The following is a 103,697-nucleotide window of genomic DNA, read 5'->3' on the forward strand; positions in this document are numbered from 1 at the left end:
GAGGCATAGTGTTCTGGTTCCTGGTGAGAGCATAGCACACTCTGGCAGCGCTGCAGCACAACATGGGCGCTGCCATCTTGGATTTGTGTGTTTCCACGCTCCATTCTGAGTATACACCTCTGCCAGTATCACTCCTCCGCTAGTGGGTCATCCATGACTAACACTCCTCTCAGACCAGCATCCTTTCAGTACCAAACGTCTGCCCTCATAACCTCTCCTGGATCCACCCTGGGTTCATTCCTGCAAGTACCCGATCCGCTTGTGATACCCTCCTTCTATTTCCCTACTCCCTAGCAGGCACCCTTCTATGTCCCTAATCCCCAGCCAGTCCCCTTCTATGTCCCCACTCCTCAGCAGGCCCAGCCTTTTATGTCTCCACTCCCCACAGGTCGCCTTCTATGTCCCCACTCCCCAGCCTTTTATGTCCCCACCCCCCAACAGCCTCCCTTCTAGGTCCCCACTCCCAAGCCAGCCCCAGCAGCCCCCCTCTATGCCCCCCCAGCCTTTTATGTCCCCACTCCCCAGCCAGCCCCCCTTCTATGTCCCCACTCCCCAGCCAGCCCCAGCAGCCCACTTCTATGTCTCCACTCCCCAGCCAGTCCCTTCTATGTCCCCACTCTCCAACCAGCCCCCCTTCTATGTCCCCACTCCCCAGCCAGCCCCAATTCTATGTCCACACTCCCCAGCAGCCCCCCTTCTATATCCCCACTCCCCAGCCAGCCCTCTTCTATGCCCCCACTCCCCAGCGTTTTATGTCCCCAATTCCCAGCAGCCCTCCTTCTATGTCCCCAATTCCCAGCCAGCCCCCTTCTATGTCCCCACTCCCCAGCCAGCCCTCTTCTATGCCCCCACTCCCCAGCATTTTATGTCCCCAATTTCCAGCAGCCCTCCTTCTATGTCCCCAATTCCCAGCCAGCCCCATGCCTTTTATGTCCTCACTCAGCAGCCCCCCTTCTAATCCCCAGCCAGCCTCCTTCTATGTCCCCACTTCCCAGCCTTTTATGTCCCAACTCCCCACAGGCCCCTTCTATGTCCCCACTCCCCAGCCTTTTATGTCCCCACTCCCCAGCCAGTCCCCTTCTATGTCCCCAATCCCCAGCAGCCCTCCTTCTGTCCCCAATTCCCAGCCAGGCCCATTTCTTTTATGTCCCCACTCCTCAGCAGCCCCCCTTCTATGTCCCTAATCCCCAGCCAGGCCCCTTCTATGTCCCCACTCCCCAGCCAGTCCCCTTCTATGTCCCCAATCCCCAGCAGCCCTCCTTCTGTCCCCAATTCCCAGCCAGGCCCATTTCTTTTATGTCCCCACTCCTCAGCAGCCCCCCTTCTATGTCCCTAATCCCCAGCCAGGCCCCTTCTATGTCCCCACTCCCCAGCAGGCCCAGTCTGTTATGTCCCCACTCCCCACAGCCCCCCTTCTATGTCCCCACACCCCAGAAGCCCCATTCTATGTCCCCACTGTCCATCCTTTTATGTCTCCACTCCCCAGCAGCCCCCCTTCTATGTCCCCACTCCCCAGCAGCCCCCCCTTCTATGTCCCCATTCCCCAGCCAGCCCACCTTCTATGTCCCTAATCCCTAGACCACTTCTATGTCCCCACTCCCCAGTAGGCCCAGCTTTTTATGACCCCACTCCTCAGCAGCACTCCTTTTATGTCCCCACTCCTCAGCCAGCCCCCTTCTATGTCCCCATACCCCAGCGTTTTATGTCCCCAATCCCCAGCAGCCCTCCTTCTATGTCCCCAATTCCCAGCCAATCCCCTTCTATGTCCTCACTCCCCAGCAGGCCCAGTCTTTTATGTCCCGACTCCCCAAAGGCCCCCTTCCAGGGCGTAACTAGAGTGGGCACCGCAAGGCAGGGGACTCTGTTTGGGCCTGTCAATTTTTCTATTTATTATCATTTATTTTATCCCCAGCATCTCCTGGCCTCCCCATTTCTTCCCTAGCCCTTCTCCATAAGGCCATGGACCTTTTTCAGGTGACCTATCTTATGTCCCTATTTAAAAAAAATGGGGGGGAAGTAGCCAATGCTCTCTGGCACAGGGCACCAAAAAGTCTAGTTACGGCTCTGCCCCTTCTATGTCCCCACTCCCCAGCCTTTTATTTTCCCCCCTCCTCAGCAGCCCTCCTTCTATTCCCCTAGTCTCCAGCAGGCCCCCTTCAATGTCCTCACTCCTCAGCAGCCCCCCTTCTATGTCCCTAATCCCCAGCCAACCCCCTTCTATGTCCCTATTCCCCAGCATCCCTACTTCTATTTCCCTACTCCCTAGCAGGTCCCCTTCTATATCCCCACTCCCTGGCAGGCCCCCTTCCATGTCCCCACTCCCCAGCAGGCCCAACCTTTTATGTCCCCACTCCCCTCAGGCCCCCTTCTATGTCCCCACTCCCCAGCAGCCCTCTTCTATGTCCACACTCCCCAGCTAGCCCCAGCAGCTACCCCTTCTATGTCCCTATGCCCCAGCCAGCTCCAGCACCCCCCCTTCTATGTCCCCACTCCACAGCCAGTCCCCCTTCTATGTCCCCACTCCACAGCCAGCCCCCCTTCTATGTCCCTATTCCCCAGCCATCGCCCTTCTAGGTCCCCACTCCCAAGCCAGCCCCAGCAGCCCCCCTCTATGCCCCCCCAGCCTTTTATGTCCCCACTCCCCAGCCAGCCCCCCTTCTATGTCCCCACTCCCTAGCCAGCCCCAGCAGCCCACTTCTATGTCTCCACTCCCCAGCCAGTCCCTTCTATGTCCCCACTCTCCAACCAGCCCCCCTTCTATGTCCCCACTCCCCAGCCAGCCCCCATTCTATGTCCACACTCCCCAGCAGCCCCCCTTCTATATCCCCACTCCCCAGCCAGCCCTCTTCTATGCCCCCACTCCCCAGCGTTTTATGTCCCCAATTCCCAGCAGCCCTCCTTCTATGTCCCCAATTCCCAGCCAGCCCCCTTCTATGTCCCCACTCCCCAGCCAGCCCTCTTCTATGCCCCCACTCCCCAGCATTTTATGTCCCCAATTTCCAGCAGCCCTCCTTCTATGTCCCCAATTCCCAGCCAGCCCCATGCCTTTTATGTCCTCACTCAGCAGCCCCCCTTCTAATCCCCAGCCAGCCTCCATCTATGTCCCCACTTCCCAGCCTTCTATGTCCCCACTCCCCAGCCAGTCCCCTTCTATGTCCCCAATCCCCAGCAGCCCTCCTTCTGTCCCCAATTCCCAGCCAGGCCCATTTCTTTTATGTCCCCACTCCTCAGCAGCCCCCCTTCTATGTCCCTAATCCCCAGCCAGGCCCCTTCTATGTCCCCACTCCCCAGCAGGCCCAGTCTGTTATGTCCCCACTCCCCACAGCCCCCCTTCTATGTCCCCACACCCCAGAAGCCCCATTCTATGTCCCCACTGTCCATCCTTTTATGTCCCCACTCTCCAGCAGCCCCCCTTCTATGTCCCCACTCCCCAGCAGCCCCCCTTCTATGTCCCCATTCCCCAGCCAGCCCACCTTCTATGTCCCTAATCCCTAGACCACTTCTATGTCCCCACTCCCCAGCAGTCCCTTCTATGTCCCCACTCCCCAGCCTTTTATGTTCCCACTCCTCAACAGCCCTCCTTTTATGTCCCCACTCCCCAGCCAGTCCCCTTCTATGTCCCCAATCCCCAGCAGCCCTCCTTCTGTCCCCAATTCCCAGCCAGGCCCATTTCTTTTATGTCCCCACTCCTCAGCAGCCCCCCTTCTATGTCCCTAATCCCCAGCCAGGCCCCTTCTATGTCCCCACTCCCCAGCAGGCCCAGTCTGTTATGTCCCCACTCCCCACAGCCCCCCTTCTATGTCCCCACACCCCAGAAGCCCCATTCTATGTCCCCACTGTCCATCCTTTTATGTCCCCACTCTCCAGCAGCCCCCCTTCTATGTCCCCACTCCCCAGCAGCCCCCCTTCTATGTCCCCATTCCCCAGCCAGCCCACCTTCTATGTCCCTAATCCCTAGACCACTTCTATGTCCCCACTCCCCAGCAGTCCCTTCTATGTCCCCACTCCCCAGCCTTTTATGTTCCCACTCCTCAACAGCCCTCCTTTTATGTCCCCACTCCCCAGCCAGTCCCCTTCTATGTCCCCAATCCCCAGCAGCCCTCCTTCTGTCCCCAATTCCCAGCCAGGCCCATTTCTTTTATGTCCCCACTCCTCAGCAGCCCCCCTTCTATGTCCCTAATCCCCAGCCAGGCCCCTTCTATGTCCCCACTCCCCAGCCAGTCCCCTTCTATGTCCCCAATCCCCAGCAGCCCTCCTTCTGTCCCCAATTCCCAGCCAGGCCCATTTCTTTTATGTCCCCACTCCTCAGCAGCCCCCCTTCTATGTCCCTAATCCCCAGCCAGGCCCCTTCTATGTCCCCACTCCCCAGCAGGCCCAGTCTGTTATGTCCCCACTCCCCACAGCCCCCCTTCTATGTCCCCACACCCCAGAAGCCCCATTCTATGTCCCCACTGTCCATCCTTTTATGTCTCCACTCCCCAGCAGCCCCCCTTCTATGTCCCCACTCCCCAGCAGCCCCCCCTTCTATGTCCCCATTCCCCAGCCAGCCCACATTCTATGTCCCTAATCCCTAGACCACTTCTATGTCCCCACTCCCCAGTAGGCCCAGCTTTTTATGACCCCACTCCTCAGCAGCACTCCTTTTATGTCCCCACTCCTCAGCCAGCCCCCTTCTATGTCCCCATACCCCAGCGTTTTATGTCCCCAATCCCCAGCAGCCCTCCTTCTATGTCCCCAATTCCCAGCCAATCCCCTTCTATGTCCTCACTCCCCAGCAGGCCCAGTCTTTTATGTCCCGACTCCCCAAAGGCCCCCTTCCAGGGCGTAACTAGAGTGGGCACCGCAAGGCAGGGGACTCTGTTTGGGCCTGTCAATTTTTCTATTTATTATCATTTATTTTATCCCCAGCATCTCCTGGCCTCCCCATTTCTTCCCTAGCCCTTCTCCATAAGGCCATGGACCTTTTTCAGGTGACCTATCTTATGTCCCTATTTAAAAAAAATGGGGGGGAAGTAGCCAATGCTCTCTGGCACAGGGCACCAAAAAGTCTAGTTACGGCTCTGCCCCTTCTATGTCCCCACTCCCCAGCCTTTTATTTTCCCCCCTCCTCAGCAGCCCTCCTTCTATTCCCCTAGTCTCCAGCAGGCCCCCTTCAATGTCCTCACTCCTCAGCAGCCCCCCTTCTATGTCCCTAATCCCCAGCCAACCCCCTTCTATGTCCCTATTCCCCAGCATCCCTACTTCTATTTCCCTACTCCCTAGCAGGTCCCCTTCTATATCCCTCTCCCTGGCAGGCCCCCTTCCATGTCCCCACTCCCCAGCAGGCCCAACCTTTTATGTCCCCACTCCCCTCAGGCCCCCTTCTATGTCCCCACTCCCCAGCAGCCCTCTTCTATGTCCACACTCCCCAGCCAGCCCCAGCAGCCACCCCTTCTATGTCCCTATGCCCCAGCCAGCTCCAGCAGCCCCCCTTCTATGTCCCCACTCCACAGCCAGTCCCCCTTCTATGTCCCCACTCCACAGCCAGCCCCCCTTCTATGTCCCTATTCCCCAGCCATCGCCCTTCTAGGTCCCCACTCCCAAGCCAGCCCCAGCAGCCCCCCTCTATGCCCCCCAGCCTTTTATGTCCCCACTCCCCAGCCAGCCCCCCTTCTATGTCCCCACTCCCCAGCCAGCCCCAGCAGCCCACTTCTATGTCTCCACTCCCCAGCCAGTCCCTTCTATGTCCCCACTCTCCAACCAGCCCCCCTTCTATGTCCCCACTCCCCAGCCAGCCCCCATTCTATGTCCACACTCCCCAGCAGCCCCCCTTCTATATCCACACTCCCCAACCAGCCCTCTTCTATGCCCCCACTCCCCAGCGTTTTATGTCCCCAATTCCCAGCAGCCCTCCTTCTATGTCCCCAATTCCCAGCCAGCCCCCTTCTATGTCCCCACTCCCCAGCCAGCCCTCTTCTATGCCCCCACTCCCCAGCATTTTATGTCCCCAATTTCCAGCAGCCCTCCTTCTATGTCCCCAATTCCCAGCCAGCCCCATGCCTTTTATGTCCTCACTCAGCAGCCCCCCTTCTAATCCCCAGCCAGCCTCTTTCTATGTCCCCACTTCCCAGCCTTTTATGTCCCAACTCCCCACAGGCCCCTTCTATGTCCCCACTCCCCAGCCTTTTATGTCCCCACTCCCCAGCCAGTCCCCTTCTATGTCCCCAATCCCCAGCAGCCCTCCTTCTGTCCCCAATTCCCAGCCAGGCCCATTTCTTTTATGTCCCCACTCCTCAGCAGCCCCCCTTCTATGTCCCTAATCCCCAGCCAGGCCCCTTCTATGTCCCCACTCCCCAGCAGGCCCAGTCTGTTATGTCCCCACTCCCCACAGCCCCCCTTCTATGTCCCCACACCCCAGAAGCCCCATTCTATGTCCCCACTGTCCATCCTTTTATGTCTCCACTCCCCAGCAGCCCCCCTTCTATGTCCCCACTCCCCCGCATCCCCCCCTTCTATGTCCCCATTCCCTAGCCAGCCCACCTTCTATGTCCCTAATCCCTAGACCACTTCTATGTCCCCACTCCCCAGTAGGCCCAGCTTTTTATGACCCCACTCCTCAGCAGCACTCCTTTTATGTCCCCACTCCTCAGCCAGCCCCCTTCTATGTCCCCATACCCCAGCGTTTTATGTCCCCAATCCCCAGCAGCCCTCCTTCTATGTCCCCAATTCCCAGCCAATCCCCTTCTATGTCCCCACTCCTCAGCAGGCCCAGTCTTTTATGTCCCGACTCCCCAAAGGCCCCCTTCCAGGGCGTAACTAGAGTGGGCACCGCAAGGCAGGGGACTCTGTTTGGGCCTGTCAATTTTTCTATTTATTATCATTTATTTTATCCCCAGCATCTCCTGGCCTCCCCATTTCTTCCCTAGCCCTTCTCCATAAGGCCATGGACCTTTTTCAGGTGACCTATCTTATGTCCCTATTTAAAAAAAATGGGGGGGAAGTAGCCAATGCTCTCTGGCACAGGGCACCAAAAAGTCTAGTTACGGCTCTGCCCCTTCTATGTCCCCACTCCCCAGCCTTTTATTTTCCCCCCTCCTCAGCAGCCCTCCTTCTATTCCCCTAGTCTCCAGCAGGCCCCCTTCAATGTCCTCACTCCTCAGCAGCCCCCCTTCTATGTTCCTAATCCCCAGCCAACCCCCTTCTATGTCCCTATTCCCCAGCATCCCTACTTCTATTTCCCTACTCCCTAGCAGGTCCCCTTCTATATCCCCACTCCCTGGCAGGCCCCCTTCCATGTCCCCACTCCCCAGCAGGCCCAACCTTTTATGTCCCCACTCCCCTCAGGCCCCCTTCTATGTCCCCACTCCCCAGCAGCCCTCTTCTATGTCCACACTCCCCAGCCAGCCCCAGCAGCCACCCCTTCTATGTCCCTACGCCCCAGCCAGCTCCAGCAGCCCCCCTTCTATGTCCCCACTCCACAGCCAGTCCCCCTTCTATGTCCCCACTCCACAGCCAGCCCCCCTTCTATGTCCCTATTCCCCAGCCATCGCCCTTCTATGTCCCCACTCCCCAGCCTTTTATGACCCCACTCCCCAGCCTTTTATGTCCCCACTTCTCAGCAGCCCTCCTTTTATGTCCCCACTCTGCAGCGTTTTATGTCCCCAATCCCCAGCAGCCCTCTATGTCCCCAATTCCCAGCCAGCCTCCTTCCTCTTATGTTCTCACTCAACAGTCCTCCTTCTATGTCCCTAATCCACAGCCAGCCCCCTTCTATGTTCCCACTCCCCTGCACCCCCCCCTTATAAGTCCCACTCCCCAGCCTTTTATGTCCCCACTCCCCAGCAGCCCACCTTCTATGTCCCCCCAGGAGGACAGATTGGAGTGGAGACAAGTGGCAGGTCAGACAAGTTGAGGTTGCAGTAGTGCAGACTGGAGATGACCAGTGAGTGGAATAGTGTATTAGTTGTCTCCAGGGTGATAAAGGGTCTGGTCCTGGAGAAATTTCTGAGATGGAAACGGCAGAACTGCGAGAGGTACTAAATGTGTGGTTTGAAGAAGAGGTACCGATTGTGGGGTTTGAAGGATTCAAGAATAACTCCAAGACATTGGGCTAGAGGAGATGGGGTGCTGTCAGTAGATAAAGAAATTGTGGGATGTGAGGTTATTCGGGAGAAGATAATCAGCTCAGTCTTATTAAATTTAAGAAAGCAATGGGACATCCAGGAAGAAATAGCAGAGACAGTTGGAGATACGAGTGAGAGAGATCAGGGGAGGAAAGGTAAATATGAGTATAATCAGAAAAGAGATATTGGAGGCCAAAAGAGCCTACTACACCCTGTATGACACTACCCTCTTGTGGCTGTCCTCCTTCTTTATCTCCTCTCATGACTGCACCCCTCCCCTCCAGTTCCTCTTCCAGTAGGTGTCCCCCAAGGTTCTGTTCTTGAACCTCTCCTATTCTCCCTCTATACCTCCTCTTTAGGTGAACTGATCTGCTACTTTGGGGTGTAGTAGGTATTACCGCCGGACGCAGGGCCGGCGGTTCAAATCCCGACAGTGGCAGCCCGGCAAGGGTGAAAATCCTGATCGTCCCTAAGGTAAGTATCGCTAACCTAATTCCCCCCCTTAAGGGTGCCTAACCCTAATCCCCTCTCTAAGTGCCTAAACCTAACCCCCCCTTCCCCGCAGCCTAAACCTCAATCTCCCGGGGGGGTGCCTAACCCTAACCCCCCTTCCCCTAACCTAACCCTCCCCCCCCCCCTCCCTCGTGGCTGCCCGCACCCGACTTACCTGCATTCGGTATGCTGGGCGTCGGTCTTCCGGCGTCTGGTTAATGACAGGCGTTGAGTTTTCGACGCCTGTCATTAGTACCACGCCGGGACTAGAAAGTCAGGAAGCCGGCGGTCGGCATTTAGACCGTCGGCTTCCAAACTACATCCCATGTCATACAGACCGAGGGAGTTATTATGTTGTATCCCTGTAATTGTTTTTGAATGTTACCTCTCAATAAATTTTGTTTAAAAAAAAAGGATGAACAGATCTGAGTCCTGGACAACCTTTCTTCATAGATACGCTGATCTATGCATATGTCCAGTACACACACACCCATGTTTTTTGAATGATAAATTATTTACCTGATATGTTACACTATTAGGCGCTTGTTCCTTCCCCCACTACCTCATCCTGCAACTCTGCAGCTGTGTTGGGACTTGGCCATTACATCTAGGCTCATGAGTGTCCCTGTTTAAAGTATGATAAGCCTAATTATATCCTACCCAACATAGTGCTGCTGAAACTTATTATCCCTCAAGAGCTGGAAAGCTACAGGTTGCTTAACCAATATAAACTGTGCTCTCTGCATTACATTCGATCACCACCCCTGGATCTATGCTGCCAGGGCCCCCTGGGATCTGTTTTTAGTAAGCAGTGTCTCCAGGATGAATGACTAGCGGCACCATACTTCGGTCGGAACGTTGCGGAGGCGCTCAGGCGGCCGGGGAAGGTTTAAGGCTGTGCGCGGGCTGTTGCCCTCATCCAAGATGGAGCCGCGGAGTAAAGTGGGGCATGAGATGAGCCTGGCTGCCCTGCGCCACAATGACCCGTACATCAGCGGCATTGTAGACGTGACCGGGCAGGTGGCTCTGTATAGCTTCAGCGCAAAGGCCAACGAGTGGGTGAGTGACCCGGGAGCCTTAACGATCAGGCACTGGTATAGTCCACCCCCCTCCAACACTGTGCCTCCATAATGTCCTCCCCAGTTACTACCCCCCTCCAACACTGTGCCTCCATAATGTCCTCCCCAGTGACCATCTTCCAAATGATCCTTCATGGGCACAGTACTTCTGGTGTTGGCTGCTTTGTGCAATTCTCAGTACTGACCCGGCATCTAGATTGTGTCACATGTATTCTATAAAGCCCAGTACCTCTGTCATGGGCAGTCTTCGGTGTATGCTAGGTCCACTGAGTATCTATTGCCACTGTTGGGCAATGTTACAAAGGTGACATATAGACACTAAAGGGGGGAGGGGGTTCTAGACACGTCCTAAGTGTATTTTGTTTCCACTAAAGTAATGTGTTTTTTTTTTTACAAATATTTTCTTGACTTAATTAAACAACTTTAAAAAGATGGCTTTCTGATAACATATTTGAATTAATAATTGTCAGTTAAGTAATTAATAAAGGGTTTTGCTAATGTCCTGAGTGAGATAGGAATGGAATCTGGCAGTGTTTTAAAGCAGGTGACTAGACAGAGTGAAGGTCTGGGTGTGCGGAGTAAAGTTGGGCGCAGGTACTTGAGAGATAGTGATGTGGGCATATGTACTTTGTAAGGCGCTGCGTAACACTTGTGGCGCCATATAAATCAACGATGATAATAATAATGTATAAGGAATAGTGACATCGGGAGGAGAGAAGAAGCTGAGCTCTATTTGCACAACATCAGATGGGTTGATGAAATGAATGATGGATTTGGGGGCAAACACTATACAATGATCTTGTTGGGTTAAAGTACCAAGATCGCATGATATATCGTATAGTTTGTACCCAGCTGTAGTTGGACACATGGGATAAAAGAGTAGGAGAGAGGGGACACGGGAGAATAGATAGATTCAGGTGTTGCCTGCATAGAGGTGGCTGTGGAGGCTGCAGGATGGTATAAGTTCACCAACAGAAGTGGTATCAAGACTGAGAAAAGCAGAGCAACAGCAGATGGACCCTGACCGATACAGGGAATGTGATGTGCCAGTAGTAGGAACACTGATAAGGCTTTCAGAAAGGTACTGTAGTCGGAATTGGTATGAAATACCGCCGGCCGGCAGCAGTCCGACAGGAGCAGAGTGCGACGCAGCGGAAGCCCGACAGCGCTGGAAATCCCGATCGTGGATAGGTAAGTATCCACTAACCTAACCCTAACCCTCCTTAGGGGTGCCTAACCCTAACTTCCCCCTCTAAGTGCCTAACCCTAACCTCCCCCTTCCCCGCTGCCTAACCCTAAGTCCCCCCCGGGGGTGCCTAACCCTAACCCTCCCTCCCCCTAGCCTAACCCTAACCTTCCCGGGGGGGTGCCTAACCCTAAGTCCCCCCCCGGGAGCCCTAAACCTAACCCTCCCCCCCCCCCCCCCGTGGCTGTCCGCTCGCGGCGCCCGGCATCACTACGATCGTGATGCCGGTCTCCCGGCGTCGGGGAAATGCGGGCGTCTACATCTAGACGCCCGGCATTTCACCCTTGCCGGGATAAGACAGTCGGGAAGCCAGCTGCCGGTATTTAGGCAGTCGGCTTCCCGATTGCCTCCCCTGTAGTCAGCTGAATAGAACGGAGCATGGAGATCAAGGAGAATGAATATAGAAAAGTGACCCATCAGCTTAGCTGTGATGTGATTGTCAGTCACTTTAGTGAGAGAGTCTCAGTAGAGTGAAGGGTACAGAAACTGTTTATGTAACAATGACAGAAGAACATTAGAACTAGGGAGTGTCCACTGTGATGGGTGGTAGATATCCAATAGGAAAGAAATGTCAGTGTCAATCAGGGCCGTAACTAGGGTTGTACAATTGGTGCCGAAATAGAGCATGGGGCTCTGTGGGCGGCACTGATGCTCACCCAGGGCCCTTGCTTCTGGCTAGCAGAGTGCCTGGAACAAAACCCTGCAGCCCGTAACGCTGCGACTGTGCCGTCCATAGCATCATTTTGGCACTACAGGCAGGCAGCTTGCTGTGTGTACAGCTGCCCAGAGCATCATACACTCTGGGCACTGCTGCACTTCCGGGTGCTGGCATCCCCTTTACGTATTATGTCATGTGCAAAGGGGGCAGTTGGGCACTGTTGAGCCCTGTTAGTGTCCAGGTGTCAATAGAGCTATTGATGAGGATGGTAAGATCCCCAAGAATGAGTGGGTAGGTCGGCTTTGAAGATGTGAGTGACCCAGGCTGCAAAGTTGTCAGTGACATGGGATTGGAGGGTTGTGGTGATGATGTAGAGAAGACGCATAGTATCTGCTTCATAGGAGGATAGAGCTAAGAGGGAATGACCTGGAGGGTACAGCCTGAGACCTATTGGAAGCCTACTACACCACTTGGTTCACTACCAAGTTGAAGAGTGTAGATGAGGCAATAGATCTACAAGGGAAGCCGTGTAAACAGGGGGAGCCAAGTTTCAATAACAACAGAGATTGATGGAATTAGAAGTTAGAGAGGAATAGGTGACAGATGGATGTGAGACTCTGTCAGGAAAATGTAGATTTCCAAAGTGTGCAAGAAAAGGACAGCAGAGACACGTGAGTGAGTTTGGCAGGTACATGGTGGGTAGAAGGAGGAGCATAAATACATAATGGGGATTGTGTAGGCCCACTGTTGTGACGGGTTGATGTCGCCAACAGCCGGGAGAGGAGGTCTGTGAGAAAGAGGTCCGAGGGATGCGATATATTGGTTTGAGTGTTGTGCCATCTTAAGCTGTGGAGTGAGGAGGGTGCCGACAAGAAAGGCGGTAATGTGGGTAAGTAATAAAAGTGAGGGTTGAGTAGATATTTTGGAGAGAATGCAGGTGGAGGGTGGATTATAAATTTATCACGGATAATTAATAGAAAGTACAAGACTGTGTGTGCACATTAAGGAGTAATAACAGGTTCAACATGATGTCACAGAGAGCATCACAATAAAGTGAAGAACAGTCTTCGGAAGCATGTGTTGTAAACCATTCTATAGGTAATGTCCAGGTAGTGCTGTATGTAACAGCTAGCGTCTGCTCTTGTTAATACACTATTTATTACTTAAGTGGTGTAATGAAGAAATAAGCCTAAATTCCTAAAGTAAATTGTTCCATTCAATACAGTGAAGTTACACTACATTGAATGACAAAAAAAAAAAATCCTAAAATGAGCCCGGAGTGTAGACAGTATTACTCAGTATTAATACCCATCATCCGTAACATTAAAGCCACCTGCCTAATATTGGTCCCCGTTGTGCCGAAAACAGTTCTGTCCTGTGACTATAAAAGACTTCTGAAGGTGCCATGTGGTATCCAGTGATGTGTGGTGAGGCGAGGCAGAGCCTTTCCTGTCATACTTGGGTATATGCCAGAGGTTTGACTATAAAAATAAGAAAAATGTAAAGAATGTATTATAAATATCTTCTTTGTATTATTCTAATATTTTTTATAGTCAAAACTCTTTAATAAAAAGTGTATGGCAGGTGAGGCACTGCCTCCCCTCTCTACCTTTTACACACATCCCTGATCTAAACTCACCAAATTTCCATCACTATATACTGCTGCACCTTTGTATAATGCTCACATGAACCCTCGGGTTTATATATGTGTCTGTAAAGCTGGCTCTGATACTAGCCAGTGCCTCCCCAGCCATTTACCTCACCGCACGTCACTGGTGGTATCTAGCACCAAGACTTTAGCAGCTGATCCTTTTAGTCCTGTAAAGGCCCCCATACACAGTGCGATTTGTAATCGTATCTGAAGTCGCATACGGTTTCCCTTGAAAATTCTTCCCTTCAGATAAAGGACGATTTGTATTTAAAATGCAAAGATTCCACATAAGACCATACGATTTGATCAATCGTATATGATTGATCGTATGCAGCACATTATGACACGATTAATTTGCTGGAATGTCATTACGGGAGGGCTTATCTTGTGGCTATAAAGGCAGCAGCCATTTTAACATTTTTGCACACTCTGCTCAATGACTAGTGAGGCTACGTTTACCCTGCTGAACGTACTTTGCTAGTGTGTTTTGCTTTGTTTTAAAGGCTTGCCTTTACAAAGTGTGATTTCAGCTTTCTTGATGGATTCCTATTGCTTTAAGCTTCTTCTAGCCTATGGCTATCTGAGACTCAAAAGTGAAGGAATTCAGGAGAGATGGATGAGGATGAGATCCTGCTGGACCAAGGAGTGGCTGACGAGGAGAGAGATTCGCTCTTATATGCCCCTGCTGATGGAGCTTAGGGAGAATAACCCGGACAACTATCGCAACTTCCTGCGTATGGATGACTCCATTTTCCAGGAGCTTCTGCGTCTGGTGACCCCCATTATCCAAAGGCAGGACACCAATATGAGGATGGCCATCCCGGCCGAGGAGAGGTTGGTGGCTACCCTGCGGTATCTGGCCACCGGATGGTCTTTTGAAGACCTGAAGTTTGGGACCCTTCTTTCTGCCCAGGCGTTGGGGCGCATCATCCCGGACACCTGTGTGGCCATTATCAATTTCCTGAAGTTCAACTACTTCAAAGTAAGTACAAACACTACACTTTTTTTTTTTTTTAAACGCACTGTGTGTAATAAAATCAACCAACATGGCTGTATATTTATATAAAATGTTTGCGTAGTAAAAGACAAAACCAACATGGCTGCTTTTTCTTGTTTTAGAAAAACAAATAGTATATAAAATATGTAAAAACTACAATATCAGCCAGTTCTTTGTCGCCCAATACCAGCTGCATGGTATCTGGTGTGTCAGATGACGGATTGAACAGGCCCAAAAGCACATGGCGCAAGGACAGAATGAGACCCTGGCAACCAACTATCCGTCCTTGTGCCATGCGCTTAGTGGACCTGCCCGATCCACATCACCCACACCCCATACCATGCAGCAGGTACTGAGAGAGAAAAAACTGGCTGATACAGTAGAAAAACATTTGAATAAAACTGTTTTCTATTTGCAGGAAGACACAAATATAATTTTTAGCAACAAGTTATATTTAAATTAAAGAATAAACCATTGGCTGGCTTGCTCATCCTCCGCCAACATGCCACTATATACACCGGCTGAGGATGTTGAATGGTTACTGATTTGTGGCAATGGCTGACTGGGATGGGGCGTTGGCTGGGGTGGGGATGACCCCATTTGTAGTGTTGGTTGGTAATTTGGTGGCGGTGGGTAACTCTGGGATGCAGATGGCCTATAGCAGGGCTGCATCATTGTCTGGTGATCGGGCTCATCAGTCAGCCTTGTATTGCTGGTTAGATTTTGTTCCGAGGTGGTCGAACATATCGGGGGGCTTGTTTAAAGCCATCTTGACCTGGTCTAACAGCGGATTCTGCGTAATCTGGTTCTTGCGTTTGTATTTCCTGCGTTTAGGGGTAGGTTGCGAGAACTCTATTACTTCGGCTTCACTGCCGCTTTGGGAGGGAATTTTCAGGCTGACCATCAAGTCGAGGTTAGGTGTTGGAGGAAAGACAGAAATGATTACTGTTAAATTTAGGTTTTACAAATGTTTAATTAAATTTTTTACTTTTTTCTAGTTTCCGACAATGATGGAGAACTGGCAGACCATCGAAGAGGAATTTGACCATAGATGGAACTTCCCGAACTGTGGAGGAGCCATAGACGGGAAACACATCAGGATTAATCCACCTGCCCACAGCAGATCCTTTTACTACAATTATAAAGGATTTAACAGTATAGTGCTCATGGCGGTTGTCAACGCAAATTATGAGTTTATTTTTGTGGATGTGGGCAAAAATGGCCATGCTTCGGATGGGGGTTCATTTAAGCAAACCCTCTTCTATGAGAGACTGGCATCCCAACCCCTGAACCTGCCGCCAACTAAAGAAACCAAGCACGTCCTAAACTTTGTGTTTGTGGCTGATGAGGCGTTTGCTCTTCACGAGCATTTGCTGAAGCCACATGCACAACGCGCCCTGACACATGACAAAACCATTTTCAAATACCGTCTTTCCAGAGCGAGGTGAGTAGTTGAAAACTCATTTGGAATATTAAGCAACCATTTCTGGATATTTCACACAAACATTAACCTGCGTGTGGAGAAAATAGATAAAGATGTGTTGACCTTTAAAACTTACAACTTCGCTGGAGGAGGCTTCTACATTGTCTGGGTTTTCCCCTGCAGCTTCCTCAGGCACAGTATCCCCCAATAAGGCCTGTGACTGGCGGACAGGCTCCTGATCATGGAGGAATTTTAAAAGATCAAAGTACCAGAGTGTACTCGTGTACATATCTGCTGCCCCTGCTCCGGATGCCCGAGACTCGTTCTGCCTCCGATTCTCTCAGACATAAACAGTGCGCAAAAATTTTGCACTTGACCCAACCTTGATCCGCCTCATTATAATAGGGCTTGCTTAGATTCACAAGTGCCTGGACTGAAGCAGCTCTCATGGTTGTGTTCCGATAATTGGCACTTTTAACTCTCCAAAGACATTCCTGATGACGGAACTCTTCTATAAATTCCTGTTTAAAAATATATCTTATCTTTTTATTTTTTCAAAGTTTATCCTTTTATTGTTTTGATGCGTTTAGTTTACAAAAAAGTTTTTACATTTGGAATGTTTGAAGGTTTTAAATAGTTTTGTTAAGGTTTTGTCTTTTTTTAATGTTTATAAATTTGTTTATATGGTTTAAAATGTTTTAATAAAATTGGATTTGTATAAAATAAATTTCTAACTGGTTAGGGTTTGTAATAAATTCTAAAGGGGGAAAAGAAGCATGGTGTTGTGTATTATAAACAGCACATTGGTGGTGCAATGGTATGCATTGGTGGGGCAGGGGTTAATACGCATTGGTGGGGCAGGGGGTTTATTATACACATTGGTGGAACAGTGTTGTATATACTTGAAAACAATGAATCAAGCCAACTACTGACATACGATCTATCCTACTTGTTCTTTTCTTCTTCTCCATGACATCTGACACAAAATGGCGGCGGGGAGTGGCCAGGGACATCGTAGCTCGTACATCGGATCGCAGATGAGCAAAAGTACATACGATGTTTGTCACATCATACACAATCGGTTGAGATCTCTCTGCAAAACCATCTGATCTGCGATCCAACTAGAGGACGGCGGGGGCACGCATCTGGGTCGCAGAACACACAAAATACACCTATTTTCACACGATTGGTCTGTCCATCCTGTCGGAGCTGGCCATATCATGTAAAAAATCATCCCGTGTATGGGCACCTTAAGTTTTGAGGTGGGGCCTCCATGGCTCGGACTTGTTTTAATAGCACATCCCACATACGGGCGCATGACATCTGTTCACGTGGCAGCAGAATGGCAGCAGCCAGGCTGTTGGCGCTGCTAATAGGGCAGGACCCTAAAACAGCCTAGCGTGAACACTTGGTAGGTACTAACCACTGCATACTGGGCACACCCCACAAGCCTGCCGTTTCGGTGATGCTCTGACTCGGTCGTCTAGCCATCACAATTTGTCCCGTGTAAAAGTCGCTCAGATCCATGCGCATGCTTATTTTTCCTTCTTCCAACACATCAACTTCTAGAACTGAGTGCTCACTTGCTGCCTAATATATCCCGCCCCTTCACCGATGCCAAGGTAACCAGATGATCAATGTTATTCACTTCACCAGTCAGTGGCTTTAATGTTATGGCTGCTGGATGTATGTATGCATGGACACTACTCCAGTGCCCATCAGATATATGTATAGTAAATAGTACAAGTAATGCTTATCACACAGTAACTCATTGTGTAAGTGTAGCTGGTAAAACTACTGGGGCAGATCTTGTCCTGCTCTAACTCAATGATTTATTTAGTGTTGAATGTTTCGGAGCAGGCCTAACATGTTACATATTCCAATATGAACAGCGCCATATCCCACTTGCCAGTGATGACCTGATGCAAATATTGTACTTTCATAAGAAAATTAAATCAATCTTGTTCTTGTTTTTTTTGTTTCTCAATACAGGAGAAAACTGAAATAGAAGGGACCTTATTTGTGTATACAAGGTATGTATAGAAGCACCAGCAAAGCTGACCCTTTTTCTTTGTAATTATTATTTTTTTTTTAGTTAACCATTCCCCAATCTAAAGTAGTGAGGTCAAAATATTTACAAAGCTCACCTATTCATCAGATATGTGACTGTGTGTATTTGTCATGTTAAAATGTACCTATCAGCATTCACTATATAATGCATGCTTAACCAATACCAGCATTTGCAGAGGCTGTGGATTGAACACTTTAGCAGTGCAGAATAAAGGTGCGTACACACTAGACGACGTTCTCATGATGTAATATCATGAGCGGTTTCCCTTGAGCTCTCCCCGACACTCCAGGACACGATGTGCAGCAAAAGCTGCATGATGTGACACAAGTTCTATTGTGCTAAGCTCGCGATTTGCTGATCTTTAGATCGTGCCCGATAGCAGAGACACAGATGCTTGCACGAATCGGGGAGATCCATGATGCATGCATCTGTGTAAAAATAAATAAATAATTAAGCACGGATGGATCAGCGAGATCCGTCTATGCATCTGTGTCTAAATAAGTACAAAGTGAAAAAATACTTTCATAAAAAATAGATACTCATATTATTCAGAAGTGATCCCAAGATACAGACCACAAGTTGATACTTTGTTATTTCAAAGGAATAATACTAAAGTCACTGTCCAATTTTACACTGTATCAATTCATAAGCTGTTGGGCTTGTATAATAAAATCAGGATTTGTAGCTAGTGATTTACCTGCAGGCTCTAGTCTTGTATTCTAACAGAAGATGGTTAAAGCTGATATTATGCGTGCCCTGTTTCCGGATAGTAATGTATTTAACCCAACCAGCGGGGAAGGAGTGTAGCCGGTATGAGCTGCTCAAGGAAACTGTAAAGCCGCTTTATTAGCAGTAAGTGTTCCCGCTCCGAGTGTGTTGCAGCTCCGGCTGTTATAGTACAAGGACAAAGTTTTCGTCAGTGAAGCCACATCATTCGTGGTATTAGTAATCCCACTCGGAGGTACTGTGAAGCCGCGTATTCAGCGGTAATTGAGGATTTCCCCACTCCAAGTAGATATCAGCTCCGGGTGTTTGAATTTAGGGATGAGACGCTCAGATGTTAAAACCGCGTCAGTTACTAGTGGTCAGGGGTAATACTTGGGCTGGGGGACCCGGTAAAAGGGTTCCCCTGGCTGTGGCATTACACCCCCGCTAGAAACAGTCCGGTGCTGGTTATGGAAATCACAGGGGACCCCTACATCATTTGTCCCCTGTATTTAGCACAACCAGTACTGGGCCTGCCCGAGGCTGGTTGTGCTTTGGGGGGGCAAGTTTTCTTTTTTTTTTTTCACTTTGCATAAAAAAATTTTTTAACACCGCATCGTATACGGATCCGAACGACATATCGTTCAGGCATAAACACTGAACAATATGCCGCTGGATCGTGTACGAGATTGCCAGATCTTGCCTGCTGTAGGCAAGATTTGAAGATGCGATGCACGACCCACGGGTACGCGCATCGGCATCGTGATCATGAGTGGACACTCACAATTTGGACATATTTTACACGATTTGTCGTTCCGATACTTCGAAATCTGGCAACATATCGTCTAGTGTGTACGCACCTTAAGACTCATGGCATGCAGCTCTTTGATGCTCTAGTCATTATTTTGCCTATAACGTAAATGCATGCAGAAGATTATCCTAATCACCGGATCAACTATCTACATTATTTGTGTTTTTAGGCTCTGCGGTCCTTGGTATTAACCCAAGCACGTAATTTAGACATCATGGTCTCCTGCTGACTGTTGTTTGATGAATGATTGCTGTCTGCATGTCCTGTGTTTAAATGTCATCCCTTTGTATCTGAAGAATTTCAAACTGCATCCAATTTCCGCATTTTAGGTCAGCATCTCCCCATCATGGCTTTACGATAATGAATCGGCTTAATATGCACAATTTAGTGGAACCCATCAACAAGGATCTAGAATTTCAGCTCCATGAGCCTTTCCTGCTGTACCGGAATGCAAGCTGTAAGTTTACTATTATAAGTTAAATCTGTCTGCATCACCTAGCCCCCCAAACAGGCCTCTGTACATTCACTTTCAAGCTGTGACAAAGGGGAGAGTGATGATATTCCCTCAACCGCTCAACCACCTATTCACCCAGTCATCTATTATATTTTATTTATTTTTATTTATTAACAGTTTCTTATATAGCGCAGCATATTCCGTTGCGCTTTACAATTGGAAACATTGATAGAACAAAACCGGGTAATAACAGACAGACATAGAGGTAAGAGGGCCCTGCTTGCAAGCTTACAATCTATAGGGAAACTGAATTATATAAAACTGAAGGGTGATAAAAATGATCATCATGCTGGCATGCGCGTACATGTCAGACCTAACGGGCACAGCGCTCGCCAGCGCAAGGTTGTGCAACAGCTGATCCCTGCTGTCACGCGTGTATATGTTGACCCTAACATGCATATGCTTTAACTCCGTTTGGTAGACTGTATGACTTGGGAGGGGTCTTACTGTCCCCTCTCCTCCATTGACTACAGAGTCTGGAGACAAGGAAAGGTAGAAGCTGATTCAGGTAGCAGCACAGATCAGGTAGGAAGGGGGAGAAATATATATAGGGAGGAAGGAGACAGACAACCTCCGGTATAATTGCTAATATCACATATAGCCATACTTTTCTTTCTATGTCTGTATTATAATTTATCCTGTAGCCCCATGGTGCAGGGAAATAAGTAACGCATGTACAGATGTATCCTCATAGATCTACCCTCAATACGCCACGCAGCGCAACTAGCGTGGCGTAAGTGAGCCACCAAGTCCCGCATTACTCGGCTAGCATCGGACGTCTTTTTAATTTTTTTTTTGCCAGAGATGCGTACAAGTCACAATGCGATGGGACTAGGACGCACCAGGAGACACTGCTGATTAATTTGGTATGTGACACCTGTATATCTGTGTGCGACTGAGTCTGTATATGAGCCACAACGGAACTTGGAATGAAAAAAGCTGCGGCTGCTACATTGCAGCACCCTGTATACAGATTCAGGGACTCAGTCACACACAGATATACAAGTGTCACATATCAGATTAATCAGCACAGTCTGCTGGTGTATCTTAGTCGCATGGCATTGCGAGTTAAACGCGTTATCGGCAAAAAAAGACGCCCTGCGCTGGCAGAGTCTCTCTCTATGGGACCTGGCACGCCGAGAGGGGCTTTTTAGCGCATCTGCAGCAAAGGTGTGTAAGGACACATTTGTAGATGACTTGTTAAACGGGTTCTTAATTTAAAAGCGCCAGATGAATTCTTGACCGGTTTTCCCCTTCTACAATCTTATTTCCGTTCACCTTTGTGTATGTTGATCGTCATTGTATATAACTCTATGGAATTACATGCTTTGGTGCCTCTGCTTCCACTGGCTCTACTAGATGGCGTCTACTTCTGACATTATTGTTGTATGGGCGGGTTGGGTATGGAATGCCGGCAGTCGGGATCCTGACAGGGTTAACATACTGACACTGGTTGGTCGACATGCTAACTTTTCCCCTCTCCCTAACCTAACCCTCCCTTTTTGGTGCCTAACCCTAACCTCCCCCCTAGTGCCTAAACCTAACCTCCACGCACCCTAACCCTCCCCCCTTAGTGCCTAAACCTAACCCTCTCCCTAGTGCCTAATCCCCAATACTTTCCTTCGGGGATTCTGGAGACTGGATCCAGAAGCTGTCAGGATTCCGGCGCTTGTATATCAACCTTCGGGATGCAGACTCCATCCCATGTGGCCAGTGTACATGGGTGTGTATAGTATGTATTACCAATCAGAGGCTTTATTGTTGCTTAGTATAAATGTAGAGGTTTGTGTGTCAGAACTGTATTATATAACCATAAAAATAAATCCTTACTAGCTTTTTTTTTTTTTTTTTGGTAAATGCTGCTTTTTTGTTTATCCTAATACTTGAAGGAAAGTATTGGGTTACTAGTGTGCACTCTGCTTACACATACAGTATAATGGGTACATGAATAGAGTGGGTTACTAGTGTGCACTCTGCTTGCACATACAGTATAATGGGTACATTACTAGTGTGGGTTACTAGTGTGCACTCTGCTTACACATACAGTATAATGGGTACATTACTAGAGTGGGTTACTAGTGTGCACTCTGCTTACACATACAGTATAATGGGTACATTACTAGTGTGGGTTACTAGTGTGCACTCTGCTTACACATACAGTATAATGGGTACATTACTAGAGTGGGTTACTAGTGTGCACTCTGCTTACACATACAGTATAATGGGTACATTACTAGTGTGGGTTACTAGTGTGCACTCTGCTTACACATACAGTATAATGGGTACATTACTAGTGTGGTTTACTAGTGTGCACTCTGCTTACACATACAGTATAATGGGTACATTACTAGTGTGGGTTACTAGTGTGCACTCTGCTAACACATATATAATGGGTACATTACTAGTGTGGGTTACTAGTGTGCACTCTGCTAACACATATATAATGGGTACATTACTAGAGTGGCGTCAGATCTCACCCTAAGGTTTTGCGAATGTACAGTATTTTTGCACTGCGGTCACAACTGTACTATACTTAATATAGCACTTTCAGTTGCACAAATATTTGCGTAAAAGTAGCATAATATTAGGGGAAAGTAACATCATATTAGTGGAAAAGTAGTAAAGAGCATGAAGTCTAATGAACATTGCTGTGTATACACAAGATTGACAGCATGTGGCTAAGCGTAGCAAAATCCTGTCATACATACTATATAATTCTGTGGCATACATACTATAGAATTCTGTGGCATACATACTATAGAATTCTGTGGCATACATGCTATAGAATTCTGTGGCATACATGCTATAGAATTCTGTGGCATACATACTATAGAATTCTGTGGCCTTTGACATGATTTTCCACTTCTTAGCTGCATTATCAGCACATTTCGAACAGCCTATAACATGGCTCCCCACTGTGTCCAATATTCTGGCGTGAGACAAAGGGGTCTTTAGCGCAATTTTACCAATGCTTAGTAAGAACACATCTGTATAATCTTTTGTCTGGGACTTAAGGCATAATGGGGGCGATTCAATTGGTGGCACTTGCGGATGTCAGTGTCAGGAGCCCAACGAAGCAATTACCGGCGCAAACACCTCCCAGCGCCGACATTTCTGCTTACCCCTTCCTTAGGAGACGAGCAGTAATGTTTGAAAAATCCTGTTTTTGGGCCCCCAAACTGCTGTTTGGGTGCCTTAACCAGGACTTTAGACTGTTTTAGCCATTTTATGCGGCTAAACTTGGTCTAATTGGTTGTGACAAGCGCAGTAATTAATTGACGCCCAAAAACAATTGAATTGTAACATTGTTCACCCATTAATAAGCGCGACTTAAAAAAAGAATTGAATCACCCCCCCAATAAGTTTTTCTATTATTTGGAGCGCCATACCTAAAATATTCAATTAAAAATGGCACACAGGCAATTTGTGGCATTTGGTAGCAGATTGTTGGATGAAGCCCTTGGTAATCGGTGGGACATTGCCACTATGCTTGTATTGTCTCCAACCCTGTGTGTCTGAGACGTATGATACATACATACATACATACATACATACATACATACATACATACATACATACTGACATACATACTGACATATATACATACATACATACATACTGACATACATACTGACATACATACATACTGACATACATACTGACATACATACTGACATACATACTGACATACATACTGACATACATACTGACATACATACTGACATACATACAGACATACATACAGACATACATACAGACATACATACATACAGACATACATACAGACATACATACAGACATACATACAGACATACTGACATACATACTGACATACATACTGACATACATACTGACATACATACTGACATACATACTGACATACATACTGACATACATACATACAGACAGACAGACAGACAGACAGACAGACAGACAGACAGACAGACAGACAGACAGACAGACAGACAGACAGACAGACAGACAGACAGACAGACAGACAGACAGACAGACAGACAGACAGACATACATACTGACATACATACACACAGAACCATTACATTGCAGGAATCTCATTATGCCCCAAGCTAGGTGCCAGCACAGCTATTGCTATTAGATGCGATATTTAACATTTCTGTGAGATAATTTACATTTTAAAAACCCTTTAGCAAAACAAAATGTCATTGTAATGGAAGCAATCTCTTGATTTGCTTTTTCATTTGTGATTTTAGATCGGAGCAGTCTCTCAGAACATAATAATGTTGCTTTTGATTAAGCGCCATAACTTGGTTACTTGTCACTGTGGCAAATGCTAGTAATGCTTTATTTATACCTTGTGTTTGGTTGTATTGTGAGGTACACTGAGGGGAAAGGACCCTCCGCAGACAACAGTGGATGGATGTGCATACTCCAGACTCATAATATCTGGCCAATACATAAAACATGTGACCATGTGCATCTTCATCAGAACTGTCCAAGCAGAATTACCCAGGGGGAAGTTTTCTAGCAGTGAGGTGAATTAATCGATCGTCATACGAAGCAATATAGCCATGTGGGTTTGTGGGTGGAGAAAGATCGTACAGGCAATAGACTTCTGTGAGGTGGGAGGAAGTGATATGGTCAGAGGAAGTACCCTTCACTATATTATTGACAAACCCACCAGTGTGGTGCGACCTATATTACTCTACCCAGGTTTTAGTGGTTCTTTAAATGTTGTGGGGAGCGTTTTCCCAGCATAGTTTGGGTGCAGCTATTCCCTTCGTGTACAAGGTCAGTGCTACTCTCTGAAGCAAGTGAACATCTACACCCCACGTTGCAGCATTTTTCCTGATGTAGTGGTGTCCCCCAGATGAGCATGACCCTGATGTTATCCATATGTCATGGCCTTTAGAGCTTTCTACCACCATCAGTCAGACGTCTGTTTAATTGAGTCTTATGTATAAATGGTGCAGACTCAGGGCCTGATTCACTACCGATCGCAACTGCGATTGCATTATCGATTACACGCGCAGTCTCGCTGTGATATGCTAATCCATTGTGATCGCTATGCCGCTGTAAGGACGCCCACTTTACTTTACACACATCCAGAATGTTTAGCAAGACTGTGAAACCATCGGTACAATCGAGTACCATCGCATCCTCACACACACTTGCACAAGGTCAGACCTTACTCAGAAAGAGCTAACTTCATTGCACGCTATGGGGCCTCATGCTGCGTATGGCATCACAGGGGATAATTTATGCACGCCCCTGCAACGGCGGTCAAACGCACTGGCCCGCCTGCGTTTTGCCGACCACTCCCAAACGACACTTCCTGTCAATCACTCTGCAATGGGTCTGCGTAGTCACTGCGATCGCAGTCCCGATCACACTGGCCGGTTCGCGCACTCACTGCGATGCGTGCGCAGTATGCAACAGTCGGCCAATAGTGTGTGTAATCGCTGTTGCGATCAGTAATGAATCAGGCCCATAGTACGATGGGCTGTTCAGGCCGTAGCACACTCAATTGGTAGCTCAGCGTACCATTTAGGGTGGATCACGGCTAATAACTGAAATACTAATTAAGTTACACAATTTTTCCCAAAACTCCAATTGTGTTTTTATATAATTTTGCAGACAACCATAAATAAAGGGAAATCATTTATTAATTGAAACAAAAATTAACTATGTAGCACATATCTGATTATGGGATGTAATTTTTGTCCCGTTTAAATGTAGAAATTGCTCTACTTATTAACCATTGTGGTTTGTTACTACATTAAATTTAATTAATGTTCTCTGTTTTTTTTTCTATGCCAGTTACCGCTTTCTATAAAGCTGTTTAGTGTGTAACTTAAATCTGTCATCAACATATTGTTTACTCTGTAGAACTATAGAAGAACCGTTTTAATTGCACTGTTCCCCAAGGGTCTATAACAAAATATATTTTAATAATCTATCCATAGTTCAGTCTGTATCAGGAATCTTGATGAACCAGCAAGGTTATTTCCCCAGGAGCTGCTATTCAGGTCATACATAGACTACACCAGGGTCATCTTGGTTAGCAGTTCACATGAAACTAACTCAATAACCAACTCCCCGTTGTGTTACCCCTTTTGGCTAAAACAGCCAGACACACACACAATCGTTGGGTATTTAGATAGAAATACTCTATACACAAGGCGTCTGCACTGTTATCTGCGTTATGGATGCCAAAGGCCATATCGGTAGCTCGGCAGAGCAGCACAGTCTCTCAGTGTCCCTGTATGTGTAAAAGGGTGTTTTAAACACTGTTTCTATGGCAGCTGAGCTTCAGGCAAACTAGGAGCCGAATATATAAGAAGAGGAGGGTGTATTGGTTTGTGTAACTGGAGTTCCAGTTGCTGATTTCATGGTTCCTGTAAGATAGCTGCACTTAGCAAAAACTCTGGCTGCACTTTATTTTTCTTCGGTACTCGGCCCCCAGCATTGTGCTTCGCAGCCATGTCCATCCTGTACTCTGAGGTCACAGCTAATGTCATCTTATCCTAACTAATATATTGGCTGGGTATGTCACGCATATACATGTGCTATAATGATGCTTTACATATTCTATTTTCTGTTTTTTTGTTCCTGTTGTTTATTTACCCAACCCCCCGCCCTCCCCCGATTTTTTTTTTTTTTTTTTTTTCTTCTTGTGTCCCAGGGCCTGATGATACTACTACATTGATAAACAGCACAGAAATAAGTCATTTTATTTAGCAAAAGTTGCAGATGCACATGTATACTACAAGGCAGTAACATCAGAGTTTAGAATGGGCATATTTCCGCTGTTTGTACCATGTTCGTTTGAGCCTGCGATATAGTATGGAAGGTGTCCTGATAGGGACAGGAATATTGTGCACCTGATAGGGACAGGAATATTGCGCACCTGATAGGGACAGGAATATTGTGCACCTGATAGGGACAGGAATATTGTGCACCTGATAGGGACAGGCATATTGTGCACCTGATAGGGACAGGCATATTGTGCACCTGATAGGGACAGGCATATTGTGCACCTGATAGGGACAGGAACCTTGTGCACCTGATAGGGACAGGAACCTTGTGCACCTGATAGGGACAGGAACCTTGTGCACCTGATAGGGACAGGAACCTTGTGCACCTGATAGGGACAGGAACCTTGTGCACCTGATAGGGACAGGAACCTTGTGCACCTGATAGGGACAGGGATATTGTGCACCTGATAGGGACAGGGATATTGTGCACCTGATAGGGACAGGGATATTGTGCACCTGATAGGGACAGGGATATTGTGCACCTGATAGGGACAGGAATATTGTGCACCTGATAGGGACAGGAATATTGTGCACCTGATAGGGACAGGAATATTGTGCACCTGATAGGGACAGGGATATTGTGCACCTGATAGGGACAGGGATATTGGGCACCAGATAGGGACAGGGATTTTGGGCACCTGATAGGGACAGGAAAAGGAATGAGCACCTGATAGGGACAGGGATATTGTGCACCTGATAGGGACAGGGATATTGTGCACCTGATAGGGACAGGGATATTGTGCACCTGATAGGGACAGGGATATTGGGCACCTGATAGGGACAGGGATATTGGGCACCAGATAGGGACAGGGATTTTGGGCACCTGATAGGGACAGGGATATTGTGCACCTGATAGGGACAGGGATATTGTGCACCAGATAGGGACAGGGATATTGTGCACCTGATAGGGACAGGATAAGGAATGAGCACCTGATAGGGACAGGAATATTGTGCACCTGATAGGGATAGGATAAGGAATGAGCACCTGATAGGGACAGGATAAGGAATGAGCACCTGATAGGGACAGTAATATTGTGCACCTGATAGGGACAGGAAAAGGAATGAGCACCTGATAGGGACAGGGATATTGTGCACCTGATAGGGACAGGGATATTGGGCACCTGATAGGGACAGGGATATTGGGCACCTGATAGGGACAGGGATATTGGGCACCTGATAGGGACAGGGATATTGGGCACCTGATAGGGACAGGGATATTGGGCACCAGATAGGGACAGGGATATTGGGCACCAGATAGGGACAGGGATTTTGGGCACCTGATAGGGACAGGGATTTTGGGCACCTGATAGGGACAGGGATATTGGGCACCTGATGGGGACAGGGATATTGGGCACCTGATGGGGACAGGGATATTGGGCACCTGATGGGGACAGGGATATTGGGCACCTGATGGGGACAGGGATATTGGGCACCTGATGGGGACAGGGATATTGGGCACCTGATGGGGACAGGGATATTGGGCACCTGATGGGGACAGGGATATTGGGCACCTGATGGGGACAGGGATATTGGGCACCTGATGGGGACAGGGATATTGGGCACCTGATGGGGACAGGGATATTGGGCACCTGATGGGGACAGGGATATTGGGCACCTGATGGGGACAGGGATATTGGGCACCTGATGGGGACAGGGATATTGGGCACCTGATGGGGACAGGGATATTGGGCACCTGATGGGGACAGGGATATTGGGCACCTGATGGGGACAGGGATATTGGGCACCTGATGGGGACAGGGATATTGGGCACCTGATGGGGACAGGGATATTGGGCACCTGATGGGGACAGGGATATTGGGCACCTGATGGGGACAGGGATATTGGGCACCTGATGGGGACAGGGATATTGGGCACCTGATGGGGACAGGGATATTGGGCACCTGATGGGGACAGGGATATTGGGCACCTGATGGGGACAGGGATATTGGGCACCTGATGGGGACAGGGATATTGGGCACCTGATGGGGACAGGGATATTGGGCACCTGATGGGGACAGGGATATTGGGCACCTGATGGGGACAGGGATATTGGGCACCTGATGGGGACAGGGATATTGGGCACCTGATGGGGACAGGGATATTGGGCACCTGATGGGGACAGGGATATTGGGCACCTGATGGGGACAGGGATATTGGGCACCTGATGGGGACAGGATAGGTAATGAGCACCTGATGGGGACAGGATAGGTAATGAGCACCTGATAGGGACAGGAAAGGTAATGAGCACCTGACAGGGACAGGAAAAGGAATGAGAACCTGATAGGGACAGGGATATTGGTCACCTGATAGGGACAGGATAAGGAATGAGCACCTGATAGGGACAGTAATATTGTGCAAATGATAGGGACAGGAAAAGGAATGAGCACCTGATAGGGACAGGGATATTGTGCACCTGATAGGGACAGGAAAAGGAATGAGCACCTGATAGGGACAGGAATATTGTGCACCTGATAGGAACAGGATATGGAATGAGCTCCTGATAGGGACAGGGATATTGTGCACCTGATAGGGACAGGGATATTGTGCACCTGATAGGGACAGGAATATTGTGCACCTGATAGGGACAGGATAAGGAATGAGCACCTGATAGGGACAGTAATATTGTGCACCTGATAGGGACAGGATAAGGAATGAGCACCTGATAGGGACAGTAATATTGTGCACCTGATAGGGACAGGATAAGGAATGAGCACCTGGTAGGGACAGGGATATCGGGCACCTGATAGGGACAGGGATATCGGGCACCTGATAGGGACAGGGATATCGGGCACCTGATAGGGACAGGAATATCGGGCACCTGATAGGGACAGGAATATCGGGCACCTGATAGGGACAGGAATATTGGGCACCTGATAGGGACAGGAATATCGGGCACCTGATAGGGACAGGATAAGGAATGAGCAGAGACACCGGTTTATTTAGCTTTTAATTCCTTGAGGAAAAATAAAGTAAGGTTGGGTCTTGGTGCCATTTACAGAAGTAAATATAGGGACCATTGCAGCGCCCCTCATGTGCATCATTGTCTGGAAATGCCCGGAATCGGTATGAAATTCAACTCCCGACAGCGCTGGAAATGCCGATCGTCCTTAGGTAAGTAATAACTAACCTAGCCCCCCTAACCCTACTTAGAGGTGCCTAACCCTAACCTCCCCCCCCAAGTGCCTAACCCTAATCCCCCCTGTAAGTGCCCTAACCCTCCCGGGGGTGTGCCTAACCCTAAGTCCCTCTCTGGTGCCCTAACCCCCCCCCCCTGCAGCTGTCCGCTTGCGGCGCACGGCATCCCTTCGATCGGGATGCCGGGCGCCTGTCTCCCGACGTTGGGAAAATTACAGGCGTCTAGATATAGACGCCTGTCATTTAACCCACGCCGGGATAAAGCAGCCGGGAAGCCGGCTGTCTGGATCACGTCAGCCGGTTTCCCGATTGCATCCCAAATGCCTATGTTGGAAAGAATAGCACTGTCCTGCCTATTGGCACCGGCACTTAATGCACAGAAGTGCATTAAAATGTATTAATTCTATTAGATCATCTTCTTTAATTCCACTTGCATGATAATGCCAGATTTTGGTCTATGAATTAAGCTGGCATAAAGAGAAGGGAGACCTGCACATTGGTAGAAAATACACTGCTTCACCTATGTGGACATTTAAGGTTCTCTAAGTGCCCTTATGCTGGTGGAATAAAGGCAGTTCTACAAAAAGACTTACCAACTGTTTGCTAGGTACTAGTTAAAATCCTATAACTAGAACATTTTTATTCATTTAGGTCAGGGGTGGGGAACCTCTTTCTGCCGAGGGCCATTTTGATATATATATAACATTATTCGCGGGCCTAGTGCAGGTCACACCCCCTTCATGTGACATCACACAGGGGTGGGGTCACAATAGCCAGTGATTACAGCAATGCCCAGAGCATCCTGAGGATGCTCCAGGGAGCTGTAAGGGCAGCAGTGTGACCATCTGAAGCTTCATCTGCTGTATAGATTTTGGCTGCAGGGTGCCATTCTAGGCACCCTCTAGCCAGCTGAGGCTAGCAGAAAAAAGCTCCAAGGGCCATACCAAATGATTCCGCGGGCCTTATACGGCCCCTGGGCCTGAGGTTCCCCATCCCCGATTTAGGCAAATGCAAAGATACAATGTAAAACCTATAAGGTTAGCCACTTTAAGGGACCTACATTTTAATCAATTCTGTCCTTATATTATGTGGTAACTGTTTTTTCCGCATGTTTCAGGGCAGAATTAAGTATTCCTAAAATGTACTAATATAGAAAGTAGGAGACATTATCTCCTTCTTTCTGGCTCCCAGCTCCTGCAGCAGCCGTCCCATAGTGATCTATAGGGATGGTATTTAACAAGATCCACAAAGTGAAGCTTTGTGGATCTTTCATGGTCAGTGGGACAGCCCTGTCGTAGAGGGATCTTGCGATGCTCTCTGGTGGGCTTGCAGGAAATCTCTATGCCTATCGTAACCTTTTCCACATGGCACATGCACAGCTGGAGAGTCACGCATGCGCCGTGGCCCGTCTGGTCTCCGAAGGCAGAAGTAAAGTGATTGCCAGGAAGGGCTCGTATAGGAACCTGTGTCCCGGTGATTTATATTTAATAATACAATTGAGCGAAAAAAAGAATCCTTATTGCGTAGCTATTTGCCTTGCCATGTGGAAAGCTAAAATGGTTTTTCAGATCTGTCCTGTTCTTACCTGTGAATCTTCTGTGTCTCTCTCCAATAATCACATGTACAGGCTGTATACAGCCAGGGGGATGCTTCTGACAGCTGCACAGAAGAAACACAGGGCATGGAGATCTGATGATCAGCTCTAGGGAAATTTGAATAAATTGTAGATTTTGTGTTGTCATTTTAAATCCTGAATCACATCCTTGTTGTGTTTTTCTTTTCACGGTAATATTGAATTATTTTTTTTCAAATCTTTTCAGTTACTTAAAACAAATGTTTGCAATAAATCTAGAATTATTTCTATTAGTGTGTGTGTGTGTGTGTGTTTATGCTCCCATCGGCCAGGTGACTGTATCTGGACAGATTGAGTACCCGTTTGTATGGGCAGGTTAACACACACATGAAATAATCATCCTTTTTTTTTTTTTTTTTTTTATAGTTTTGAAAATCGTCAGTAGACCTTGGATATATTTTTGTTGTTATACAGTACAAGAATTGTGTTCCTTGGTCTCTGACCCTCAATAAAATGTATTAGTTCCAATAGGTTTGTTGCCATAGCTTCATACATTGTAACTCTAATTCACTTACATCAACTTTTTTTTTTTTTTTTCTTTTCCTACCAATCTCGATCATCTTATTGGTTTATTCTGACATCTACATCCGATCGATCTCCTTATTGGTCCATTCCGCCATCTTCACCTGATCGTCTTATCGGTCCATTCCGTCATCTCCATTTGTCCTTTCAAACATCTGCATCTGATCGATCTCTTTATCGGTCCATTCCGACATTTCTATTCATCGTCTTGTCAGTCTATTCCGACAACTACATCTGATCGTGCGTAATCTATTGTCGCATATACATATACACACATACAAAAAGTCAGGTTTTAAGATGAATATTTATGGCCATTTTAACCCTGCCTGTGCCTCACCGGCAGGGTCTTGGCATTTTCCTGTCTTCAGTATGGCAGAACTCACAAATAAACCGTTATGCTAATGCTGTCATAGCAAGTTCTGTGACATCAAATCAGAACAGAACAAATCAGAACAGACGTTCTCTCTTTAGTCGAGCTTGGTTCTAGTGCAGCACAATTAATTTTTCTTTTTCACGACACAGCTGTAAAAATAAATAAATCTATAATGCTGAACTGATAAAGTCTGAACCCTCATTGTCTTTCTTTAAGCATGCGAAAATGTAAGAGTTTTTAAGTTAGCGCTCAGTTCACCTGTGGCTGTTCCATGATAAGTAGCATTGTATAGATTGTACAGCAATAACACACTGACACACGGAGGTGTATGACATATGAGGCACCATAGCACAGTCTGTGACATTGCATTCCTCTGCTGGAATTTCCACGGAACTCCTTGCCAGCCGCACAGAAGGAGTCCTCTGATGTTGGCAGACAAACGCCAATTGGGGCTGCAATTCTGGGCTCCGCTAGTCTGCTCCTGGCAGCTGTTATCTCACTGCCCATTAATCTATCACTCGGAGTCCTTTATCTTTGTTTCTTCAGCTAACTGGTTTCTTCAAACCTTTTCTGGCAATGTCCAGCATATTGTGGGCCGGGGGACTTCTTCCAGAAGATTTGCCTGTGTGCCCAATTACTGTACAAATGGGAGAGATGTATCTAGAGGCCAAAAACTTTTGTAATCAAATCTATGGCAATACGGCCACTTCTCTATATCGTATTGTCACAGTCACACAATAGGGGGAACAGCTGATCAGTAAGAGCCGGAACACTCTGATTTTATGCACGGAACACAGGAGTTCTTCATTTCTAAACTTTTGCTGGTTACTTTTTACTTTTATACTAGTGATAACAGAACATTGGAATTGCATTTAAAAGACAGGTAGCTTAGGGACCGATTCAGGCGAATTCATACAGAACGCAGGAGCTAATAGCTCAGCCGGCATAAAGGCGTCCACTGCTGCTTTCTCACATCCATCCAATGTCACACTCCTGTGTAAACATCGGTACCATCAACACACATTGGCCACTCACATCGCATGTACAGCAGGTCTGACCAGCTGCAGGCACTGCAAGTCTAGTTGCAGAGGGCTCTCAAGCTGCGTATGCAGTCGCAGTAGCTAATTTCTGCACACCCAGGAAACTGCGTTCAATCGGACAGGCACGCCTGCGTTTCTCCGACCACTCCCCCGTCACCACCCCCAAAGACTGACATCCTGTGGTTAGGGCGCGTTAGCCAGAACTTTAGATGGGTTTAGCTGTTTTACACGTTTAAACCCGGTCTAATAAAGCATGAAGACGGCGATAATTAATGAGCGTCCAGAACTGGGCGATCATATCAAAGCCCACGCAACATATGAATCGCCCCCGGAGAGTCCAATATATAACACCACATTACAAAGTACACTGGAATATATTCTGTATCGTCATAAAGTGTTTATAGAAAGGTGGTTGTATTGGATAGCACCCACAAGTAAGGTAATACCATGTACAGGTGCTCCTGTGGTGAAAAGCTTGTTAGATCCCGTGGCCAAAGTAATACTGTGTATATCAGAGGAGCTGTCAGCTACAAAGATTCATAAGACCAACTGCTTTTGAGCGCCCGTAGCAGGTAGCTGGCGAGTCGCAGCCGGGGTTGCAAAGTGACTTTGTGATCCTCCAAAACCTGCTGGCTGCACAGTGATGGAGTAGTACTCACTGCCAGATCTCCACAGCCGCTGTCTGTCCAGTCGGAAATGGAGGGAGGAGTGGTTAGTTCTCAGGTAACCGCCAGACAGATAATTATCCCAGGTCCCAGTGAGCTAGTTGTCATGCCCACTGCCGGACCGTCGAAGTCTCCTCAGACTGATGTGAGACCCCTCGGCATGCGAGACCCGTCGCCAGCAGCTCTTAAGAGCACAACACAAATAGCGGCAATAGTAAACTTCCAGCTGGACACTGTGCACAGCAAGTCCAAGGTGTATATGGAGAGCAAATGCAGGTGGAAGTAATGGCAGCACTCAGTAACCAAGGTCACAACAAATAACAGTTGTAAAAGCTATAGCAACTAATATTTAATATACATACATTTTTTTTTTATAATTATAAGCAACAAGTTGAAATACTTTAAGATGAATTATATCATAAAAACAATAACATCATTGTTATGGTGAAAAATACTTGTCGCATTGCCACTGGGTAAATAATCATGTGATAACTGCGAGAATAGTAATCTCATTCCCGTTCCTGTATTTACCCCCGCTAGTAGCAGTTCCAATTAAGGATGGCAGTGTTCCTTATGTATAGGGCAAAAATCCAGTTTAGATATATAATTACTAGTTTATACACCGATAGTGGAGAGGTATTCTTCTGGAAGAGATGGCATGTACCGTAAATTATCCTCAAATGATATGGTGATCTTTGTTGATGGTATGAACTGGTATGCCCAGGTGTAAAGGAGCTACACGATGATGATGAACGGAGGTTGGTCCGTGTATCCCGCAGTAAATTCAAAGTACAACCAGTGGATAGTTAAAAAGCAGGTGATCCGAATGCATTTCACTGCGCCATGAGGTTACTGTGGGGTAGCTGGATCCGACTTCTATGCCCCCTGCTCTAATTGCAAATGATTAACAGATAGTTAATTGTGTAAAGATGTTAGAGAGGAAATATAAAATTATACGGTTATGTAACCGAATAAAAGATAAATGGCAGCAGACTCATTAATCAAACATCAGACTAAACAAAAGTAACCATTTTACTCAAAATGAATGAATAGAACATGCATATAAAGGATTGCTGTGATTCACCAATCCAGTGTCTCTCTTATTTGCTGTACCTATGTCCGGGGAAGTCTCTGTTTCCCCTTCCCTTACACTGCCTGCTGATACATTGAGATGGGAGACCTTGACACATTAACATTTTACAAACTCACATACTTTGTACAACAATAAAATAGACAATGGCTATAGGTCATTATAAGAATATACTCTAGAACAGTGGTTCCCAAACTGTGCGCCGTGGACCCTGTAGTGCCTCGGGACACTTTCAGGGGTGCCTCAGGTTGGTGGTCCAGCACCAAATCAAATTATTTATGGTCAATGTAATGTAAATATGTGGACAAACAGAAGCACAAACCTGTCCACCACCACATAACTGACCATAAGGATGACAGGTCAGCACAATTTACTACACTTTACTACAATTTTTCTGAATCTCTCAATAACAAACTTAAACTTAGGGGTGCCGTGAAAAACAATGCTGATACTTTAGGGCGTTGTGATTCAAAAAAGTTTGGGAACCACTGCTCTAGAATATTTATTATATCTTTGATTATCACATTTTAGACCAAATTCAGAAATAGGTTGTGAAACCCTTTGCAATTACTCTGTTCTTCACAAGCTTCATATTATATCAGTATAGAGTTTCAGCCTTTGCAATAACCCTGTTAAAACATGCCGGAAATACTGGCGTTACCTGGTATATCATTCAGAGGGTTGGGTATGGGATGCCAGCGTCAGAATACCAACAGCGGAATTCCAGCAGTCAGAATTCCGATAGAATTAGGTAAGTATCATAAGCCCTAACTTACCTTGGGATGTAGTCACCATCCCGGCAGTTGCGATGCCAGCGCTCAGAATACCGGTGTCTGTATCTCTGCTCCAGAATCCTAACCACCGGCATCCCAACGGTAAGTATTAGGGACAGGGTTAGGTTTAGGGTCAGGCACTATGGGGAGGGTTAGGGTTAGGCTGCATGGGGGGATGGTTATGGTGAGGCTGCAAGGGGGGTGGGTTAGGGTTAGGCTGCTGGAAAGGTTGGTTAGGGTCAGGGAGAGTGTTAGGATGAGGACACTTGCCCACTTGAGTCAAGATTCTGACTTTTGGGATGCCGCTGTCAGTATTCTGACTGCTAGGATCCCGTACCCAACCCCCCCACCTTTCCCGCAGCCACACCCCAATCCTCCCCTCCTGCAGCCTAACCCCAAACCCCCCCCCCCCCCAGCATAACCTTAACCATCCCCCTAGTGCCGAACACTCACCCTAATACTGTCAGGATTTCAGCGGTTGAAATTCTAGAGCTGGGGTTCCGACTGCTGTCGGGATTCTGGCGCCAGTTTTCTGACCGCCAGCATCCAGACCACTGGGGTGCGACTACATCCCCTCTCAGGAACTATACAATGCATCTCCTCTCAAGCTTTCTGTTCTTCCCAAACCCAGGCCTATACTCTTAGATTCTATTATTAGCAGATTTCCCTGCCTCTCTGTAACTGCCCGACTCACACCGACTACAGAAGACCAGCGTTACCCAGTTAATTCTAAAACATGCAAAATATAGTAAGCTGTTTTACAAAGGCAACATCTCAAAGATATTTGGTCTTTTTGTCCATTTACCACTCTGTTAAATGAAGCGATGACAATTGTCATCCACTATATTTTGGTCCGAGCTTCCAGATGCTGCCATAGGATGGGCGTCCGCTCGGTGAGGAGGTGAGTCAGGTTATGTACTAGACATTGTGTTTCAGACAGTACAGATAACGGTGACAGCTGGGGAACATTGTGACCCTGAGGTGATTTGTATGACGAGAGGCTTGTTTAGAAATAATTGGAGGGATAACAGTTGAAGGACTGCTCAGCCTCATCTTTTACAGCTACATTCTGGAACCTCTTCACTTGTAACATTGGCAACGTTTGTGGTGTGATTCTGTACAAGTATCAAGTAAGATGCAAGAAGGAAACAGCACAGATGGGTATTGGCCTATGACGCTATAGAGTGTAAGCTCCACTGGGGTTGATGTTAATGGCCAAATATCCTATGTAAAGCGCTGTGGAATATGTATGTGCTATATAACTGTTAATAATAAGAATAATTACACTAATAAATGCATGCCGGAATTTTCCTCATTTGTTATATCCCTGTACGTTATGATAAATATTTGCCAAGTACACTCTAAAGTGCTTTTACGTACTCCCTGAATTAATTAGGTTAAAAAAAAAGTCTGCTCATCTCATCAATGTGTGTAATCAGATGGCAGGGTTCATATAGAGCCAAACCTGGGGACTGACCACACTTATGTGCAATGCCATCCCTGGTGCCAAATATACCAACCCACGGAGATGACCTCTCCCACCTTCTCTCTATTTGAGCAGGGATTTCTTCCACTGCCAGCGTCATGTCCGCTCACAGCAGCTGCCGGTGTTGGTTGATATCGCTGATCCCATCCTGTACTGATCTATGACAGGGAAACAAACTACTATTAGTAATGGTGACGTCTGAAATTGATTTTGGGGGGAGGGGTGTAATTTGGGATGTGGGGAATCGTATCTCTTTGGGCCATACCCATCTGACCAAGGGTTATGCCCCCACCTCTCAAACTGGGTGAGAATGCAGAGAGATGGAATGGCTGCGCGCCTCCCACAGTGTCGTTCTGCCATATCTGTGCGCTGATAAAAATCTCAGCACCATTACTATTGCTGCAGTTCAAAGAAACTCCATTTTGTTGGATGTTTTAATGTCACATTTTAGGAGGTCCGTCCATCCCAGATGGCTTGCTCTCACTAATAGCATGAGGGAAGAACAACTGTACAACAGTCTCTCTAAAACTATTCTATTTGTAATTGAGTTCTTAAATAGCTGCGTTGCCTACAGAAAATAGATACTGAGCCAGTATGCAGCCTATCCAGTTGCTTGATACCACTGGGGTCACTTATTAAAATTCATGAGGTACTTGTTGGTTTCTAATGAATTTATAGTCTACATTGTCATAAAGTTTAGTTCAGCCCACAAAATGGCTGCCATGCGTGTGGGGTAAAACCATAGACGCATCTAAGCTCATGTTGGCTTATTTACAAAAGTGATGCAAACAATGTTTTTTTGTTTTTTTTCTTGATGCAAGTCTAGTCCCACTTTAATTTTTACATATTTTTCTGGCAGGTAGTACAGCGCCCATGGAATTAGCACTCTTGGATCCAATAACTGAATCCATTATTAATATAATAATAAGGCATACTAGTAAAGACGTATGGCCCTCATCTAACATTCACAAATCCAAATGTTGCTGGTTGACACAATAACATTGATGCTGTAGTTTGCTCTGGCTACTAATGTATTATATAGAGGACTGAGCTGGCTGTATCATGCTGTGGTTATTGTGGTGTGTTTTGGTTAGAAGTGCCTAATGTATGTTTTAGAGCCACATTATGAGCTTAGGGTGTGCCATAGTACTAGCCGCCTACCTTTATAGACATGGGGGTCCTGTGGTTGGGTACAGCTCTGTGATCCTTCTATATTAGCCATTATTAACCATACTATCTGGGATGTTGAACATTAGCTGCAGAGTGTTCTCAAACTCTCTAAAGTGGAACCACAAATAACATGTTTTTATCTTTTATCAGGGGTTTGGAATGTGTGATTGTGCAGCCTGTGGGTGGTCTTGTGTGACTGGAGAAGACACACATTACAGATGATAGTGCTACTTATCTAATGTTTTATGTCTGTCTGTCTCTTTCAGTGTCCATTTACAGTATCTGGTTCTATGATGAGAATGACTGCCAGCGGATTGCAAAGCTAATGACCCAGTAAGTATGGTTGCTGAATCTGCCATGTTTCAGCTGTTGGACACCGTGATCTTGTGTAATTTGATAGATTCTAAACAGTGTTTCTGTGCAATCCCCTTATTAAATGTTTACTAATGCAGGGAAAAAACAAGAAGTCTTCTAGACATCTTAAGGGCTTATTCTGACCACCTACGTCCGATTCGGAATCGGACCCTTAAAGTAAAACTCCTTGTGTAAGGGAAAAACTGTGTATGGGCAGGAAAACGTCCATCAGGAAAGACTTGTAGTGCCAAGCCTGCACCGCTTACAGGAGAGAAGAGAGAGTGGATATAATTGAAAAATTGAACTGTTATGTTTAGGAATGCTATGTTTTATATATAAGTTAATAAACAGGTGAACATATGTGAGAGAGTGACAGAATAGTACTTTCTTACATTCTGTTGTTAGTGTATTACCTATGAGAGGATCATCTGAGAAGAGGAAATATACAGTAGATAGATGTGCTCTTTACCATGGAGCAGGGGTTTCCCAAACTCTGTCCTCAAGGCACCCTAACAGTCCAGATTTTAAGGATACCCATGTTTTGCATAGATGGCATGATCAAACTGACTGATGTAATTAAGTTGCCTGTGCTTAAGTATGAATGTCCTGAAAACATGCACTGTTAGGGTCCCTTGAGGACAGAGTTTGGGAACCAGTGCTTTAGAGCTCTCTTATATTAGATGATCGTGCCACTGAACTAGTGACGCTGGAAGTCAGTGTGTACATGAGTCCCGTACTGCACACCTCACCAGATGCTCATAGTCCCAGTAAGGACGTTCAATTAGTTCTGTATAATTGTGTTCCACATTCTGCAAGACTTTGATCATCTGGAAGGGTAATCTCTGCTCTGCGGTATAGCATTGTCTTGAACGGGCCCTGCTCACTCGTACATGATAGATGATGCTCAACAGATTTCCGTCTCTCTTGCAGTTCTCTTCAATTAACTTTCCTTACCCCCATTTACTGACGTGGAAATGATGAATAATCTACTTGATGTATCATTTCTATCCAATGATCTATAATTTAGGATGAGCACATGGCAAAGCAGATACAAATCTGTTTCTCCAATAAACTGATCCATCTCCAGAAGCCTGTTCATCGTAAAACCTCAGTCTGTCAAGTACATTTCACAAAGACAATAAACTACTTTTGCAATAAACTAGTTTGGTTAGCTTTAGGGTGTAATTATTGGGTGTTTTGTTAAATATCTGTAGAGCTTTTCTATTTTACTGGGTCACCTTGAGTTCTCTGAGTGAGTCTATGTGCATAGTAACGGGCTATTTCTGCAGGTGTATGGACTATGGTGGCAGGATAGATTAGTATGGCGAGTTCAGTTCCTCTCAGCTGATTCTAAACTTTATTTAGTACTAAAATATTCCATAACATTTTACAGATTAGACAAAACACTCTTAATTAAACAAGAGTGGGTATTAACAGCAGACAGAGAGGTAAGAGGGTCCTGTTCGCAAGCTTAAAATCTATAGGATAATTTGAGTTTGATACATAAGGTTAGGTGCCACATATTGCACTTAGGGGGAAATGTATCAAACCATCTGAGGGGAGAAGGTACCCATAGCAACCAGTTGGCTTCTAGATAGCAATTTATCAAGTGCATTCTATAAAAATGATAGATGCGGATTGTTTGCTATAGGCAACTTCTCTACTTGTCCACTTCTCCACTCTTTTTAGAAGGTTTAATACAATTTGTGCTTAGTGGAGCTATACGATCCAGTCACACAGCAATATTGGTCTGGGAGGGGGCGAGGTCAAAGGAATGTTGGAGTATACAAAGAGAACACATGTAAGTTTTGTGTGAACTGTAGAGGGGTGGTAATAGGATAAAATATCCAAGGATACTTCAGAGGGTGGTTGGGAAAGTCAATGATCTTTCCTGGAGAGGTGGGGTTTTCAAGGAATACTTGAATTCTTGGAGACATGGAGACAGTCAGAAGACCAGTAAATATGTTTTTGAAATAGTTTGTGCAAAAATTATAAATACATGAAGTAAATTTGTTTGCAGAATATGCACGTATTTCACACAAAATACTGCAAATGCTCCTTGTATATGAGATTTGTATTCAGATTGGATGTAGGGAATATAGGACAGTTATGAGCCATGTATAACACCTAGGCAGCGAGCTTGAGGAGTAGGGTTTATTGACTAGAGATATATTGATATCAGATAGGCAGCTTCTTTTGGCTGATGGGATTATTATCAATTCAGATTTTGAAAGATTGAGTTTGATTTGGTTTTAGGACATCCAAAATTAAATATCAGAAAGACATTCAGTAACCTGGGGCCAACATGGATGGTGAGAGATGCGAAGAGAATAAAATTTGCTATCGCCCCCCTAGAGATGATGCTAAAATAAGAAAAAGTTTACCAGTATTCCAAAAGAAATCGTATAGGTAGAGAAGAGCAGAGGGCCGAGGACTGAGCCTTGCGGTATTCCAACTGATAAAGGAAGCGGAGAGAAGGTGGAGTCAAAGACGCACACTGATAGAGTGATATGATAAGTATGATGAGAGTCAGGATAGGGTGGAAATGGTATTTAATGCCGACGGCAGCCCGACAGGTCGGAATCCCGACACTAGCAGGTGAGACCTCTAACTCTCAACCCCCCCCCCTCCCCAAACCCTCCCTTGGAGGTGCTTAACCCTTACCTCCACCCCTAGTGCCTAACCCTAGCCTCCCCCCTCACCCTGTTAGTGCCTAACCCTAACTCCTCCAAGTGGTGCCTAACCATCCTGGGGGGATGCATAATCCTAAAACCGCCCAGGGGTCCCTTAATCTAAATACCCTCTCCCCCCCCCCCCCCCCCCGCGGCTACTCGCTGAGACGCCCAGCTTACCTCCATTCGGTGTGTCGGGATCTAGTAGTGGGGCTAATGATAGGCGTTGGAATTTCGACGCCTATCTTTAGTCCCATTTCGGGATGTGGCTGTCGGTATATTGGCGGGCGGGATAGCGCCCGCCGGTATCCTGACTACATCCCGGATAGGACAGTGGACCTAGGGAATATAACATTTGTATGACAAGACAGTGGCCAAGAGTATGAAATGGAACAGAGTGGTCCAGGAGAATTAGAAGTAAAGCTTGGGTACACATGGTACAATAATGATTATTGCACAGTGTGTACACTACAGAAAAAGACAAATCCCTATACTGTGACTTGGAATCTGGTACTATCATCCAGTGTTTGTGTGCCATCTTCTTGCTGCAATAGTTGGTGCATAGGCAAACTCGAGGGTTTCAGGTTGCCTGGAAACCCCCCTGCCCATACCATGACAACATTTGAATATTACTAGTGCTGCATGTTCTTCTAAGTATCACAAATTAAATAACTAGCACCACCTGTGGTTCTTTTAACATGTCAGCCAGTAAAAAATAGACCTGTGAACCAACTAGGAGATTTGGAAAACCTGCACTGTTAGGGGTGCACTGCTATAGACCATCAACGGGGTTAATTATTAATACACTATCCAGTACATAAGGAGACCAATATGTACATGTATGTCCAGCGCAGTGCTAGGTTATTCTGCTCCTGGACTTGCTGGAAATGCTCTAGAATGGTGCCCATATAAAAAAACATTCAGTGCAGGCAGGATGGCCCTACTGCCCCATTTAATGGCATACTGTGATCGCTGGTCCTGTATGTGCTGGAATTATGACACACAATACACTTAGTATGACGCATATTAAAGCTGGATAAGTGCTAATTATGTCCTCTTCATGGACTGGCCACACTCGCTCTAAAATCAAGCATTTGGAAACCCCCCTCCCCCCTCTAGAAATCCTGCGTTTGCCACTGTGGTGTGTAACTGGAACTCATCTGACCATTTTGGGCTGTGCTTTGTATACCTGGATTTTTTCCAGTCTGCCCGTCCACGTTTATGGGTAAATTAGGCCGTGTTCCTGTCACTAGGTACCTGGGCTAAGGGGGAGAAAAGTGATCAAACGCTAAAATGGCGTACTAGGGCATCCAGCACTGCCAGATTTTAGTGTGACATCTATGAGACGGAGCCGGCTCTGTCGTGCGCATGTGCTCTGGGCCACCATCGACCCGGTTTGCGAGCGCTCAGCGCTTGCGACCGGGTCTGTATCAGGCCCACTGTTCCATCCTTCACTAATATGTACAGCCTTGCATGCGATATTGTGTGATTGGTCGTGCTGCACAGCCAATCACTCGACATTGCATGCAACACGTGGGAGCATATACACTGCACGATTTGCTGAAATCGGGAAAATATGCATGCAAGTGTGTACCATACTTGCCTACACTCCCGGAAGTCGCAGGAAGCTCCTGATTTGTGAATTTACGGATCTGTGAGGAGGGAGCGGGGCTAAATGTCGCTATTTGTGTCATTTAGCGCTGCCCCCTTCTCATGGACCCATGAATCGTGGACTTTTCTGGGAAAGGGGTGGGGCCTAATTGCGTCAACGGTCCGGCCCCACCCCCCGAACTGGCCTGCAGAAGGGCTGCTCCCGGCAGTGGCGGATCCAGGGGGGGGGATTGGAGCGCCCCCCCCTAGCACAGTCTTCCTCCTACGCCGGACCAAACCAGCTGACTGCAGCAACCGCTGTTGCTCAGGAGCTGTGTAAGTGCATCCTCACGTGGGATGTGTGTCAGTGACTAGCTGGGGAGGTAGAAATTACAGCCGGCTTCCCGCACCGTGGTGCTGCTGGCCGGACTGATCGTAAGCTGTCATCCCTGCACAGTGACGGATCAGGGAGATGGCCGCTACTGCCCCCAAACAGAGGGAGGGAGGGGGAGCAGGGAGATGGCCGCTACTGCCCCCAAACAGAGGGAGGGAGGGGGAGCAGGGAGATGGCCGCTACTGCCCCCAAACAGAGGGAGGGAGGGGGAGCAGGGAGATGGCCGCTACTGCCCCCAAACAGAGGGAGGGAGGGGGAGCAGGGAGATGGCCGCTACTGCCCCCAAACAGAGGGAGGGAGGGGGAGCAGGGAGATGGCCGCTACAGCCCCCAAACAGAGGGAGGGAGGGGGAGCAGGGAGATGGCCGCTACAGCCCCCAAACAGAGGGAGGGAGGGGGAGCAGGGAGATGGCCGCTACTGCCCCCAAACAGAGGGAGGGGGAGCAGGGAGATGGCCGCTACAGCCCCCAAACAGAGGGAGGGAGGGGGAGCAGGGAGATGGCCGCTACAGCCCCCAAACAGAGGGAGGGAGGGGGAGCAGGGAGATGGCCGCTACAGCCCCCAAACAGAGGGAGGGAGGGGGAGCAGGGAGATGGCCGCTACTGCCCCCAAACAGAGGCAGGGAGGGGCAGCAGGGAGATGGCCGCTACAGCCCCCAAACAGAGGCAGGGAGGGGGAGCAGGGAGATGGCTGCTTTTGTCCCCGAACAGAGGCAGGGAGGGGGAGCAGGGAGATGGCCGCTTCTGCCCCCGGACACGGAGGGGGAAGGAGGGAGCAGAGAGATGTCTGCTGGTGCTAAAACTTTGTTTATTCACACATAGTGAATACATAAACATATATAAATAATAATAATCAATAATTTAATAGCCCCCCCATAAAAGAACAGTCTAGATCCCTGGCTCCCGGAAAGCATTTATGGTAAGTATGTGTGTACCCAACCTTTGAGCATACAGCGAATTCTGTATGATGCATGGGAAAGTATCTGGTATCCAGGCTCTCCTGATGATATCTGCCTTATGACGGGCTAAACCTGGCTATTGGTATTTTACCTCCAGCACACTGCAGCAATATTAGTAAAAATACTTGAATCCTACATGATAATAGAAATTCATAGGTATTGGTTGCATACGTTTGCAAATATATGATTATGCATCGGGCCAGCGTCAAGGCTCCTCTATACCGGCGTCCCTAACATTAAGGGACACCGGTATAGAGGAGCCTTGACGATAGCCCTGTGCTTAATCATATATTTGCAAATGTATGCAACCAATACCTCTGAATTTCTATTATCATGTAGGATTCAAGTATTTTTACTAATATTGCTGCAGTGTGCTGGAGGGAATCTTCTTTTTTCTGTGGTTCAGTATAAACCCCGCCTTTTACAAGCACCTGAGCAATATCATTAAGCTGATGTGAGCGACCACCATACTTTCTATTGGTATTTTACATCTGGTCACTATTTGGCCCCGATTCATTTCAAGCTTCTAACAAGTTGTACAGAGTAAACATTGCTGAGCTGACAGGCCAGAGTTTTATGATTTCTTTGACTTTTCGCTTTTCCCTATCTGTTGCAATAGTGTTATTTTAGATCCAGATATAAATATTTATAAATGACTCAGATTGCCGCATGTTGTGGTGGGTTCTATCGTAAATCAGTTTCCAGAGGTCGCTGCCAAACACCGTAAAACTTGACCAGACGGGAAAACGCATTTCCTAACATTCACTAATGTTTATGTAAAAGTTTTTGTACTATGACAGAAGCAACAATATTAGACCTTATATGAAACTGCAAATATATTGGCACTATATACTACAAGCTACTGTCACTCTGTTATCATCTGCATTCGCTATTGTTAGGCTTCCTGCAGTGTCTTCCACCAATGTCACCATTGTGATGTATGTGTGGTGAAAAATCCTCTCCCATATACTCTAGTTCCAGATTGACTCTTTTGCATACATTTTTGAATGCTAATAGTAATTTTTTAAAAGGACTTTAGCCCTGTGTTTGACTAGTGTAGTAGTAGTAGTAGCAGTAGTAGTAGTAATGCTCAACACATTCAGTAGAGATGCCATTGTTTCACTTCTCTTTCCTGTATAATCCCTTTACCAGAGCTCTCTTGTCAATCTTATTGAATTATAATTTTTCTCTCAAAATAAAATTGGGTGCGTGGCCTGCACTGTTTTTCTGCCATCAGTAGTATCAGTATTTATACCTACCCCATGGGTACAAAAGATTTATCAGAACCAGTGTCCTGGCGTCATAGGCACAACTCAAAATGTATTATTTATTTATTTCCAGTTATTTATATAGCCCATACATTTTCCACAACACTTTACAGCGGAGCTTGCAATCTATATTCCCTATCGCATGCACACACACTAGGGTTAATTTTGTTGGGAGCCAAATAACCCGGAGGAAACCCGCGCAAGCACAGAGAGAATATACAAACTCCACAGTTAGGGACATAGTGGGAATTGAACCCACAACCTCTGTGCTGTGAGGCAGTAACGCTAACCATTACACTGTGTGTGCTGGCACAGAACTCTAGCTACACGCTCATGACAGTCCCACAAAATATCTGCTGGAGCAAGGTAGCCGCCCAATTGACACCTAGAAACACCCATTCCACAGACGGAGAGAGAGAGAGCCAGCGTGCACAAAGGGCCTGATTCACTACGGATTGCAGCTGCGATTACGCACGCAGTCTGACTGTGATGATATGCTAATCCATTGCGATCGCTATGCCATCGCAGCACTACATAGGGACGCCCACCTTACCTTACACACACCAGTAATGTTTAGCAAGACGCCGAAACCATCAGTTATATGAAGTACCATCGCAAGCCTCACGCACCCTTGTACAAGCTCTGACCTTACTCAGGAATTGCTAACCTCATCGCACACTAGGAGTACTCTAGCTGCGTATGGCATCACAGTGCCTAACTTATGCACGCCTCTGCAACGGCGTTCAAACACACTGGCACGTTTTTGGGACCACCCCCTTCACCACCCACAAATTGTACCCGATCTCAGTGGCCGGTTCGCTCGCGCACGCACACAGCAATGCATGCGCAGAACGCAACAATCGGACGATTGCATGCGTAATCACAGTTGCCATCCTTGCTGAGTCAGGCCCAAAGTCCCCACATGGGTGCGCTTATTAATGGTGTGCAGTGCATAGTATGCTAAACACCACTAGATACACCCACTTTTGGACTTGCAGGCAACTCTTAATCAGGCCCTAATTGTGCTTGCACCAGCTATCAAGGCCAATAAGTGGGTGAATCGTTCCTTAGGCATCTATGCTTTACAAAGACTATCTGAGAAATAAAGAAGTGATTGTGTATGTTTCCACTCCCGGCACAAGGTGAATTTGCCCATATCTATGTGGTGCTGAGAATCTGTGTAAGTAAGAAGATAAATGATACATTAAGGGTATATACTGTATGTCCACGTGTCAGTGAGCGGCTTCCAATCTTGTCAGCAGGCACAGAAATAGACAAATCTCAGGTGCACAACTCCAAATTATTAATAATGTATATATAATTGCAGTAACATTTTGCAATCAATAGAGATTTTTAATATAATCATGGCCAAGGTTATGGGCCTACCAACCATATCCAGGTAACCTCTTTTGGGTAGGTCCCTAACATACTAGGGTTCAAATCCAGAGCGCAGGACCCCCCAAAACTGGCCCAGCCAAGCTGCCCCAGGGCACCACCATAGTAAGAAAAGTTCAGTGTAAAGAGATAGTTAGGAGCAGCAACAGCTGCATATAAAGAATGAAAATAAAAAAAGTGAAGTACATATATATTAAACACACAGTGAAGGGTTAAAATGTGTTATAAAGGAAAATGTGTCATAATGCGGTGCCCTGAGACAGATCAACCAACACAATCCAGGGGGACCCACGCCCCAAAAATGAACCAAAGTTGCACTACAGTATATAACTTGTAGGACTTATCTAGAATTGTGCCTAATACCAGTGTGCATATACATTACCAGACTCCATGCTTTGAAACCAATAAGGAAGGGTGCTAATCCAGAATGAGGGCGTCTCCTTTCCCTCAGAAGTGCAATAAAGCACATTAAATGGAGTATATGGGAAAGATTTCTGGACTGCACAACTTGACTATATATATAATGGGAGGTGCTACCTTTGGTTTCAAGCAAAGCATCTGCAGCTGCTCCTAACTACCTCTTTACACTGCACTTTTCTTACTATGGTGGTGCCCTGGGGCAGCTTGGCTGGGCCAGTTTTGGGGGGTCCTGTGCTCTGGATTTGAACCCTAGTATGTTAGGGACCTACCCGAGAGGTTACCTGGATATGGTGGGTAGGCCCATAACCTTGGCCATGATTATGCTAAAAACCTCTATTGATTGCAAAATTTTATTGCACATATATATATATATATGTATATATATATATATATATATAGTCAGGTTGTGCAGTCCAGAAATCTTTCCCATATACTCCATTTAATGTGCTTTATTGCACTTCTGAGGGAAAGGAGACGCCCTCATTCTGGACTAGCACCCTTCCTTATTGGTTTCAAAGCATGGAGTTTGGTAATGTATATGCACACTGGTATTAGGCACAATTCTAAGGTAAGTCCTACAAGTTATATACTGTAGTGCAACTTTGGTTCATTTTTGGGGCGTGGGTCCTCCTGGATTGTGTTGGTTGATCTGTCTCAGGGCACCGCATTATAACACATTTTCCTTTATAACACATTTTAACCCTTCACTGTGTGTTTAATATATATGTACTTCACTTTTTTATTTTCATTCTTTATATGCAGCTGCTCCTAACTATCTCTTTACACTGCACTTTTCTTACTATGGTGGTGCCCTGGGGCAGCTTGGCTGGGCCAGTTTTGGGGGGTCCTGCGCTCTGGATTTGAACCCTAGTATGTTAGGGACCTAACCTAAAGAGGTTACCTGGATATGGTGGGTAGGCCCATAACCTTGGCCATGATTATGCTAAAAACCTCTATTGATTGCAAAATTTTATTGCATTTATATATATATTATTAATAATTTGGAGTTGTGCACCTGAGATTTGTCTGTTTCTGTGCCTGCATTTAGTCTCATCAGGTAGCACCTCCCATTATATTAGGGGTGAGCGGGTTCGGTTTTACTCGGATCTTTAAATGGCATTTTATTGGCTAACGCCTATCATGTGTTTTGGATAGCCAATATAATAAATCCGAACTTGCGGTAAAGTGGCGATAAGAACCGAGTAAAACCGAACCCGCTCACCCCTACATTATATATATATATATATGTCAGGTTGTGCAGTCCAGAAATGGATGAACCTGCCATAGAAAGGCCGTTTCTGTATCTCTGGTATGAGGGAAATAAAGAAAATAAAGTTAGTCTTCTTGAAAATGTGTAACAATGACAAAGCACACGTTAACCATATGCAAGTTTCGCTATGGTAATCCTATTGCTGCCTTTAACATATAGCAAAGATCACTGCACAACTACCTCACCCTTGTTTTGGCCACCTTATCGCAGGGTCTAAAGAAGGCTCAAGATATAACGGAAAACAATGGCACTATATCTGATCTAGAAATAAACTAGTCACAGTAGTGTTAAAAATGTATGGCACAAACTCTGAAGCACTTCCAGGAGCTGTCCAGATAAAAGCAAGATTGTCCTTGCTCCTCAGCTCCACACCTCTCCATGCCTGGCCTGGCCTACCCCGCACTGACTGAGCTATGCTCACAGGAAGCTCCCTGCTAATCTTACTGCTCAGAGTATAAATAGTCACAGGTGTGACCCATGTTACTATACACTTGGGCAATCTTTTACTGTGCGGGGCTGCCTTTAATAGCACGTTCCAATCAATGCAAGATGTAAGTTTGGGGAGAATCAAATGTCACGGTAGATCTAAAGCAATAACTAAAATGATCTTTTAACTTATGTGGTTATCGCTCCTAATATAAGAAAAGCTCTTTTAGTTAAATGGAGTCAAGGCATAAGTAGGAAGCAGGAAACTATGGCACCGTCTCTGCACTACAAAAGTATAACAAACTGCCCTAAGTCAAATTAAGAAAAGGATTAAGTAATTGCTGGTAGTGTCCTTGTCCTGTGTCTCTGTCAGAAATACGATGGTCATACAGCAGTTCATCATAGGTCTAATGGTGTCCATCCACTAGCAGATATGAAAATGACTGCACGATTATGACATTGTAATCGTGCAGTCATTTGTCAGTCTGTGATGAGCCTGCACTGAACTAGCAGTCATTCAGTGCAGGCTCATCAATCATCTGCAAGCATGCTCAACCTGATGTTATCGTCAGGTTGACCAGCATGTTTGCACGATGATAGATGTCTAAACGACCAGCGGGCATGCGCATCGCTGGTCGTTAGACATTTTTGCAAACGATTGAACAAGCATTATCGTTCAATAGCTCAACTTAATCGTCTAGTGGATGGACACCTTTACATAGGTGTCATTAGGTTTAGTACAGGAGGAGGAACAAGTAAATTCTCAAAGGTTCTTCTGAAGAAGTTTAGATTTTGTCATGGAGGAGGAACTTCATGACATAGATAAGACAACGCTCTTTCCCATTTGGAGTAGGGCTCTTAGATCTCAGTGCTTTGCATTGAGCTTATATCAGGATCAGGTATGTTTTGGTTCCAGCAAGATCCCCACTTTCAATAGAACCTTTTGAACGTGTATGATCATTTTAGTGAAGATGATGTTAATCTCTGCAAAGACTTGCCACCGAAAGGCGAAGCCTCATCTGTATCTGCTATTGCTGAAAAAATTTGAGAGACAAAAAAAAAAACCATTCAGCTAAAAGTAGCTGACGTTCTATCCTGAAAGAGCCACAACCGCATAGCTGCTGAAAAAATTACATCTGTAGAATTGTGCCCTGTGCGCTCCATCCAGTTGAAGCTCTGAGTCCGGAGTGTCCAGCAATAAGTGCTTGATAAGAGGTGGGCAAGAGATATCATGGTTTCCCCAACAGTTCAGTCTGATCTTCCTATGTGATCTGTTCTACAAGTCTCTTTAAGGGAATCTACTTTGGAGTGAAGGGTGGTGAGCTCCTTATGGACGGGGACCTGAGAACAGCAAAAGTAATTCGCTTTGGACTTTAGTGAGTCTCTGCTTTCTATGGCAATTTCTTTTAAGTTAATCTATTGTTTTTTTTTATTATTATTTGAGTAAAGTAGATTTAACTTAGTTTACTAAGCTTGTGACAACTGTTTGCATCCACTCCCAGTTCTACATCCAGGGGTGGAGCATGGTTTGACAGTTTCTTAGTTTCCTGGAGGCTGATGTGGTATATTCAACCAGTAGTAGCTGTGCCTATTGCTAATGGGAGTTGCATAGAAGACCATGAGATTCATGGAAGGAACTAGGCCACAGGTGGGAGTATGTGGCAAATGGTATGGTTAAATTATACGGGATGTGTGTGTGTATAATATACATATTTATATTGTATGTGTGTACGTAATAAATCTTGTATTACTTTTTTTGTTTTAAATAAAAGCCTGGTCGGCTTTGCTTCCACTGCTATTTAGTAAAGGGTAACCTTTCCCTCCCTCACATAAAGAAATAAGTAACTTAGGATTCATCTGCACTTTAATATTTAAGGAACCATCTGAGAAAACTGCTTATTTTTAAAGTAAGGTGACCTTGAAAACCAGGACCGCTGATACATGAGATCAGGGTTGTGACCATCTGGTGTGTATATAGTAAGTGGCTTATTTAGTCATATGCTGTGAAGGAATCGTCAATGAATGACTGGTGTTTGTTTTAGTCGATGCTTTGTAAATGCTTGAGGTTATCAAAATAACATTTATTTTCCTCCCCATGCTTTCACCAAAGTGACACAGTCTGCACTAGATCATTCAGTATAGAATGTCACACAACCCATCTTTAGAGGAACATACAACCTTGGTGGACAGTTCTGGGACCTGCAGAAATGGTGACTCAAATGACTGACATGTGTGAGGATCGTTTGGAAGTGGCGTTGCTGTCAGCTGTTCTGTACAAGACTTTAAACATGACAAACTAGCTTGGCTGCTGCTCTGCGCATGCAAAGCTTATTTTGTTGATTAATAGAGGTTTTTTTTTTATTAAAGAGGATTACAGGAGGGATGTGAATTGAGTTTTGCAATAAATTTTCATGGCCACATTTTGGCCTGAAGGGGTTTCGCTGGTGAACCAGAAACCCAGTTGGTAGGGTCAGTTGGGGATAGTCTCCGTTTAGTTGTTCAAGATTTAAAGTTTTGTGTTCTGAAAAATATAAGCAAAATGTCTAATGTAAGGAGTTACGGAGAGAAACTAGGTGTCATTGATTAATACTGAATGTAGTTCACTGATCTCTGTGAGGTTGCTGTTTTGTAATCAGATTGGCAATGAGAACCACGATACGATATGTGATGTGTTAATTGTTTGCAAACGTGCTTGCTGTGCTAGGGTGTATTCTAGCACCCTGTACCTGTTAAAACCTGTGCCGTTCTTCTTTCTGCCTGGTGTGTCGCTCTCTGCTTTGGTGCTTCTAGCACACTCTGGTCTGTATTTCAGCAGTTTGTTGCATCAGCAGTGTGTGCTAGAAGCACCAGAACAGAGAGCAACACCCCAGACAGGATAGAGGAACTGCATGGGTTGTGACAGGTGCAGAATGAAGACTAAGGGCCGTATTCAATTAGCGGCAATAATATTGTCAGATTTCGGGTGATATTATCGCCGATTCCGGCATGCGTACCTCCGTTTTTCACCAAAAAACCGGGCGAAAACAGGCGAAAATGTCAGGACATTTAGAAAAAGAGGTCTGTACCCCAACAAAAAGGCTAACATCCCTAGGAAATTAATTTAGAAGTGTAATAGTGGCCGTAATAAAAGTATTTAGGGTACTTTTAAATTGCGTCGGTTGGCTGTAATTTGCGTATATTGGAAAAATGTAGAAAAATTATAGAAAGCAATTTTTTTTTCGGGAAATTACTGCTGCAAGTAAAAACGGGTGCAAGTATATGTTTCGTAAAAGCGCACTTTTAAAAATTGTAAAAAAAAAAAAAAACCACCTGCAGCCACGTGCAATGTTTAAAACACCTGTTGCATCCATACAGCCCCTTGACATATCAGACCCAATACCTTAAATCCATTTTCAACTATTCTTTTTTTTTTTTTTCCCCACAAAACTTGACAGGTCACTTTTGCCCAAATTACGCAAATTACAAAAAACTTTCGTGGTAATTTATCATTAAACAGGGTGTCCAAAAGGTTCTGAAAGAACTCCCTACATTTTTAGCCAAAAATAGGGATTTTGCATTTAATTTTTTCACCTAGTCTGAGATGGTCAAAACTTTTTTGCCTATTTCACACTATCCAATTATCGCGGGTGCGGTAATATCGCGAAAAAAAATCGGCTTTAATCTGCCGATATTATCACCGCTAATTGAATATGGCCCTAAATGTAATCCAATAAATGGGCGAGGATGGAAAACCGTACAACCCATCCCAGCCCATTATATGATACAATACACTTGTAATAACACCTGGCTTCAATACATGCCCCCCAAACATTCTATATACGGAATTTGTGCCATGTTAAAGACCTTTAGCTAATACAGTATACAGAGAAAACAGTTTATTCCGGAACAAGTGTAGCGTGCGGTCCTGTTGTGCCTTCTGGTTGAGCATACTGTACAAACATTTATCTTGATGGCTTACAAATACTATTGATGTATTTATTATACATTTTTATTTTACGAACATACCGTACTGACTTGCGGCTTCTTATTTTCAGAGTGGTGCATCTGGAATCAGAAAGAGTGAAAACGTATAAGCAGAGCCCCATCAGTATGAATGGCTGCCTGGCTCGCCCCATAGACATCCTGGAGATGCTGAGTAAGGCCAAGAATGAGTTTGAGAAGGTCAGTGCCCCTCACATCGGCTGGGTCTGTGTTCTCAGTGCCCCTCACATCGGCTGGGTCTGTGTTCTCAGTGCCCCTCACATCAGCTGGGTCTGTGTTCTCAGTGCCCCTCGCATCGGCTGGGTCTGTGTTCTCAGTGCCCCTCGCATCGGCTGGGTCTGTGTTCTCAGTGCCCCTCGCATCGGCTGGGTCTGTGTTCTCAGTGCCCCTCGCATCGGCTGGGTCTGTGTTCTCAGTGCCCCTCGCATCGGCTGGGTCTGTGTTCTCAGTGCCCCTCACATCAGCTGGGTCTGTGTTCTCCGTGCCCCTCGCATCGGCTGGGTCTGTGTTCTCCGTGCCCCTCGCATCGGCTGGGTCTGTGCTCTCATACAATCACCATCTTTGTAAACAATCCCTTTACACCATTTAGTCCCAGTCATTACCGTTTTAATGGTCCTTCAGCCCGGGCATGGTTGTAGTAGGGCAATACCAATGTTATCGTTCTATATATATATATATATATATATATATATATATATATATATATATATATATATATATATATATATAGCATTTTTAACATAAGATGTAAGTAAAAATTGGGTACAGCTAAAAGTCCTCTGAGTACACTACGGAGTACTGATTTCTTAACCTCCCATTGAAATATTCCTATTGGGATTTGCCACATATTACAAACAAATAGTAGGAGTAGGGAACTAGGGATGTGATATTGCTGTCCACAGCTGCCGGCCCTACTGCATTTATTATAACAGCATTAAATGCCAATTCCACATCCCCAGGTGGCTAAATCAGTAGAACCTGAAAGGAGTTGCCCAACAATGGAGGTGTATAGGTCTGGGGCATGGGGAGTGTGAGCTAGGCTGATTCTTATCCCTATCCGGGGGCCCTACCACGCTCCTCACCGATGCATGCACTAGTGGCAGGTGCTTGCAGCAATGGGTCACTGCTACTGTGCAGCGCAGCAATGAGCAGAAGTACTGCCCAGCAATACAGTCCTGATCGTGGCAGGGGGGCACTCCAGTAGGGAATGTACTGCTGAAATAGTCAGACAGATAGTTGGATTAATGGTCACACTAACTACTTCTCTTGAAATCTCACCTTTCATCTGTAGTATTGGATCGCCTGAATGTTAGAGTCAGGACAGATATTTTGGTTGGTGTTGGAAATTGAGGAAATATCAAGGCATAATGGGTAGCGCTAAGAAGGTAGTATTACTGTGAGTAATGGTCCAAACAACTTACCAGTGGCAGCTCCAGAGGTGCGGCTGCAGCACAGCCCGATATTCAAATAGAGAAACCACACCAACTGTAATTTCACACGCTGCCAAACATCGCTGGCCGGGACTCCCTGGCAGTTGGTGCGACTCCCCTATTTGCATTTTGGACTGTGCTGCAGCCACCACTGTAACTTACTATGCCAGTTGTTTGATTGACACTTCTTGCACACAATTAAATTTTCTGGAGAAGGAAGGGAAGTAAAGCTTTCTAAAATTATTTAAAACTCCGTTCGCCCCCTCCCCTATCCACATACCCTTTTTCCCGGTGCTCCTACTCCCGTTGCAGTGTCTGACCCTTGTTTGAAACGGGAGTATTAACAGATAATCAAGGGGCAGGTAATGGACCTCTCTGCCTATAGTACAGGTCACCTTATATAAAAGATCTACTAATAACATTCACAGATTTCTAGAACTATAATATTCACATTTTTACAAACTGGTGATATTTTATATTGTATTTCCATTTTTGTCTTCAGCTGAGGGACTGATTCAGAGATGGACCCAGTGCTGATATTTACACAGTTGAGCGAAGTTTTGCTGCTGCGCATGTGTGAAAAATTCACACCCTTACCACACACGCCCGTACCAGTGAGTGGTGCCGTTCACATCCGCTAACATTTGAGAAGGGGTTTGAGATCCCTGGGCATTTCATGGATGAGGCTGGGAGGTGACCTAAAGTAATAGCAAAAAGGGACTGTTGCACGGGAGTGTCACGGGCGTCTCTGGTAACTCTGCGATCCCCATTGTAAATCCACAGCTTCGTCTAGTTGGATTAGAGGAGAATAGATGGAGTAGACCCTAGGCCACTGCAAATGTCGATGGTGCGACCGATATTGAGTCGATGTTGGTAAGTTTACAATCTCCAGAGCAAATGCGCAGACCGCGCAGCCTAAAAGTGGGCGTCCCAGTGCTCGTACGCTCCATCGAAACCATGCAGCACAAAAGGAAGGCCGATATTAGCATTTGCATATTCCCCTATTGCGAAACCGCTGCAGCTGTGTTACCAACCGGCCCTGAATCAGACCCTGAGTGCAATATATTCTTCTGCTTCCATTGCTGTCTATTCTGGTAATCGCTTCAAACTTTAGGGGATTGTATTACAGAATATTATAGATAATGACTTATTTGTTTTGCGGACTATGCAGAGATGGACAGAAGTGTAAATACACCTATTTTCAGGCCAAGTGCTGAGTAGCGCAAGTGATAATGATGACACTATCTAACAGCGCACGGATAGTGGTCTGGTGCACTGCACCGATGTTTACTAAGCTGCATGTGGGTGAATATACACATTTATTTCTGTGTATGCAATCCAGGAGCAATTCCGTCCGGCAGCATTCAATTCTACATCAGCTCTTAGAGGGTCTGCTACGTAATCCCAAAATCAGTCTCTAGCAAGGTCATAGAATTTAGAGGATGGAGGTCTAGTATAATAGAAAGGTGCTCACTGCTGGTGTATGCTCCCTTTACAGTATATTGTGGCAGACCTGAAAATGTTTTGCTTTAGAGATTTGACTTGATTTTACAGTGTGACCTGAGTCCAGCCAAGTTTACACCCTGCTCTGTTACAGTAACATCCCTTCATGCTCACTTGTGATAATTAAACCAGAGGCCCGCAATTGGACCTTCCTTATTTAGCTGATGGATCATAAAATAATCCTAATGAGCTGCCCACGCAAGATTGGCCCTGATGTCAGTCTGCCATGTCCACAAAGGCTCCTAGAGATTTATTAAGGGGCCAAGTGACTTAATCTGCACTTGTAAGTACAATTTAATCCTCAGAGTGCTTGCTGCATACTGCCTACATGAGAGCGGGGTGTGATTCCGACACCTGGATAAAAGTATGGAGAAGTGATGAGTGTAACCATCTTTAACTGGCTTCTCAGTCTGCTGGCTGTACGGCACCCGCAGTCCGTTAGTAGTGTAAAGTCTCTGCTTACTTAGTGGTTTTCATTAGTCCAGGGTAATAAGCAAATTTCTTATGCTGCCATTTACTTCTGTCCTTTTATTTTCAGCTGAAAGTCAAACATTTCATGCACGCCCTCATTACAAAGACCATGCGCGTACAGCTGCATTTAGTGTCCGTCACCAAAGATCTAATTTTTAGTTGTTTTTTTAGTGGATATTTAAAATACATGTAGATTCAAAGTGGAATGCTGCCGCCATTTGTGAGTACAGTTTGAGGGCAGCGATCACTGGTAATGAGTTCAGTGGGGACGATTCAATTGTTTTTTTCGGTGGCTATTTGGGCATCCGATGGAGCAAAAATTGTTGCTTCGTTCGGGCACAATTGGCGCAGACATTTCTGCTCGCACCCTCAGGAGGGTACGAGCAAAATTGTGAGATTAAACCCATGGTTAGGGCTCCCAAACAGCAGTATGGGCACCCTAACCAGGACTTTAGACGGCTAAACCCAATCTAATAGGGTGTGATGACTGCTATAATTAATGGGCGCTCAGAACAGTTGAATTACAATACTGGGTACCCATTAATTATCACCTCCCACAAAACAATTGAATCGCCCTCAATGAATTGGGCCTTTTCTATACTGGTATATTCAGTAACTTAGCTGGTGTGCTGGTGCTAGGCTACAGGCATGAACCAGAGTGCTGTAGGTTTTGTTATAGAGATAGCTGGAATTATGTAAATAAATATATAAATAAAGCTGAAGAGTGTTAAAAATGATGTCATCAGGATTGTATGTAATGTCAGTTGGGTGATCTCTGACCCCAACTACCAGTGTCAGTGATGTGACTTCCTGAGCGTTCCTGGATAACACACATCTACAGTCTCCAAACATTTGTAATTTCCAGTACTTATACTGGGTACACTTTAAACGATATATGTGTACCCGGCAATCCGGTGCTGCCCGTCCGCATGGGGGCGTCGGTCGCATCGTCAGATTGAGCTGCATGTAGGGCCGATCTGACGACCGACCTGGAGCACGCATGGGCCCAACATAGAGCATACACATTAGACGATATTGGCAATGTGTCGGACCGTCTGAAATATTGTATGTGTACCCAGCTTTACTCATCACATACTACCTCCATCATGAAAGCGCACGGACACTCCTGGAAACCATTCAATTAACATCATCACAACATTATCCAGAATCTGAACTGTATAGCAGTATAGGAGATAGGAAAAAGGTACACAGGGATGCACAGGCCACCCACAGAGAGAAAAACATACTCGAGGATGTCCCAAAAACTACAAATGTATAGATGAAAATAAAAAAGGTAATGCTAAGGATAATTTATATATAATAAAATCAAGTGCTGATAAGAGAAAGAGAGACAGATGAGGGGGAAGAGAGATGAAGTAAGAGGGGAAGAAAAAATATCTGTACATAAAACTATAATGTGTAATACCTGTCATGCGTGGTTTATTTAGGGTCAAGGACATGACACCAGTGCTCAGAGGAATGTGAATGATCCGGTGAAGACAGATAGTTTTGAGAAGATGGAGCGTAACAGTACTTCTGCTCCTCAAGACAAGGTATCTGCCTTCTGTGTTATCCCAACTTTACTCCCTATTACATGCAAATCTGATTAGTATCAGTTTCTATGTAGTATTCCATTACAAATATTGGCTCACTGGTCTGTCCAGTCCGTCTACATAATATAGTAGCACATGTTGTGTGTACAGGTACTGTATGTGTCCTATATGATTAATTTCTGATTGGGCAATATGCACAGGTAATCTAATTTCTCTGCATATTTTCAGTGGAATATACCACACAAATTCCTTCTAAAGATAAAATAACATATCAGCCATTGACTACTGTGACTATGGGCTTCCAATATTGCTTATGCTGTCTCATTAATCTCTGCAAGACTTCATCCACAAGCTAAAACAAAGTTGCTGTACCACTTATGGTCAGCAGATCTACTTTGTACTGTGTATATATTATGTCCGCACATAGTAAAATAAACAATGTGACATATGACAGACAAAGATTACACCCTTCTCTTTTGTTTCATTGGACTAAAGGACCCTCAAAGTGCACCAACACACAATAGAGGCAGCCATTGTGTGGCCTGTGCCATTTATTGATGGGAGTGTGTTTTATCCATTCACAACCAGTGATGTCTCTATGACACACAGAAACTTTACCCTATTGAGCGTCACAGCTATCAGATTTATGGCACTGGCTTACAGACGGGGCTGGATCTGCGCTCTGTCATTACACCTGAATGCTCGCTGAAGATGAGGACACGGTCATCTCTCTTACGTCTTGCATCCCTGTGTTGCTCCTGAGTCGGCAGGAACCCAAATAACATGATAATGCAAGATTGGTAGAGGCTCTGAGCCACATGCAAGGCTGGATTAAGGACCACATAGACCTGGAGCTGAGAACAATCAATGGGCTATTGTGAGAAGTGGAGGAGGTGTGACCAACAGGGGCAGACCTGCCCAATTACTGGCCGTATTCAATTAGCGGCGATATTATCGCACCCGCGATAATATAGCAGATTTTTCTGTGATATTATCGCATCAGCATTTTTCATTTAAAAATGGAGAAAACTTTTCTCCATTTAAAAAAAAAAAAGGGGGAAAATGTGCAAAATCCCTATATTTGTGTTTAAATGTGGGGATTTCTTACAGAACCCTTTGGACAGCCCCCTAATGATACTTTAGTGAATTTTTTTTCCGGAAATTGCGTACTTTGGCGAAAAGCGACTGCTGAAATTTCAGTCAAATTATTTTTTTTTTTTCACGAAAAATACGTTTAATGTATTGGGGCTGGTATTTCAGCGGGCCATAAAGATGCGCCAAGTGTTTTAAACATCACACGTGGCTGCCGCAGGAGTTTTTTTAGGTGTTTTTAAAAAACCACCTGCGCCAGCCACGTGCGATATTTAAAACACTTGGCGCATCCTTATGGCACTCCGAAATACCAGATCCAATACGTTAAACGCATTTTTCACGGAAAAAAAAAAAATTTTCACCGAACTTTCAGCGGTTGTTTTTCGCCAAAGTACGCAACTTACAATTTTTGGGCTGTCCAAAGGGTTCCCCTAATTTCTACACAAAAATAAGTATTTTGCTAATTTTTGTGCCTGCCCTAGGCTTGAGAAAAGTCTTCTCCAGTTTTTAGGCGAAAAACGTCCGTTTTTCGCCATCGTTGGCGAAATCGGCCAGTCGAACGTCCGATTCGCAAAGGACTGCGAAAACGGCTGATTTTGCCTCTAATTGAATACAACCCTACGTCAGATGAGCACCACTTCTCTTAAGTGCTCCTGCCCACCCTCGTCACCTCACTCCAGAGCTGTCCGGTGGCAGGGTGCTTACGGGTGGGTGGCTCTGTGTATTTTACCTTTTCTTGCTAGCGCCCTACACGCCTGCGTAATCTGAGTGGTGTTTGGGCTGGCCCTGGTAACTAGTGTTGTGTGGGTGTGGTCAAACCCACCATGTAGCCCCTACACTCTCAGGGCCTGATTCAGAGACGGACGCTATTTGTGGACGGTCGTTCTAAAAAAGGGGCCGGATATTTAAATTGAGCGCTCGCTCTTTGCGGTGTGTTCTCGCCTCTGTGTGAGCGAGCAAACGAAAAATGCACTCACTATTTTGTAAAGACGCCGCTTTGCCGTTCGCATCACACGTCATCTCCGGTATTTATTAGATTAATCGGGAACATCGAAAGGCATCTGAACTGCTCGCAGTGGTTGTGGTAGGATTTTCTTACTGCTATCACTGCGAGCAGTTCAGGCTAAAAGACAACCAAGTGACGTGGTCGATGACGCTCCTTTACTAATTATGCACACCCATTAAACGCCCTTTTGACCGTTAGGCACGCCTGCGTTCGGATCTCCACTCCCCCCGTTTTCAAGCACCTTCCCCTGTTACCACCCACAAACGGTACATCCTGTCAATCAAATTAGCAGCCCCTCGCTGTTTTACGAGCGCACGATTTCCGACCGCAATGACTGGTTTGCGCATGCGCATTATGACCCATACGCATGCGCAGTTGTGCGAACATCGCTCAGAGCGAACGAGCGGCCGCTTACGAGCAGCTCTTAATCAGGCCCTCAGTCCCAATGTATCCCTAAATATGTAACTGTACATAAACTGCATTATTTAGTGAGGAAAATAAAATACACTTTTAATACTTCGACAACCGTGTCGCCAGCTAGGCAGCTGTCCGTCATCCTACGGTCATGATGATGGGCCTATTTTTATGTGGAGACCTGGGGCTGTAGTCCCATCTACCCATTGTTGATCTGGCCCTGGTCACATGTCAGTTCATTTTTACTTATCCTTAAATGGGCTTAGGTGTCAGTGATCACACGTGCTGCTACAATGAGAGATAATACAACAATTAGATCCAAGGCGCTTCTGAAAACGATCGCTCTAGCTGCTGCTCCCAAAATCAATTAGCTGCAGCTCTAATTAAACCTCCTGTGACGGTTTACAAACTAGAAGCAATAAAAACAAATATGTAAGAGCTGCGCCAATGGAAATAAGAAATCCGTACATTCCAAAAATGGGGACATAAAGACAATAATAACTCAGTCATAAATGTAATAAAAAGCAGGCAATAAAATATGCTGATGTATCAGCCTCAGATAAACAGATATATAGAAATACACTGGTGTATTAATGCACATAGGATCCCATCAACATTTAAAATACAATGGAACCTCCGTGTCCAAATCATGTCTCCAATGTCAGCTGTTAGAAACAACCTTGGGAGCCTGTATTAACATTCCCTAGTACAAATAGTCCTCCTTATATAGTATATTCTCTATGTGAGAATTGAAAGGGGAGGTACAAAAAAACATCAGGGACTTCCTGAAACACCTGTGCCGGAGACCAATAATGTAGCCGATAACTGATTGCAACCAATAGTTCTATTACAGTACTGATAGTTTCGTGTCCCGGAATACTTGTGCCGCTTACCTAGCATCGCACACCCAACCATGGGACATACCGTTATGGTTTGGAAGCGTCTTAGGAACAAAACATATATTTCATCCTCCCCTTTAACTCCATTACTTGATAATTCTGAGTTTTCTCCTGGGGTTTCGAGACAGGCATATAAACTGTGGTTCAAGGCAGATATCTCATGGATTGGTCAGCTATATGACTCATCTGGCGTGCTCCCGTTTCCTGATATCCAGTGGGTCCTCCCGAATAATGAGATCTGGAGATGTCTCCAAGTTTAACACTTCCTTATGTCCAGAGACCTTTGCAGTGCAGGGACTCGGGACCTGACATATTTTAAGGAATTGGTGTTGTCCCAGAATCCTTCCTCCCATTTATTATCACCTATTTATAAACCGTTAATTGAGAACCATTTCTGTACATTACCAAACTGCACAAAACATTGGGAAAGAGACCTTGGCATGGATATCAGTATCCCTAAATGGAGGTCTATATTTGAAACGTCTTGGAGTAGCTCCACTAATATACTTACTCTTGAGACTCATTTTAAGGTTGTGTCCCGTTGGTACCGGTGCCCGTCCACCCCATCCAAGAGGTATCCAGGGGTACCCGTAAGGTGTTGGAGATGTGAAGCGAATTTGGGGTCCCCACTTCATATATGGTTGTTCTGCCCGGTTTTGCGAACTTTCTGGCATAATGTAATATCTGTTGCACGAGAAGTCCTAGGCTCAGGGGTGCCAGATGAATTCTGGTTGTTAAACCTACATGTATCGCCCTTATCGATTTACAAAAAATCACTATTGAAATATTTCAAAAGTGCAGCTAAGGCTGTTATACCTGTGCGCTGGAAATCTCCTTCACCACCGACCCTTACTGACTGGTTTCAAAAAATAGAAATGTATAGATCAATGGATGACATCATAATGTCCTCTCCTGATATATATCAGAATTATTCGCTGATTTGGTTCCCATGGCTGGAATTCGGTGAATCTGACAGATACAAATCCCTTATTGGCATAGCTCAGTCCTTCCTTTTGAATAAGTTGCTTGGGTAAAGCCCGATACTTTCCTGGAGCCCCGGGGGTCCTCTCTCCTCGTCGTCGTCCCCCCTCCCCTCCCCAACTCCTCCCATATACCCTTCATCTTTCCTCGTTACACTCTTCTTTCTTGGTCTTTTTTTATTTTTCTCTATCTTTCTTGTTCGCTAATTTAGAATATATTTTTTATGTTAAGCGGGAAACTGTGTAATCTTGACTTCGTTGATACAGTGTGTGTTTTTATGATGTACCCTCTTCAGCATTCAGATATACACGTGTATTATCATGTCGTTTTTGCTTTTTGTTCTTTGTCTTATTACGCAGATATTTTCTCTGTTCATATGCAAAAAATGTATAAAATACTACTTTCATTAAAAAAAAAAACATGTCCGCCCACCTGCCGCATTCGGCACACACCCTTATCCTTGACGGGGTTACTCTACAGTGGTAGCATCTCAGGATGTCCATGTTACATCTTAGTTGCGAGCGTTTCCATAACCAACTTCCCTGCAGGAATATTTTCTAGCAGTTTACTTTTCCCAGGATCTCGCCCTGCGCTTTTTCATGTTTCCTCTTTTAATAATTTATTGGAGTAGCTTCTTTTCTAAGAGGCAGGAGCACGCTGTAGTCATCACACGGAGACTACAAGGCTGGTAGATGAAACCGCTTGTACAGTGAAAGTATCTTGACATGAAGGTGTTGGTGGGGCCTCCTCTGGTCCTTCGCGGTGGGGGGCAAAAAGTCAAATCGCACTACAAATCGGAACTCTTCTGGAGAGTTTAGCCTTGCCTGATCTCTGCATCTTCAAGCTTTGTAATTGATCACATTCATGTGTGATACTGTAAGTAATTAATTGCTAACACCGTGAATTCTACTTTCGCTGTAGCTATTTGAAGACCTGACCTGGGTTTCATACAAATTCCCTAACTACGGTATGCAATCGGGAAGCCGACTGCCTAAATACCGGCAGCCGGCTTCCCGACTGTCATATCCCGGCAAGGTTGAAATGCCGGGCATCTAGATGTAGACGCCCGGCATTTCCCCGACGCCGGGAGACCGGCGCCCGGCATCCCGATCGTAGTGATGCCGGGCACCGCGAGCGGACAGCCGCTGGGGGGGGGAGGGTTAGGTTTAGGGCTCCCGGGGGGGAGTTAGGGTTAGGCACCTCCCCGGGAGGGTTAGGGTTAGGCTAGGGGGAGGATTGGTTTGGGTTAGGCAGCCCGGGGGGGGAACTTAGGGTTAGGGCCCCCCCCCACCGGAGGACTTAGGTTTAGGCAGCGGGGAAGGGGGTGGTTAGGGTTAGGCACTTAGAGGGGGGATTAGGGGTTGTCACTTGGGGGGGAGGTTAGGGTTAGGCACCCCTAAGGAGGGTTAGGGGGGTTAGGTTAGACAATACTTACCTATCCATGATCGGGATTTCCAGCGCTGTCGGCCTTCCGCTGCCGGGATCTCTGCTGATGTCGGGCTGCCGCTGCCGGGAATCGAACCGGCATACCAATTCCACTAACTACATGGTGCTTAGTTTATTGATCAAAATTTAAAGCCCTGCAGAACTAAACTAACATGTTGTGCACAGTCCTGGTTAATCACTTGCAATATCTGTACATCTTCAGACGCTGTCCTGCCAGGACAGATGGTGGCAAAAGACGGGAGTAGCTGTGCCGTGATCTCACATTGTCCCTCTTTTCAGTGAGTCATGCCTCTGAAGCTGCTTTTGTCTTATGCCCAAGTGTTTCCGAATAATATTAGCCAATTATCTGTTCAGTGTACTTTACTTCAGCAGGTGTTTTGTGGACGCTGTCACAAAAACGATATATTCTTATGATAAATGCTTTCTGTACTGGATGGTGTGGACGTGATCCTAAGATAATATAACGTGTAAGAGGCTTGGCGCTGGGGTCATGTGACATCAGATGTCACATTTGTGGTAAACTGGCATCAAATCATTTCTTGTAGAACTGCCCCCACCCCCTGTATTGTTTTCGCTGTGCAGGAGCACATTTGTTCCATTGGATGCCTGCAATTAGCAGACAGTGGTCAGCACTTCATGTCGTGTAGCTGTACTCGTTATCTAATTGCGTGTGGTCATACCATATGCCCAGTGTCTTTTGATTACTGTGCTTTTTGTACAGTTCACTGAAAACCAGAGCTGGGGCCATCTGTATGGATTAGCTAAAACTCTTGTCTGCCTAATGTTTAGGAAAAAATAAAATAGAAACAAGGTTTGTTTATGCAGCGGAGGTTATTTTTTTGAAGGGACTATATATAAAAGCAATATTAAGCCATTGAATAGGGCCACTGCGTGCGGCTGTACAACGTTATGATTGGTAGGATTGCATGTACTGACGTATTATAATTGTGCCTGGGGGGATGCAGCAGCAACCCGATGCCTGGTGTTTGTTAGTAAATATTGCCTGAGCAAAATATCCCATAAATGCTCAGTTGGGCTCAGATCTGGTGACTTGGTCTAAGACCATGACATGGGTAACATCAGAGTAATGCGGTCAGGAAAGCGTGCTGCAATCTGATTGGAAGATGTGCTAATAGTATTAATTAGTGATTAGCATTGATCTTCACTTTTCAGGGAATAATTGCGTCCATACTGTCAGGATGCGGCCTGGGATCGGCCTTTACTCACCGCTGTACTGATGTCTTTAGGCTCTGAGGCATTCAGACACCAGTTGTGGTGATGAGTTATGGCTGAGTATTTTCCCTGGGGCCTGCTAGGGCTTCCATGCTTGCATCTTGGTTCCCGTGGTAGCAGGCATGGGTGCAGCCATGTTAGTTCATCTCACCTGATCAGTCTCCTCCAATGGCAGTCCTGCGGTCTGTCAGCTGATCTCATGATCCAATGACCAACTGCCTAGGGGTATTTAGGTCTGACTCCTGCAATAGGAAGTTGCCTGATCAACTTTGCTGTATAGACAGAACGCTACTGTTTCCTTGTGACATCCTTCTCGTATTCCAATGACTGTAGTACTTCCCTCAGTGTTCCTGGCTTCTTGTTGTTTTCTGCGACCTCCGTGTACTCACTACCTGTGTTTCAGTGCAAGTCCGTTTGCACTCCACGTGTCTCTCAAGTCGCATCTTTGTGTACATAGGGCCCAATTCAGACCCGTTCACTAAGCTGTGTACGATTATCGCATGTTTGCGTATGTGGCAATATGTGCATGCGCGAGTCACTCATTGCGGTCGGGAATTGAGCGCTCGTAGGACACAAACTGAACGCTACTTTGAGTGACAGCGCTGTTTGTGGGTGGTAAAAGGGGAAGGTGCTTGTGAACGGGGGGGTGGATGTGCGAACGCAGGTGTGTCTGGGCGTCTAAACAGCATTTTAGGGGTGTGCATAATTAGCAAAGTAGTGTCATTGTACACGTCACTTGGTTGTATTTCAGCCTGCAGTGATCGCAGTGCTTGCGGCGGGGTAAGGTCTTCCTCAAACGCTGCGTGCTGCTCCGATGGCTCTCGATGCTTTCAATTGTTCAGACACTTCCTGCAGATGACGTGTCCTAAGAAAGAACAGTGGGCGTCTTTATACTCCGGCGTGCATTTGCTCTGCCGTCACTCTCTAAGACATAGAGGGCGTCCTTACACCACACAGTGCGATCGCGGCATTTGCATACCCAAACCCTTTTTTGCTGCGTGAGAGCGCAGCTTAGCGTCCGGGTCTGAATGAGCTCCTTAGTTCCCGTGTTTCAGTACAAGTCTGTTGCACTCCCCATGTGTCTCAAGGAGCATCTTTGTGTACTCATTACCCAGACGTTAGTACAAGTTTATTCCTACACCTCCGGTGCGTCTCAAGTACATCTCTGTGTACTAATTACTGGATCTCAGTACAAACTCCCCTTTGCATTCTCAGTACGTCCTCAGTGCATCTCTGTGTACTAATTACCCAGATTTCTGTACAAGTTCATCATTATATCTCCTGTACTTCCTCAGTGCATCGTTGTGTTCTCATTACACCAACGTCAGTACAAGTTTATGTCAAGAGCTCCAGTGTGTCCTAAGTGCTTCCCTGTGCAACCCTTTATCTGGATTATCCTTTCCCAGTATTTCTAGTACTTCTTCTGTCACTCCCAGGTACCTGTCCAGAGGACCGCGACCTGCTCACCTGGAGCAGCGAAACCCAAATCCCGATTGGAGGGGTCACTGGAGAAAACCACCAAGTGAGATAGACTCCGCGCCTCTGGGCAGGTCTAGCCATTGGTCATTGTCTTCCCTGTCATTTACCTCACAGGTGGTCCTAACCCCCCGTTTCTCGACCTCAACAGAGGTATTCCTAGTGCCCAAGCGTGACACATGCTATGCCAGGGAAAGGCACACCGCCATTGTGGTACAACCAGAGTCTTCAAGGATATAGAATTATTTTGTTTGGTGCTACACATACACTTGTCAGTTTGCCTAGAGCAAACTGACCATATACGTCTGATCATATCCCTGCCTGCTAATGCTCAGGACGTCATTGCTAGCGCTCTTTTCATGACTAATGCTAGGTACATTCTATGCGATAATTGGGCTAATTAGACAACTCTCGGCTGCACAGAGTGTACACAGCACACGGAGCCGACTGTCAATCACAAACCAGTCAGATTGGCTGCCGGCATCAGGAGTTCTGTACAACGTTCATCAGTCCCGACAAGCTAATGTCATGCAGCAAGTGCCGTGTGTACAGGCATCGTCTGACTGACTGCACATAAAAACATCACCTCAAGAAATGTATTATTCATATAGGATCCATAAGTGTGTAGTATGTATACAGGAAATTGGATAATCTCTTGATCGTTTTGTCAGAAAATAAAAATTGTGGATCGTTCCCCCTTCTCTTTCAGGTGTGTACCTAGCTTAACTTGCATATGTGTGTTGCCACGTGTAATAAGAACTGTAACCCAGCTAATTATCTCCTGCACTATGAAGTTCTCTTTGGGCCATTTGTGATTAGACTGGCTCTTCATGCCACAGACAGGAACGTGCAGGCAATAGACTTGCCGTTGCTTACCTGTTCTGATTTGCTTTGCAAGTTAGCGAGCAGACCTCATACTCCTGGAGTAGGCGCTTACACCCATTGTGGCTCCTTGCTGGTGTTTTTCCTTCCGTGTACCATGCACTGTTACTTGTGAACCGTTAGCGAGATGATCCGTCTTGGTCAGTGAGGCTCCTGTAAATTGAGCCCCATTATTGCCCTTCAGCTCTAATGGCCAGAAGTGTAGGCAACCAGGCATCTTCAGCATTTGTACACATAACCCTTAACATTCTGCAATGATTGGTTTAATTAAAGCACCTGTGTTGTTTGTCTCTTAAGCTTAGGTACACGCGATGCACTTTTTCGGTTGACCCGACAATCTGCACGAAATATCTGCAAGTAAAAACACCTGATATTAGTGCGAAAGTCTGTCCAGTTCCTTTTGGAAAAGGTGCAGTGTGATGCATGGGGTAGATATGTGTTCTTAAAAAATGTAAAGTTAATTCTATATCCTTATTATTATTGGCTGTATATATCCCACCGCCGTACTCCCATGATGTTCTCAAAAAGGTCACCGAATTCTTGGCCTTATTCCCTGGAACACCTGCTCTATGCGTGGGGGACTTTAATAACATAATAGACCCTCTATTAGCTAGACATAGAAGAATGCCTGCTCCAGCTACTCAAGAGAGGGGAACAGGTTTTTTCAAATATGGTTGGAGGAATGGGCCTAGTTAATGCCTGGAGGGTGAGGTATCCCTCTGCGAGACAGTATTCCTGCTTCTCTTACACGCATTCAACATTTTCCAGGATTGATCTGGCCCTTATTTAGGCAGGCCATCACTATCTGGAGACTGGTTTCACGCCTATTACAAGCGGAGGGCATAGATCCAGATACTCCGCTTGCTCATGCTAATTGTCTCAGGGAGCTCTCTGCTCTTCAGGTCGGTGAGGCCTGGGGCCAGTGGGGTATAGTGTCTTTTGGGCAGATATTTCAGGCAGTAACGTTAAAGCCCTTTCACCAGTTGCGTCTAGAGTTTGACGTCCCCAACAATTTCTTCTTTAGATACCTCCAGCTTAGACATGCCATCAATTCCCAGTTCTCTGAAGTTCCTCTATTTCTACAGGAGTCTCCCATTAAAACTTTATTGCAATCTGCTGGTTCTGGCCGCTTAATATCTGGGATTTACTCTAAATTGTTCAACAAGCATCATAAGTCTGAGTTATTATCTTTAAAACTGCAATGGGAAAATGATGTTGGAGTAATGGAGGAGGATGATTGGGGAGCAGCTCTTGCTAGCCCTCGTTTTGCTACCACGTCCGTTAGATACCAGCAGATACAATACTTTATAATACACATAGTATACATGACACCCGCCCGATTAATGAGAATAGGGGGCAGGTCGGACTCGAAATTTCCTAAATGTAACTCATCTGAGGGGAACTTTTGGCATTTAATATGGTCATGTCCTCTGGTGAATTCCTTTTGGCAGGGGGTACTCCGTGTTATTATTTCTACGGGTATACCTCAAGATATCCTTACCCCTACGACATGCATTTTGGCTGTGATTGATGCATAACAATCGATAAACATGCCATACGATACACTACTAATCTCTGTACGCTTGCCAAAGTATGTATAGCAAGGGAATGGATGGCGACTTCTGGGCCAAACCTGGGAACATGGCTATCCTTGGTTGGGGCGGTTGGTGCACATGAAAAGTATGTTTATACTGCCAGAAATGCAGTGCGGAAATATTATGCTACTTGGGAAAGATAGCTCGATTCCCCACATAGCTGTTCAAGGATGACTGTGCCTAACCTGTCCAGTGCTTAACTCCAGGGAGTTATGTTACTATAATACGCGTATACTGTTGTGTGAAAAGGTATTTATGTATATGTCAAAGTATATATTTGCTGTCTGTAAGTCATGTGAAGGAAGGAATATAATTAATTTGTAATTTAAATGCTGAGAAGTGAGACCACACACGTTTTTTTTTTTTTGTATTTAATAGTTTTTATTGTATTATTTACAATGTTTTTTACAATGTAAATTTATTATGTACTTAAAAATCAATAAAAAATAATTGGATTAAAAAAAAAAAACACCTGATATTGTGGGTAGACACTATACACTTTATTTTAAAAACCTGCCAATTTTCAGCTTCATGGATCGATACTTTGCATATGTCCACCCACAAGGATGATGGGGTAAACATGAAAAATGGTGGGAAATATATTGTGATTGTCCACGCACTGGGCCTCATTTAGAGATGTACACAAACCCGATGGTTTGCGTACATCTAACGATGTTGGGTCATCTGCGCAGTACCCATTCTACGCATATACAAAGCCTCGTCTTCTGTGAGTGCCAAGGTCAGAGTCCGCGTCTTCCTACACAGACTTCCTTGCCCCGGCACCTCGGGGTTACTCAGATGGCCAATTGTGTCGCAGAAGGTCCGATGCTGCGTGTATGTTCAATGCTGCAAGGCGTTCAGAGAGGAAAAGACGCCTCATGCTACATTAGCCTATATTAGCATTGCTGCTGCATCTTTGCGATGCTAACGGCGTCCATCTCTAAATCAGGCCTACGGTATGTTATCTGGACCTTTCTACATCAGGGTCCATAGGGTATCCACAGGATACCTTGGGGTATAGGTGATGGCGTCAGGCATCGGGCACCATCGAGTTAAGTTTTCAGCCTCCCAGGATGCACTAGAGTCCCCCTCCTATACCCCGCCCCCGAGCCAAGGCATCTCAGTTTCGTTGGTGCCCGGCTTGGGAGTCGGAGCACATGTTTAGAGTGGGGCTAAGAATAGCCCCTGAAGTTTCTTCAAGGCAGCTGTGGCTGCACATCTGGGAGTACAGCATGGACAGTCACTGCTGACGTCCATGCCGTCTCCCCTACACCCCGCCGGTACCAGAACGCCGGTACTGATCCGGGGATGCTGGTAAGTATCTGGGGTCACGGCTAGCGGTGATCCCAGATGCTTCGGACCATGGCCGGATTCAAGGGGAGCAGGTAAGCAGCAGGGGTCCCGCGGTGGGTCCCTGCTGAGCACATGGTCCACAGTCCCCAGGCAGGGGGCTCCCTGAGGACTGGCTGCAGCGTGGAGCCAGGTACTAACCTGCGCTTCCACTACCCCCCTGGGATAGCGGGCCGCAGCTGAGTGGCAAGCGCTGCGGCGTCCCAGGGGTTAATTGCATGCCAGGGGAGCGCGCCTTCCCTGTATACAGCCGGCGCCTCCCCCGCTGCACACAGCCCTCTCTGCGCTGCTGATTGGTCCTGTGGCAGTGCTCCTCCCCCAGGCCGGCCTCCTCTCTGCTCCTCAGTGGCCATCTTTGTATGGTGAACACTGCTGGAGCTGCTGATCTGATCGGTGGCATCGCTGTCTGGGTCCTCCGGCATACCTCTCCTCCGTTGACTACAGGTCTGTGTATGCAGCGCTGTGTCCTACCAGACTCTGTGTAGTTGAAAAACGGCGCTGATAGTGCAGGGATTGATTTCTTCTGCATTGTATGTGACTTCTGCTGGCGTCTGCTGCCTGTACTTTCACTTTCTACTGTCAGCCATTTTACTGTCCTCGCTCTTACTTACTCTGCTAAAGTCCTTGCGGTGCGGTGAGTGCAGGGTGGTTCTCCCACTATACTAACGAGTATCAGTGAGAGGGGTCACATACTTACCATGATGTCTGAGAGTGAATTTCCTCTCCAGCTTTTGTGTACTAAGTGCAATGTACCAATAGCGGAGGGGGAGGGTAACGCGGAGTGGCTATGTCGGCAGTGTTATTTATTGGCGCGGCCAGTTACTGTCACGGCTCCGGTACAGGAACCTCCCTGGGCTTGTTGCGCTAAGGCACTTACAACCCTAGTGGGCCAGTTAGCTCCGCCACCTGCGTTTTCCCAGATGGGATTGTCCCAGCAGTCAATGGTGTCGTCACCCATGCAGGGGTTCCCGAGACAACTGATGGTACCCCACAGTCTCCCTATTTCCCCTCCCCAGGTTTCACAGGAGCCTGCGTGGGTTAATTCACTGACAAATTCGGTACAGCATTTGTCGGACGTGTTACAAGGGGAGTCTGTGTTGCGGCCACATAAGCAGCCGGTGGCGTCTCTGTCTGCTCCTTATGAGGATGACGACGTGACGTCCGATGATGGGGAGATTCTGGATGTATCTGACCAAGAACCTCTCCGTACTAAAGAGTCGGACGCTAAGTCAAAGGTTTATATTCCTGGCCTTATTCGGGCAGTCCGCACGGCTTTAGTTATTGAGGATGACAATCCTCCGGTGTCCAAGTCCAAATATGCCTTTTTCAGGGATATTAAGGGTGACGCCACAGTGTTTCCTCTTTTGGGTCAGTTAGTAGACCATTTAGAGGAGGCGTGGAAACACCCCGGTAAACGGTATCAGCCTCAGAGGCACTTAGCCGTGGCTTATCCGTTTGCGGACAATTATTTTTCTAAGTGGGAATCCCCTCCACAGGTGGATTCTCATGTGACACGCCTAGTCCGCAGTGCCACCTTGCCCATGCCTTCCATGTCCTCCTTGAAGAATGCTACGGACCGCAAGGTGGAAATCTGCCTAAAGTCCATTTATTCCCTCGCGGGGGGGGGGCATCCAGACCGGCTATGGCCGTATGTTGGTTAGCCTGAGCAACGGAGTGCTGGGCTGATAGTTTGGAGGCGTCTTTGGACTCAGACTGTTCAGCTGAATAGGCCAAGTGGGTGGGCAATCTCCGGAATTCGGCCACTTACATCAATGAAGCGGCCTTGGATATCAGTATCCTCACCTCTAGGATTTCTTCGGCAGCTGTTGCTGCTCGTCGCACCTTATGGTTGCGATCTTGGAAAGCGGACGCTGATTCCAAAAAGGGATTAGAAGCTTTGCCTTTTAATGGAGAAGTCCTATTTGGTCCGGATCTGGACAAAATTGTAGCTACGCTGGCAGCAGCCAAATCTGCATGTCTCCCGTCTGCTGCGGTCCCTTCAAGTTCTGGCACGTCATCCTTTCGGCCTTACAGGGCCCAGGGTAGGCCTAAAGCATAGTCTTTTCCCCGTCAGGCTGGGCCCAAGAAATCGGCCAAGCCCAGGAAACAGGCCTGGAGTACCAGACGTCCGGCCACTAAGTCAGATGACAAACCTGCGGCCTGACGGTCCGGGCCTCCCTTTGGGGGATCCCAAAGTGGGAGGCTGCCTGCTTCAGTTCGCCCAGTGTTGGTCGATAACCACGACAGACAATTGGGTTCACGAGGTGGTTTCTCACGGGTATGCCCTTTCCTTTCGGCACAGGCCCCCATCCTGTGTCTTCACCACAGGCCTTCCATTAGACCAGAACAAAGCCTTGGAACTGCGGAAGGTTTTGCACACTATGCTCCAGACTGGAGTTATAGTGCCTGTTCCCAGAGGGGCCAGGGTTTCTATTCCAATCTATTTTTGGTGCAGAAACCCAATGGGTCGTACCGTCCTATACTCAACCTCAAGGCCCTCAACAATTCCTTGAGGGTGCCTCTGTTTCGGATGGAGGCCCTACGGTCCATCATTCAGGCGCTGGAACCTGGGGATTACATGGTGTCATTGGACATCCAGGACGCTTACCTGCATGTCCCTATTCTTTTACGCTATCAGCAGTTCCTCAGGTTTGCAATCTGCAACGATCATTTCCAGTTCCGGGCGCTACCTTTTGGCCTGGCGACAGCACCACGAGTGTTCACCAAGGTCATGGCGGCTCACCTGCGGATGCAGGGAGTCCGCATGTTACCGTATCTGGACGACCTTCTGTTGGTGGCAGGGTCTCCAGAGCTCCTTCTACGCCATTTGGACCTGACGATTGCAGTGCTGCAACGTCACGGCTGGTTGATAAACTGGCAAAAGTCCACCCTGATCCCGTCTCAGAGGATTGTGCACCTCGGGGCCTTGTTGGACTCCAGGCAGCAGCGGATCTGTGAGACGGTGGATAAGATCTCTGCTTTGGAGTTGAGGGTGCGCAGTTGTCTACAGTGTCGCAGAGTGTCTCTGCACTCGGCGATGAGGTTGCTGGGCTCCATGGTGTCAGTATTCGACATGGTGGAATATGCCCAGTTTCACTCCAGACCTCTGCAGCAATTGATCCTGTCCAAATGGAATGGACGGCCTCAGAGTCTAAACTCCCAGACGATGGTGCTCACTCCGAAGGTTCGCCTGTCTCTAGCCTGGTGGTTGCAGACGACCCACCTCAACAGGGGTCGCCCATTTTGGGTGGCGAACTGGGTCCTGTTAACAACGGATGCCAGTCTTCGGGGCTGGGGAGCTGTCACGGGTCCACACTTGTTCCAGGGCAGGTGGACTCCGGCAGAAAAGGAGCTTCCAATAAACATCTTGGAACTCCGCGCGGTTTTCAATGCTCTCCAGCAGGCACATTGGGTTCTCCAAGGTCACCCCGTGCAGGTCCAGTCGGACAACGCCACCACCGTGGCCTACATAAATCGACACAGAGGAACCCGAAGTCGGGCGGCACTCGCAGAGGTGTCCCGCATCCTGGTCTGGGCGGGGTGCAATCTCCCGGCTATATCAGCAGTATTCATCCCGGGAGTCCTCAACTGGGAAGCGGATTTTCTCAGTTGGCAGGACGTACATCCGGGAGAATGGTCTTTGCACCAGGATGTCTTTCAACTTCTGGTGGACAGGTGCGGTCTTCCAGAGAAAGACCTCATGGCGTCACGGCACAACAACAAGTTGCCGGTGTACGGGTCTCGAACAAGAGATGAAAAGGCCTCTCTGGTGGATGCTCTGTCCGTCCAGTGGACGTTCCAGTTTGCCTATCTCTTTCCTCCGTTTTCCCTTCTTCCGCGGGTAATCCGGAAATTCAAACAGAAAGGGGGTACACTACTGTTGATAGCTCCCTAGTGGCCCAGACAGCACTGGTTCTTGGACCTCCAGAGTCTGTCCGTGGACATTCCTCTGCGGTTGCCGCTGCGACCGGACCTGGTATCCCAGGGTCCTTGTCTTCACCCGGACCTGGCTCAGCTGTCTTTGACGGCGTGGCTGTTGAGACGGCCATGTTAAGGTCCAGGGGGTTTTCCAGCTCTGTGGTGCAAACCATGCTAAGAGCTCGGAAGCCATCCTCTGCAAGGATATACCATCGTGTGTGGCATACGTTCTTCCAGTGGTGTAGACCGAGAGGTTATGCCCCTCGGGAGTTCCGTCTGTCTAGAGTGTTGGCTTTCCTACAGGCGGGGCTAGACCATGGGCTTTGCCTTGCTTCCCTGAAAGTGCAGGTGTCTGCCCTGTCAGTCTGATTCCATTGTAGGATTGCTGCGCTCCCTGATGTGCGCACCTTTATGCAAGGTGTTCTTCACATTCAGCCACCTTTTGTTCCACCGGTGGCTCCTTGGGATTTGACTGTGGTCCTGAGAGCTCTCCAAGCACCGCCATTTGAACCGCTGGGCTCAGTGGACCTTAAATGGCTTACAGCTGAAACAATATTCCTTCTGGCCATTGCTTCGGCCAGATGTGTTTCTGACTTAGGGGCTCTCTCCTGTAGACCCCCTTTTCTAATTTTTCATAGGAACAGGGCGGTGCTGCGCACTCGTCCTGGTTTCCTTCCCAAAGTTGTTTCAAGTTTCCACATCAACGAGGAAATCGTTGTGCCGGCTTTTAACTCACCTGATCTTTCAGTGGGTGAGGCCACTTTGGACGTTGTGCGGGCCTTAAGGATTTATGTTGACCGCACTTCTTCGTTTAGGAAGTCAGACGCCTTGTTTGTCCTCTATGGCTTCCGTAAAAAGGGTTGGCCTGCTTCAAAGCAAACTTTGGCAGGTTGGATTTGTATGGCTATTTCAGAAGCTTATCTTCATGAAGGCCTTCCGGTTCCTTCCTCTGTGAGGGCACATTCCACTAGGTCTGTGGGTCCTTCGTGGGCAGCTCGACGTGGTGCATCCGCAGTCCAGATCTGCAAGGCTACCACGTGGTCCTCTGTCCATAGCTTTGTGAGGTATTACGCTTTTGACACCTTTGCCTCTGAGGATGCTTCCTTAGGGCGGCGGATTCTCCTTTCAGCACAGGATACTGCTTTGGGACATCCCCAAGGTATCCTGTGAATACCCTATGGACCCTGATGTAGAAAATATGAGATATGGTAAGAACTTACCTTTGTTATCTCTATTTCTACGAAGTCCATAGGGTTCCACAGGACTCCCGCCCTGTCGCACCTGTGCTGCAGATGGGCTTTACTCTGGTCACCGTTTTTTTCCCGTCTCCCTCTGGTGAGAATGTGATTCTTGTGTGTGTCCAGATCTTTCTTCTCTCACTTCCTTCTCCTCCGGCCTATTTCTTGGTACGTAACTGAGATGCCTTTGTTCCGGGCGGGGTATAGGAGGGGGACCCTAGTGCATCCTGGGAGGCTGAAAACTTAACTCTATGGTGCCCGATGCCTGACGTCATCACCTATACCACAAGGTATCCTGTGGAACCCTGTGGACTTCGTAGAAATAGAGATAACAAAGGTAAGTTCTTACCATATCTCATATTTTTGGCCTCTATATTCTGGCCAGTCTGACCAATTCGATAATTGAAGCTGAGCATTTTTGGACAGTTTTATAGACGTTTGGCCAAAACGCTCATGTCTGTACACTACACCAATAAACAGCCGGATGACCAGATATTTGTATAATGTGTACCTAACTTAACACAATACGTTGTCCACCACTAGTGTGTTTGTCTGTGTAGATAACCACTCCCTCATTGGCCACTTTATTAGGTACACCTGCTTGTTAATGCTTATCAGCCAATCGTGGCAGCAACTCTGCACAAAAATTTTACAGACCTTATCAAGAGGTTCAGTTGTTATACTGGCTAAACCTCAGAATGGTAAAGAAATGTGTCTTTGAATGTGGTCCTTTGAGTATCTGAAATGGCTGCTCCCCTGGTATTTTTTTTTTTTTTTTTAGCATAATAGTCTCTACTGTAGTGTTCATTCTAGGTCCGGCGCCGGGCTGGGGGCGTGGTGGCGTATCCAGCATTTACGGACATTTATTTGTTCACCGATGGTGAGCGCTGTACCACGATTCCACCCCTCCCCCTGTTGGGAACTGCGGCCCGCAGGTTGTTTTAGCAGGGTGCTGCCATAAGGGCAGGGCGCATTCTGCCCTCTGAAATAGGCATGGCGCTCCGCTAAAACAGCCTTGCTGGAACGATGTACTGTTTACAGAGAATGGTGCCCAAGACAAAAAGCCATTTTTTTTGGAGATAACACGGAGATGGTTGTAATGCAAATGATCATGTGTTACTACTTTGGTACATTTTTGCATGATTAATTAAAAAAAATTACAAATCAGCCTTTGACACCTTTTTAAGAATCTAAAATACTTTGCTTAAGATCACAGACAGCCTTCTATACTGTTATCCAATGTTATTCGTCACTGGGGAGGTCATGTTATTAGTCACTGGGGAGGTCATGTTATTAGTCACTGGGGAGGTCAGGGTGATTTCCACACTTGTTGCTCTTCCCTCAGATCATGCTCTGTAGCATTACTATGCGGATGCTGCAACAGGTCGTGGGAGCGCGTCTGCTGCAAATCACCTGTGAAGTGCGCGTACCAGTGATAAAATATCAGCTTAACATGGTTAATCGGCTCCTTAAAATGAACTGAACTTAATTTATATTCCACAGCCTTCCTGAGTATTGCTGCTGACCCTATGCAACACTGTATTCCCACAAACTACCCATCTTCTACTGACTAATTTCCAGCAGGGTAACGCACCACCTAAAGCATAGTAAATCTTAATTACCCGATAATTGGTTCCCGACAGGGGTCGGGTAAGTACCCTTCTCCCCCTAACCCTCCCTTCTTGTACCCTAACCCTCCCCACCCTGCACCCAACCCTCCCCGTTAGTGCCTACTCCCCCAGTGGTGCCTGACCCTAACCCTCCCCCCTAGTGGTGCCTATCCCTAACCTCCCCCACAAAACCTAACGCTAACCCCGCTATGCTACCTAACCCTGCAGCTAACACTGACGGCGCCCCAGCTTATCTTCATTCGGGCTACCGTCGTCCTGGATTCTGGTGTCAAGATAGGCATCGAAATACAGTCGCCTACCTTAATCCTAAATCCCTTGTCAAGATTGAGACTACATTCCGTACCCACCCTTAGGATGTGCTGTAAAGGCAGATCTGCAGTGTGAATGTGCCGCTGACTGTGTGATGCAATTGTGTCACCATGGACCAGACTCTCTAAGGAATATTTCTAGCACCACATTGAGGGCCTGATTAAGAGCTGAACGCTCTGACCGGAGCGCTCGCTCTGAATCAGGGCCCTCCTCCATGAAAATGGAGCGGCCTCCTGGCCGCTCGCATAGCTGTGGATGAACAACCACAGCATATGCGAGCGGCCAAAAAGATGGTCGCGATGGTCTTGACCATCGCGACCATCGGACTTGCGACGGCGACCCTGCGGTAGGGTCTCCCTGCCACAAGCCCTGGAGTGATTTTGGCTCTATCAGAGCCAAAATCACTCCCACTGACATTACTAGTGATGTCAGTGGGACCGGCTTCAGACGGTAGGCGTTCCCATGGGGACGCCTCCGTCTGGCAGACACGCCCACCAAAGGGGGCGTGCTGTCAATCAACATCGACAGCACGCCCCCTTTGGTGCGAGACCCGGAGCGATGGAAAGCCCGTCGCTCCCCGGGTCTCGGGCATGCGCACGACGGAGCTCCCTCCGTCGTGCGCATGCGCAGTGGGGAACATCGACCCGCTTGCGAGCATACTGCTGCTCGCGAGCGGGTCTGAATGACCCCCTGAGTCCATGCCACAAAGAATTCAGTGTCTTCTTGGGACAAAAGGGGGTCCTACCCAATGCTTGTAAGGTGTACCTAATAAAGTGACCACTAAGATCATATCTGTGTAAATATAACAACTTTTTGTGGTGTACGACAGTGAAGTTGAAGTAGGCAGGTCTCTTTAGTTGGTGCCTGTTTTGTCTTGCTCCTCAAGTTAATGCACAGATTTTGTTCTCCTATCCTGTGGCTCAGGGAATAGTATCTGCAAGAAAATCTAGTGCTGTTGTGCCATCTAGTGGAGAAAGAAAAAGCAGCATCGGTAATAAGGTATTTTTAGATCCTTAATGATAACCTTGTTTGTCAGTGTTCGCGGAGGTCACACACAGTTCCCTTCCGCTAACTTGGCTTCTATCTCTAGGAAACTTGCCAAGTGGAAATAATACTACTTAGCATTGCTGTCATCACCTAGCAAGACTTGTGATTTGTGCAATGTGTTCTACAAGTGACCCCCTGGTAATGCAGTGACCAAGATGGGAATATATATAAATCGGACATGCATGTAGTTGCATGCACAACAATTTGCCCCACCTAATGGTTATATATACGGTTAGGTCTAGACTATACAGGGCTGATGGCCCTGTGACGTCACACCCACGTGACACGGAATGAAAGGGGGAGGGGCGGGGATGCTAACGGGGGACCAAAAGTGTCCCCTCGCGGGCTCGCTACGCTCGCCACGCTTCGGGCTCGCCACAGATATTTATTCCCCCTCTATGCCCTAGTGGATGGTTACGCAGGAGCGGTCCAGCCTCCTGCAGTGGTCATGTGGTGTCTACGTCACAGAGGTCCTTTCTCCAACTTGGAAATAGCAGCAACCTTATATATACCGGCCTGTTGGATGTCTGCACTAGCCTCTGGGAGATAAACTGCTCCTTTCTGACCTTTGTGCTGGCTCAGATGTAGTGAGTGTAGCAGTGACAACGTGGAATAATTACATCAAATAATGGTACTTTTTGTTTTATTAGACCTTTGCAACCAGGTGTCCAAAAACATTTTTTTTTCCTTTAAACAAATACTAAAAGTCTGGAAACACATTGAATAAGCTAGATCTTAATTGTTTGTGTTTTTATTTTCAGTCTTATCCTACTATACAAAAACATCTTACAGTTGAAGAACTGTTTGGAACCTCACTTCAAAAAGAACAACCAGTGCCTGTGTGCCCTAATGCCGCCATGAACAGGTCCTGCCTACCAGATGTAGGAGAACACAATGCCTTCCGGCAGCCAGCGGTGGTGAAGGCCGAGCCTAGAAGCTTTAACTGCAGTGCTAGTGATTTCAGTCACCCTACATGTCATGCTCCAGGAATAGCTTCTCACGTGTCAGTGTCACTAGTGGACTCTCAGAAAGTTGCTCAGTTTCCTGTACGCATGAGCCCCAGTCTCTGTTCGTCGTCTGAAGTCCTGAGCATATCCATCCCGCATAGTTCCAGCCTGATGCACATCAGACAGATGTCCCCACATATGAGTCAGGCTATTTCTGACAGCACTCCACAAAATCCGCCCTTGCTTCCATCGTTGGCCACCATCCGTAGCGGTAGCTTTTCTAGCACTTCTCATCCAAATGTGGATCTTCTACAGAAGCTGAAACTGAACCCTCAGAGTAAAGCACTACAGACTCAGGCCATCAGCAAAACCACAATAGCACCAAAGTTCTCCACGACAGCCAGCCAGCTAGCAACACCCGAAAGTTTCAAGGAGAATTCCCTGAAAGCGTTACCATCCGGAACACTAGTGATGGCCCCTCTGCAGGTATGCTATCACATTCTAATGCGTTATAAACTCTCTTACCAACAATGGATTACATGACCTATACTAAGATTTTACAACCTTTCACCTTTGCTCAGCAGCAAGTTACCATGTTAATAGGATGTGCTTCTCTAACAGAGCAGACACGTGGTATCTGACAGATATTCTGACTTGCACAGTTTGGATTGGTTGATTAATACACTGGGGCAGGGCCAGTGATGTCACAAGAGTGAAACGTGATAAGGTGCCAGCCAATCGGCTCCTAGCTGCCATCTCACAGGCTGTGTTTGAAAAATGACAGTTGGGAGCTGATTGGCTGGCACCTTATCACTTTTCACTCTGTCTCCTAACACTGCTTAGTAAATAGACCCCTTAGTCTCCTTTTGACCTGAATCCTATCCCATAAATTGTAGCTGTAATAAAGGTAGTGGAGGGATAGAGCACTGGCTAATACTATATTTTATTAGCAGAGCTGCATTGGGGGATATCATGTTATCACTCAACAACCTATTTTACCTCTTTAGTACACATCAGAAGATTTAAATTTTTGGTTTTGTTAATCTAAGGAGTTGTCCATTAAAGTAAAAAAAAAAAAAACTATCCACTTTTGACTCCACCCACCTTCAAAAACAAAAATCCCATGTTTACTTCCCTAATTATCAGTTTGCAGGGTTACTGAGCTAACATGTCTCGCCCTGTGTTTTCCTGCCCTCTAGCCTGTTTTATGCACTGTAAAATTCCATACTTTTATCCCATTGTTCTAAATACTTAACAGTACTGCTACAGGAATACCTGTGCTTTCACACACAGCAGAGGTTCCCAAACTCCGCCATTACAGTCCAGGTTTTAAGGATATCCATGCTTGTGTCCAGATGGTTAAATAAAAGTGACACTGGTACCAATTAAGTCACCTGTGCTGAAGCATGGATAGCCTTAAAATGTGGACTGTAGAGGCAGAGTTTGGGAACCTCTGACATACAGGTTACACAGGCAGCGTCCGTTCCCGGTGACCGGTAAAGAAATTGTAATGAAAATGTGGAAGGTTCAACTCCTGTAAAAGGGACATGTATAAATATTGTTTGTGCATGGACTATATCGATATACAGTATAATTATATATTCAATATATGTACATGACATAACTCACCCAATTGTGGATCCTATACTGTTGAATTTAGCATCAGGCACAAAATTTAAATAAAAATAGAAAGTTCCTACAAGGGCAGTAATATAATATATGTGTGTGTGTGTGTGTCCTTTTCAAGTAATTGTCCTGTCCCCAATTTTGCTATATTCATTTTGCTATAATATAGCACGTATCATTAGGCAGTGGCTTTATATGGATGTCTATAAACTGATTTCTAAAACACACAGGGGTCTATTTACTAACCAGTGTTAGGAGACAGATTGAAAAGTGATAAGGTGCCAGCCAATAAGCTCCTAACTGTCATCTCACAGGCTGTGGTTGAAAAATGATAGATAGGAGCTGATTGGCTGGCACCTAATCACCTTTCACTCCTAACACTGCTTAGTAAATAGACCCCACAGTGTGACTATATAAAGTTATCTTGGTGGTGTGGTTCTTACCTTATAAAAGTGTTATAATTCTGCACGCAGTTGTGTCCATGTGCCAGCTTGCATATCACCACCATATAATAATCTCTATGTAAACACCTTTTGTTTTCCTTCTCTTTATGTTTCTATAGGCTGCCCATGAAAAGAAAGAACCTGAAACATTTGCCCAACCCTTGAGTGTATCCAAGGTGGTAGCTGTAAGTAAATGTCTGTATATTGATAACAGGTTGTGGTTATGGGCAGCGCTGGCAGTAGACCTGTGCCACTGGCACCCTGCATGTTAGCTCGGTTATGAAATGGAGATAACACTTAGCCCGCTGGGACTAATCCTGTCTAGGAAATGATGTCTGCAGAACACAAATAGCAGCCGCCTGCAGGGACATTGCCGCGCTCTGTTCACGAATCGCTCGCTTCACCAAAATATCCTCATTATTGTCTATTGACAATGAGAGCTGTTTATTTCCATCCAGTTTGCACCATTGTCAGTCAATTTAGCTGTAGGTTGCTTCCAATTTATCAATTGTCAAAAGTAGCTGCCATTTTTTTGGTCGGCAATATATGTATATATTATTTAAAGGGGGCTTAACCACCTTATACCTCTTTTTTCAATCGTATTGATATGATCATGCTCTCCTCCAACATTTACAGCCAATAATGTCAGGCAACACTATCGGTTTGGCTTCCCGCCGTGCTTCCATCATATACTTTATATACGTTATGAGACAGACAGTTTGTGTTGCCATTTGTACACTGCACTACCCAGCTGAGTAGTCTGTGCCTTATCCAAGGGCAAAAATAAACTACCTGACTACATGATCTAAAAAGTAATTGGTGAAAACTCAGAAAGAGTCCAGAAAGGCGCAGTTGTCATAGGGAGAGTACAAAGAACTTAAAAATAAAGTGAATGTGCATCTTGCCCCCCCATGAATCAATAGAATATCCCCTATACACGCACAAAACAGCTTGATATTAACACAATCTAAAACAGTTTTTTCCCTATTTATAACAATTTGTCAGTCTCGGGATAGACGTATGACTATTTTTGTACTGTGGGGTTGAAGTGAGCTTAAAGTGGTAATGGCTTTATTCCTGAAATAAAAGGTTTAAGAAATTGTGTTTGTGCCACATCTGAATGTATTTCAACTGATGAAGATATTTCGTATTGGGGAAAACCTTTCAGCATTTGCCTAGAAAGGGTGCTGGTACTACATGGGTTACCCAGACAGGAAAACCATGTCCTATATAGGTGCAAGCAAAAAACAAGCAACATTTTCTATCTGTAGCAGCCTGTTATCTGTCTCTATGGTGTAGTCAGCCTGTTATCTGTCTCTATGGTGTAGTCAGCCTGTTATCTGTCTCTATGGTGTAGTCAGCCTGTTATCTGTCTCTATGGTGTGGTCAGCCTATCTGTCTCTATGGTGTAGTCAGCCTGTTATCTGTCTCTATGTTGTAGTCAGCCTGTGGGAAATGGTGATGGTAGGTTCACTAAATATAAATGTAAAATGAAATAGATGCTAGTCTTATAAGAAATTATATTGGTAGTTCTTGATCCAGATAAATAATGCCAAGTACATGGTTACAAAGGGTAGTTTATTATTATCCAGATTATTATTATCCCTCATGAGCTTATGTCTTGCTAGCCATTTAATTTTTCTTGCTATTTTCTGTATTGTCAAAGTTTCTAAATGGTTTAAACTTGATATAAGTATATACAGTCTTACACACCCTGCCCGAGGTTATCGTGCATCATTGCCAGGCTCGGCTTTCTGTATAATGAAGACCATTGGTCTATCTAGGAGACTTGCTGTAGGTGACTCTGTTCACCTGACTGTACTATGATTGCAGCCAGTGTACTGGGAAACTTGAGTCATGTGAATTGTAGCCACAGCTTTGTTGTTCTGTGTACTATACATTAAGATATTCCGTTACCATTGCACTTGTAGCGTATAGTAAATGATTAAACATGGGCCTAGCTAGTACTGAGGACCAGTGTAGCAAGCAGAGGTCGGCCCTGTCACTGGCACGCTGAGAGACAGACCTACCTCCTGAGTCTGACGTTCCCTTCCTCAGAGCCGCACTGGTCAGTGAAGGCACCCGTGTGGGGAAACGTTACCTCCTCTCACCTCGCACTCCTGTTTTATTCTCTTCTTTCCCAGTATTTCTACATTCTCCCTGCCGCTTCACCTTTACCAGAAATTGCTGTCAATTTTACTTTTCCGTCCCATTGAGTCGTTACCTCCATTGTCCGCATTAATAAGAATAATGGTTTATTGTGGGTGTGGTATAGAAAATCAACAGCGTCTAAAGCGACACTCATTAGATTGACAACAGATGGAAGACAGCCAATAGGTCGACAGGGACAAAATGTCGACGCCCATATGGACACAAATGGTCATCCACACATATGGTCGACACAAAGCCGGTCAACATGTGTGTTTGTTATATACTTTATAGCCTAATCTTCACCCCAACCTTCCAACAAGTCCCTAAACCTAACCGTAGCTTAATTCGAACTCTCCCCCCAGTGCCTAACCCTCCTTCAAGTGCCTAAACCTTACCCTAGACTGACACTACCCTCCCCCTAGTGCCTCTAACTGCCCCCTTCCACAGCCTAACCTTAACCCTCTGGCAAGTGCCTAACCTTTAAAAATTTTGAAAAAACATGTCGCCCATTTCTCCCTGTTGATCTTTTGTACCTGCCGACCTATTACCTCTTGACCATCTGGTGTCGACCTATTGAGTGTCTATCTAGACACTGTTGATCTTTAATCCAGATATTGTTTATTGTATATTTCACTTAAGAGGTCAATGTCAGTCTAGGGCCTCCTGCTCGCTGGCATCAGAATGCATATGTTTAGTGGTGTGCGTAAAGTAGTTCAAGGCTTGTAAACAGGGGTGACATGGTAGGGACACATTGTTTCCATTGTCACGTTCAGTAAAATTGCATTTCTTCTTCAGGGTCCATAGGGCTCCACAGGAAGACATTAGGGTGTAGCTTTTCAATCCTAGGATGCTCTGCTCCTTCCCCCTATACCCCGCCCACAGCCTGAGGGCACTTCAGTTTCGTTGGTGTCCGGCAAGGAGCTGGACCACCATTATAACAGGGGGCTGCATTATGCAGCCCAAGCTTTTATTTTTTTGTTGAATTAAATTTTTATTTCTACCAGAAGGGTGAGCAGCCCCAGAGTGTCCTCCTGACATCTGTGCTGCCACCCCATCACCCCTCTGCGGCATCGTGACACCAAGCCTCGCTAGGTACTCCCGGCGGGGACCTGAAGGGTACTAGCTAGCGGGCTCCCCGGAACCCAGGGGACAGGTAAGGCAGAACCCTGTTCGCGGGGACCCTCATATTAGTGCAGTCTTGCCTCCGGTCTCAGGAGACAGACCGGAGGGGCTGATGTGGACTCTGGCTCGCCCACTACCCCAGTAGCCACCGGGGCATTAACATACTGGCGCAGAGGCATTTTATTAAGGCCTGGGGGACCCGGTGGTTAACGTCAGACGGGATAAGGCACTCTCCCTGCAGCCCCTCCCCCAGCTCAGGGCGCCATAAAACTGTGGTCCTGGTGTTCCCTGGGCTGTTGCATACTACATGGTGACACATATGAGTATTATATTGGGTCATATATAGCGCGACTGCACACTACATTGTGCCATATTTCACATACTGCAGGGTATTCACTACACTGTATCATTACTATGGCTGGCAGAGGAAAGAATAGTAAACAGCCTCAGGATCCGGCCCCTATTCTGTTGTCCTGTAACTCCTGCTCAGCGGGCAGCCCCAGAGGACTTCATTCAGGATGGGCTTTGCACTAATTGTTACAAAGCCCCAGGTCCCTCTGCCCCAGTGTCTCTCCATCAGGACCCACCCTGGGCGGCTTTTTCACAGATGCTGGCAAAAATTGCGGAACACAGAGAGGTCCCCGTAGTGGCTCCCCTTGTGGGATGACCACAGCAGGTACTCCCTGCAAATCCTTTGCCTCCCCCATGGATAGACATGCAGTCTACTTCAGTACAGAGTTTGGCTACTACCTCTACAGCCTTGCAGCAAATGCTACAAAGGGAAAAGCCTTTACCTGCTAAACCCTCTAAACGTGCTCTGTTATCCTCCCAGTCCACTCAGTTATCTGATTCTGACATATATCATCTGGGGAGGCAGAAGACGCAGACCTCTCTCACTCTGACTCCGTCTCCAGAGAAGAGGAGCCACCCTCTAAACTATTTATACCTGCTCTTGTCAGAGCTGTAAAATCTATTTTACAAATAGTAGAGGATGAACCAGCTCCTAAGAAAAAGAATGCACTTTTTAAACGACAAAAGGTAGTTTTATCAGAGTTTCCTCAATCAGACCAGCTATCTGATCACATGAGTGAAGCATGGAATATGCCTGGTAAAAGGTTTAAAATTCCAAAATGGTTCAGTTCCTTTTACCCTCTTCCAGCTATTGATTGCACTAAATTGGAAGTTTCCCCGGCGTTGGATTCTCATGTAACTCTTTTGCTTAAAAATGACACATTACCCATTCATACTGTTTGTCACGCTTGGCGCTGGGGAAGTGGAAACTCTGGGTCCGGGTTGCGGGAGGAAACGAAGGCGAGGGGCCTGGATATATGTTCTCCTCATCCACAGCTCTCGAGTGTTGACGAGACCTGGGCAATGGTGCGGAGTCTAACCCACAGGATGGTGTTCGCCAGTGACCCCTCCAATCGGGATTTGGGCTTAGCTGCACCCTGTGAGCAGGTCGCGGTCCTTTGACCAGGTACCCGAGCTCAGTGGGAATTGGAGACACAAATAACCGTGGCCCTAATAAGAGATGCCTAAGATTTAAGGCACTGTGGAGTGATCCACAAACAACGTAAAGAAGTCTGGCAAATACTGTAGCACAAAGTTCACTAGTGACACGTTTAGCACACAGGCAGATGGTAATACACTGTTGCATGAAGTTCACTAGAGACACATTTAGCACACAAGCAGATGGTAATTCACTGTTGCACAAGGTTCACTAGAGACACGTTTAGCACACAGGCAGATGGTAACTCACTGTTGCACATGGATCACAGTAACGTCTTGGCACACAGGCAGAGATGGAACACACTGTAGAGAAAATAGAACGCCAGGAACCTGGACCGGAACTCAACTAGGGACTAGGAGACAACCGTTGTTCAGGCAGTTTGCAGAAAGGTGGATGCAGGCTATATACCCCACAGAACCCTTTGATAGGTGCACAGCGATCAGCTGACGCTCACCTATCCCAGGCCGGAAGTACAGTCACATGGGCCGACTGACATGGCGGCGCCCATGCCGGGAACCCCGATTCCAGACACCGGACCGCCCGCAGTCCCCTACACATGGGGAGAATGCTCAGCGTCCTCAGCCGCCGCGCCAGCTGCCCGACCGCCCGGGAGATCAAAGGAAGCCGGCAAGGAGGTAAGGCCGCGCTGATCCCCGGCAGAGCCCTAACACTGTTACCTCCTTGAAGGAGACTACAGATAGATGTATAGAAGCTTGTCATAAATCTATTTACTCTCTTACAGGAGCTATTACTCGTCCTGCTGGGGCTATGGTCTGAGTGTCGAAAACCATCGAGACTTGGGCAGAGGCCCTAGAAGAAACACTTCCCCCTGATGCTTCAAGAGAGCAACTCTCCTATGTATCTCACATTAGGGATGCAGCCTCCTACTTAGGTGAGGTAACTACGGGGATTAGGGATGCAGCCTCCTACTTAGGTGAGGATACGGCTCTCCTGGTCTCCAGGATATCTGCCACTTCGGTAGTGGCCTGCCATATCGTTTGGCTCCTGGAAAGCAGATTCAGTCTCAAAATGGCATCTGGAGTCTCTCCCTTATTTGGGAGACATCCTATTTGGTGCAGAGCTAGATAAAATTGTGGCTACTTTGGCAGCTTCCAAGACTGCGTTCTTGCCCTCTACCTATAATACAATACCTAGGATGTCATCCTTTCGTCCTTTCCACGGCAACAGACGCCAGCCAAGGCCTCCAAACCTAGGACCAAACAGGCCTGGGCTCCTAGACATCCACCTGCCAAGTCTGCGGACAAGCCTGCAGCCTAATGGGTTTGGCCTCTCCCTGGGGGCTCCCAGGGTGGGAGGCCGACCTTTTCAATTCGCCCAGGTTTGGCATCAAACCACGTCAGATACCTGGGTAAGAGAAGTGGTCTCCCACGGATACACCCTCTCCTTGCTGAGACGACCCCCCAACAGTACTATTGACAAGGACCTCCATCGAACTCAACCAAGGCCCTGCTACTCCATAAAACCATTCAGTCCTTACTGAACTCAGGAGTAATAATTCGGGTCCCCTCCTCACAACAGGGCAAGGGCTATTATTCTACTCTTTTCTTAGTTCAGAAGCCCAATGGGTCTCATCGGCCTTTCCTCAATCTCAAATCTCTGAACAAGTTTATCAGGGTACCCAAATTTCATATAGGAAACTCTCCATTCTATTTTCCTAACTATGGAGCCTGGAGATTTTAGGGTATCCTTGGACATTCAGGACGCTTATCTACATGTACCTCCTCCTTCTCATCAACAATATCTCCGGTTTGCTATACTACAGCAACATTACCAATTTCAGCCCCAAGATCATGGCAGTTATGACAGCCTCTCCTCGTCGTCAAGGGATCAGACTGCTCATATACTTGGACGATCTTTTGCTGTTGACAAGCTTCCCAGAGGCTCTTCAACGCCATCTGCAGGTAACCATTACCTTTCTACAAATGCACGGTTGGCTGTCCAACTGGAAAAAGTGTTCCCTGACCCCCTCTCAAAGGATGGTACATGTGAGAACCCTCCTGTACTCTCGAGTTCAGAGAATCTTCCTGACGACAGACAAGTTCTCAGCACTACAGTACAGACTACGCAGACTTCTTCACAATCGCAGAGTGTCGATTCACTCTGCAATGCAGGCCTTGGGATCAATAGTGTCCAGCTTCGACATTGTGGAGTTCACCCAGTTTCACTCCAGGCCCCTACAACACCTGATCCTCTGCAGGTGGAACGGGCTACCCCATCTGCTCAAATCCCAGAGGATGAGCCTCCCCCCAGAGGTTCGCCTGTCCCTAGCCTGGTGGCTACAGACTCCCCATTTGAACCAGGGTCATCCCTTTTGGATCCTGGACTGGACTCTTCCCACCATTGACACATGCATCCGAGGGTGGGGCGCAGTAACCGGCCAACACTCCTTCCAGGGCCGATGGTCCCCAGTCAAGGCATTGTTGCCAATCTACATTCTGGAACTTTAAGCCATCTACAGAGCTCTCACTCTGGCTCAGAATATTCTGAAAAACAGACCAGTACAAGTACAGTCTGACAACGCCATGGCTGTGGCCTACCTCAGTTATCAAGGGGGCACTTGAAGTCAATCAGAATTGACAGAAGTTTCCCGCATTTTCACATGGGCAGAACTCCATCTCCCAGCCATCTCCGCAGTGTTCATCCCGGGGATTCTCAATTGGGAAGCAGATTTTTTCACCCGTCACGAAATGCATGCAGGAGAATGGTCTCTTCATCCAGAAGTCTTTCTTTCAGCTTCTGGTGGACAAATGGGGTCTTCCAAAAGTGGATCTCATGGCCTCAAGACACAACAACAAACTTCCAGTTTATGTAGCAAGAACAAAGGACCCCAATGCAGCCTTCATTAGACGCCTTGTCGGTGACATGGACCTTCCATTTGGCATATCTCTTCCCTCCAATATCCCTGCTTCCTTGAGTGCTTTGTAAATTCAGACAGGAGGGGGGACACAGTCCTGTTAATAGCTCCGACTTGGCCCAGACGTCATTGGTACTCGGAACTTCTAAGACTCTCTATAGATGTTCCTCTTCAACTTCCTCTACGAGTAGACTAGTTGTCTCAATGTCCTTGTCTACATCCGGACCTAGCCTGTCTTTAACTGCTTGGCTCTTGATACATCCCTCCTAACAGCTAAGGGTTTCTCCAGCTCTGTGGTCCAGACCATGCTCAGACCACGTAAACCGGCCTCAGCCAGGATTTACCACAGAATTTGGCATTCATATTTCCAATGGTGTCCTCCACGAAACTATTACCCTCAAGTCTTTAAAGTTTCTCGAATTCTTGCCTTTCTTCAGGCTGGACTGCATCTAGGCCTCCACCTAACATCTCTCAAAGTGCAAGTTTCTGCTTTGTCTATCTGGTTTCAGCGCAAGATTGCTTCTATACCGGATGTCCACACCTTCATGCAAGGTGTTCTACAGATACAACCTCCCTTTGTCCCTCTTGTGGATCCATGGGATTTGTCAGTGGTGCTCAAAGCACTTCAGGAACCTCCATTTGAATCTCTGGAATCGGTGATTATCAAATGGCTCACTGCAAAGACTCTGCTTCTTCTGGCTATAGCATCTGCCTGTAGGGTATCAGATTTAGGGCTGTATCAGGATAGGGCTGTTCATCGAACAGGCCCAGGCTTCCTTCCCAAGGTGGTTTCTCGCTTCCACCTGAATGCGGAAATTGTGGTTCTGGCCTTTAATTCACCAGACCTCTCGGCCGGTGAGGCTACGTGGACCGTACTACTTCCGTCAGGAAATCGGACTCCCTCTTTGTCCTATATGGATTCCACAACAAGGCATGCCAACTAACAAACAAACTCTGGCCAGATGGATTCTCATGACGATTTCACAGGCTTACATGCAGACGGACCTTCCTGTGCCGTTTACAGTCTCAGCTCATTCTACTCGCTATGTGGGTCCCTCGTGGGCAGCCTGGCGTGGCGCCTCAGCTGAACAGCTATGCAAGGAGGCCACCTGGTCTTCTGTCCACACCTTTCTTAGGTTTTATGACTTTGATACATTTGCCTCGCTTCCTTCGGGCGTAGGGTTCTTTTATCAGCGCAGGAGTTTTCCACCCTTGAAACACTGCTTTGGGACATCCCCAATGTCTCCCCGTGGAGCCCTGTGGACCCTGAGAAAGAAAATGAGTTATGGTAAAACTCACCTTTGTTAACTCTCTTTGAAGTTAATAGGATCCTCAAGGCACCCATCCTGACGCACATGGTTTCTATGGGTTTCTTCTCTTGGTCACTTATTTCCTTCTCTGTGTGAGAGTGTGATTCTTCAATGTTCCAGTCTTCCTTCTCTCCTGTCCTGCTTCTGCCTTCTGGTTGTTAACAAAACTGAAGTGCCCTCAGGCTGTGGGCCGGGCATAGGGGGAAGGACCGGAGCATCCTGGGATTGAAAAGCTTTGCTGTTGGTGTCCGGTCCTCCAAGTCCCACCTACACCCCACTGTCTCCCTGTGGACCCTATGGACTTTGAAGAAAGAGTTAACAAAGGTAAGTTTTACCATAACTCAAATTTTTTTGGCACAGTTTTCATGACGCTATCTGCTACATTTTTATTTTTATCAGCGCAAGTCAATGGGGTGTCCTCCAATGACCTTCCTAAAAAACAACCTGCGTTAACTAGGGCATTGTTCAAGTGATGTCATTGCTGTTTGACTTTCCATTTTGCAAAAACCAGTGGGTATGTGCCCTAATGAGCCAGTATGAAAGGGATAAACCAGGCTGTTGAAACACATTCAATAGTGGGAATGAAACTGTTGTTCATAATGTATAACATCTCAGATATGTCGTTGAATTGGCCTTTGACTTTCAGTGAATGAGTTAATGGAATTTTGTGTTATTTAAGGCTTCACATTTTGGGGTACCGACAACCACAGACGCTGCTTCTGTGCTCTGGTCTCCCAATGTGTTCCAGCAAGCAGCCCCAAAGCACACTAACCAGGATGATGGTGCAGGGACCCCCCTTGGGAAGCACCGTGTGGCAGATCAGACCAGATCCAGCACTGCTGGATTAGCACTCAGTCGTGCTCAGCTCCAGGAAACGCTAGAACATCTCATAAAGGTAACACAAGATCTTCTGTGAATAATAATTTTAAACCACAGCTAAGGTTTGGGGTTTTTTTTGTGATAAATGTAACCCCTGATGGCACTGGAGGAATATATGCATTTCAGTGCTTATCTAAATTAAAGCAGTAGAAGGAGGAGGTAATCTACAGACAAAAAACAATGTATACAACAGTTCTGCGCTTACACAGGAACCAGTGAATAGAGGCAATAATGAAATATCTATATACTAGTGATGTAGTTTGACTAGAATTTGTTTTTTTGGCTATGTTTGAAGTTCGGCTTGACCATGGAGGTCTAAACGGTGCCCACCAAGTAGGCCGTGGAGTCTCTGATTTGAAATTTTTGTTTAAGCAAATTCACTCAGGATGTCTTGCAGTGCCTAAAACTGCAGTGATCTGAAGGCACAGGCTGATATGTACCAGGCGGGGCAGGCAGGCTCCAATAGAAGATCAGTGAGTTGGTGGATCAACTGTCACCCTGCACCTGCACTCACATTTCCCCCAAGCACATTTTCATATGCCATGGTCTCCAATGTTGGTCTGCAATGTGGGAAATGAAGGCTGCAGATGTACTTCAAGGTCCTTTCTTCAACCCGGGCAACGCGGGGTATGTCAGCCACTATACTATAATAATGAAAGATGTGGATCACATGATTTGATTATTATATATTTCACTACTGCCTCCAGTCACTGGTTAGAAGCACAGTACTTTTGTCTAGTAGGTTAAAATGCCCCTTTTTTTGTAATTGAACTTCATATGCAGCAGTCAAAACTATTACCAGTGTCGTCTTTGTTTATTGGCCACTCTTACCTAAACACTTTTTTTTTTTTTGTTCTAGAATGATTCCAGCTTCCTAAGTACAGTCCATGATGCATATTTGCAGGTGGTCGCCAAAAGCATGGGCAACGTCAGACTATAAAGAAGGAACATGCTTGTGCCTCTCCTCTGCTCCTCACTGTCCAACAACTAAAACAATGCAAATCCCCCTCCCCCCCCTGTGGCGGACACAGCATGGATTGTATTTATATGTTGTGAGGACTCTGGGGCTGGCTGTATAATGAGTACTATATAGGGGTGCTCTCCGGCAATCACCAGCTGTGCGCTTTATGGGTGATAGTCACGTGTCCTGGATCTGTGTTTACACTGCGTATTAGGCACAGCAAGATCATGTTATTTGCTGGAAGGCTCTTCATCCTTTGCTGGAAAACGTGGGAAATGCCACTTATATAGTAGGAACAAAGAGCAGCCACATTCGGTTTCATAAACCCCTTTTATACAGTATTTTCCTCACCCGTAACTTAACCCGTTCTTAAACTCCGCTCCATGTAGTGCCTTCTATAACAGACTGACGTAGTTCTGTCTTCCTCTCCCCTTCTGAGTAGTTTTAATTTTAAAATTTTAATAACTGGCATAGAATGACTATAATTCCCTACCGGTGTCATAACGAGCAACCCTGTCACCCAAAGGCATTAGTACTTTAATTTGCTACCATTTACAGTAAAGCTCAGACAGTATGACAAGAAACACAGATATAGTCATGGTTCTCCAGGCCCCAAATTTGGAACCCATGTCTGTATTCTAGAACCTGCTATGCTGCCGTGCTAGATACTGCCAAACAGTCCCCTGGTAACTACGCGTTAAGCTTCCATGAACACTTTGTCGCAGAACCCTGCTGATTATTTTACATATTTCATCTTTTACACCTCTGCTGTCGCATTCAATCACTTCCATTGTAGTTCCTGCGCTTAGGGGAGCTCTTGTAACTCTGACAGGTTCTTTTTTTTTTTTTTTTACTATTGGCTAATCACAGCCTGTAGCAGAAAATATTGGAACCACTTTGCCCAAGGCTCACCTGGGGAAAGGACAGATGGAAAGTGCCATCAGTATTATGTTGGCACAGCAGGCAGTGTCCTATCCCTCCCCTACCAGCACGCCTGTTCCGTGCCTGTGATTCTGGTTGGAATGTGCAGGGGTGCGCAGCACTGACCTCGGCTACCATGCCAATCAGCCGAGCCCTGATTCTCTCCTGGTGGAATGTGGGGTGCTGGTGGATGTTCTGTTTTATGTATGTGCAGCAGGCTATGGGGTGACAAGGGATGAGAGAAAAAGGTAACGGTTCTGTCCATTGTACATGATTAGGTCAGTGATACAAATCCAGAAACTTAAGTTTTTTCACATCTAACCAACGTCTTAACATTTAGTTCAGTCAGTTCCAATTCAGACATGTGCTGTGACTATGGGCTGTTAGTAAGCACCAAAGTATTCTAAGCAGGATATTTGGGAAATAAAACTAAAATAGCCCAATTTTTTAAATATGGTGCTTTAAGCAATAATATTGGTAGTACATAATGTGTTCTTGTATCTTTAGCACTTTACCCATTATAAGTGCCACTTGAGATTTTATTTATTTAAACTTCTAGAACTTCCTCATTGCACCTCCAGTGATTGCTCCTACTGTACAGTCAGATTTTAGGTTCAGACTCCATTCACTAATTTTAAGATTTGGACACTGAGAAATTGTAATTTAGACCAGATTTGAGATACGCTGAAGAAGTTTGATTCAGGCTCAATACTTTTTATATTCTGCTACAGTCCCCCTTTAAAAATCCAAATATTTTGTCTCTAATCCTCTCCCCGCTGCCCCATTTTCTTGAATTAAAATGGATTTCGCTGAGTAACATTAGGATAAATTGAAAGATAAATTGGTTTTTGAAGCATATTTTAAGTTCTTTGACACTTTTTTTTACTTTTAGCTACATTCCTAAATTGCCGCTCCCATTTAATTGACTTAATTGGAATTATTTTAAATAGAACACAGACAGTACAGAAACTGTCTCTTTCCACACTACATGGCATGACAGGGGTGCAAAACGAATGGCGTTTCTGAAAAGTGAAAATGTCCGTCCTAGCCTAACCTAAGTAAAACAAGGCTTCCAGTGCCGGATTAGCACATTATGCAGTGGCAGCTTCTGCTGAACTATAAGCACCAGCAGTGCATGTTTTCAAAACTCTTAGTATATTTTTTCATATGTAGTAACTCATTGGAGGGACTTGCTTTAAACAGTAATGATAGGATGCTTTCCTGTGTATTTGTCTATGCGCAACTGCACTCTTTATCCGCTTAGCAGTCTAATTATACCATGATATGTTGGTGCTATTAGTGGACCCTTCATAGCACAGTCCACTTAAAATAAGCTTTACTTCAAGGCAGAAACAGTTTCTCTAAGCACCTGAGTAGCTCTACTAAGAATATGTATGATAGATTCAATTGTAATACAAAAAACATTTCCAGCAATGTTCTAGTCCATTTGTGTCATTTATTGCAGGGCATAAGACAAAAGCGAAATGAGTTACATATTGGGCTACAGTCCATCCACATTTCGCAGGTGATATTTACTAGAGCATTGTAAATATCAAAATATGAGGCTGTAGGCAAAGTAGCTTTTATTCATTAATGTTGTACAGTACAGTGGCTTTGTTACAAAGAATATTTAATATATTGTGTATCGGATCTTTGGCTTGCCTAGACTATGTCTGGTTTATCTCTGTATAGAACTTATCTGCATTAATAATGTACTGTAGATCTTCGGTGATTATCTGTTTAGTTGATACTCGCACAGTTACAATAGTAAAAGACGCAGGTGGCACAGTTGCTTATTAGAGCCCAAAATGTACAAGCCCAGTCACTTGAGTTATAGAAATAATCTTACTCTACTACTCAATGAGACTGTATGGGTTTTATTAGGCAGAGCATAAGGCATGCCACATAAGTATATGACGGATTCATTTCTGTATGGACTTTAGTAATATATTAGAAGTTATATAGAGTAACTGCTTCTTTAGCTCAAAACGAATGTCTTCTAGCGCTGGCGGATCTGTCTGGAAGATGTCTGTTCAAGTTACAGCTGTGCCCTCTTGTATCTTTGCCGCAGCATGTATGGCGCGAGTTGCGTGCTGCGTATGCACCCGCGATCAATAGGATTGCATAGTGCAACCGCTGCCTGGCGTACCGTGGCGCTGGGTGCCATGCGTGCGCACGATTGCTGCACAATAGAAGCGTTTATGCAGAGAAGTAACCTGCATTCATCTTTTACTGAACATTTATAGGAACAAAATAAAAAAAAACTACTTGGAAATGAAATACAATTTTTTGGAACGGATGCTACTTTTAATTACCTTTGTAATTATTTTCCCTGTGCAATATTTTCTGCAGAAAATTTGAGAATGATCTGGGAAGGGGAGCGGATACTGTTTGGAATAACAAAGGAAAGTTTTTTTGTTTTTTTTTGTTGCCTCTTTTAGCCCATATTTACAGACTTCAGTTAGGATAACCAAAAATTAGCATTGTAGCTATATTGGTATTTCCATATAGAATGCACTGGGCAGGGTAGTTGTACCCCAGCTATCCAGCCACCAGCTAGAGATGTAATCAGCGTTTATATGATCATTTTTGGACTTATTTTAAAATTGCTCTCATTACTGCTGACCGGAGTAATCAAATATTTCATATTCATTCTACAGCTGAAACGTTACCCATAAATAAATCAAGATAAGTTAATACCAGATAAGTTGTCTCCTTTTCAAACATTTTAAGAGATTGTCACATGAAGTGTAAACCATTTTTGTTGCCTCTTTGTATTTTAGGAGTCTATTTACTAAGCCTTGGAGACAGATAAATGACAGTTAGGAGCCGATTGGTTGGTACTTTGTCAAACACAGCCTGTAAAGTGACAGGAGCGGATTGGTTGGTACCTTATCTCTCTCAACTGTCACTTTACAGGCTGTGTTTGAAAAATGAGTTAGGAGCTGATTGGTTGGTACTATATATCTCTCCAAGGCTTAGCCATCTTCATAATGGGAAGATTGAAAAAAAAAATTCAGCAATTTTAAAAGGCACTTAAATCAATATGGAGCGGTTAAGTCTGTTATTAAGGCTACATGAGTACCAATATCCTGTAACCTTTGGCATTATGTGGCGGAGAGTAGTCGTAAGTCCAACATCAAGTATAACGGGGGAAAAAAATATTTTAAAACAAACATTCACAATGCAGATTGCAATCCTTGAATTTGGAAATGTAAAAAGTGTTAGCTTCTATGTATGCTCTATTGTGAATGACAGCTTATCTTTTCTATCCTTTTAGTTCTTAATAGTTTGCTAAATAAAAAATAAACCAATTTTTAAATGCATATATTATCAAAGGAGTTTTAGGAATTCTACAGTATAATCTTCACAATTGCATGATATACAGTGTATCAAGTATTTACCTAGCTCATTGGGTAGTTTTGAATGTTTTTTTTTTTCAGCATTATTTAAGCATCCGATACAAACTACAGGTGCCCAAATACAGTGTCATTGTAACTTCTTACATATTGATGTACATTTGCAGTTATTTCCTACATGTTTACGTGCAGTTTTACATGTAAAAACTTTCTATGTTTGCAAAGATATATTTTTTAACTCTAAATAAATTTGAGCATCTTTGTCTGTTTATTTTTTTTTCTCAGATAGTAAAAATTTTAAACCATTAGTCGAACACTGTTTTCAACATTCCTGCTAGAGGAATCTACTGTATGCGGGCTTGCCTTTTATCCTAGCGAGTACTATAACTCACAGCTACAGTACATGTGTGTTGTCCCTACATAAAACTAACTGCACACCTTTAAGGGTTTGGCTACCAACGCTGTACAAGTAATGTTATGGTTGTGCCACAGTAAAACACATAACCTATAACTTTAGACGATAGTGTTCTTAATCACATGTCCATGATTTCTAACTTGAGTGAGTCGGGTGAGCCCTGCTAAATACATGATCATACAGGCTCATCCCTATGGTATAGTTGTATAGCATGTGCTCTGATACTTCCAGGGTCTGCAGAAACCCTACCCTGCAGGCGGGAGACCCAGTGTGCCTTCTGAGATCCAGGAATATAATGAAATTACTGGTGTTTAGTGATGTGATATATACAAAGAAATTACCAGCAGGTGCCTCCTACTGCAGACACTGTGAGGAGCACTGCTAACCAATGTAAACAGGAACGGCAGTGGTACTCTAGGGAAAGACAAGGATATTTAATGTGATATGATGCTTCAGACTATAGAAGCCTTGTATCTGTATTGCCAAACTTTTAGTGGTTCAGGAATGGTGCATGTACCACTGGTGAGCACTGGGGGTGGATGTAGTTCTCTCGCACACACTAGTCCTGATTCTGAGTCATACTCTGCTTGTTATATGGCTACAAATAGTGTGTTTAACAAACTACGCAGAAGCGAATTTGGCCATTTTTCTGTACATCCGGACGATTCTGGGTCACACGTATCTTATCTGGATAGATTTCCATGGAATGGGTGTTTCTAAGCGGAAACTGGACGAGTGATCTGTCTATTGCCTCCGTGCTATTTTGAGTCGCACGTACAGCGGAGAGAAGCCTGATTCTGATGGATCTCTTGCACCCAGCATAGGTGCAAGTGCTGATATTAATGATGACTATTGCGGTTCTGAACGGATAAACAGTGGGTGGTGCGGGCGTCCCCCTAGGAGCATAAGGAGGTATGGCTAACTTCCAGGCTTCCCGCAGATTCCAAGACTAACTTCCGGGATAGGCAGATATTAGGAATTTCTATCATTGAACAACAAGTGTAGAGATAGCAGGAAACGATGAGTGGTTACATATGTCTTCTTGTGGATTCAGTGTTAGGGTTCTATTGTAGTGAGCCCAAGATACCCCTCAAGCATAAATCCCTATATTACAGGAGGCCTTTGTCCACACATACACTAAAGGTGCGTACACACTAGACGATGTGCTTACTATGCGATATCTTGAACGATTTCCCTTGAACAATCCCTGACAACTCCCCGGCACTCCAGGACATGATATGGTGCTAAAAAGGTGTCCAATCTGACATGGGGTGTATCTAGGGGTCCGAGCGCCCCTGGCAAACCAAGGGACTGTCACCCCCCTCCAATGACTTTCTACTGGTACAAAAAAAACTAAGACACACTGGGGATAGTTTAATTCACACACCTGTAGAAATAGGGAGAATCTTTTATAGAACTTACTCTATTGCAACCCACTATTTATTAATTTTTTTATGCAAAAAACACAGGAAAAGATTGAAAACATTGCATCAAAAACAAACAAAATGCATTATGGGTAAAGTAATTTACATATATTCAAATGCAGCCGTCTATACTGCAATATGCTGTTTAACAACTCCACATAAGAATAAAAACTCTCCATAAGGATCTTGTCCTTTTCCCCAACATGGAACTATCCACAACCTACAAGGATCATGGCAAGTTCCTTAAACCGAGGAAAGATAAATATACTGTACTTACACTGGAGGTAGTTCAATTTACATGCCTGCAGAAATAGGGAGACAAAATATATATATATATATATATATATATATATATATTTATTTATTTATTTTCAGTCATAACACTTACTACATGCACTGTTTATTAATTTCTATGCGTCAACAACACAGGAAAAGAGGGCATCAATAACAAACTAGATGCATTGTGGGCAAGATAATTTGCATATATGCAAATTACCTTGCGAATAGAGCCTTGTGATTGATATGGCACTCTTCTGCATGATTGACATATGGGAATCAGTGAGTGGTGATTGGTATATGGTGGGTATTGTGGGGGAAGAAATATATTAGGTTTAAAAAAAAAAAAATGTAGTCCCTCTAATTTTAAATGTTTATGATATGAAGGGACATATATATATGCTTGATACACATTAATAGTCAATGGAGGGCAGAGCAGAGTGTAGGAGACAAAAGGAGACCAGGGATTGCAAATGACAGCTGACTGCGGGACACTGGCAAGGGAAGACAGGAGACGGCTAACTGCGGGACACTGGTAAGAGGAGACCAGAGATCATTATGTGGGACACTGGTAAGAGGAGATCATTATGCGGGACACTGGTAAGAGGAGACCAGAGATCATTAATGTCGGCAAGGGCCATCTAGGCCAATAGGAAGATACGCCCCTGAATCTGACCAACGATCTATCCTGCATCGTTAACTATTTGCAAATCGTTAGATTGTGCACGATATATCGTTAGCTTACCAATACACCTATTATCTTAAAGATTTGAGCCAAATTTAAATAATGGGCGGGTCTAACTAGGGGGTATATAAAGGCGTCATTTTAGATCTGTGCACTTCTGCTCTGTGACTAGTGAGGCTTGGTGGATACCTGCTGAACGCTGTACATTGCTATTGTGCTCTGCTTTGTTTTGCCTTGCTCAACAAAGTGCTTTTATACTACAGTCTATCCTGCATTATGTGGTGATGGATCCCTATCGCTATAGAGTTCTGCTCGCCTATGCTGGGGCTAAGGTGGTGAAGGAGAGGGCCTAACAAAGGAGAAGAGCATGTTGGACCAAGGAGTGGCTGCTGCAGAGGGATTCTCACTCATGTTCCTGCTGATGGAGATTCAGGAGAACAATCCAGATGACTATAACAACTTCATGCGCATGGGTGATGCCACCTAACAGGAGTTTCAGCGTCTGGTGACCTCCTATATCCGGAGACAGGATACTAAGCTGTGGAGGGACATCCCTACTGAGGACAGGCTGGTGGCTACCCTGAGGTTCATGGCTACAGGAAGGTCCCTGGCTGACCTGAAGTTTGGATCCCTCATCTCCCCTCAACCTTTGGGCCTAATCATCCCGTAGACCTGCAAAGCTATTGTGAAAGTGCTGCAGTACCAGTTTTGTAAGGTGGGAAAAACACACTACACATTTATTTCTTGTAAAAAGGTGTGTACCAGCGCTATACTGAATAACTAGAATGGCTAATGGACAGATAGGTTGTAAATGCAAATTTAATAATACCTTAAAAACACATTAAATAAATGTACACAATGTAAAATATCACAAATGATAAATGAATAAGCCACATGAAATAGCACAAAATTCATGTCAAATGGATCATTGGAAGAACTTCCTTCAAAATAAATGCACAGTCATATGGATGGTGATATTCAATAGGACTGACATATCCCTTAGGCGAAAAAGGAGATTACCAGGAAATGATGAGGGTTTAGCCACAGTGTCTGGGCACATGTAGTGTCCTGTGTGAAGAAAAATGGGGCTGTCAACCTCCTCCGATAGTTGGTGAATCGCCAAATAAACAGGGGTTCCAAAGTCCAAAGTAATTAGTCTCCAATAGCAAGAAGGAGTAAATCCAAGTTGTAAATAAAGCTCAATGCATTTCCCTGGTTAAGATCCGTCCAGCTTCCTCAGGAGCATATCCAAGCATCATTCATTTGTGATATTTTACATTGTGTACATTTATTTAATGTGTTTTTAAGGTATTATTGCATTTACTACCCATCTGTCCATTAGCCATTCTAGTTATTCAGTATAGCGCTGGTGCACACCTTTTTACTTTCTTGTTTTAAGGGGCTGACACCTCCTTTTTCCAGCAGCTTTTTGACAGCGCTAGGCTCTGTTGCTTATTGACATTTATTTCTTGTGAAAGAATTTTTTTTTATTTAGAATTTTTTATTTTTATTTGCTGCCAACATGGCTGCATATAATTAAATTGTCTTTATGACAAAAATCTGAAAATTGCATTCCAAGCAGGGAACATAAACCTTTGCAAATGCATATTTTTGACATTTAATATGCGTTCATAATGTATAAGGCAATTATTAACAAGTTTTATCAGTCCCAATAGCTATGCAGCTCTATTATAGATGGTGGGTCTGATGCCGATTTGAATAGGCCAAGCATCACATGGTGCAAGTCCAGATTGTGGCCCCAGCAATCAGCAATCTGCCCTCATGCCGTGTGTTTAGTGACCACGTTCAATCAGCGTCAGAAGCACCATATACCATAGAGCAGCTATTGGGAAAGATAAAACTTATTGATAATTGGACAACAACCACAATAAAACTTTTATAAATTATAAAAGCCTGGAGTCTCTTCCTGGGATACTATTAGGGTATAATATAATTGCCTGGGTTGAGGTGGGTGGGGGAGAAGGATCTGATGGGATAAGCCATCTCAGAGGCAGGTGGGTATGGATGAGGGTGAGCTATGTAGGTTTGGGGAGACAATTTTTTTTTGCCCTGGATTACCAGGTAATATAGCAGATGCTCGAATTCCAACTATACATCAGGCCTTATGGAGCTGCTGATGTGGGTTGCAAGGTGGTTGTATTGGTCGGGGGGGGGGGGGGGGGGGGTTAAAGAATTCTTCAGCCTGCCTCAAAAAATCTGGGAGGTGTGGTGGTGTTTTTTACCCTGCTGACGCCTTCTCCTGAGGGTATACGTTTAGAAAGCCGGTGGCCGCAATACCGACCGCCGGCTTCCCGACTCCTCAATCCCGGCTAGGGTTGCATGACAGGCGTCTAAAATCTAGACGCCTGTCATTACCCCCTATGCCGGAAGACCGGCACCCTGCATCCCGATCGAAGGGATGCCGGGCGCCGAGAGCGGACAGCCGCAGGGGGGAGGGTTAGGTTTAAGGCTCCCGGGGGGGCTTAGGCACCCCCCAGTAGGGTTAGGGGAAGGGGGGGTTAGGGTTAGGCACCCCACCGGGAGACTTAGGTTTATGCATCGGGGAAGGGGGGGTTAGGGTTAGGCAAAAGATGTGCTTTAACTGCAGACTTTCAGATTTGAGGGTAATTACATCCAAATCAGGTGAACGGTGTAGGAATTACAACGGTTTCTATATGTGCCTCCCACTTTTTAAGGGGCCAAAAGTAATGGGACTATCAACTCAAAAGCTATTTCATGGACAGGTGTGGGCTATTCCCTCGTTATTTCATTATCAATTAAGCAGGTAAAAGGTCTGGAGTTGATTCTAGGTGTGACATTTGCATTTGTAATCAGTTGCTGTCGACTCTCAATATGAGATCCAAAGAGCTGTCACTATCAGTGAAGCAAGCCATCATTAGGCTGAAAAATCAAAACAAACCCATCAGAGAGATAGCAAAAACATTAGGTGTGGCCAAATCAACTGTTTGGAACATTCTTAAAAAGAAAGAACGCATCGGAGAGCTCCACAACACCAAAAGACCCGGAAGACCACGGAAAACAACTGTGGTGGATGACAGAAGAATTATTTTCCTGGTGAAGAAAAACCCCTTCACAACAGTTGGCCAAATCAAGAACACTCTCCAGGAGGTAGGTGTATATGTGTCAAAGTCAACAATCAAGAGAAGACTTCACAAGAGTGAATATAGAGGGTTCACCACAAGATGCAAACCATTGGTGAGCCTCAAAAACAAGAAGACCAGATTAGAGTTTGCCAAACAACATCTAAAAAAGCCATTACAGTTCTGAAACAACATCCTATGGACAGATGAGACAAAGATCAACTTGTACCAGAGTGATGGGAAGAGAAGAGTATGGAGAAGGAAAGGAACTGCTCATGATCCAAAACATACCACCTCATCAGTGAAGCATGGTGGTGGTAGTGTCATGGCGTGGGCATGTATGGCTGCCAATGGAACTGGTTCCCTTGTATTTATTGATGATGTGACTGCTGACAAAAGCAGCAGAATGAATTCTGAAGTGTTTCGGGCAATATTATATGCTCATATTCAGTCAAATTCTTCAGAACTCATTGGACGGCGCTTCACAGTGCAGATGGACAATGATCCGAAGCATACTGCAAAAGCAAACAAAGTTTTTTAAGGCTAAAAAGTGGAATGTTATGAAATGGCCAAGTCAATCCCCTGACCTGAATCCGATTTGAGCATGCATTTCACTTGATGAAGACAAAACTGAAGGGAAAATGCCCCAAGAACAAGCAGGAACTGAAGACATTTGCAGTAGAGACCTGGCAGAGCATCTCCAGGGATGAAACCCAGCGTCTGGTGATGTCTATGCATTCCAGACTTCAGGCTGTAATTGCCTGCAAAGGATTTGCAACAAAGTATTCAAAAGTGAAAGTTAGATTTAGGATTGTTTAGTTTGTCCCATTACTTTTGGCCCCTTAAAAAGTGGGAGGCACATATAGAAACCGTTGTAATTCCTACACCGTTCACCTGATTTGGATGTAATTACCCTCAAATTAAATCTGAAAGTCTGCAGTTAAAGCACATCTTGTTTGTTTCATTTCAAAGCCATTGTGGTGATGAATAGAGGCCAAAATATAAAAATTCTGTCAATGTCCCAATATTTATGCACCTAACTGTATATCGGCCACATTGCT

At 45.9% G+C, this 103,697-nt stretch overlaps 1 protein-coding gene across 2 annotated transcripts; it reads left to right on the forward strand.

The window, feature by feature from the left end:
• Window positions 1-9,443: 9,443 nt before the first annotated feature.
• Window positions 9,444-96,968, forward strand: DCP1A (decapping mRNA 1A). 2 transcript variants are annotated; one of them, XM_088478681.1, is made up of 10 exons: window positions 9,444-9,653; window positions 17,641-17,681; window positions 19,565-19,692; window positions 38,697-38,763; window positions 53,211-53,337; window positions 58,010-58,114; window positions 79,393-80,064; window positions 81,767-81,832; window positions 91,295-91,510; window positions 92,354-96,968. In XM_088478681.1, exons 1-10 carry the CDS (start codon window positions 9,519-9,521, stop codon window positions 92,432-92,434), a joined length of 1,638 nt encoding a protein of 545 aa, XP_088334807.1. In that variant the 5' UTR covers window positions 9,444-9,518; the 3' UTR covers window positions 92,435-96,968. The 2 variants fall into 2 exon arrangements, with proteins under 2 accessions (XP_088334807.1, XP_088334806.1); XM_088478680.1 differs by lacking the exon at window positions 58,010-58,114 and having other exon boundaries at window positions 9,445-9,653.
• Window positions 96,969-103,697: the final 6,729 nt, after the last annotated feature.

This window comes from Taudactylus pleione, unplaced genomic scaffold (genome assembly GCF_031769625.1).
Source record: "Taudactylus pleione unplaced genomic scaffold, aTauple2 ptg000217l, whole genome shotgun sequence".
NCBI lineage: Eukaryota > Metazoa > Chordata > Amphibia > Anura > Myobatrachidae > Taudactylus > Taudactylus pleione.

Coding starts and splice junctions, on each gene's coding strand:
- DCP1A (XM_088478681.1), top strand. CDS start 9,519: ATGGAGCCGCGGAGTAAAGTGGGGCATGAGATGAGCCTGGCTGCCCTG. Junction 53,338..58,009: donor CCAAGAATGAGTTTGAGAAG/GTCAGTGCCCCT, acceptor TGGTTTATTTAG/GGTCAAGGACATGACACCAG. Junction 81,833..91,294: donor GTGTATCCAAGGTGGTAGCT/GTAAGTAAATGT, acceptor GTGTTATTTAAG/GCTTCACATTTTGGGGTACC.